Source organism: Sturnira hondurensis, unplaced genomic scaffold, assembly GCF_014824575.4.
Source record: "Sturnira hondurensis isolate 20B ecotype Veracruz unplaced genomic scaffold, ASM1482457v3 Scaffold0022977, whole genome shotgun sequence".
NCBI classification, from domain to species: Eukaryota; Metazoa; Chordata; class Mammalia; order Chiroptera; family Phyllostomidae; genus Sturnira; species Sturnira hondurensis.
In genome coordinates this window covers 483,945-625,743 of record NW_028095608.1, presented here as the reverse complement: position 1 = coordinate 625,743, position 141,799 = coordinate 483,945, and the positions used below count along the sequence as shown (strand labels likewise).

The 141,799-nt window shown below is 49.4% G+C and overlaps 2 protein-coding genes and 1 long non-coding RNA gene across 7 annotated transcripts; 1 reads left to right on the top strand and 2 right to left on the bottom strand.

Moving 5' to 3' along the window:
• Window positions 1-21,018: 21,018 nt before the first annotated feature.
• LOC118980676 (uncharacterized) lies at window positions 21,019-25,005 on the bottom strand. Its single transcript, XR_005065184.1, has 2 exons — window positions 24,592-25,005; window positions 21,019-23,547 (listed from the first exon to the last, which is right to left on the bottom strand). It is a non-coding gene; the product is annotated as an uncharacterized LOC118980676 (long non-coding RNA).
• A 32,610-nt stretch (window positions 25,006-57,615) lies between these two features.
• Window positions 57,616-119,951, top strand: TARBP1 (tRNA guanosine 2 -O-methyltransferase TARBP1). 5 transcript variants are annotated; one of them, XM_037037345.1, is made up of 30 exons: window positions 57,616-58,539; window positions 61,952-62,049; window positions 63,654-63,723; window positions 65,804-66,009; window positions 67,117-67,169; window positions 68,810-68,907; window positions 71,003-71,138; window positions 71,880-71,976; window positions 72,464-72,553; window positions 76,196-76,337; window positions 81,035-81,131; window positions 82,093-82,265; window positions 86,644-86,741; window positions 89,083-89,244; window positions 91,169-91,356; window positions 91,767-92,028; window positions 92,131-92,319; window positions 93,281-93,471; window positions 93,653-93,724; window positions 95,784-95,904; window positions 97,123-97,233; window positions 98,861-99,010; window positions 101,491-101,577; window positions 108,112-108,308; window positions 112,266-112,347; window positions 114,113-114,284; window positions 117,570-117,761; window positions 117,941-118,065; window positions 118,511-118,647; window positions 118,996-119,951. In XM_037037345.1, exons 1-30 carry the CDS (start codon window positions 57,654-57,656, stop codon window positions 119,213-119,215), a joined length of 4,902 nt encoding a protein of 1,633 aa, XP_036893240.1. In that variant the 5' UTR covers window positions 57,616-57,653; the 3' UTR covers window positions 119,216-119,951. The 5 variants fall into 5 exon arrangements, 4 of the variants coding, with proteins under 4 accessions (XP_036893240.1, XP_036893239.1, XP_036893241.1 ...); XM_037037344.1 differs by having other exon boundaries at window positions 81,032-81,131; XR_005065186.1 differs by lacking the exons at window positions 117,570-117,761; window positions 117,941-118,065; window positions 118,511-118,647; window positions 118,996-119,951 and adding an exon at window positions 112,573-112,670 and having other exon boundaries at window positions 81,032-81,131; window positions 114,113-114,199.
• Window positions 119,952-121,193: 1,242 nt separating this feature from the next.
• Window positions 121,194-128,938, bottom strand: COA6 (cytochrome c oxidase assembly factor 6). The gene is made up of 3 exons (XM_037037348.1): window positions 128,741-128,938; window positions 128,106-128,264; window positions 121,194-122,589 (listed from the first exon to the last, which is right to left on the bottom strand). The coding sequence occupies exons 2-3, from the start codon at window positions 128,247-128,249 to the stop codon at window positions 122,494-122,496; spliced, it is 240 nt and encodes a 79-aa protein (XP_036893243.1). The 5' UTR covers window positions 128,250-128,264; window positions 128,741-128,938; the 3' UTR covers window positions 121,194-122,493.
• Window positions 128,939-141,799: the final 12,861 nt, after the last annotated feature.

Genomic DNA, 141,799 nt, shown 5'->3' with positions numbered 1-141,799 from the left:
ACATTGTGGCTAGACAAGGAGAGACATTACAGACTGGCGCGAGGGGCAGGCCTGACATCACCATGTGTGGTCGCAGGCACCACGGGCTACGCAGCTCAGCCCTGCCTGCGGCGATCCCACATTCGTCCTTGTGGGCCCAGAGAGGTGGCTTTGCTTGATGTGTGTGCTAGACGAAGGAGGGGGAGACCGAGGCCCGTGTGACGCTGTGAAGATGTGTCCCGGCACTTCCCCTAGGCCAGCAGGCTTCCAAGGGCGCGGCGCCCATTCAGCCCCGTCTCCAGGTTTTTGGCACCTTTGTCCGTGCCTCCCCCACACAGCCAGGCTCTTGGTGGCAATGAGAGTAGTTGTCGTTGCTGGAAATAGCTGGAACTGGAAAGTCTTAAGTATAAACGGTTAAATACACATTATTAAAATTTGAGTTCCAGCCCGGGCTGGTGTGGCTCAGTGCGTTCAATGCCGGCTTGCAAACCACAGGGCCCCTGGTTCGATTCCCAGTCAGGTCACATGTCTGGGTTGTGGGCCCGGTCCTCTGTAGGGGGCGCACCAGAGGCAACAGCACATTGATGTTTCTCTCCCTCTCTTTCTCCCTCCCTTCCCCTCTCTCTGAGAATAAATAAACAAAATCTTTTAGAAAACTGAGTTCTAGGTATTCCAGGACAGCCATTTGTACGGGGCTGGGGAGCACACAGAGACCTAAGCCTGGCCCTTCTCACAGCGCTGATGACAACTTGGCTGGCAGGACGAGTGCTCACATGCAAAAACCTTAGTGGGACACAGGGTTTTCTGGCCCAGGGCCGACTGGGGACACATGTAGTGGTGTCTCCCTGCCCACCAGGCTCATGCATGGGCTTTGTGGACGAGGTGGGACCGCCTCCTTCACCCATGCCTGTGGGCATTCAGCTTTCCTCACCAATGGGATTTGTCTGGAACTCGTGTCCTGTACAACCATAGAGAAGAACAGCTGATGGTGGAGGTGGTACAGAGTTGTGGCGATAAGAGCACAGGATTTTGCCAGAAAGACCTGGCTTTCAATCCCAGCTGTGTCCACCTCAGGCACTGAGCTTCCCCTTATCCAAAAAATGGGGCACTCTCTCCCACTTGGAAGGGTTCTCGTGAGAGTCAGAAAAAGCCGATAGATTCTTGGGAAGTTGTAGTTGCTCCTGAGATGAACCCGGGCCCTTCTAAACTTAAAATATAAACTACCTGGAAGGGGTTAATTGCCAGCCACTCGCCTGCTGTACGTTTCTGGGGTTCTGAGCTCCTTGGAGCAGGTTGTAGCTTTAAGGGTGTGGATGCCTCCGCAGAAGAGAAGAGGCGAAGGGCATCCCGTTCTGCCCTGTGCGACTCTGCACTCTCATGCCGGCTCTCCGGCCGCAGAATGCTGAGCAGGGTCCGGGCAGAAGAGCTCTGAAACGCGAGGGCTGGCCTGCCTCGAGGCCAGACTTCCACAGTGTCACTTTCCCGACGGGGAAAATGCACCGGGGCTTTCAGGAAATGCCGTGGCATGGTCAGCCACCCACGGCGTGAGAGCCAGAGGTGGGGGTGGAGAGGACGCAGCCCCCGGAGAGCCCAGGAGTGATGAGCTTTCAGGCACTGTGGCCGCCACATGTGGTGCAGGACGGACGGTCGCCACAGGCACTTCACGCCCTCGTAGGTCGGACCTATTCCTGCTTGCTCTCTGCACTCACTGGCCAAATGGACAATTAGGAAGTCCAGATACATTCGTTTCACACTGTCCAGGAGGGAGAACCAGCACCCTTTGTCACCGAAGGGTGACAACAAAGGAAATTCTCTGTGAGGCCTTTGTCTAAGCCTTAAATGTCATGGAGAGAGAGAGTCCCGGGCTGTGTAAACTCTGATAGACCAAAACAACGGTGAGTGAACGAGGTAAAAATAGGAAACAAATAGTGATGTCTAAGGAGATAGGCAAGCCAGCATTAACACGAAATGAGATTAAACCTAAAATACTACTAATCGGTTTTAGTTGTAGGTTTGCAATTCATATTTCTCCCACAGCGAAGCCATATTAAGAGCAGTAGATTAAATAAATAAATAAATAATCAAGACTAATGGAAGAACGTGACGATTGTCCTTTATCACTCATAAAGACCCATGTTTCCACTCGGTGGCAGCAAAACCAGTGATGTAAATATTGACAAGCTGAGCACATTATGAACTGTTATATATTGCTACCACCGTAAAGTCATTACAACGAAAACATAAAGCCTTTCTTATTTTAGCTATTAATATTCATCAAATGTTAATGAAAATACCTAACAAATAATTATGAAAAACACATTGCTTCAGTAATAAAGACGAAAGAGATGGTAATCGTTGTGAATATTTAATCTGCAAAATAAAGAACCTCCGCCATTAATAAGGCTTAATTATGTCATTAAATATTTAATTTTACTTGCACTACTAAATTTTGTTTTCATGTTGCATATTTTAAGTGGAAAAAGCCTCATAATAAGATTTGTAGTTTCAGCAGCATCAGATGCCAAAGAAGCTAAGTCTGACTTACTGTCTTCATCAAGCTGGTACATCATCATTGTGTGTATCATTAAGTGAAATCAACAACCCTCCTTACGGTTTATAAGTTATGCTTTATCCAAAAAGTTTAATAATTGATTCTAGGCTATACCCACAAAAGTAATGTTTTCTGATAGCGAAGAAAAATATTTGCTTTCCTTTCACATTTTTCCCAGCGCACATCACCCAACGTCCCCCACTTCCTGCTCTCTGCACAGGGGGCTGCAGTTCTGAGTCCGCCTCAGCTTGCGGTGGGAGCAGCCCACCTCTTTCGCACCTAGATCCACCCAAATTCTCAGAGTCGATCCCACCACTTATAACTCCTGTTTCTGCATCAATCTCATTGCACAAGGTTGAGATACTGAGAATAAGCGGGGTTTCTGGAACACTGACGGGCTCTCGACCCCTGCCATCCCCTTGGCACACAGTGTGAGCCCCGTTGCAGGGGTCCCGCGCAGGGCTGGCTGCATCACAGGCCGTGTGTGCAGCCACACACATACACACAAGGCTAGGACACAGCTTGCACTGCTCACAAGAGTCAGATGTGCGCATCAGTCCCCACTTTCCTTGGTGATATCACATCGGTGAAGTGGGAAACCAGCTGTGAAGCATTTACACCAAAGAACTTGACAAACACTGCCCATCATGGCTCCACCCTGCCCCAGAGAAGCAGCTGTTGGTTGTCCCCAGCCCACCACTGCGCATGCTTGTAGGGCTCAGGATATGGCTCAGGACACGGCTCAGACACGGGGCAGCACACGACGCCCCACCTCTCTCCCACCACCTCCTCCTGTACCCCTCACTGCCTGGGGGTGGGGGTGGGCACAGACACTGTGGCTGCCAGCAGGCCAGAGCACCACCCTGACTCCAAATAACGTCGGGCAGGTGAAGCTGTCTGTCCCTCGGATATGCGCCTGCTGACCAGCTCCATCCTGGTCGGTGCTTGGCTATTCCTTGCTAACCAGGCCATGGAGGGCCTTTGTTGTGAGAAGAAGGCCCTCCTCTGACGGAATTGCCATGGTCCCTCCATTTGGCTCTGAGCTCCAGGAAGGAAGCTGGACAAGGGTCCAGTGACCAACCGTCCCAGTTGGCCCCGGAGTGCAGGCTTTCCTGGAATCTGGGGCCATCTGGGACTAAAACCAAAGATGGTCCCCGACAGCTGGATGGTTAGTGACCCTGGGGGCATCTGCTGTCAGTATTCTCTGTGAGGCTCAGAATAGTGCCGATGAGACGTTGGGAGGCAAATCACCCGGAGGACAGAGAGGTCTGCCTGAGAAGGCGTGTTGCTTCTCTGACATCTGGAAACAATAGGAAAGGCGGGGAGAAACCAGAGTCCCAAGGAGAAACGTATGATGTTTCCGTCCCTGGGCGTGTGTGAGGGGTCTGGAGCTCAGTCCTGCCTCCATTTAGGAGCTCAGTTACCCAAAGTGCAGGGCTGTGGGCCCGTGGGATTGTGGGTCTGGCCCTTTTCCTGCCTGAGGGCTTGGGCAGGCTTGTTGCTAGTCCAGGCTGTAAGTTCGGTCAACAGCTCCGGGTCACCAGAAACACGCTCTGCTCAGTTTCTCTTCCCACCTGCCTGTGGGAGCCGGAGCACATCTGATGGGTCCTGGGGGCAGTAGGCCAGCCAGTGGGAGCACCAGTCTGTCCCCAGCAGACACGCAGGCATGTCCTCATGGGGACACGCTGATCCTCTGCAGATGCGAGTCGGGCACATGCCAAACTTTCAACTGTAAAAGAACTGGCGACGACCAGAAAAACAACAAAGCGGGTGTTCCTGACTCGTCACGCTTACACTCGTCTAGAGTGGAGCCATCTTTTATGATTTACCATTTTCCCACCTCGGAGGCAAGGCAGGGGGCCAGGCAGGCCCCAGGGCTGCTTGTCCGAAGGTGGTGTCTGGGGGCTCTGCTCACTCCGGGGACTGAGGCCCAGCCCGAACCTGGTCTTGTCGGTCAGTAAGAGGCTGCTGGACTGTGCCTGGGGATTCAGAGGTTGAGAGAGTGGCCTCAGGCCGGATCACAGCCACTTTGCCTTAGTCCTCCTGCATTTTCCCACGTTTAAGGGTCTGCTCAGGGACCACCCTCTCCACGGTCCTGCTGGCCTCCCAGCTGAGTTAGGGCTCTTCTCAGGCTCTCCTCGTGCTCTGTGCAAATCTGCTGTCGCCCTCACTCCTGTCAGTACAGGTTGTCCTTCTCTTCCTCTAGACCTGGGCTTCTAGATGAAAGGGACCTGTCCCGGCATCTTTGTGTTTAGAGCAGTGCTCTGCACACAGTGGGTGCTCAATAAATGCCTACTGGCTGCTTTGAGTGAATGTGTCTGTCATTCGCCAGACACAGCGTTGGGCAGTTTATTTTCTAATCCTAAAATAAGCAACCGTGTGACCTAACATGAGTCCCATTTCACAACTGAGGAAAAGTCAGGAGGGTTCAGAAGCTGTCTCAGAAGGAGGCAGCTGTGTGGCTTGACCCGGCTCTGTCTAATTTCACTGTACCAGGGACTGAGGCTGCTCAGTGGAAATTCTTCATCTTCATCACAGGCCAGTCACTGTTCAATGGCAAAGAGGAACACTGAGATTGACCATCTGCTGTGTGTGTGTGTGTGTGTGTGTGTGTGTGTGTGATTGCTTCCACGGTGACATAGGCAAGTGGTTAGAATCAGCATCTGAGCCCGACAGACCTGTGTTCTGGTCCTACTTTGTATTTCTCATGTCTTTGATGGAAAATTCTAGAGCAGTGCTGCCTGATACAGCAGCCATTAGCCACACATGACTACGAGCCCACGAAATGTGAGCCACTGAGATGTATTCTAAGTGTGAAGCACACAACAGCTTTCAAAGATTTAGTAGGGAAAAAGGATATAAAATGTCAAAATGACTGTATTTTGTATATATTGGGGTGCCATCAGTTGCATTAAAATTAGTTTGGTCTGTTTCTCTTCTAAATGGACGCTGGACAACTGTGAGTGATGTCTGTGGCTCACACCCATTCTGTCGGCATGCACAGAGGCCCGCGTCTGTGAGCCCCGGGATGAAAGACGAATGACTTGTTAAACCCTCCTCAGGCCGGGAAAAGGCTTTCATCTCATTAATACCCACACTGGGCACAGTGAAGCCGGCTAGGTGCGAATGCGGCTCGGGCCTCTGTCCTTGTCCTGGCCCCACCGGGATGCGCTGAGGGCACTGGCTGAGATCACAGGTCTTGTCCAGGGGACGTGGAGCCCTTGGCACTCGGTAATGTCTCTGCCTCAAACAGCACTATGACTTCTTTCTTGAGCAAAGAGCTTCGTCATTCCTCTCTGGGAGGAGGGTAGGTGATGACCAACCAAAAAAATGACCTGCTCTCCAAGGTTGTTCCCGAAAGCCATGGCCAAACCCTGCGGGGCATGCAGTCTCCTGCGTATTACGGAACTCCCCCACTCCCCCCCCAAGCAACTTGGAAATGCTTTTTCTGCCCAGGGTGTGAGCGGCAGGACTGCAGGTTCCATGGCCAGGCTGGTGCGGGAAGCACTACAGCATCCCCAGGATGGGAGCATTCAGGTTCTCCGGGCTCAGTCACTTTCTCTCCCCGCGGGACAGGAGAAGCGCCTAGTATTCCTCTTTGATGGCTGAAAAGTGTTAGGTGCCTTTTCCTCTTTCCTCTTTATATCCAGCCCTCTCCTTTCTCTGAGCTTCCTTTACCCTCGTTTCCATAGTAACCACCTCTATTGTATCCCCGACTGTGAAGAGAAATCTTGCAGATGTGAGCAGGGATCCAACACCTTCCAGTAGCTATTTTGATTCTCAGGCTCCTTATCTCCCTGCACTAATTTTCTTGTCCTTTCTTCTCCCTCCAGCTGCCCCTTCCTCCAAGTACCTCCAAGCCCTTGAGGATGGCTCTCCCTCCTCCACGTGTGCCTGGGGCTGAGCAGGGAGGAGGATAGTGCGGGGGCCCTGAGGCAGAAGTCTCAGGTCTCATTACAAATCTTAATTCTTCAGGTGGCTGCGACACGACGTGCTGAATGCAAAAGCTGGGCCGGGGGTGGAATCAAAGCCACAGAGGCTGGACCTGCAGGGCGGGGCTGTCCAGTCGCCATGAGAGGAGCATCTTCAGCTGACGGCGGCCTGCAGCCTGAAGCATTCGGCAATGCCACAGCCGTCTGTCTGTACTTCAGCGGCCCTCGACCCACGCTCCCCCCTCCGGCTGCCTCTCACCTTTGCCCCGGCTTCAGGAAAAGCTCGTGACCACACCTGAGCCTGTGGTGGTGTTTAGTGACCTTTCCTTATTTGTGAGAACATGCAACATACACCAGAGCTTTGAATATCCACAACAACTGAATCACACTCCCCCCACCAGAGCCAGGCTCAGCTGGCCGTCCGGGGCGGGGGAGCAACGGGAATAGGGCACCCTCAGCCACCTCCCGAAATTGTTTGAGGGGTTCTCTGTGCCCCATTTTTCCTTGGAACTGAGCGTGATTTTACTGATTAAACAAGCCTGACAGCCGGATCATAATAAACATCTAACTGAAGAGAAGCAAGTCCTTTCCTGGGGTTATTTATTCACCTAAAGCAAAGCCTGGGCTATTTTTAGCATATGATGTCAGTGGGGTGTTTGCATTCTTGGAAATTGGCAGGAAGCCACCGCTCACATGATCTATGAAATCACTGATAAATGCTTCTTCTCACCAAAAGAAAAACAGCTTAATAAACGCAGCCCTTTTCTGCTTTCATCTTCCCTCTGTCGCCCTCCTCCACCGCCCTTCCTCCCAGCCAGCCCTGGCCCTCCCCTCCTCCCGCCCCTTCCGCGTCTGGGATTTGTCTTTCACGGCAGAGCCTGTGAAGTGGAAATGAGTTGCTGGGTATCACAGATCAAAATGAGGCTGTTGGGATGCTCAGGATGGTTTTTTCCTCTCCCGGAGCCTGGCAGGCTGCCAAGGCGCTGGCGAATCAGACACACACGCACAAAAAGGCGAATCTGTACGGACGGCAGTGGCTTTATGGGGCCCGGTATTGATGGCAAGCTCTAGCTCGGGGTTGCTGTTTTGAAGGCGAAGATGGGAAATAGATAGTGATTCAGGACTGCCATTAAGTGTGAGAACAGCCCCCGTGCAGATTGCGTGTAATAAACCCAGCTCGGAGAAAAGCCGAACGAAGCTTCAGATTTGCCACACTGCATTCGCCTCGAGGCCCACGGGTTCAGGCTCCTGATTGGCGCGGCAGTTAATGCCTGGTGCTTGGAGCAAATCTGTCTGCTTCTTCTCGGTCTTCCTGTCATGCACCCTGTCCCTGATCCCAAGCTGTTGGAGGGTTGGGTGGGGTCGTGCCCGTGGAATTAAATTAATTCTCGCCCTTCTGTGGAGATCAGTTTATATAGCCTGGAGCCCAAGATTTAATTACCCTTATCTTAGCTCCTGTAAAAAGGAACATCGTCACTGGTCACAGATGCACCCAGTCCCTTTCCCAATCAGCCGTAACATCGCACTCACTCAGTGACCCCCAGCAGAAGCCAGTTAGTCTTCCTGGCCTGGCAGTTCCCAGTGGGGTCTATTTATATTTCTTTGTCCTCAGCTGTGTCCACGCGCCCCCTGCTCAGACACTGGAGGGTGTTGTGAGGACCAGAGAAACCTTCGTTTTCGGCCCTTTGTTACTTCAGGCACCTTCGCGGCGTTCCCTTCCATCAGAGGCTCTGTCGGGCCGTCCTGGCTGGTGACAGCCATCAAAGGTGTGTGGGCGGCTTGGAGAGTTTCAAAAGCACCACGTGGCACTGGCCACCCCCAGCCTCTGTTGCATGGCCACAGGTGCTCCCTGCCCCACCGTGATGCTCATGGCGGTGGGAGAAGAAAGAGCAGGGACAGAGGAGAGACTGGGAGCAAACCGCCGCTGTGGTCTTCGTGCAGTTGCCTCAGTTTCCCACTGGGCGAGCGCTAGGTGAAGGCAGGGATGGACCAACAGACAAGCAATGGACAGATGGACGCATGGACACCCCGGACTTCAACCACGTGATCAGTAAGGAATCCCACCAAATGACACTGGTCGTAGGTTTAAAAAGTCTTTCTTTGATTTCATCTTCAAATTTGCACTCATTTGGGGTTCCAGCATAGAAACAGTGGATGAGCGAAAGCCTTTGTTTTAATTGGGGTTATTTTTCATTCTTAAAATAAGGGATGCTAGGCCCAGGCGACCTGTTAGCTCCCTGCCAGGCTCTGCGACGCCCGAGGTTCTGTGGCCTCGTCTCTCTGTGACTTAATGAATCCCCCAGGGCGAGTTAACTCCCTGCTGAGCAGTGGCTGCTGTCCTCTCCCCAAGGGGAGGTAAATGAGCTGTCTCAGGCGCAGGTGTGCCCAAGGCTCCGCTGGACCCTTCCTCCAGGTGACCTCGGGCCTCAAGGAGAACACTGCACACTTGGGTCCTCTGGAAGGCGAGGTCTCCCTGTGCCACTCGGCTGGGCTGGGACCGGAGCCCGCCGGGGTTCCGCCTCTTCACCACTCTCTCTCCTGCCTCCCCGAATCCAGGGCTGACGCTGTCCTCTCCCAGCCCCCGCCCCTCGCACTGCCCCACACCCCGACCCCACGGTTCTCCTCTGCGGACCTCATGGAGCACCGGGGGCTGTGAGGGGACGGTTGTGGGCGGATTTGGAGATGAAACACGGAGAAACCCCCCAAGTGGAGCAAGTTCTCAGAATAGGCCTGGGGGACCAGGAAAGCAACGTCACCTCCCCCAAATCATGCCTCAGATGGGCCCTGGCGGCTCGGCTTCTCCGGAGCAGCTCCAGGCCTCCTCTCTGGAGCATCCATCCTGTCCCAGGGTGGGGCCCCCTTTCCTCTGTCCCCACGTTACATACTGGGCCCCAGTGCTGCCTCCCCGTGACCCACCCGAGGTGGAAACCCCATCTACTCGATAAACCTTTCCCGAGTGGCAGGCGTGTGCTGAGGGCTGAGAGCTGGGAGGTGAGGCAGGAGGTGGGTCTGGCCCTCAGGTCCATGTAAGAGGCACACCTGTCAAGCAGGTGTTGCCACCCCAGTGGCAGGGCGGCCGGCCCGGCCTCCCCATCAGGCCTCCAGAAAGTACCCTGGACCCACAGACCCGTCATCAGGCCTGCCCGAGGGACCCTGATAGATCCGTGAGGAGGGGTCGGTTGACCCAGAACTGAAAGGACAAGCCCATGGGTGGAAGGAAGGAAAGGCAGCCTGGCAGAGGGAACAGCGCCGGCAGAGCACCAAGGCCCGACAGCATTGAGTTCTGCTCGGCTGGATGGAACCAGGGCAGGAAGGACAAAGGGCAGGCGGATGTCGTGTCCACAACCCGATGTCCCACCACGAATGAGCTGGGGCTTGTTCACCTGGAAGTGCCCTGCCTGGCCGTGTACCAGCTGGTCAGCCCCTCTGAAGCCCCATGGGGGCTTTACGGGGGTCTCCGATCTACTCCAGGCCATCACTGAGTCCTGGTTTGGGCTGATCCCTGGTTTGGGCTGATCCCTGGTTTGGGCTGATCCCTGGGAAGGAGCTTCGGGGCCTACAGCTACAGGGGCTGGGGATGGCTTCCTGACCCCAAGGAACTGATAAGCTCCGTGAGGAGCGTGGTATATATAGCACAGATGCTCCCCAACTTACAGTGGGGCTATGGCCCAGCAAGCCCATCGCAGATGGAAAATGCACTGAATGCACCCACCGAACGTCATAGCCTAGCCCAGCCCACCTCACACGTGCTAGAACACTCACACCAGCCCACAGGGGGGTAAGACTATCTGACACAGCAAATACACCCAGGGTGTCCAACCTGCGGCCCGTGGGCCGTGTGAAGCCCAGGATGGCCGTGAGTGCAGCCCACCACAAAATCATAAATTTACTTAAAACCTGATGAGATTTTTTGGGTGGTTACATGTCACAATGTATGGAATGTGTGGCCCAAGATGACTCTCCTTCTTCCAGTGCAGCCCAGAGACGCCGAAAGTTCACACACCCCTGCACCTGTCAGTGACCGTCGTGACCGTGCCAAACGGGGACCTGCGCTCGCCCCGCTGTCCAGCCTCACGAGTGGGTACCGTGGGCATGCCACTAGCCCGGGGAAAGATCGAAATTCAACATTTCAAGTACAGTTTCCCCGGAACGCGTATCTGTTTTGCCGTACAGCCGAATCTGTAGTTAAATCACCGCGTATGAAGCAGTACAGGCCATTGGCAGGAAGAAGGACCAGGTGCGGGCAGCGTGGCCTCCAGGTAAGTGCAGACAGGTGATGCAGGGACGTGTCCATGGCAGATTTACAGGTCAGGGACAGTCGTCCCATCCTGTCACTGAATGGGGTACAGCCACTTCCACAGGCCATCCACGGGCCTCTGTCCTTCCCAGCACCGCCACACTGGCCACGCCAGCCTGGAGGGTCCTTCTCTGTTGCCTCCACCTGCGTTCACTCAGGCTCACCCGAGAGGAATTCCACACTCAGCCGCACCCTCTCTGACCCTCACTATGTTTATAGGTCCCTCCCGGATTCAGACCCTCGACTTTTGGGGTTTGCCTAAAACTACCCCCAGCAACTCATGCAGCGAGGCGGGGGAGTGAAGACATTCTCATAAGGGCGTGAGTAATGGGGCTGCCCCACACAAGGCTTTTCAGGCAGCAACTCGCTGTTCCATCGCACCGGGGAGGTGCGATGGATTCTTCGAATGTGCTTATGTGTAGCTTGCAGAGTTCCTTAGCTTGCTGGTCAGTTTTGAGGGCTGTTGCTTCGGAGCTAAACAGGGCCTTGGTGTGTGTCTATTACAAATGCATTAGCCACACGCGTGGCCCATCTTCTCCCTCATTGCACGCAGCGGGGGGAGGGGGGGGAGGGGGGATGGAAACTCGACGTTTTAAAACCCTAAGCAAATTACAGCAAGGAATCAGTGTAAAATCACCATCTTCTGCTCAAAGTTCTGTTCTGAAAGGCAGGCAGCAGCGCCCAGGATGAGTGCTGGCCTGTCAGACAAGCCCGTTCAAGCTTGCGATTCTGCTGTCATTTGCCTGGCGGGCTGGCGATAAAGAGTCCGAATAAAAAAATCTGCCAAGTGTGGTGCCACCAAGAAACCTCCACGGGGGCAGCTCAGGGGCAGTGCTGCCCCTGCTCTGCCCTCCGCGCGGATGGCGGCAGGGAGCTCATTTCGACCCACGTGTCACATGACCTTGGATTTCAGCGCCAGAGAGACTCAGAACCCAAAGGCTGTGAAGCACCACTTCTGTGAGTCCCGAAAAAAGGGCAGGGCGCACAGAGGTGACAGTGAAAGCCAGCCTTGACTTTGCACAGAGCAGGTCGAGACAGCCCCAGCGCAGACAGGTTGGCAGCAGTCCTGGGATTCACTGCGGCGGCAGCGGCCTAGAGATTCATCTAGAAAGAAAATAACGAGCTTCCTTCTCCCTGGTGCCCACAGTCCTCCTGTTTGTGCTCTTTCTGGGCCCTTGGCTGCCTGGAGGGCTGGGGCTGGGAGAGGGTGTGCCCCTGTGCCTCGGGGAGCCGCACAGGCCCGAGAGAGATGGAGGCAAATCTGTCAACTGCGAGCAGCTACCAATGGCCCACACCACTGGAGCCAGCTCTCTGGCCACAGGGGCTGCGCCCAGGCTGCTGAGCTCTGTCATGGCTCTTGGGGAAGCGGGGGTGGGGGCGCAGCCACCTCTGGACTCTGCCCCTGCTCCCAGGGGTGAGGCAGGAGGCGTCCAGAACCCCACCTGCTGGGGGACTGGAAGGTTCAACACCCTTGGAGGTAAGAGGTCACACCATATACTACAGATTCAGATCTTGCTGATTCAGATCTTGCTGTTTCAGCTCTCACATTGATTGCGCTACCTGAGGTCACCTCTTTCTTTAACTGCCCCTGAACATCCTGACATCAGGTCATCAACTCCAGTTCATGGGCAAGGCCACTGAATCTCACAAAGGTTAACTGATGTGCCCCAGTTCACACGCCCAGGCAGTGGTGGAGGCAGGAGTCAAGTCCAGGGGCTTCTGCACAAGGCACTCATTCACCTGGCTGCCTCAGAGGTGGCGGCTCCCACGCGCCCGGGGGAGTCCTATGGCCACTTTCACCTCCATGGTGTCACGCCTCTGGGTACCGATTTTCCCCATCTTTTTGGTCTTTATGTCCCGCCACCCATTTGCTCATGAATAAACCGGATTTTAAAGCAGCCGCAATACCTGACAACCATAAAACCTGATTTGCATTTTATTTGAAATACCCAAAATGAAACAGGTGAGGGAGCCCCTGTGGCAGGCGGTGCAGGTGAGGGTTCCTCGAGGCTCCACTGTCTTTTGTTCAATAGGCCTCACTACTCACAGTGACAGTCGTTGTTACCGTTGTCACCGTCGACATTACTGCTGATTTCACGCCTGTGCGCTGGTGGTGACCACTGACTAATTGGAACTCACCAGGACCTGGGCCCCACCCTCGCTGTCTGTTCTCCATGTGGCTCACAGCAGCCTCCCGCACACAGAGCACTCCTGGGGGAGTCCCCCAGGGACCCTTTCCGCTGGCATCCTTACTCAGCCGCCACATGGTCCCAGTTGTTTTTCCAGAAGGAGTCCCCAGGGTTTCATTTGGGCAGACTCGAACTTGACCCTACCATGTTGATCTGTTCACATCCACCTCCTCCGGGAAAGGGGTGCCAAGCCCCGGGGGCCCAGGGTGGATCCTGGCAGCCTCTCAGCCTCTCCAGCTTGTCACCTGATGTATTCCACCCGGGCACAGGTTCGGACACGCCTGCACCTCAGTGGTTCCTGCAGCGGCAAGCCCCGCCCCTGCAGCCACGGTGGCTGCGCAGCCCCAGGGCGGTCTGTGGGCAGAGTGTTTCAGAGGGGCGCCCGGGGGCGTGTCAGGTGGGGCGGGCAAGGGAGGCCTCGATCAGCACCTGATCTTGACCTATACATTTGCCAAGAGCTTTAAGTCACTTTTATTAGCTGTTCCTCCTCCATGAGCTTGGGAGGGGGGTGGGGGCCCTAGTCCTCCTTCGAGAATAGGGGATGGGAGACACAACAGTCTCCAGGGACACAGCCATGGAGAAAGGGGGTCAGTGCAGTGTGTCCCTGAGCCATGGTCCCCGTCCCCCTGGCCCTGTACGTGTCCAGCAAGCACACTGGGGAGGAAGAACTTGGAGGGTGCTTTCAGAGCTGTGCTCTGCAACTTAAATGTGCTCGGAGCAGGGTGGAGCGCCCCCTGTCTCCAGGGGCAGGCTCTGAGGGCGGGTGATCGCGGTGAGTCACAGGGTGACAAGCACCTCCCCAGCCCTCCCCAGTGAGCTCTGAAACAAGATATATTTTTAAACACAAGCCTCGTAGAGAGAATGTCCCCTCGCATGTCCTCATAGCCTACTAATGGGCAACTGTTGGCACCCGATGCCATCAGCCCGTGAGAGGCTGTGTTCTCAATTTTTATTTCTATTCTCGTCCCCTGGCAGACCACAGGGCTTGCTGTCCCAGGAGACACGGGCTGCTGATGAGCAAGGATGTTTCAGAAGGTTCTCGTCTGCTCTCAATTTCAGGGCTGTGATTTCGCTCAGACGTGGGGCCTCTGGGCCTGGGCTCATTTACTGAGTTGGTAGCTTTTACACTTTCATTCTTCACACAGACTCCATGTCAACTGTCTGTGGCTCTCAGAGGCCGGGCCCTGCCTCGCCTGGGTGAGGAGGGGCTGCTGCTACCCGGCTCCGTGCCCCTGGGAGAGCCCAGTGCTCCTGCTGGCTCTGTGGTGGTGGGGGGTCCCCTCCTCTGCAAATGGAAGTAACCGCGCTGGTGTCAGCTCTGCCTCCTCTCGTCACTCTGATAAGGACTTATTTCCTTAGCTAGAGAAAGGAGAGGCGCCTCACCCGTCCTAGAAGGGCTCCTCCCCACAGACTGTGCTCGGGATATCCTGCTGAATTGGGTCCCCCTGGGTCATTACTGCTGTTGTTTGAAAGTAGCTGCCTCTGACCAGAGGCTGGAGCAGACGCCCTTGGCCCGCCCCGGGCCCCCGCCGGGGATGGTTGGTGCACGGCTGTGTTTATCTGAGTTATGCAATATAAACAGCTCCAAGGAGACGGCTCTCCACTTTTGTTTTCAGGCTCAGCCTTCGCTTGCCCTCAGCAGAGCTTGTCGCTTGGGTGGTTTCCTGTGGCCTCCCTGTTTTGCTGCTGGAGAACAAAACAGCCCGCTCTTGACCCTTCTTGGGGACCAGCCCTTTTCTCCCGTGACCGGACAATGGAAGTGCAGCACTGTTCCTGCCGACCCCGTCCTCTGAGGCCTGGCAGGGCTGGGTCAGAGGGGCGTCCGAACCAGGCAGGGCCAAGTCCGGCCGGGGACGGACTCTCTCTGTGGCTTCCTCACAGACAGTGTGTCCTCCGAGTCGGGGGCGTCCGGAGAACGTTCACAGCATAATTCTGGGGAGCATGTGGGTCCACACCAACTCCTCAGGAACACGTTCGAGGTGTGAGATGCACATGGCCATAGTTAGAAGGAAACTCCGAAATAGGGAGCCATCAGCCCCATGTTATTTTACTATTCACAGCCACGTAAACATTTTTGGAGCGTTTCCCTGCTGATCAGACCCAGCTCACGGTCTGCCCACCCACTGGCTCCAAACAGCAGAGCAACGCTGCCGTCTCCTCGCCGAGTTTGGCTCGGCACGTGGTGTTAAAGGCACGCTTGGATTATCACGCATTTTTAGTCACAGTTTTCTCAAAACAGCTCTCCAGGGTTGCCTCATGTATGTCTATATTTATGCAGTTGTCTTAAGGCAGGTAACAGATATTTTCAGAGCAGTGATTAATTCTTCAATTTCTTATGGCGAGTTCCACCTCCATCTGTAAGATTTCACGTTGCTGGTTGCTGTCTTCATCTCTGCCTCTAATCACCCCTCACCCCAGGATGGCCACCTACCAGGGGCTCCAACCTCAGGGTGAGAGGAATGGTCTTTTCAACTCCAGGTCTGGGGAAGGGACCAGGACAAGTGGAAGGCACAGAGGCTTGGAGACTCTAGTTGCCAGGGTGTGGGGCAGGAAGGAGATGCGACCTTGAGCAGAGTACAAGGCCAGACTCTGCCAGACGCAGTTCTCTTCCCACTGGATTCCCAGAAAACTACAAGAAAGAAAGAAAAGGAAGAAAAGAAAGAAGGACGAGAGGGAGGAAGGGAAGGAAGAATGAATTATAGCGGTGGGGGCGGAGGAAATGGAGTCGGATGTTTTGCACTAAGACATCCTTTAAGGTCCACCGAGGGAAGCCGAGCCAGGCCTCTGACAGAGCCGCACAGCACCCTGGAGCCTCTCAGAACCTTCCAGAACGCCTCTGCCCCATCCAGCTGCCAAGGCCCAGCCTCCAACTCTCGCACATCCTCTAATTTGCCAAGCCGACCCCACCCTCTCATCCTCTCTACATGTCTCTCCTTCAAGGTCAAATCCAAGGATACCTCAACTTTTCAGGGCTTTCCAGTGTGACGAAAGCCCCTCCCCTGGAGGGTGCTGTGAGCCTCGGGGCCAGGGTGATCTGCAGGCCCTGATATTCTCACACGAGGCTCAGATGTGCGGGGTGTGAGTGTCAACAGCGTCTCCCTCTTCTCCCTCGCTGTCAGAGCTGGCCTCTCCGCCCCGGTCCCGTTCCCAGCACCCTAGGGGTTCCAGTAATAGGGCGTGAAGCAAACAAAGAAAAACAGTAATCTGGTGTTCCAATTGCATTTTTTGTTTTTAGAAAATGTTAATGATAGGTTATTTGATTACTCTTGGTTTGGCTCTGCTCATTCTTTATTAAGCACATCTGGTATTTAGTAACAATATAAGTAGCAGGAGTTTTTTTGGCACTTAAAAATAAGCTCATCCAATGTTGCCATGCAGTTTGGAAACTCGTCAGAGAGGCCAGCCAAACTTGTGGAGATACAAGACTTTTTCTGCAGGCTGGGCAGCTGGCCAGGACAGCTAAAAAATGTGAATTGGCTAAGAACTGCTGCCACGCAAACACTTCTGGAAATTTCTGTGCTTGGGCCTGCCAAACCCATTATGCACAACATGAATTACACGAGTTTCTACCTCTCCAAGCAGTTGCTTTTTGAGCTGAATTCTCTATACGCTTTTTGAAACATACACACATAACCAAAATGAGAAAAACACCCTAAAACTCCAGTACCGTTTTTTTTTGTCTCTTTCCATTTGGGTTGCCAAGCTCACAATTTTTCCTGAATTGGGAGAAATAGCCTCAAACTTTGGTTTGAATTACATTAAATCTAACATGTGGGAGGCAATTGTGCTTCCTGGAAATTTGAGAAAAGAGGAGCATCTCACATCATGGGGACGGCCTAATGTCTAGAGAGGAAAAACAGTAAAACGCAGCCAAAGAACTTGGAAGAAGAAAAACATACACCCTCCACTTGGCATGCCCAGTAATTTGGATTTGGGCCTTGCTGTGGGATTTCAGTGGGGGGTGGGTGGGTAACGGGGGCAGCAAACCTTTGGGCAGAACATGCTTCTCCCAGCCCGTGCCTGCCACCCACTGGGAGGGGCCCCTCATGAGTCTCGGGCCTGCAGACCTGCCAGCCACTCTGGCATTTTCAAGAGCAGAAGGGCGTGCCTCAGCGGGTCAGTGAAAGCCAGGGACAGACCGGCTAGCCCTGGGAGTCAGATCCCGGCTCTGCCCAGACTTCGCTCCAGTCCGGGACTTCGGTTTGCACCATTTTGTTTCTGGTGCCCAATGGGGACTTGCCTCCTTCTGCAACTCAGATGCATTGGTTCTCTCAGGGCTGCTCTCCGGGGCCTGAGCAGTATTCTCTTCCTCGAAGCACCGGGATGCCATTGTTCACAGAATACAGGTCACTGTGCTGGCCCAGGACGAGCTAGAAGGTGCAGCTGGCCCCTCCTGGTTTCCGCTGGGTGTGCTGCTTTCCGGGTCCTGGGCCTTTTCCACGAGGCGGGAAGGTGGCTCCCCACCCTTCACTTCCTGGAGGTCCTTCTTATCTTACATAATTGTGTCAATTCTAGTAATTTGAAAGCTAAAGGGTTCTAAGCACTAGTAGTCTCAGCTGTGTGACTCAGCCAAGTTGCCACGTCAGTCTGTGCCTCAGTTTCCCTCTCTGTGCTTGCTTGTTGCCATTTTCCCAGGGTTTAGGGAAAACCATGAGACTGGGTGTCAGGCTCTGTCCTAGACCCTGGAAACCTTGTGACCTCCTTCAGGTGGCCGCCTCTCAGGTCTCAGCAGCGGCCTCACTTATGAAATGCTACAGTAACAACCTCACGGCCAGGTTGTGAAGAATCCAGTGTAACAATAATCATGCCCCTGCTTTGCAGACTGTAAAGCAGTATACAAATGTGGGTGGTTATTAGCACCTTTCCAGTCCCAATTTAGAAATTTCTTCCTAAATTACTGCGAGTGTGGTGTGGACAGTGTGGGTGGAAGCGGTCCAGGCCTGGTCCAAGCCTGGGCTTTTATTGGGGTTGCTTTCTGCAGCAGACATAGGGGCACCTCGCTCAGTATAACCCTGAATGAAAGCGTGTCACCTGCTTCTCCCTCTCTGCCTCTCCCTCTCTCCCTCCCTCCCACTTTCTTCCCGAGCTCATTGGCCAGCTCATTGGCCACAATCACAGATAATGTGCTGCTTGTCTCCATTGACCTAAGATTGAAGGAGAAGGTGCTGGAGCTCATTAAATTCCCTTCCCGTGGCGAACTGGATCCCAGAACCATGGTTCACACTAAGCAGTTAAACAGGTTTGGGCAGTTAGGAAAAAAAAAAGCTGGGGCCCCAAGAAAGCACTCTTGGCCTCATTTCTGTTTGGCTCACATTGTCTGCCCTGTTCTTGGCTTGAATTTGGATCACAGGACACATTTTCTCAGTTTCCTTTTCTCGTGATCCTGGATCTTTGTTGCAGAATTGCAGGAAACGCGGATGAGGGCCGTCAGCCAGAAAGGGCCCCGCCCCTTCCCGGGCAGGCTGGGGTCTGTCTCCCAGCCCTCGTGCACACGGTGCCGACAGCCCCACGTTCCTGGTGTTGTTTTCTCCACGACGACTGTCCTTTGGGGGTTTTAAATTCAGATGATTGGAGGGCTTTTCCTCTCGGCTGCCCAGTCAGCAGCCGGTCACCAGCCCAGACTTCTGTGGTGTCTGCCCTCTGGGGCTGGAGGGCACTCAGGGCCTTGTGAATTAGGGTCCAGCCACAAGGAAAGCACAAAGAACAAAGCTCACAGAGGCCACTGTTGGGCCACTGCAGAGGGAGACTGGAGCTGGGGGGAGGGGGTCACAAGAGGAAGAAGACAGGAGTGACGGGAAAGAGGGCCTGGCCAACACCACTGCCAGCCCAGGCAGGGACAGTGACCATGGGCGGATAGCGTGCCCAGCCCCAGTCTGTGTGCCCACCGCGTGTTTGAACCGCCAGCACCGCTTCCTGTGGGGTCACGAGGAGGAGTGTGGGATTTTCTGGAATATGAGTCAGATTGTGAAGCATTCCCCAGACATTGTGGCATCCGACCAGTCACCCCTGTCATTTACCTTCTAGGGTTCCCTCGGTGAATCATAACCGTAAATGTCTGCTGAGCACCGGCCACCTCTGGCACACCAGTGTGAGTTCTCCTCCTTCCTTCTCACGGTGGCCCTGCCCCCATCACCCCAGGAGGCAGGGGTGCTACATCTCCCCAGTTTCCACTGGAGGGAAGCGAGGCTTGGGTGGGCTAAGCGACCCGACCAAGTTCACATAGTCAGCGGCAGGAGCTGAGGCCTATTTTTGGTGTCCCGTCAGCTTCCCCAGGGCCACTGCCCGAGGCTCTGGCCTGCTGATTCTGCCCCCTTCTGTTTCATTAATGTCATTTTTTGTGCTTGTTGTCAAAAGGGGTCCCCACAGGGGCACACGCAGAAACACATAGACTCCTCTGCGCTTGCCCGTGAGCTCTGTTGCATGCTGCATTACGTCACCGTCTTGGTGCCTCCCGTGGATCGGGACATCTGTCAGTGGACCTGAGACACCCTCCACCCAGCCGGGGCTTTCGGGTCACCCCCCGCCTTCCTACTCACTAGCCATCACAACGACCGCAAGGAAATGCCACACGTTCAGTAATCAGTTAACCTAGGGAAGGGTCACAGCCACCAGTCAGTGTTTACAGACAATCCACTTCACCCGACATTTTTAAATCCATTATTATTTCCCGGGGCTGATGCCACTTTTGTTTGTGTGACGTGTGCTGAGTCCCTGCGGTGGGCTCACCGTGTCCCTGTGGACACCGGCTCTGCAGCAGGCGCCACCCCGGGGAGGTCACAGGTACGGTGTGGGCGTGGCCCCCGCCCAGCGTCCTGGAGGGAGCTTGTCCGGGCATTCTGCGCAGAACCCAGCGCCTCCTGCCCAAGGTGGTGGCTGCAGCGGGAGGGAGGTTAAAGATGCCACCTCAGAATGGTTACCCGATGCTCCTAAACCTGACGGCTGATGTTAGCACAGGACCTTCCCCTGGAAGGGAGGAAAGAGAGAGCAAAATGTGGCTGTCAGTGTTGTTTCTAAATAATGAGACTGGTTTTTATTACCACAGTGTAGTTATTAGCACTGCATGTCACCTTCATATCTTATTGATGTAATACTCCAAGAAGCGGAAGTATTTTTTAACAAACCTTAGACATGACAGACTGAATAGTAGCTCCTTCCTGGATCGTAAGTATATGTGTTTTTTAAATTTTCTGTAAGATTTTTATTTATTTATTTTTAGAGAGGGGAAGGGAGGGAGAAAGAGGGGGAGAGAAACATCAGTGGGTTACCTCTCACACATGCCCCAACAGGGACCCTGGCCCACAACCCAGGTGTGTGCCCTGACCGGGAATCAAACCAGTGGCCCTTCGTTTAGCGAGACAACACCCAACCCAGTGAACCACACCAATCAGGGCAAGTATATTTGTCTTTTATTGTTGTGTAACAAGTATCCACAGACTTAGCACCTTAAAAACACACCCACTTATTATCTCAGGGCTTTAGCAAGTAAGCTGGGCCCTCTGCACAGAGCCTCAGGGAACCACAAGGGTGTCAGCGGGGCTGGGACTCAGGGAGGCTCCAGGCCCCCTCCCAGGCTCCCAAGAAAGAACTCATCTCTCCGAAGCTGCCGCCGCCCTGGCACTTTGTGTCTCAAGGGAGAGAGCCCTGCTGCGTGGAGTCTCTGCCCTCTCAACCTTCTGCTAAAGGGCTCATCTGATTAGGTGAGACCCACCCAGGCTAGTCTGTCTTTTGATTAACTTAATGACCACTGATTAGAGATATTAATTACATCCGCAAAATCCCTTCACCTTTGTCACCTGACATAATGAAATTGCTGGAATGACATCCTATCACCTTCGATGCCAGTGCGGGGTGCTGGGGTCGCCCGGGAATCTGCCCACCACAATAAGCTACCTGTGGCTTGGAAGGCAGTCTTAGAGATTTTTTTGATCTGTCATTATGTTTAGAAGAACAATAGGCACACAATAGAGAAATAATGGATGGGTGCTGAAAATTTAATGATTGCAAATTAATTCATGTTTTGAAGATACAGAATCTCCTCCAGAGCACACTCTGGAAAGAAGTTTTTTCTTCCTCTGTAGGTTGGGGTGGAGGGAAGCATGGAGAGGTAACAGCCAAAAGAGCACAAGGGCTAAAAGAGAGAAAAGTGAGCTGGGAAACCGAGGTTTCAGCCCCAGCCCGTCTCTGAGATGGACAGATGTGAGCTTGCCCACTGCGGAGGGCGGGAAAGATCGTGCCTGTTGCCCAGCCCTCGCAGGGCTGCTGTCTGGGCAAAGTGAGACTGTGGGCTGGGGGCTTTGAAAGGACAAACCATGGGCACGGAGGTTTCATTGTCCCCACGCAGATTGCCAAGGGGCCAGTAGTCAATCATACACTGCTGTCTCCAAAGGAGGACATGTGGTCGCAGAGCCAAGAGCTTTGTTTGTTTTTTCTCAATGACAACCAGTGAGGCTAGCCTGAGCAGTAGCCCAAATCTTGCCCCTAAAGGGTGGGAGTGGGAGGAGAAATTCGTTTTATGTGCACAGGTGAGAGAGAGTGAGAGAGCTCCTTGCAAAGTTCCTTCGACGTTTTACCCCAAAGTTGAGTTCTAGGTCCACAGTCTCTTGTGGAGCCTCCAGAGCTGACTTGCAGAGTCCCCTGGGAAACTGCACGGCACATGGAGGGAGTGAGATGGCGGGGAGTCCGCGCCCTCCTCGGTCACGTGAGAATCCCCACTCAGCCAGGGCCAGGCAACCGCTCCAAACAGGGCAGCACAGCCCAGGTAGGGGGCACTTGGAGGAGATGTCATGGAGCAGGCCTCCCTCCTGCAGGGAAGAGTCTGCTGGTACCATGTTAAGGTCAGATTAATGCAGGAAATGAACAGGGAATAAATAAGAATAGTGTAATAATAGTGGTTGTCATTGCGACAGTTATGTCTGTTGAAAATACGAGATCTGGAGTATAGGTATCCTCGGCTAATTCTGCCCTTATTTAAAGGAGACAGATGCATTTTAAAAAACTGAAGATAATATAAAAAGGAAAGAACACCAACTCATTTTCTTTAACCATCACCTTATTTTTGTTGACTGAGAAAGAATAAACAATTTGGGTTTTTTAAAGAACTGGTATTTCAACTGTGCGCCCCGGTTAGTCCTGTGCAGACACAAGGCCGGGCCAGTTCTACATTCTCTCCTGGGTTCTGAACCTCAGCCCACGGCTGTGGCTGCCTGGATGGAGGGCCACAGGCACTTCCTATGACCTGGAAGCCGGCTCAGTGGACGGCCTGCACAGAGCCTGCAGTTCCTCAGAAGCGTTCCGACAGCACTATCTCAACTCGAAGTTGCTGACTCATCAGAAAGTGCATTCCTGTGCCGAGTGAACCCGCTGGTTACTTCTCCGGTCTTCCCGAGTGGAGTTAAACGGGCGTGCTGGAACATGACGCAATCTGAGCACACCACCGTGATCCGAGTCACACGCCTGGGACGTCTTTGGTATGAAGTGCTGGAAGCACACCTTAGACATGACACAGGGACTCTTGGTCACGGCGAAGGGAGAAACAGGAAATGGAGTGTCCCATGTCTCTGCCTGGTCTGGACTGCGGGCTTCCCTGGACTCTTTACACGAGGGATCTTGTGTTTGGAAGTCACCGGGGCAAACTGGTGCTGTATTGTAGTCGGGCCTCCAGTAGAAAACACGCGAGACAGGTGAACAGTACGGCTCCAAACACACCGCATTTGTATGACAAGCAGTCAGTGCATGGCGGACGGAGAGGGATACGTGGGGGAAATACCAGTGGTGAAATACCCCCTTTCTTAGCAAATTCCTACACAGCAAAGAACATTCATGTCCTGTGTTGTGTGGAATCTGTTTCTTAAGCATTTTAGAAAAAGATGTAGAGAATGATAACAACAATTTCCAGAAGAAAAATCACCAGATGGTCATAAACTTGAGTGGCATCGCGCGTGATTATCACCTGTAACGTGAGCTCCCAATAAGGCACCCCAACTCCCCCCACGTGTGGCCTTTTGGTAGAAATGGTCCAGAGTGAAGCATTTGAAGTGATCTGCATTTTAAGGTGGGCTGACATGCCCTATGGGGGAGGAGGGACGTGTAGAAAGTTCCAGAACATAAACCAAGCACTATGAGTGTGAATGGCATTAAGATTTACTTGGATGGAAGAGAGTTGGTGTGAAATGCCACAGTGTGTGGCATTTAAGACAGGACTGAGTTCTGAACCGAGGAACGTCGACCAGGGACACTAAGATTTCAATGACAGGCCATGGGACCCACGGTGAGTTCCAAAGCACGCATTAGCTTGAGCAGCCGTGTGTGTAAGCGGATGGTTGTAGCAGCTGTGAGGGTGACCGTGGCAGGACGATCTCTAAGGATAATGGCAAACCCCCTGCCTCTGTAACATGGATGTTTGTTACACAAGTGAGTCTTCTCATTTTCAAATCCATAATCTTACTCGAGCTCGGTAACGGCCCTGGGAGGCAGGCAAGCAGGGTTTTAGCATTTGTATTTCCTTGCCATGCAACCAAGCTTGTGACTTAAGGTTCACAGTTAGAAGCATGGGGGGGGGCGAGTCCTACCAACTTGACATTCGTTCCTTTAGGAGAATACCTGTGAGAGATGGATCACAGAAAATTTTTTTCTTTCCTCTTTTTTTTTTACTTTTGTTTTCTCTAAATTTTCTGCAAGGAATGAGTATTATTTTATAGCGATAAAAATGATGTTAAATGTGAGTGTTTTGGAGAAGAAACAAAAAGCCCATTCTCACACCTCCGAGTCTGCTGTCTTTTCTCAGCTCCTGCTGAAGCTGGCGCGTTCTCTCCCGCACCGCCCTTCCCGGCCTCTCCCGGGAACTGGGTTCAGGGAGCCACGCTGGAGCTGGAACAGCCGTGGCTGTGAGCCTGGGGTCGGCATTTGCATCCTATTTTCGACAATGGTGGGAAGTTCCTTCCTATCTGTGTTCTCTGTTTTCCCGTTCCGTGTCCTTTCTACCCGATAGAAACTGTTTCAAGATTCTGAAGCCAACTGACTTATCAGAGAAAGCAGATTCTGAAACGACACCCTTATGGGATACTGTCAAGATGTTAGAGTGTGGGGGTGGAGCCGTCAGCCCAGCCTTGCCCTTATGTCAGTGAGACTCGGGCAGCAGGCGTGTGGGAGGGCAGGGGGGGGCGTGGGGGCGGATGCAGAGCCAGGTGTGTCAGCCGAAATGGAACCAAGCTCCTGCCAGCGTTTCCCCCGTGAGCATGGCTCTCAGGGGACAACCCCGACAAACAAACGGGCGTGCCCTGAAACTCATGCAAGGAGGTGCTCTGATCTGGAGTCACAGGTGACAGTGGACCAGACTGGCTGATTCGCTGATCTTGGGCAAGCAAGCTGAGCCTCTCCGTTCCTACCTGTAAATAAATGATCTCACTGGGAGGCGGAGGAAGCTGGAGATCAAATTTCTGAAGGACCTTTAACTCCTTAGAATTCATTAATTTCAACCTTTAGGGGGCTCTGGGATCCCTTTGAGAATTTAATGAAAGCTAGTCGCCCACCTCCCACAAAAATACAAACATACCCATCAACTTTTCCTATCAATGCAAATGGCTTAGAGACTCCCTGAAGCTTAAACTTCCTTCTGGTTGAGAAAAAGAGAGAAAAAAAACCTACCTTAGAAGTGCTTAAAATATTTGAAGACGGACAATGTATCCTTTTTATCATGTCAGTGCCCTCCTTGCGGACTTCGCCCACATAGCTAAGTGCCATGACCTCGTCGTTGTCTTCCATTCACTGTCCTCGAGGGAAACAAGTCCGCCACAGTCTCTGCCGGCGCTCACCCTTCCCCTCTGCCTGCCCCTCAGCCTCTTTGAAAACTATCTGGACTCGAGTATTTACACTCCGACAGCTTGGAGCCCTGGATGCTTTTGCTGTTGGTCTTCTGCGTCAGACAACATCGCTTCCTTCCTCCTAAGCGCCATCTAGTAGACACAGAAGAACATGTATCACGGAGTGAGCTTTTAAAATTGGTTCTTCTTACCCTGGCCAAGTGGCTCAGTTGCTTGGAGCATTGTACCGTACACCAAAAGCTTGTGGGTTCAATTCCTGGTCAGGGTACCTAGGTTGTGGGTTCGATCCACCATCCGGGCACGTATGGGAGGCAAACAAGCTCTCACATGGATGTTCCTTCCTCTCTCCCTCTCTGTTTCCTTTCCTCTCTCTCTCTCTAAAAACCAATGAAAACATATCCTCGGGTGGGGATTAAGCAAATAAAACAAAATAAAAAGGGCTCTTTTTCATCACTCCCTAATGAAGGGCCCTCCACACATTACAGAGGACACTCGGCGTAAGCATTCAATCCGAGACTGATGAAAATTTGCATAATTATTATTCTTATTTACTCTCAAATAATTGAAAAGCAGTGGTCTTGAAAAAAGAAAAAAATTTAAAAATGATCTTTCATGCACAGGTTTAAAAGGAATCAGCCCATTTATCCAATAATGAAAAAAATCATTATATTCACATTTTCTATTTTCTTCCATCATCATTTAGCTCAGCTGGGAATTAGGCATATCCTTGAGCTATGCTTGAAAAAATGAGTATGATGAAAGAGCGACGCTGTTTGTAGACAACTGGGCTTACTGGGCAGGGAGACACCTGAGTGGGGTAAGGTGCTTCTTCTGAGAACCCCCCTTCCTTCTCCTTTTCTGTCTTTGGCACAGTGTGTAGGGTTTCGGTGCACCAGAGCCTGGGGTTTTCTCTCTGTCGCTCTCCCTCTCCGAGTGTATGTGTGTATGTGTGTGTGTGTATATATATTCCCCCTCTACTATCTTCTGTAAAAGGAGCCTGTATCGATTGCAGCTGGCCGAGCCACCAGAATTGACATCCCAGCAACGCTAACCCAGATAGAAATTAGCATGACATCAGCCGTCAGGCCAGGGAGCCTGGCCGCGGGCCAGCCTCCAAGAACGGACGCCTTTGCGTCACTGTTCCCTTGGTGATGCTTCCTGGAGCCTTGTCAGCTGTCCCCTGAGGTTGTTTCCTTAATATGTCAACAGACATTCCTGAATCTTTAATGCTGAATAGCTCTTTTCCTTTTCCAAAAGCACTTAGGTGACCAAGCAGCTGCTGTGCCCTATTGCTGTGATCTTTCAGAATGTGTTTCTTTCATGAAATACGTGTTTGTTCTATTCAAAACATTCGAGGGGGTTTTAGGAGGTTTAGATTTCTGCTTCTGCATGTGAGAGGCCCTGTTTTGGAAGAAGCAGGGCAGCCAGCTTAGTGCTCTCTGCTTTTATCTTCCTTAGGAAAAGCCCGTACGTATCCCCTCCCCAGCTTATCCAAACCCTCCAATTATCCTGTTACAGTGTGACATTTCATAGAACAAACGGCTGGTGGAGACTGGCTGGCATCTGCCCCCACGTCCGCTGTGCTCTCTGACCTTGCTCTCAGAAAGTCGGCGAGACAGAAGAACGTGTGGGCCGTGACCTTGAGCGTCCCTTGCTTGCTGAGGGCCATTGTCAACCATGGCCCACGTGAAAACTATCTCCTCATTTTCCCCTGTCTCCATTTGCTGCCCTGGTAACTCGATCTCCACTTTCATCCTGGTATATTTTTCACCGAAAACTGGCATATCCAAGTAGGTGAAAGAGCGTCTCGCTAACACCCCCTCCTTCTCTTTGCATGTGAACACAGGTCACCGAAGTTCGGCTTCTTCCCCCGCCTGCAGACCTCGTGTTGCTGTGCAGTTGCTATAGCGATTAATCCTTGTCCATAGTTTGAGTGGCTGAAATCTAGAAAGAAGTCACTCGGTCATTTGGAGGGTGGGTAAGTACAGGTGTTACTGAATTCACTCAGTGGTGAGTGATCGAGATGGGGCCCTTGGGAAAAAGCCACGCCCCCCCATGAGCATCCGATGCCGCTGGGGGAGGGGGCCTCTCGCCACCAGCCTCTGGGGACACAGGTCTCAGCCTTTGGAAACGGGCTAAGAGCCCTGGGAGCTCTGTGGCCATGGCACCTGCCTCGGGGCGGGGCCCCTGAGCACACCACCTGCCGACTGATGTAACCCTCGGCCTCTGTGCTGCAATTCTTGTGCCCTCAGCGCTTGGCCTCCTGGCACCACCCACGGAACAAGGTCCCAGCCGCTGACTGGAGGAGAATGGAGACTGGGCTGCCCAGAAGGGAGAGATTTAGAATCACTGGGTTTTACAATGGGAAGGAACTTTTAGACATTTAGTGATGTCTAAGCTCCTTGTTTGTTTTAAGAGTAAGAACTCCAAAGTCCAGAGAACTTACCTGACTTTTTGCTGGTGTGGCGGGCGCGGCGGCTGACCTGGGATCTGGTGGCCAGACCTCTCCACACCCGTTCTGCCCTCCTGGGCACAGCAGTCTGCTCTGGTGCAGGGACAGGGCCAGCCTGGGCAGACCGTGGTCCTCTTTGCCCCTGTCCAGTGGGGTGTGAGAGACTTCAGGACCAGAGGCCACGTGCAGTGTGGACGTGAGCAGGAACAATGCGGCTCAACTCCAGGGGGCGTCACCTGGACACTATTTTTTCTCGCTTAGCTGGGTACACCCAGGAGAGCTTTCCTCTCTGCATTCCACTTAGACCTGCAGGGGCGCGCAGTCCCCAGGCCACACTGTCCCCTGGCAGGACTGGAGAGGTAGCCCCGAGCAGCCCGACAGTCGCTGTGGGGCCAGAGGCAGAGAGGCAGCGCAGTGCTGGGACAGCACTGAGCTGGACTCGCCCTCCCTCCCCTTGGGAGCACCTGGCCCAGGAGGGACTGGGGCACCTCCGTCGCTGCAGCGATCATCACTTCCAGGACTTCCAGGGAGACTCCTCAAGGTGGCTGATAAACACACATCCTTTCTGTGTCGAGGTGAATGCATCAGTAATCAGTGTGTGCGCTTGGTGAACGGGAAGGACAGTGGGTGGAACACCACAAACCACCAGGACCTTGACAGAGAGGGTTGGAGCCATGCCGGCTGACCGGAGGAGCCCAAATTCTAGGGGGCTCTAGCCCCCTCAAGAGCCAAGAGCCCTGGCTGCGGGCACCCGGCTCTGCTGTGCTCTGCCGTGCGGTCTACCTGGGGCCCTGGCTGTGCCCTCCAGAGACGCAGAAAGCACAGAGGGTTCGTGAAATCAAGGCCCGAGGCTCCACCGACCACTGCCAAGGACACGGTGTGGTGTTCGCTGCTGTCACCTCTTTTCGGATCATAAACCAGATTCTTCGACAGGTTACAGGACGTGTCCCGGAAGGGTGAACAGCTGTCGAGGGTAGGCATCGAATCACCTCCCCTCACCCAAAGTGTTCCTCCCTCACTGCACACAGTTGCAGGTGTGTGCCTATGGACACCCATGCACATATGCATGCATGCACATGCATGTGTACACACACAGAGTGCACAGGTGCAGGTCACACACACGTGCACCCAGGGTGAGGGACACCTGGGCCTGTGCTCTGCTTGATCCAGCCCCAGGAGTCTGTAGTGCCCCAGGGGGGTCCTCTGTGCTCGGAGAATCAGATGAACCGGCCCAGTAACCAGAGCTTGCATTGCCCACAGGGACTGCATTGCCCACAGGGACTGCGGCCCCGGGACTGGGCCCAGAAAAACTGGAATATTCTTTTTTTTTTTGCATCTTGACACCTGAGGGCAGGCTGATTTGAGAATCCATTTTTTCCTCTCCCCCTTAGGAATGAGTCATTTGGCAAATCTCTTCATTCGGAAATCACAGGCCTTTCCTGCTGCCCCGTGGAGACCCTGGTCTCCGGAACCTGCGGTGGGGTTTTGTTTGTTCGGTGGGGCCTTGTTGCCGCTGACGCTGGCAGCAGGAGTGACGCAGAGCCTCACACTCCGCACTCAGCATCTCGTGCCCTCAGATACAGGTGCTGACGCTCATCTCCGCCCCGAGCATCCGCGCTTTTCCCTCCGCGGCGCAACCGCTCCCCCACCAGCTATGGCTTCCCCTCCGGGACCAGCACAGACTGGGCCAGCTCTCCAGAGCCAGCTGGGGTCCACGGCCACACTCCGCGAGGTTCCCCTGGTGCCGAGGGAAAGCCTCAGGTTTTGAGGGGGAAATTCCATGCTTTGTGTTTTCTGCAAATGTCAGCAGTTTCTTTATTCCTTGAGGAATAAAAAAGAAATTGTTAGGAAAGCACCATTAATCTGTTCATGCCTATGACATCTATGCTCTTTCTATGGTTAGTTCATCGAAACATTTTTCCTGGAAAGTAGCTCACAATGTTTCACCAGCGAACTTCTATTCCAACGGCCACCACACACACGGATTCAGTCCCTCAGGAAGCCTTTCTGAGCACCTTCTATGGTCCAGAGAACAACACAGACACACCTCTTGTTCTCAGGAAGTTTATATGTTTATATTTTTAGTAATGACTAAGAACAACTTTATAGACATGTTATAAACCAAAACTGGAGCTAAGGTCAATGCATGAAGCTTCCATTGAACTTGATGGGCTATCTTAATTCATCTATTTTGAAATATTTTTATGAAGTCACTTCTCGGTGATCTTGTTACAGTTGGTAGTAGCTAATGATTAATAAAGGAAAGAGAGCAAAGGGCATTGAGCTCTTTGCTTGGCCAGGAAGCTGCAGCTTTTCACACAGCATTGTGCTCCAAGGGGATTATCACCCCTCCGGTGCCCCCTCCGGTACCAGATTGCTGGGGGGTGGATGGGGCAGGAGAAGGCAGGCACGTGCACGGTGGAAGTCAGAATGACACAGAGGGAGATGCTGGACCAAAGAGTCCTGTCCGTATAGCCTGGGGAATGATGGATTGGCCAGGGGATGGACAAATCAAAACCTAAGGAAGCTTGGAAAATTAAATGGTTCTTTTGAAAATGCACCTGGTCCATCCCAAACCCAAGCTCATGTAATCCCGGGGGAACAAAGAAGTACTCCCTCTCTGCCTCTCTCTCATCCACCCAATCTTGCCCTATGCGTCTGCGGTGCATTCTCTTTCACCTGGACGTGCGCCAGGCTGCATGGGCTCCGGTGGCCTGAGCTTTTAGGTGAAGCAGAAACTCTGGACCTTGGTTATACTATGGCCTTGCTGAAAGCATGGTTGGACTTTTTCCATGGTAGGATGGACAGAGAGGGGACACAAGCCGCCTTCCACACAAACGAATCATCTTGCCACACCACCATCTCCTGTGCATGTGTCTTTGGAAGGCTCTCCTTGCTATTCCGTGAAAGGGCCAGAGTTCCACAGATGACAATCTCTGTTTGAGGACTGGGGCTGCGTTTCTTTGCAGAAACGCTAAGCTCGGCTCCTGACTTCACTGGTCTTTGCTGTGCACAGATGTCACCAGGCGTCCTGCCGGCGGAGGCTTTGTCAGGGAAAATCTAGGTCTCTGTGATTCCAACAGTGGTGATTACGGGCATTTGGCCAGAATGCTAGAAGGGCACCACCTAACCTACGAACAAACTGGGTTTTGTTGAAGGTTCATCTTGGAAAAGGACTGAGAAATAAATATAAATTAAATGGCTCATTTTTCTTTAGGAACATAGGAAACAACGATGATGTTTAATAAACTGCTTATTTTTCTAAATCTGGCCCTTGCTTGTTACTCATTCATTCGTCCATGGAGTGTGTGGTGGCCCAGGCGTTGTGCCCTGTGATTGAAGGCAAGTTTAATAACACACGGCCCCGCCCTCACTGTCCTGTAGGTGGAGCAGGGTGGGTGCAATACGGTGGCAGTGGCAGGTTCAGTACTTGTGGTGGGGATGACGGGCCCTGCCCGGATGGACGAGGGGGTGGGGAGTCTTCAAAGAGAGGCCACTTGGACCACGTCTGCAATGTGAGTTCAAAGATACGAGGTTTTTCGTAAGTGTCGCTGCCTTGTCCCCATCCTTCCCTCCCTAACCCTTGTCCACGGTGGCCACAGAACCCAGCCATCAGCAAACAGCTATGCTGGCGCCTCTGTGGAGTAAGCTGCTTAGTATTCTACTCTGTGCAATCAGAGATTAAATTCCAAATTCACCGCACCGAAGATGAAACAGCTAATTACAGACAGTAATTGCATTTAAAATCTATGTCTTTGGGTGACTGATGAGATCTTCTGTTTTACATACTCCTGAAATCCGGTGCCCCCAGCTCCTGGCTGTGCTGAAGGGCGGCGTCTGTTAGTCCACAACGCGGGCACAGCTTCGCGCTTCAACCCGTGTCCTTTCCTCGCGTTCAGTCTGTGCCCCGAAAGAACATTTCCATCAGGAAAAAAGAAGTGAAATTTTCTCTGTCTGCAGTGATGTGGTATTATTATACAGAGAAAACCCTAAAGACTCCACCCAAATACTGTTAGAATGAACAAATTTAATAAACTTGCAGAATACGAAATCAATATACAAAAATCGGTTGTAGTTCTATACGCTAACAATGACGCATCAGAGAGAAAAATGAAAAAAACAATGCCATTCACAATAAGCCTCAGAAAAAGAAAATATTGTACTCAGAATTAAATTTAACCAAAAAGGTGAAAGATTTCACTCGCTGGGTGGCTCGGTTGACTGGAGCATCATTTTCTACACCAAAAAGGGTGTGGTCCGATTCCCAGTCAGGGCACATACCCAGGTTACAGGTTCGATCCCCAGTTGGGTTGGGGCATGGCACGTAAAGGAGGCAACCAATCACAGTTTCTCTCTCACACAATGTTTCTCTTTCCCTTTCTCCCCTCTTCCTCTCTCTCTGAAATCAGTAAACATATCCAGGTAAGTATTATTTTAAAAAGTTGAAAAATCTATATATTCAAAATTATAAGACATTGATGAAAGGAATTGGAGAAGACACAAATACATAGAAAGGCATTCCACACTCTCTATTGGAAAAGTTCATATTCTTAAAATGTCCATCCTGCCCAAAGCAATCTAGATTTAATATAATCCTTATCAAAATTGTAGGGCATTTTTCACAGAATTAAGAAAGACAATCCTAATATTTGTATGAAACCACAAAAGACCCCAAATAGCCACAGCAATTCTGAGAAAGAAGAATAAAGGTAGAGGCATCACACTTTTTGATTTCAAACTATATTACAAGCTACTGAAATCAAAACAGTGTGATGTTGGAATTAAAGCAGACACATACATCAATGGAACAGAATAGTCCAGAAATAAGCCCATGCATATATGGTCAGTTAATTACCAACAAAGAATATACAATGGGGAAAGGACAGTCTCTTCAATAAATGGTATTGGGAAAACTAGATACCCACTTGCGAAAGAATGAAACTGGATCCCTACTTTCACCGTCCACAAAAATTCACTCAAAATGAATCAAAGGCTTAAGCATAAGACCTGAAATCATAAAAGAAAACATAGGAGGAATCTCCTTGTCATGGGTCGTGCCAGTGATTTTTTGGCCTTGACACAAGAAGCAAAGGCAACAGAAGGAAAAATAAACAAGTGGGACGACATCAGACTAAGAAACTTTTGACATGGGAGAAAGGGAGAGATGACATTATGGAGAAGTGACATTATGGAATGGGAGAAAGTGTTTTCAAATTACACGTCCGATAAAGGGTGCTATCCAAAATCGACAAGTTACTCTCACAACTCATTCACAGAAAAACCAAATACCTCCATTTTAGAAAATGGACACAGGATCTGAATAGACATTTTTCCAAAGAGGACACACGAATGGCCAACAGGTGCGTGAAAAGGCGCTCAGCGTCCCCGATCATCAGGGAATGAAAACCACCATGAGATACCATCTCACATCCGTTAAGATGTCTGTTACCATGAAGACAAGAGAGAGACCAAAGGCTAGTGATGGTGTGGAGGAGGGACCCTCGTGCCCCGCCGGTGGGAGCGTGAACTGGTGTGGCCCCCGTGGAAGACAGCGTGGAGGCTGCTCAGGGAGTTGGAAACGGAGTCGCTCTGGGATCAGCAGCCCCACTTGGGGTGCACACAGCCAATGGAATCAGTGTCATCATCTCAAAGCCATGGTGGGACTTCCACGGCCACGGCAGCTTCGTGCACAGCAGATGAGGCATGGACACAGCCTATGTGTCCTTTGACAGGCGGACAAGTGAGGAAACAGGACGTCTCTCTCTCTGTCCCTATTTCTGTCTCTCTCTGCCTGTCTCTACCTCTGTCTTTATCTCTGTCTCTATCTCTCTCTGCCTCTGTCTCTCTGTCTCTGTCTCTGTTTCTCTCTATCTCTGTCTCTATTGATATGTTATTCCACCTTAAAAAAAGAAAGAAATCTTGCGATTCGCAACGACGTGGGTGACCCTGGAGAGCAGAGAAACCGGTACTGCATGGGGGCACTTAGACGTGGAATCTTACACAAAAAGAAGAGGCAAACTCACAGAAGCAGAGAGTAGGACGGGGGTTCGTGGGGTGGGGGTGAGGGAAACGGGGGGAGGGTGGGAAAAGGCTACCAGCTTTCACCTATCAGATGAGTAAGGTCCGAGGGTCCCATGTATGATGTGCTGACTGGAGCTGATAATTCTGTGCTTTGCTAAGACAGTACAGTTTAAGGCTCCTCACTGATAAAGAAATGAATGAGGTGATGGATGAGTTAACTCGACTTGAGGATCTTTTCACAATGTACACATACATCAAATCATCACATCATGTGCTTTAGATATATTGTAATCTTATTTGCCAATTATACCTCAATAAAGATGAAAACAACTTTGTTACCTTTTTTTCTCTGCCTCATGGTTGTTGATGTAATTGAAGTCACTCAGAAAAACAGATACTTGTGTGTGTTTGTGTGTGTGTGTGTATCTTTATGGAAAGAAAGTGAGGCAGAGGAGAAAAAAACACTGAAGTATTAGAAATAGTAAGGTAACCTATATTGACAGTTAAATGATCAATATACATAATCAGCATAGATTACAGTGAAATGACATGAATTGACAATGACTGTGTATTGGTGTAACACAAGACAGCTAATATTTGTTCATTTTAAAAGTTTTTTATATAATATTGTAAGGCTCATAACCTAAACATTTATCACTTATATAGCATTTTAAATATACATATGTGTAAGAGTCTGCAGTGTTCTCACTCATAATTCCAGTGATTATTCAATTTAAGTGCATTCAGCTGTTATTAGAATCTATTCGTAGAACCCATTATTCATTATAAACATCTGGGGATGGGCTGGTACCCAGACCTTCCGGCTGTGAGGGCTTCTGGGGGGACCATGACTCAGGACACAGCTCTGGGTTCCCGGGACGTTAGGTGCCGTTTTCCCCCACCCCCTCTGCTCCTGGGGCCTTTGTTCCCCTTTGGGCCACATGGAGAACAGAAGAAGCCCCGTCAGATGGCCCTTCGTGCTGCTCTCCAGACCCACTCCCCTGGACAACTCTCAGAAGACGGATGGGAAGACGCCCCCTGGGAGAAGGAGCAGGTGGTCTCGGAACTGGAGCATTTACGTTCTCTTTGCCCACCTAGCTATTGCCATTTGAGGGTCTGGGGTGGTGGGGGCAGCCTTAGAGCCACCGAGGAGCTGACGCCCGTGGGAGCACAGGCCGGGGGCACTGTGCGTCCTCCTGCCTGGTCTGACCCCAAGAGAGCCTCGCTGGCACCTGGGGCCCCAGCCCACTCACCTACCGGCTCTCCTGAACGGCCCTCCTGCACACGGTCCCTGGCATTTCCAAGCTCCCACGTGCGCCTTCATAAGCAGGTGACCTTTCCTATTTCTAGGCCGGTGACTGAGGCAGGGCAAGTTCAAGTGGTATAAGGACTTTTTGTTTGTTTGTTTTACATAAGCTGGTGCAAATGTGTTCAGGGACGACCAGACGGGAGACCCGAGTCCTGTAGCGCCCCGACTCCCACTCCCGCTCACTGCCCTGAGCTCCGCAGACCCACATGGGGACAGTGCGATTCGCTCGTTGGGTCGAGGCGCGCCTGACTGGCGTCCATCTCTTTCCTTACTGTGCTTTCTCATTTTTGCTTGTAAGCTACGTTGCTCCTGCTTGCAATTATACTTCTGTATCTGTTTCCCTTCAGCAGAATGTTTTTGGATTCAGCCGTCCTGCTGATATATGTTGCAACTTTGTTAATAGTCTCGATGATATTATGAATGTTGAAAATACGACTCTGGCGCTGACTAGGTGTTCGACCACCTGAGGGCCATTGGAACGCCTGAATGCGCCTCAGCTACTCCTGGTTCCTGCAGTGCCATCGCTCTGTGGTTCAGGGGCATGCCTGGGTGGCTTGGGCACAACTGTCCAGTGTCTTGGGCACAACTGTCCGGTTCAATTGTGAGCTAACCGAGGGCTCTTCCTCTGGGGACCCTGCCTGGCCCCTCTGGGGCCTTTGCCCCTGTCCTCTCTACATCTGTCCTCTGACTCTCCCTAGAGGGACCTGTTAGTCTTTTAGGGTCTGCGGCCCCAGCTGAGAGGCCCGTGAGGAGGCCGCACAGAGCCCAGCCTGCCCTTCTGGTGAGAGCTCTGGGTTGCAGCTGGACGGTCCACAGCTGGACCCTGACCTCCACACTGCCCTCTGTGTTCCCCACCCCCACCAGGCAGCCTCCTTCTGCACACAGCTCTCTGCCTCCCGCGATGCGGTCTGACCCAGTGGTCTTCCTTCAGACCACCACCCAGGAATTCCTGAGCTCAGAAGATATCGGTATGTCTTTCAGGCCAGAGCACAAAATTTCTTTGGAAATGTGGGTTTTAGCTTAACAGTCCATGAAATTGATTGCATTCCACTCCATAATGCTGGGGTTCACTTCTACCTTGGGGAGACAGACACCCCAACAGGCTGGAGTTGGAATAGGGTGCAGACAGGGGGACTGGGCACTCCACCAGCCGTTCCTGGGGAGACAGTGCTCAGACCCATGAGGGTCACTGGTGAGTCTTGCCTTCCAGTTTGCAGGTCTGAGGGCATTTGCTCCGTTCCCATGGAACCGCTCTGGCACGCCAGTCGCCTGCAGGCGGCACCTGTGCCTTTGGTCACCTGACCCGGCTGGTCGCTGCCCCCACCTCCCAGAACTCTGCCGAACGCCCTGGAACCTAAGAGCGCCACAGGCAGGCCTCCCCCAGGTTGCTTAGGAGCTGGGCCAGAGACCAACAGAAGACATCTTCCATGTTCGCCAATAAGGACACACAGTAAGAGCTGAGTTCATTTGTGGTTGGCAAGTTAGTGTGTTACACTTATGACCATTTCACTAGATATTAACTTATTACAGTTGTGTTCGTATTTTGAGGACAAGAAAGCACCCTCCTGAGTAAATGAGCATGCATGGGACCCACCCCCTGACTGACGAGTCCCAGTCACCTCTCGGGAGGGACAGGGCATCCGCTCGCCTCTCTGAGCACTGATTCCCGGCTCCCCCTTCACCTCAGCAACAGGCTTATTTCTCGACCCCACTGGCCAGCTAGCCCCCCTCGTCTTTGAACCTTCCTCACAGGGCCACAGCACCCAAGGGACCCTTCTGCACCCCTCGTGCCCCTTGTTTGGCATTTCTGTCCTCTCCGAACAAGACAAATACCGGCCACTGGGTGCTTCTGTGCTTCATTGAGTCTCCCACACTAGGTGGGTTTATGGGCGTCACAGAGACCGGATCCCAAAGGTGTGGAGGGAAACGTCAGCACCCCCCCCCCCCCCCAATGCACAACCATTGCCAACCAGCCCTGGGTGTGCCCAGCTCTCAGCTTACACACACACACACATGCACACTCGCTGTCAGGCCCTCTCTCAGAGAACCAAAGGACCGGAGGAGTATTTTAAAGCCCTGAAAGGGGACAAATAGGAAAAAACAGAAACAAAAAAGCCCAGCTTTTCAGCATTTCCCATAAGCAAGCTGCATCTTGAATGTTGAAAATAGTTCATTCTTGCATAAGGTATGTTCACTACACTTTTAGTCCTGGGGCTGGACATTGATGGAGACTTGTGCCATTAAGGGGAGTCAGAAAACCACAGCCCACGGCTCTCTGAGAGACGCGCCTCATCACAGCGCACGGCTGCAAATGAGTGAGTCTCTGTAAATATAAAACAGTCTATTTAGAGAGGAGGCAGCTGTTAATTAACCAAGGACCAACCCCCCTGTTTGGGCATGACCAGGCTCTTGCTTTTCTCCGTATTTCCCTTCGCCAGCCCCGTGGGTATTTGTCCATCCTTGCCGGCCAGTGAGGGGAAACGGTCGTGGCTTTTCTACATAGTAATTTGAACTTGAATTCGTGCAAGATGTTTGGATGGTCTTTGTACCTGGTTTCTTCATAACTCTCCCAGTTCCTTGAACTAAACTGGATTATTTCAAGCTGTTTCCACAGAGGATCTCAGTGATTTCAAATAAAACACGTTCTCCCTGGTCATGCCACTTGAAAGACACTTTTCTGTCCTTTCTCTGAAAGTGGGGGGCAGAGGGGGCTGGCACAGCCCGTGCTCTGCACCAAGACTGACAATCTTTGGGGGCACGGACGAGCTGGTGCTGTGGCCCGCCTTCCACAAGAGCTTTGAAGAGTTACCGGGCAGTGACCAGAAAGTCCTGCAGAAACCTAAATGGTTTCTGAAAATGCTAAACCAGGAGACATTTCTCAAAAGGGCCTGGGTCCCTTCAGCAGGTTACAGGAATTCCAACTCAACATTCTACCAGCCTTGATCACTTAATTAGCAATATAAATCTCACCAGCAACCTCCGCACCTTCATTTGCAAGTGAAGGTGCCGGGTCCTAAATCATCAGCCCCTTTCCTCTGCCACTCCCCCGCCCGGAGTCATTCTGGAGCTGAGGGGGACTTGCTGCCACAGCTGTGAATTGCACACGGAGGCCTGGTCGCCCAGTGTGGTCCAGCCAGCGCCTGCACCAGGGCCGTGGCCCTGAACCTGGTCCCCACCCAGGCCCATGAATCCCTCCTGGCCTCGGTGGGGGCAGATGCGGGGCAGAAGCCTGGCTCCATCCGCGAAGGGTTCACAGACCGCAGTGAACTCTTGAGCGATTTCAGGCCAAGTTTCCGGTATGCAGTGAAAACTGAAACCTGGTTTTCAGTTCCCTCACCAAATTCGCACAGAGCAAGTCACGATGGGACATGTGAGGTGACAAGGATGAGGATGAGCCTCGCGGAGGCATGAGGGAGACACACAGCACTGGGCTCTATTTCTACCTCAACCACCAACTCATGCGGCCTGAGGCGGTCCCCTACCCTCACCACACTTTGGGGGAACTTCGACCAGGACTCACTCCTCCTGGGACCTGGGGCATTGGGGGGGATACGAAAAAGCACTCTTCTGACTCACTTTTAATTACAACGCACACAGCTTCGGAATATTACAGCCGTCCCACCCACAACTTATATGTATAGATATCCTTTTCAAAGAAAACAAACAAATCGGTTGCATGTATATTTGTTTCAGGCCCTCTGGCTCATTACGGAGTCTTGCTCCTATTTTTTAAAATCAGCTTTTGATTTCAGCCTCACTTGCTCTTGTTTGACGTCGAAGTTACGGAAGAGGGTTGCTGCCCCATTTAGAGGGGTCCATCTCGGTCCTCCCTGGTTTGGAGGCTCTGTGAGTCCATGCCATGGCTTGGTGATGGAGACCAAAACCAGACTTTGCAGTCAGGCACACTCAGAAGCTTTCACCTCCACTAGCTGTGTGGCTTTGGGCGAGCTCCTTACTGGTAAACCTCTCTGAGTTGAGGTTCCGCATCTGAAAAACTGGGCCAATGCCAACCACCAGATGGTTGTCATGAAGATTAAGTAAGAAAGCACTGCCCTGACTGGTGTGGCTCTATTGGTTGGGGGCTGTCCCTCAAAGCAAAAAGGTCTCCAGCCAGTTCGATTCTCTCTCAGGGCACATGTCTGGGTTACAGGTTCAATCCCTGATGGGGCGTGTCCAAGAGGCAACTGATGGATGTTTCTCTTTCACATCAATGTTATTCTCCCTCTCTTTCTCCTTCCTTTCCCCTCCTTCTAAAAATAAGTAAATAAAACCTTTTTAAAAAGAGAAAGTACTTATAAAATATGTAACAGAGTGTCTGCCATATTAATAAGGGCCAACATAAATAGTAGATTCTGCTTTTCTTTATTCACACAAGTCTCTGATGGGTCAAAAAACGTAGGCCATTCTGTCTGTGAATATGGCTTCTTCCCCCCCAGGTCCTACTTCAGAAAGAGAAACAAAGAAGAAAATAACAATGCTCAGAGCCTTTCTGTAAGCGTCACCAGCCACAGAAATGCACTCACTTTCAAAAACTAAGTTATTAATTATTCATGGCTTTGAAAATAGGAACAGGGCTCAGAGCTGGACAACAATAGTGTTCCAATCACTTATTCCAAATGTTTCCTGTGCCCAGGTGACACACCCCAAGTCCCCGGCCGCAGACTGGAGACCCCGTGACTGTCCCACCCCTTGGGAAGTGCCCCAGAATGACTGTTCGCTCTGCTTTCATTTCCACTCCGGGCGCTGCATTTCTGGGGGATTATTTCACTGCATGGGTGGCCCATGCCCCTTGGCCTCCAGCCTTATGGCTCCTTCCAGCGCTCTGGGCACGCAGTAACCACCCCCAACTCGAGTATTCCTTTCATGCCCAGTGGGGTGAGTAACACCAGGGACTCTGGGGCTGAGGTTTGCGATGACGTCAAGGCCTTGTACCCGCCACACCAGCAGCCAGAATACCAGAGGAACAGCGTGCTCGGGGCTCGATTTCCTGCCAGACATGTGGTCGCCCCAATAAACAATCCTGGAGAGATTTTTTTCCTGGCAATCCTGTTTCACCAGGATGGTGGGTCCCAGAATGCAAGCAAAGTCCTCCCCACCTCCAGTTGCCCTGAAAACGAATGTGCAGGGAGTGGCTGGCCTCAGAAACCTCAGACGAGGGGAAGTGCTGCAGGCGTGTCCCCAGGAGGGTGAGCACAGGATGAGCTGGGTTAACAGGACACGGGAACGCAGCTTCCTCAGGCCCAGGCCAGCGCCGGTTCCAGCCAGAGGCCGCGTCTGCACGGTGGATCCCGTGCGTCATCTGGTGGCTCAGAGCTGACATTGCATGCATCATCCCGGCGTTTACTCTATTAATAATTTAATTCATAGAAAGAACGTCGTGTGGTCTTTCAAGTCCAGGTGGGAGGCCATCACAGGCCCCAGAGGAAGACACCGAGGACCGGGTGTCTGAATTCCAGTCTTTATGCTAGGACTGCGTGCTGGAGGCCTCAGACTCTTCGGGAAGCAGGTAAGGATGCTCCTTCAGGACCTGACTTCCTCCAGCAGCCCGCACGGTGGCCCCGGCTGGGGTCCTTGTCCCTCCTTCGGGAGCTCACTCTCACACTCTTCTCCAGCCTCTGAACCCTCCACTTCCCAAGGTTTGCCACAGGCATCCCTACATCCTCAATCTCGGCCTTGTTTTTTGCTCACGCTGGTGTTTCTGAAGCACGTTTTAAGACCACTGGTTTTGTTACCCAGACTTGTACCTCTAAAAATAAAAGGCCTGGCAAGCTTCGGAGACTCTGCTTCCACGTAGTTCGATGGGACACTGGTGAGGGACCCACTGGGATTGCAGTGGATGGTCAGGAAGGAACTAGGGTTTGCTGGAGCTGCTAAACGTGTTTGACACAGAAACCCCTCCCTAACCTCCACCCTTAAGTACTTCGTGAAGATACCACATGTGACAAAGCGGCGTGAGGGAGAAATGGGTTAATCTGTTCACTTGCCCACAGTCAGAGAGCCATCTCGGCAAGAGGCACCACTCCCTGGGGGGCTCGAACCACAGAAATGTCTATTCTCACAGTGTCTGCTAAGGCCTCACTCCTTGGTGCGCAGATGACCATCTTCTCCCTGTGTCTGCATCCTAATCTCCCCAGTCACAGTGGATGAAGGCCCGCCCTGGTGACCTCATTTTCACCTTGCTGCCCCTTTAAACGCTCTGTCTGCACATACAGTCACATTCTGAGGTCTGGAGGGTGAGGACTTCAACTATCATCAACTATGCGTTTTGAGGGGGGCCCAATCCAACTCCTACTAGCATCCGGTATTTTGTATCTGTTGGAGAAAATTTGTGCTGCAGTGGAAAACTGCCTTCTTTAGAGCATGGTCAGCAAGCTGCAGCCAGCGGGCCAGATACGGCCTGCCATCTGTGTTTATAAATAAAGTTTTATTGGCACAAAGTTACATTTATTCCTTCGGGGCTTGACTATGATTACTTTCATGTTCAAGGCAGAGTTGAGTTGTTGTAACAAGTGCCATATGGCTTGCAAAAACTGAAGTATTTCCTATTTAGCCCTTTATGGAAAACATTTGCTCACCCCTGGTCTGCAGCACACCCCTCAGGGTCGTCCAATTATGAGATTCTAGAGGGCTCTGTGCCTCCCTTCGCCTTTGATCTTTTTTATATCTCATTAAGTTGTGGATACCATAGCAATGGGAAAGATAACAATGCAAAATAACCTCTACCCTGAGAAGTGAAGAAGCAGTTCTGCCTCCCTGTGCTCATTCCTTCCGACAGCCCTCATCTACAAATGTGTCTGTTCTTGGAATGTCTTCTGAACTGGTGGTGACATCTTACAGGTCCCTCGTTAATCACGAGTTAAATGAAATCTTTCGCACATGTTTGTTTCATAATTGGATAAGAGTCCTAACTTTACCCTTTTGAAATGGTTTCCTTGAACAGATCAGTGCTATTATTCTGGGCGTGATCATAGCATCGGGACTCAAAGGGCAACGTTTCTGTTCTTAGAAGATGCACACTGAAGCATTTAGGGTGGACCAGCCCGGTGCCCGCAGTTTGCTTTCAAATACTCGGTGTGCACATGCACACACATGTGTGATGGAGATGGGGAAGGGAGGGAGGAAGGGAAAGCGCAAATGGTCAAACATTAGCAGTCGGGGAATCTAGGTGAAGGCCACATTATGGCCTTGACCCGTGTGCTACTCGCTCAACTCTCCGGTAGTTTTGAACCGAAGCATCGGAGGGGCGAGCTTATGTCGTCTTCCCAGCTCAGCATGTAGCCGACCCTGTATCCCATGCGCCGGGAGTCTCTCCAGTGCCGCAGGGCACAGCCGGCCACAGACGTTGGTGGGTGGCTCTGCAGCGAGCCCCACAGAGAAGAACAAGTAACTGGCACAACGAGGTTTTTGTCATCACGTGGCTCAGGCTTTCTCAGAGTTCCTAGTAGCATCAAGTGAACAAAATGTTAAGGTAGAACTTTTTAAGCTCATTTCTCATGTTCCCAAGGGAGGCTTTGAAAGACGTCCTTCAAGGTGCCCAACCTGTGGCCCGTGGGCCACATGCAGCCCAGGACGACTGTGAATGTGGCTGAACATAAAATGGTAAATTTACTTAAAACATTCTGAGATTTTTTTTTCAGTGATGTATTTACTTTTAGAGAGAGGAGAAAGGAGGGAGAAAGAGAGGGAGAGAAACATGGATGTGTGGTTGCCTCTCATGCGCCCCCTACTGGGGACCTGGCTCACAGCCCAGGCATGTGCCCTGACTGGGAATCAAACCAGCAACCCTTTGGTTCAAAGGCCAGCCCTCAATCCACTGAACCACATCAGACCGGGCCACATTCCAAAATTTTTTTGTGATTATGTGTTGCAATGTGTTGAATGTGTGGTCTGAGACAACTCTTCTTCTTCCAGTGTGGTACAGAGATGCCAAAAGGATGGACTCCCCTGATAACTTCAAGATGAACCCAGGATCTAAGGACCACTCAGAGGATGTTCATGTCCTAGCTCAGAGCACGACTTGGGGGCGGTGTTGAGTTCTGTGTTTCTCAGTTACTGTCCAGTCACTGGACACCTCTCTGCACCAGCTTCACATCACGCTCTTCACCTAGTCAGGGACTCAGTCACTGCTTGCTGTGCTGGGCAGATATCGGTAATAGTGAGGAGGTCACCTTGTAACGTGCGTGATCTCTCACCACTATGCTGTCCACCTGGGACTAATGTGAAGTGCTACTGACTGCTGACCATAATGGAGAAACAGAAAGTAAATGGTTAGGGACTCGATCAACTGCAGTTTGTTTGCTGCTTGCATTGGGACCGTGACGCCTGGCGCGTCAACGTCCTTGGGGGACACAAGGTAACGATGGTGAGGGCAGACACGGAGCTAAACTTCAAACACTGTGTCATCCAGCGCGAAGGTTTGGGATTGAAATTTTCTGCCTGAAGGAAGCAGGAGAAATGAATTCCCACGAAGTGCCGTTGTTTCCTGATCTGAAGGGCAGCTGGAGGGGCTACACCGCCCGGAGCTCCTGGGGCGGTCTCTTGGGAGCTGCCCTTCCACAGCCCCGTGAGTGCCGGGCTGGCATCCGGTCGCCAGGACACGGGGGCTGCCGTGGACAGAAATACCCCTTAACTGAAGGTTACCCCTAAGGAGAGACTTCCGACCTCTCACAGAGGCTGAAAAGAGAGGCACAGTGTGAGCTCAGAGACTGAGCACCCTGAGATCACCCTGGAGCACAGGGGTGCTGACCCCGACCAACACTGACCAAGCACCTTTCTTTCCATGCCACGGGCATCCTGCTGCTTACAACTCCAGCTTCTTCTTGTCTGGGTGTTGCACAGCCTTCACCTGGGCCTTCGTCTCCAGTTCTGCCAACTCTGGTTCATCCTGCTTGTGGCCTCCAGGATTGTGTTCCAGGAGCCCAATTTGCTCATGTTGTCTGTCTACTTCTGATCTCTCCTGACTTTGGAAACACCAAGCAAGTATGTGTATGTGTGTGTGTATATATATATACACATACACATACACAAATATATTTCTTCCAGGGGTTCTCCAGCTTTCACTGAACTAACCCAGCCTGTTAACCAGCCCCGTCTTTCCAGGGCATCAGCACCCTGCTCACCCGCTCCACCGAAAGCTGCAGAGAGGGGGGGCCTCCTCCCGTCTGCGGTGGGGCGGCTGAGCCTGCACCGTATTCATCTTCCACAGTGTTTGGGGCAGTGCTGTTCAAGGAGAGGTGGTTCAAAACTAGGCTTTGAGAGGATCGACTCCAACAAAAAATTGAAAGCGGGGCTCAAAGAGGTGCCTGTGCCCCCGTGTTCATAGTAGCATTTCTCGCAGCAGCCAAGGGGTGGAAGCCACCCGAGGGCCCCCCAGTGGATGACAAAATGTGGCCTGTCTGCACAGAAAAACCCTATCCAACCTCACAAAGGAAGGGAGCCTGACGCAGGCTACAGTGTGCATGCACCTCGAAGACACTGTGCTAAGTGAGATGAGCCAGTCACAGTGGACAAGCCCCACAGGATTCCCGCTACATGACCTCTCCCTGGGGGAGGCGGATTCGTAGAGGCAGAAAGTGGAAGGGGGGTTGCCCGGGGCCCGGAGGAAGGGAAAGACAGGGAGTTCACATTTACTGGGGACAGAGTTTGGGGTTTGCAAGATGGAAACCAACAATCCGATTGCTTCACGCCACTGAACTGTCCAGTTAAAAATGTTTGCGACTACAAAAGGTGGTAAACTTATGTTATGCGTGTTCTACCACATTAAAAAAAATGAAATAGCTCTTGAATGCTGTTGGCCTACGGTGTCCTCGAAGGCCTCCTGCTGCACCTCTGCCATCTGGCTCTTTCCACACAAGGGTTACACTTTTAAATCATGCAAATCACGTTGTTTAACATTCTCCCTCCTTCAAAAAGCCCTATGGTGGCCTCCCACACAGACGAGCCTGAAATTCTCAACGTGGCCCACAGGCCCACGGGCCTGCCTGCCTCGGCTCTCACAGAGCCCCCACCCCAGCCCTTGCCCTCCACGTTAGCCCGGCCCCTGCTCCCTCTTGTCTCAGAGTTTCCTTTGGTGTCTGTGGGGGGCTGGAGGGGGGAACTGCTTAACTCCCCTCACTCTTTATGTATCAGCTGACAGACCATCTATTGGGGAAGCCAGCCCAACCACCCAGAGTAGCTGGTCCCTCTGGCCGTAGGCCCCGGGCCTGCCGCAGCTTCTACTGCATAGTAGTTATCAGAATAGTCACTAGGGACTCATAAAACTACTTGGACTGAAGCTCCTGGAGGACAGGGATGCCGACTGCCCACCACACAGTGCCTGGCACATTGCAGGTGCTCAGGTGTCTGCCTGACAAGCCAGCCCGACTCCATGATGTGCTGACCCATCTCGATAGAAGGTGTACGGGAACACGGTTGTAATCAACAAAAGCCACAAGGACTGTCAAGAACAGAGCAAGCCCACCTCCCACTGGACTTATGTCTTAAAACCAGCAGATACTAACTCGATCCAAAGGGCAATGAATTTCACCTAACCCTAACTCCAGCCCCACTGTGCGTTCATCGTAAACATTAGCACACCTAACATGCAGCCATGACTGGGAACAGAAAGCCCACATAAAAACACAAAATGGGACTCTTCCAAGAAGTGTCCATCCCTTTCCCAGGAAGATCCTGAATATTCTTCCTTCTCATTGAATACCCTGCCCCCGATTAAATGAAGCCAATTCTGCTAAAGGGGGCCGCTGCTCTGCCTGTGAGTCGCCCACTCTCTGCCTCACCACTTCACGAACAAACTCACTCCTACTTTGAACTCGATGCTTCCATCTGAGTTCTCTCCTGTGTGAAGCCAAGAGCCCGCGGTGGGTCATGGCTGTCGGGCTCCGGAGCCCCAGAATGCCTGCATTCATCTGGACTCTTCCCGCCAGCCCACCCTCAAGGAGAGGCGGCCATTCAACAGCAGGTCCCCGTTTCCCACCCCACCCCCAGTTCCTCCCGACCCCTCTTCTAGCTTCTATCTCCATGAGTTTGACTCCTCTGGCGACCTCTTATACGTGGGTTCATACCAGTGCTAAGACCCCAGGCAAAGGCAACCAGTTTCGGCAAGGCCCCTGATGTAAACAAAGGCAAAGCTGTGAGTCATAGAAGCTCTGCCCCAGTGACTGCCCACAGGCACCGACATTCACCAGGAGCCGAGGTACCGGCCAAACCCGCAGGGGCGTGCACACCCCTCTCAGTGCCGGCTCTGAACAGCAACGGACCAAACACTGCATTTAATGCTGCTCTCCTGGGAACTAGACTTCAAAATTGAATGAAAACAAGATCAAGGAGTATTTCTTTTCCTTCCCCAGCAGGCAAGGCCGGCACTTCGAGGAAGGATTTGTCATCCTGAGTGGGTGGGAGGCAGCGGCACTTTGGGCAACGATTCGCTGCTGTCATCTCCCCAAGGGTTCTCTGTCCTTCTGCTCACACCTCGCCCCTCTTCCCCACCCCCAAGTCTTTTTCCTCCTGGATCAGCCCCCTGAATGACAGAGAACTCTGGGAGGTGTCCTAAGTGAGATCACAGCCTCTGGAGAGTGACAGAGACGGAGAGGCGGGAATGGTTAACCAGTTAGCAGCTGAGGACCAGCTAGCAAGGACTGCTCGCACATCTGAGTGTATGCTGGGGCTTTGGACAAGCCTCCAGGCGGCGGCCAGACCCCACACTTGCCACACCCATGTGACCTGTCCACTGCCGTCCACAACCAGCCAGAGGTGGTCAGCGCTTCTTCCTCAGCGGCTGTGCACCTCTCCCAGACTGGCCTCGCCTCACTCTTTCCCACCCCACATCTGCAGCCAGTGCGAATTCTCTCAAAACAACGTACAGCTCTCTTCCCCAAACACCATGTATAAGAGCGCCCTCAACCCCCGGGTGGTGGGCGTGCTACCCCCTCCGTCCAGCCCTGGGCTGCTGGTTTAGACCAGGGCTCGAGGACCCAGTGCCTGTCAGCGTGTGGCTCAGCAGGCACCTTCTTTCAGAAAAGCTTTCACCTGTGAGTTTTAGATTTGACGTGAGGTTAGAATGTTCAGCCTATTGTGGTCCCCATCGTCTGCTGCTGGATAAGGGGGGGCATGCTCTGTGTGGAAGGCGAGGGGGTGGTCTTCGATTCTGAAGGGAGTGGGAAGAGGTCTTTTCTAAAGTCTGGTCTTTGGCTGGAGTATCTACAGACAATACCGCCTTTCATACTGCAAATTCAACCTCCTGCTAGAAGTCTCCTGTACGTTTTTAGGCTAAGTGGCCATCTGTCTCCTTCTACCTCTCCTTCCATCACCCCCATCCCTCCTGCTGCTCCCTTCACCTAGGCAGGTGCTGGCTCAGGGGCCGGGGGAGGGAGGTAAACCCGCCGGTGCACTGACTCTTGTAAACCATGTAGGGGATATACAATGGAGGGATGTGAACAAATGCATCTCCATTGGTTGCGTACCTGATTGAAAAACGTGAAATAGCTAAATAGCACCTATTTCCTACATGCTCAGAAGCACTGAAGTCATTCTTCACCCATGAGAGCAACATAACTTACAAGACAACATCACCCATCATTAGAGAGAATATTACCACTTAAAAACACAGCAAACTTTAAAATGAACTTTTTGATACCCTGGCTGATGTGGCTGGTTGGTTGGAGTGTTGTCCTGTCAACCAAAAGGTCATCGGTTCGATTCCCCATCAGGGCACAGGTCTGGGTTGCAGGTTCAATTCCCGGTTGGGGCACAGTGTGAGAGGCAACTGACTGATGTTTTTCCTCTCACTTTGACGTTTCTCTCCCCCCCTTCCCCTCTTTCAAAAATCAATGAGCATGTCTTTGGGTGAGCATAAAAAATAAAAATAAAATAAAATAAAATAAACTTGATTTGTTCAGCAAACATATCTGTTCTTTTTACTTTAATTGGCACCCTTTTAGTGAACAGTGTTTTTAGAAGTACTTGATGGCTTGGAAACTCATGCACCTGTCAGTGGTCTCCAGAGAGACAGACTGAGAGGACACGTGCATGAATACACAGAGAAAGAGTTATTCCAGGGAGCTGGTCCAGGCAAATATGGGGGCTGGCGAGTCCAAGCCTGCAGCATGGCCCAGCAGGCTGGCAACCCAGGAGGAGGCCGAGGGCCCTCTGCTGCAGGCTCTTTTCTTGCTTGGGGAAACCGGGTGTTTTCGTTTGTTCTGTTCAGGCGGTTGACCGAAGGGACGAGCCCCACCGACATTGACAGAGGGCCATCTGCGGTTCTCAGGGTCACTGATATAAATGAAATGGATCTCAATCCACACAGCCTCCAGGTTGACACACATACAATTAACCACACTTCTACAAAGAAAGAGAGGACACGTTTGCAAAGAAAGAGAGGTCACGAAAGAAATCTGTAAGTGAGAAAAAAAGTCGGTGCCGCACGGCACAACATCAGCACCACGCCTGGCACTGCCCCACCGAGGAGAGGGCGCCATGGCACCTGCTTGCCGGGGTGTGAACCGCTTCTCTAAATAAGCAGGAAAAATAAACCGGGCAATATCTCTGCATGAAGCCTTGAAAACAGTCTCAATCGATCCCCTTAAGAGCCTATCACACCCGCAATGAGGAACCAGCAATAACTGCTAATGCCCTCTGGCTCTGAGGTACGAAAGTTTGAATCCCAACACCAAACCCTCCTGAAGGGCACCTACTTCCCTAGAAGGAAAAGGCAGTTTCCAGGATTCCAGGAAAAGCTACCTGGGTAGCTGCTATGATTGGTGAGAATTTCATGGGCCTGATACAGCCCAGTCTGGCTAAAGGGAGCAATCCGAGACAGCGGTGATGGGTTTTACCTTCTTTATTGCAAAGGCAGCCGTTAAAGGCCCCTCCTGCACACTCACCCTGTGGAGAGCTCCCCAGGCTTCACCCTCTCCCTGCAGTGATGGCTGCCTGCACTGGATCATAATTCATCACCGAACTGGAGTCGGTGTGTGACCAGATGTACTGCCACCTGCTCCTGGGCCAGAGGCAGCAAAGTGGGAGATTCTGACAGTGCCAGAGAGCCTGCGAATTCTGATCTTGCCTCGGAAACAGACTGGCTGAGCAGGCTTCCTCTTCCTCCCGGCCTCATTATTGAGCTAATAATGCTAAATAAGACATCCCGGGGCAGGAGTTCCACATCAAACAGGAATATTGGCTACAAGTACAGAAACCCAATGAGGACGCTTGAGCACACGGGAGCTGATTTTCCTCCTGGAACACAAAGTGCAGAAATGGACACTTGCTGGCACTGGGGTGAGCAGCTCCAAGAAGCCCAGGTTCTTCTGGGTTTCCCCTGCCACCTCTCACGCAAGGTTTGTCACCTCCTGCTGGTCTTCCCCAGGTTCCAGGTGGCTGCCTCAGGTCCACAGAGCACACCGCTGGAGGGGCAGAGGAGGGCTGTGGCATGAAGGTCTCTCCTGTCATCCAGAAGCAAAAGCGAAGGACGCATCCCCAAAAGCCTATTGGCCCCCAGGTTTTTTGACTTGGGCAACTAAGTGAATGATGACTGCAGACTTCTGCTTGAGTCTCCCTGTGCAGGACAGGGACACCTTGCCGCCATTCCCAGATGTGAGGGGGGGTTGGGAAAGTAGGGAATAGATGGCCATGGTGGTTGCTGAGGGGGAGATGAGTTTGTCAAACGATGCTTTTTGTGGTGTCAAATATGTTCAGCGCTTTATTTCAAAGGAACAAAACCTGCCTAAAGGATTTCAGCTTTCCTTGCTGAAAGGGGCGGTGGCATCACCTTAGTGTAAAAATATTAACACAGACCAAGTGCAGCAGACAAAGGAACCTAGGAAATAGGCTTGTTGCACTCCCCAGGGGGGCCAGAGTCTCTGCAGTGAACGCCCCCCCAAAGAATTTGTTTGTCGTTTTTTGCTCATTCTCATCTGCCTGCGAATGGCCTGCCTTCCCTTCGAAGTCCCACCCCTGCCTGCTCTCTTCAGCCCAGAAGAGCATCTCTCCTATTCTTAGGGAGCCCCCCTGTGGACATATGTGATAAACTTGGTTATTTTCTCCTGTTAATCTGCCTCGTGTTAATTTGATTATATTACAGCCAGAAGAATTTTTAAATTTTTTAAAATTTGTTTTTCCTGCCCTAGCTGGTGTGGCTCAGTGGATTGAGTACCAGCGTGAGAAACACTTCAATATTTCTCTCCCTCTCTTTATCCTTTCCTTCCCCTCTCTAAAATAAATAAAATCTTAAAAGAAAAAAGCCAACTATCTTTCCTCCCCCACACTGCCTAAGCATGAGCCATTGCCCCGGGGGGTGGGGGTATCAAAACGGGGAACCAAAGCAGGGTGCTGTGAGCCAAGGAGCCGGGAGGATGGACGCTGGGTCAGAATCTAATGGCGTCGGCCACAGGCGTCCATCCACTGGGAACTTGTTTCCCAGATAGCGCCCTTCACACAAGCCTATTGCTTCTGCTTCCGCTGCCGCCGCGGCCGCTGCTACGGTTTCTCCGCGGAGACCTGGAGGGTGTTCCCGGGAGGGCGTTCCCGGGAAGCCGCATGGCACGGAGACCTCGCGGGAGCCCCTTCTCAGATCCTCGCGGGGAGGCAGCGGGACTTGCTGCGTAATTGGTGTTTTCTTCCTCTCTCCGCCTGCCTTTCGCTTCGCCACCACCGCTAACAGTGAGCTGAAAGGGTGACCGAGCAGGCTGCGTTGGCAATGGCGCCATCTCCCGTCCGGAGAAACGGCGGCTTCTACGTGCATCGGAGTTTTGGGCAGGTAACTGCCCATTCCTTCTAGGGCCCGAAAGCAGCCAAGTGCACACATGCATGTAGGGACTTTTTCTGTGGCTTTGAGCCTGAGGAGTATCTCAGGTCAGCACGTCCATCGTTCCCTGTTTCCTGTGGGCACCCCCCTGGTCCTTTAGCGCTCACCGTGCTGGCGCTCTGGACCCTTGGGACAGGGCAGACGAAGTCCCTGCAGGCGTCACAAGGGCAGCGAACTTGCTAACATTCCTTTAGGAGAAAGATGTTTGACATGGCGCCACCTGGGTCACTTTCCCTAAGTCACACTTCCTCTTTCCCAATCACCAGCTCTTCTCTCCATTACCCGGAGTAGGAGGCAAGCAGTCCCCATTTTAAGTGGGGGGAATGGAAGTCGATTAAAATTCGAGGCGCTATCTCGCACTCACGTTTACAGGCGCACTAATCCGGGCGAGAAGGGCACTGGGACAGCCAGGTGCAAAGAGCTCCTGGGAAGATTTAGCATGGGTGGGATAAGCAACTGACACCCGTAGACCCGAATGACGTGGGTGTCATGTGAGCCGGAGCAGAATGGACGCTCAGCTCTAAGAGCCAGAGGGGCAGGAGGGAGCACCGCCCGGGACTGGCTCCTCAGAGGCCACTGCTGGAGGCTCACAGCCACAGGACAAGGCAGGGGCAGAGCATCTTCTCAGAACCGGACGTTTTTGTCTCCCGAGGAAACAGAACAAGGCCGCCTTTCGGTGTAAGCGATGTGAGAGAGTTGAATGCATTAACGCAGCAGCTAGAGCCAAGGAGCTGTACAGAAGGGGGCGCAGTAAGGCTTGTCCATCTCTGCTCTGGTTCTTGGCATTCAACCCGAATCCATTCAGGACTAAGCAGGAAACTTACGAGGAGCTGGGGAAGCAAACTATGGTAAATCCTGCTCACACGACACCTCCAATGCAGCCACACATCTCCCCAAGGACCAGGAGGTAGCTGGCAGGTCTCACACTGGTCTCCCCTGTTGTCAGAGCAGCACCATGCCACGTGCTGAACCAGGCAACAAGCACTTCTGCTTTCAGATGCTCCTGTTTCAAGAGTAATTATGTCACTGGAAATTTTCTGACTCTCTAACCTGTAACACTGTCACTACAAAAATGTGCTCTTACTCATCTAGTGTTAAGGATGTACTGAGCAGCTACCATGTTTCTGGTGTGATGTTTGGTGTGTAGGATACAAAAGTGAGTTAAAGCAAAACCCCAATTCTTAAGCAGCTTCACAAGCAGTGGCAGGAACGTGCACATTTATCTGTCCACACAGCAGTCATTCACTGAGTGCCTGCCAGGTGCTGCACCCCGGGGTGCAGAGGTTGGGCGGGCAGTACACGGACCCCGTAACGGCACACTTTTCTTTCTTGATGTTTTGGCAGTAAAACAGCAGAGTGCACAGCTCCTAATCAGACAGCTCTGCTGCCTCTTTTTTTTTTTTTCGGTGACATCGGGGCAGTTTATTTAAGTTATCCATTCTCAATTTCCTCACTTGCAAAATGAGAAAAATAATAGCACTTCCTTTCTGAGTTGTTTTGAGAATAAAATGCTATTGCATTTTATCATCATGTCTTGTGTATAGTGAGTCTGATAAATCCCGGCCACGATTTCTGCAGCTGAGGCAGAAGCCGGTGTGGTCAGCAGCACTGGGAAGGCATCTGAGAGAGGCGGGGAATCCCAGTGGTTGTGGAGAAGTAGGAGATGGCCATTCACACAGTGAGAACTTCTTGAGCCCGGCATAGCTACAGGTGCAGGTACTAAGGTGATGAAGGACCTGCTCATGAGCCCTGCCCAGCCCTCAGATTGCTCAGGGGTGGGGGGGGCAGAGATGTAAAACTTTGGTTAAGACACTGTGTGACAAATGTCTTGTTAGTGATAGGATGTTTGGGATAACTTGGCGGGGGGTGAGAGTTGGTGGTAGGAGTGAGCTAGGAAGAAATGACTTTCTGGAGAGATGACATCTGAATATTACCTTAAAAAACAAAACAGCCCTGGCTGGTGTAGCCCAGTGAATTGAGCACGGGCTGCAAACCAAAGGGTCACTGGTTCTATTCCCAGTCAGGATACATGCCTAGGTTGCAGGCCAGTTCCCAGTGGGGGCCATGAGGGAGGCAACCACACACTGATGTTTCTCTAACGCTCTTTCTCCTTCTCTTCCTATCTCTCTAAAAATAAATACGTAAAATCTTTAAAAAAAAAAAAAACTAGTCAGGATGTAGGCCTTTCCAGAAGGTGGAAGGGCTTTCGAAAGACAGAGTGAGAATGCGTGAGTTTTAGGGACTTCAAACTGCAGGTGTATAGGGGCACAAGGAGCACCGGCCGGGAGAAGTGGCAGGGGCCACCTCACCGGCATCTTGGATGTCCTACTAGGAAATTCAAACATTTTCTGAGGGGCAGGGGTGGCTGATGGTGTGGTCTTAGGACAACCACGCTGGTGGCGACAGGAAGTGTGTGTCGGAGTGCAGAGTGAGCGAGGCAGGAGGTCGCTGCTATTAACTTCTGAACACATGAGAAGAGTCTAACAGTACGGTCTTGGTGGGGGGGACACAGAGGAGGGGACGCGAAGAGATTTTGAAAGTTTCACAGAAAGATTTAAGGAGCAACTCCGTGAGACAAGGAAGAAAGGCAGAAGCCTATTGGCCCCCAGGTTTTTTGACTTGGGCAACTAAGTGAACGATGACCGTTCCCCTAAATAAGAGATGCCCAGGAAGAAGTCCGTGGGTGGGGGGTGATGATGCCAGGGGAATGGGGGTCATGAGGTGCAATTTGCCCTGAGTGATGTTCAAATGGAGGCCCAAGCACACAGGTGGATAGATGGATCTGGAGCTCAGGAGAGAGATTTGGGCTGGCGATGTAGATTTTTTTCCTCAGTAGTATATAAATGGTGGCAGAATACATAGTTTTCATAAAGTCACTTAGGGAAAATTGATAGAGGGAGAAGAACAGAATCCTGAAGATATAGCTCTGGAAACATCAACAGAAACAGGTCAGGAAAAGGAAGTGGAGTCTTCATCCAAAGAGATGAGAACAAACAGCTGGGGAGTAGGAAAAAGAAAAAAAAAGGAGGAAAGTATTGACAAAAAGGCAGAGGAAGGCAGTGTTCCAAGAAGACATCCTCAACAGAGTCAAGTAAGGGAAGGACAAAAAAGGGGGCAGTTTTGCAATTAGGAGGCTGTGGTGGAGCTTTGTCTACAGAGTCCCCCCCATTTGTCATGGATGAGAATAAGTCTCATGATCTGCTTGGGGAGGGAAGGTGGCTAATCTCTCAGAGGAGAAGGACCTTGAGCCTGTTCCTCAATGGGCTTTTATTGGGTTGACATTTGTAGGAAGACAGGTAAAGCTCATCAATCATTGTCAGACAGTAAGAATCAAACAATAGATAACAGTCAAAGAACTATGAGGGCTTATTCTGAGTCAGGGTCCAAGGGCTAAAGGGCCATAAAACTTTGGGAAACAAACTCATTTTATGCTTGGACCCTTATCAGAAAGTTGAGGGCATTCTTAGCAAAGCAGGTTTCACAAGATTTTATGCATTCTTTCTTAGGCTTGAATACCTCGGGGAACCCACCCATTCCTGCCCAGGGCTGCACCACCCTCCTGCATTGTTTCAGGCTTAAATCAGGCAGGGGAAGTGAGGCAGCCAAGAGATTAGGAGACTTCTTGAAGATGGAATGAGGACTCAGGCTTTGTCAAAGCCGAGAGGTGAGGGTCCATCACCCCCTTTTTCTATAGTCCCCTAAGTCCTTATCTGATGGCCCCATCACGACTGTGCCTATTTTAGGTTGTCCCTCCCTGAAGGAATCTTACCCATCATTGACTAACCAGTCATCCGCTCGGGGCCAACCAAGGTGAAGTAAAGGGAGTAGAATCACCCCTGTGGGGAAGATAGGCTTTATCTCCTTATTGGCTTATGGTCCCAAGGTCTCTTACTCAGCCTTAACCATGGGGGGGGGGGGGTCACAGCTTCTGAAACCAGGCAGGGTGGTTCCCAACAGGACACCGGTGCCCACCTTGGTGGATCAGGAAAGAGGCGGGCGTGGGAAATATCCAGGCGCAGAGAAGGATGGCTGGGATAGGAGGCTGGCTGGCACTCACCAGGGCACCAGGAGCCGTCAGTGCACGCTCTACAGGAGGGCTTCCGTCTGTAGGTGATGGGGAACACCTACTGCTGCGGTCCTGCCGCAGCTTATCTAAGGGTCCCACAGGTGAAGAGAGTAGGCATCGGCGATGAATAACAGATGACAACACGCCTCAAAGGACAGTGAAGCTCTGTTCCATTTATTGCAAGTACAAGCTGATTTTTTATATTTTCATTTTTGGCATCGATTAATATTTTGCAGGTGTTTTGTTTGATTAGTTAAGTAGAAACAATCAATACAAAGATAACCAGGAAAAGTATGAAAGTTCCCATAGTGTCAGTTATCTTAAACAAAAGTTATTTTGACCAGGAGAACCATTAATCAGACGATTTGAAATAGTTCTATGTACACAGTTTGAATGTCTTACTGTTTATTAAAGTTTTCAGAATTTGTCATGGGCAACAGGTACGCTTAGACCGAGCAGAGGTTAGGAAATCATTATAAGCCTTTGTAATGTCTAACTTAGCTATCTATCTTGCTGTCTAAAATGTTTTTTTGTGTACTGTGGACTCTAACTCCTTGGTAGTTGTTTCTATGTGCTTAGTTTGTAATAGCTAACCAGCTTCTTCTGTTTTTATGTCTGTCTAATTCTAATTGATATATATTCCTATTCAAGGTAAAGGAGGGGCTGTTACTCTAACAACTCTTTGACAAACAGGGGCTATTTTCTTAAAGGGGTTTTTGCTATTCTATGAGGCAGTTCTGTGGGAATACATATTTTCCCCTGAACTGTTCTTTCTTAGGTGGCTTTCACAGGAACAAATAAGTAAAGTACGATTCCTTAAATCAGCCAGGGTGATATTGCTTAGGACTTGAGCCAACTGTTGTTTTTTCTCTGAGAGTGGTCATTAATTCTAGGAGATTCCAAATTATCAGAAGTGCAAAGGTTAGAATACTAAGAAACGGTAAGAATAAAAGCAACACCATATATCCACTAATGCCACGTCCGTCCTGCTGGAAAACGCTTCTGTGAAGCTGTCATCTCCAAGTCGTGACTGTGTCAACTGACATGGTTAGAAAAAGCTTCTGTGAAGCCTTTGTCCCCAAGCCGTGACTGTCTCAGCTGACCTGGTTAGCACTGGACATGGCAACATACATAGGACAACTTACCATTATGTTCTTAAAGTGATTGTTTTCAATGGAGGTAAAGCTCACACACAGTACAATGCATAGATCTTAGCAGTTCCATTGAAGGAGTTTCGGCAAATATGAAACCATCATCCTAATGAAGATAAAATATCTCACCCCGGCCAGGTGGTTCTGTTGGTTGGAGTGTTGTCCCGAACATCAAAATGTTGTGGGTTCGAGTCTAGTCAGGGCTCGCATGTAGGCTGTGGTTCAATCCTCCATCAGAGTACGTATGGCGGGCAACCAATCAATGTTTGTCTCACATCGATGTTTCCCTTTCTCTCCCTTCCTCCCTCTCTAAAAATTAATAATAAATGTATCCTCCAGTGAGGATTTAGAAAATAGTGATTTCCATCACCGTGGTAAGTTCCCTGTGCCCTGTTTTAGTCACTCTGCGCTGCCTGTGGATGACTGCTGCTCCCGTCTCTATCCACTTCGTGACTCACATCACTCACTGCCACGTAAATGGAATCACGCAGTAAGTGAACGTGGTGTCCCTGGCTTTTTTGTTCAACACAGTGTTTCTGAGATGTGTGCACACTGCATGGGTTAGTGCTTCGTTCTCTCTTACCGCTGAATAGCATGATTATGTGACTAGATCACGCTTTGTTTATCCATTCTTAACTAATGGGCATTAGGTTGTTACAAGCTCTTGATTGTAATGAGTAATGTTGCCAAAAACATTCTTGTACAAACATTTTTGTTAGCATATATTTTCATTTATTTTAGGCCAACACCTAGGGGTGGGAATGCTGAATCATAAAGTAGGTATATTTGAACTGTTAGAAACAGCTTTCCCAAGTGATTGGACCGTTTACGCACCCACCAGTAAGGTGCGTAGGTAAATGGTTCCTCCACATCCTTGGTCCTTGTCAGACGGTGTTTTCAATCTTTTAAATTGTAGCCGTTCTAATGGGTGTGAAGTGGTGTCTCCCTGAAGATTCGATTTGTACATATGCAATGACTAATGGTCCTGAGCACCTTTTCAGAGGCAACATTTGCATACCTCCATTGTCAAGTGCTCAGGATTGTTGCCCACTTTCCTTAATAGATATGGGAAGAGCCTACTTTTGAGGGAAACCTGTATTTATGGCACATTGTATGTTGAAGGTGACTGATGTTCCTGACAAATTCTAAATGGAATAGAACGATAGAACCATTTACCCATTGTCAGTGGAGAAGTGAGTGACTGACATATGGGAAAAAACCTTGCATATGTGATGTCAGTTAAGTGTAAATGTAAATAACATGTGAAACTAAAATTAAATGACTTTAAATTATATAGAATAACCTTGAATTTAAAAACTCTAAATTGCGCCTTATCGCTTGTGTGGATTGCATGGCAAGCGCTTGGAAGGTGGGAGTGTGTTTTCTCCTTTGACTAAAACCCAAGCCACGGGTGCAGCTTGCCTGGGATGGAGCCAGGAACCACACCGGGACTGTGCACACTGACGTGGTTCCCTGTTTCTGTATTTAGCAGTAGATGCTGTCAGATATACAGAACACACTGACACGTGGACTATTTTTGAGACTGTGTGGGCAGGTCCACCTGCCAGAATTGCTGTAGACACTTGACTTCAAGTGCTGGCGTGGGCATCGTTTTAAGCCCTACCCCTGGCGCATAGCTATAGCGTTTTTCAGAGCTTCTAAGTCATTTTTGTGCTTTCGTTTTTTATTTTTATGCAGATGTCAGCCACCCAGGTCAGACCTCACTATGTTAGTTTCTTTGTGGGAAGCAGCAGTCTGCAACTTTTTGAAGATAAACTCCCAAGTGATTGTGATGGACAACTTCCATGTGCCCTCGAGCAGGCCAATCTCCAATTAAGAATCGATGCAGCTGCTGTAGACACTGCATTGACGTTTCATTAAAAACTAGTCAAAAGGGGGTAGAAGGTCTAGGCTCCTGGCAGGGCGGGTGGACCAAGCCCGCGCTGCGAAGAGCTGGACCAGGGTTGGGCTGCAGCCGGGTACCTGCCGGCGCGTCCCTGGGCCAGCCGCGCACGCGCACTCCCTTGCTTGGGCCAGCCGCGCACGCGCAAGCCTCCTTTGGGCGCCAGGAATCGGCGGCGCGCGTGATAAATGGAGTGGGTGCTTGCGGAAGCGTTGCTCGCGCAGAGCCGGGACCCGCGGGTCCTGCTGGAGACGCTGTGCCGCGGGGAGACGTCCGCGGAGCGTGTGGAGACGCTGCGCTTTCTCCTGCAGAGGCTCGAGGACGAGGCCGCGCGCGACGGCGGAGACGCGCTCCCAGAGGCGGCGCGCGAGGTCGCCTCCGGGTACCTGGTGCCGCTGATGCGCGACCTGCGCGCGCGTCCCGCGGGAGCCACGGACTGCGACCCGCCGGCCCCGCACCGCCGGCGCTTGTGGACGGCGGCGGGCGCGGCCCTCCGTTCGTGCGCGCGCCTCGCGGGGGGCTCGCAGCTGGCGACCACGCTGGCCGAGGAGGCGCTGCGCGACCTGCTGGCCGTGGGGCCCGCCCCCGGCCTTGAGGGGAGCGCCGAGGCGGCCGTGGAGGTGCTGGCGGCCGTGGGGCCCTGCCTGCGGCCCCGCGAGGACGGGCAGCTGCTGGAGCGTGTGGCGCAGGCCGCGCTCTCCCTGGCGCTGGCCGGAGACGGGGAGGTGGCGGCGCTGGCGGCCGGGAGGCTGCTGCCGGCTCTGGGCCAGAGCGGCGGGGCGGTGTTGCGGACCGTGTGGGGTGGGCTGCTGGCGCCTTCAGAGCCCGGCCGCGTGGGTCTGAGGCTGCAGGTGCTCAGCGCCCTGGCCGAACAGCTGCTGCCGGAGCCCGACGAACGCCAGTCGGGAACGGACGCGCGACGCTGCGCGCGGTTCTGGCAGACGGTGCAGGCGGGGCTGGCGTTCGGCGAGGACGCGCTGACGCGCAAGCGCGCGCGCTACCTGCTGCAGCGGGCTGTGGAGGTGTCGGCTGAGCCCGGCGCGAACTGCATCTGTGGACCCCAGGAAGGAAACGGTACCCGCCTCTCTGACCCCCCCAGCCCAACCCTGCTTAACTTTCTGGGAGGCAGGCCGCCTGGGTTGGAATACCAGCCCCTCGAGGTCGTCTCTTCCATCCAGGGTGAACTTGGTTATTCCCGTGGTCCCCATAGCGTCCGAAAACCTGGGACCCTTCTGTAGCAGGCATTGTGTGAAGTGACACAGTCGCTGCAGCCCAGACAGTGCATTTCCCAACTGTGACCCAAAGCAGGGTGGAATTCTGCGTCCGTGGAATGACTTAGGAATTGGACCCACGCAGGATTCCACAAAACCAAATGTGTGCACTCTGTCGTGGAGGGCCCCTTCTGACAGACAAGGGCTAGTTGCCAGCAGAGTGGAGGAAAATACTTACCTGGACTGGCGATGTGAGCTCAGTCTGTAGTGTCAGAATGCTGTCTAGAAATTATCACTTTTTTTTTGTTTTGAAATTTCACTTGTTAATTTAGGAGCAGGATTTACTAGTATTTGTTAAACGTATGGTCCTAAGTCAACCTACTGAGGGTATTTTTGCCATTGATTCAATAGAATGAATTAGATTTTAAATATTTTTAAAGCACTCTGAACTGTGTTTCCTGCACTTTATTACAGGACAAGAGTAGATGAAATAGCGAGGCCTCCCTTGTTAATCTTAATTGGTTTGCTCACTGAAATGTGTGAAATGTGCTTCCATAATCTTCAGTCCAGTTTTGAGCTGTCAAAGTCCCAAGTAGATTGATTCAAAAGTTGTTTCAGCAGCCAGTTCCTCCTTTTTCAGCTGTAGCTACCTATTCATCTATTGCTGGTAAAAGATTTTTTGTCTGGCTGAAGTGGTGAGCAAATTAAATTTCCACACAAGGTTAAAACACTGGAGAGTAAATCTAACACTCCACAGATTGGCGACCATCCATCCCGTGAGCGTCTTCACGGGAAAACAGTGTTAGAATCACCAGAGTTACCTACTCATGTAAAGAGCTGGTCATCTGTAGTGTTAAACAGAAGCTGTGCCCTTTCTGTGCTTGCTCTCCACTTCAGGGCAAAACTGCCTTCACCCCTTCAGCTGATTATTTTGGCATTTACCCCCATGTCTTGAAATAATCTAGTTATATCATAAAATCCATTGTCGTGGTTAGTAATTTCCAGCGAATGGGAGGTCAGCATTTACAGCACTGTGATTATGAAAATACTGTTCACAGGTGATCGATCTATGTAATGTAGGCTATACTGTTCTCCTACCTGAAAGGTTTTTCTAGAATTAATGTCCTTTTAAAATTTGTTTATTCTCTCCTTATCTCTTGTCACCTACCTGTTCAGCCCCAGATCCTTTTCTGGTTGGCTACATCTTTCCTGTACGAAATCAGGTCATGGGGCACATGGTCAAGTTCCCTGAATGCTCTCCTGGAGACCTCTTAGATGTGCCTTCCCCATCTTCCTGGGGATTATTCCCGTCACCTGAGCCCGGAGTTGGCGCCCGTGTCCTGGAGTTCCTAGCTTCTCCTTTTTGGTTTACTGGCTCGTTGCAGTGCAGTGCATTTTCCCTGGGTGCCTGCACCTGTCCACAGTCTTTCCCAGGAGCACCTGGGGAGGCCCAAGGGGAAGAGCTGGTGAGTTGTCTGGACTCCTGGGGGATTCACAGGTTTCTAACGCTCACGCTAGCCCACACCTGGCCTTTAAAAACTCGTCAAAATTTCTTTTTTTAAAATACTGCTATTTGGGGGGCCACCTCTTCCCCTTGGGTTCAGCTAAAGGTGGGACAGTTTGTGTGTCCTGTCTGTTCTTGGAGAAGATTTCTGCCCCTCGGAATTGCTGCGTGGCTGGAGCCCTCCGGAGCTGGGGTGTCATAGACTCTCCAGCTTTTTCTCTTTGTCAGAATGGCAGTCATGTTCTCTGGGGGTTGTCTGCACCCCTGGTGGAAGCCAAGACCAAGCAGCCCAGGTGCCTCTATTTTGACCTCACATTTCATTGCTGGTTTGATTGGGGGTAGGATTCTGGCTTGGAAAACATTTTCACCCAAAATGTTAAAGGCACTGGACCTGCTGTCTCGGGAGACAGAACACTCACGGTCGCTGTTGTAGTCTGAAGCCGCTCTGAACCGTGTTCATTGACATGCGATCTGTTTCTCCCCCGTGGTGGTTCAGGGGTCTGTGTCCCCGGCCAGCTGCATGTTCACAGCTGTTTTCATCCTCTTGCGGGGCACTTGCTGGACCTGCCCTTATGGGGAACCGTGTTCTTCACTTTCGGGAATTTTTCCTCAAATCATCTTGATTTTCCTTTTTTCTTACTTCCTGTGCTGTTAGGATTTTGAACTTGCTGGGCTGGTCATCAAAAATAACGCATATATTTTATGTCCTGTTCTTAGAACGCCCTGCACTATCCTCTCTTACCACCCTTTAAGATGTTAATGAAAGTTTTCTTTTTCCTGCGTAGTTTTGTTTCCTCCAAATTTCCTTTTGTTTGTTTTGGTCTTGATCTTTAACGTTGAGGTTTCCCCAGGTGACCCAGTGACCTTAGATGCCTGTTTATATGTACAAATCAGGAACCAAAACTCCAGCTCAAAGCTCGTGAGTGCTGCTTGTGGACTGTAAACATCACTGTCAGGTGCTCCCCGATGTTTGTGTTTTCAGGTCTTCTCTCCGGGGCTGGCCAGACTCCCCAGAGGCCTCCCAGTCTCCTGCTGGGCAGTGCGGGCCTGGGCAGCAGTCTGTGGCCTGCGAGGCTGCAATGGGGATGGGACAGGTGGGAGGGGGATCTTGGCACCCAGGGTGCGCACCTGTTCACCTGATCCGGTTTTCCTCAGGCCCTCACCCTGACCTCAGCTGTGTCCCACGCATCCCGATTCAGAGGCCACTATGTCACTTTCTCCAGAGACTAGATGCCAGTCTCTTTCCGGTTCAGGGAAAAAAGCGCAGAAAAGGGACCTGGCACCTGACTATTTCTTAGACCCACTGAGCAAATCCTGTTCTGTTTTGCTCAGCTTTCAACTCCACTTGCAGAAGTAACTGTTGGGTCAGCTCCTTAGGTCTCAGGTGATTTTGTAAATCAAAATTTTCTTGGCTTTCCTTGTGCCAACTTAATACTTAATTTTCATGAGTCTGCTTGGTTTTCTCTATTCTGCTGGGCTTTTGCCATTGAAGAATCCTTTACTGATACAGTGAGGTTCTTAGGCAGACAAAGTAGAGTTTGTGTTAGTGTCATTTTTACCCAGAACTCTAAAACAGTTATCTTAATTATATATATATAAAATCTCCTTTTGAAACTCCTGTTCGCCCGAGCCTTCTGTCTAGGCATTGACCCACAACCCCCTCCTCCTTAGAGGAGGCAGCATTTGCTGATAGTGGCCTAACTCTAAGAACTGCTATTGGTGAGAAACTTACAAAGTTTGCCAACTAATTTTCTTTTTAAAATTGTAACAGGCCCAAGTCTGTTTTGGTGGTCTGAGAAGAGAAAAGACGAACTTCTGAAGTTTTGGGAAAACTATATTTTAATTCTGGAAACTCTAGAAGGAAACCAGGTAAGTGTCTTCATATTTTAACAAGCCCCACGTGGATCCAGCGTTTATTTTTTGAAACGTTCTTTTTTAAAAATATTTTATTTATTTATCTTTAGAGGGGAAGGGAAGGAGAGAAGGAGAGAAATATCAATGTATGGTTGCCTCACGTGAGTCCCCTGCTGGGAACTGGCCTGCAACCCAGGCATGTGCCCTGACTGGGAATCGAACCGTGATCGTGTGGTTTGCAGCCCGCGCTCAATCCATGAAACATTCTTTAAAAGCGGTGTAAAAAGACCAACTTGGGTATAGCATAAAGGAACACAAGTGTACTTTGGTTTCTGGCATAAATGCATATTTAAGATCGAACGTAAACCCAGGAAGTTAAAGATGACTTTTAATTGACTGAAGTTATCATCCAGAGAATTTAGTTGTATTTGATCGTCTCAGACATTTACTTCTGAAGAGTTAGTTTCTCCACATTATGAATAATCTCCAAAGAAATACACACTTAAGAAAATTTGACTTCAAGCTCTGCTGAGGTAAATTGTTATTAAGTAAATATTCGCCCTTTAATTTTGTAGGTTTTTCTTTTCTCTTTTTACATTGTTACATCTGTGCAAGCCTAGGCCTGAGAATGGAAACTTGAACCATTGTTTTCAGTTGACTTTGAGTGAGTTTTTGTAGAGTCATGGAATTTTTGAGTTGAGAGCAATCTCCTAAGGGACTTCATCTACTGCAGTGATTCTCACACGCTTGAACATTCATTCGAATCACCCAGGTGGCTCGTTAAAGGATAAGTTCCTGGGTCGCGTCCCCAGAGTGCCTATTCAGTAGGTCTGAGGTGGCACTCGTGACCTTGAGTGTTAGTCACGGTCCCCGGAGGTGCCTGTGCTGCTGCCCTGGGGACCGTGCTGGGGAACCCTGGTTTACGGGTCCTCAGCCTGTAAGCTGCAGACCACTCGGGGGCCAGCCAGCTGGGGAGTCACGGAGGTGTCCATTCAGATAAGCATTGTATGTGTGGACTGAAATAATTACTCACATATGTTAAAATATATAGAGATGTGTATATGTGTGTGTGTGTGTGTATGAAATTGTACAGAGGAGTAGTAGAGAAAAAGCATTTCTAAATTCCTCAGTCAGTAGATCCCTAAGACCCCTACTGTTCATTTGGAAACTCTGATTTACCTATATTCAGAGGATGTACAAATTAGACTTGTCCCTGCAACGTAGTCTCCGTGTGAAGAACATTGAACTCTGGAGGGGCTCTACTTCTCAGTGTTGCCTTGAGCAACTTGAGAGATGAGAGAGTACGTTTCAGTGTCTTCTCCTCTGTGATATTCTGGTGTCATCGGCCCTGTTCCCCAGGACAGTGGGGGTTTCTTGACATGATGCGTGATAGTCACTGTGTAAATGTGACACTGCCGTCATGGTTTTCCAGGTTACAATCATTAGCTTTATCACACCCTTACAGACTTGAATCTGCATTACTTCAAACCTGGAAGAATCGGGCACCTTCTGCCTATGTTTATGTGGGGGTGGGAGGCACAAGGTCTGCTAGATGGAAATTCCCTTGAGTTTTTAAAGATGATCCTTCATTTTATATATCATTTTGCTTTTGTTTTCAGATACATGTTATAAAGCCCGTTTTACCAAAGCTAAACAATCTGTTTGAATATTCAGTGTCAGAGGAAAACGGTAATGGTTACTTTCAGTTTGACTTTTTAATTAACATCTATAGTTTTTTCCGTCTGATTTTATTACTAACTCTTACTCATTATAGAGAATGGGGAGAAACCATAAAGGTGTAAAGAACTAGAATCTGCAACTAACCTTCCAGTACATATCTTCCGCACGGATTGTTTCTAACCCTTCGTTCAAGCTTCGCGTATATCCAAATGCATTTACCTGTCTCCTTTAGGTAGTCGCGAGAACATGACTTTAAAGGGCTGCAGAGTTTTCTGTGATTTAGAGGTGTAGGCAGTTTTCTAAACTTTTGATTACGGAAAATTTCAAACGTTTGCAGAAGTTGATGAACCCCATCACCCAGTTTCAGCCAGGCTGCTGGGGCCAGCCTGCAGCTCTGTCACATGCAGCCTCTCCCGGCCCCTCCCACCAGGGAGCAGCCTCTCCTGGCCCCTCCCACCATGTGTCAGGAAGCACAACCCTGCACAGCACGTCACCTATTCTGTGGTTCTGTCAGCCTACATTCTTGAAAGACAAGGGCTGTCTGGTAACGTTTTAATGATGGTATGCTCTACTTTTCTAACAGTAGCTCTTCGGTATTGTATATTTTAGCTGCTTTCCATTGTGATTTTCTTAATATACCCGTTTCATTGTTAGAGTTACTTTTGGGGGGCTTCAGTTCTGTATCTTGGACTTCTTCAGAAGGGGAAATTACAACATACAGTTTGAAATATGGTTTTAAGCCTTTACTCAGTACTGTACTATGAGAGCTTTCTAGGAGAAATAAAATGAAGCTGGAGCCTCCTAAAATTATTTTATAGAATTAGGTTTAGATTACTGAAACAGCCAGCTAACAGCGTTTCACATTCATAAGAAGGATGAAATCCTGCCTTACTCTGTTTTCATGAGAATTAACCCATATAAAGGGTTTTAGTGCCTAGTGCAGGAAATTACACTCGTAATGGTTTATTAGGAACTGAGCTTTATTCAGCTGGTTGCTGGGGCGGTTTTCTGAGACGCCGGGATTTTTCACAGACCACGAGAATCGGTCATCCCATCTGGGGCTAGATTTTAATTGAATCCTGTTGCAGCATCACTTAGGCATTTCCTGTTAAAATGATTCTCTTATCACCACATTTTGCCCACAGCTCTTGACAAACGCGATCAAATAGCAGTGACAGGTTTTGAAAAATCCCCATTGTCAGAGCGTTGAACAAGTATCTTGGTGTAAATTACAAATGATGGGGCAATTTACTTATAGAATGCCATGAATTAAAAAGGCTGACTTTTTTCTAATAAAATTAAAATATGTGCCTAAGGAGTTAACAGTATCTCTGAGTTGCATGTTTATCCCATCCCCCCTCACTCAATTAGATATTTACTTAATAGACATTTAGTGTCCAATTTATGCTAACCACTAGGATAAAGTGGTGAGTCAGATGTCCTATTTTTCACTTGATTTTGTGTTTTTCATGAAAAAAATAATTCTGATGATAAATTCTGTGCAAGCAGCAAACCGGAGGCTGCGGTGGAGGGTGTAGTGAGTGGGGCCGCACCTGGGAGAGGCAGGAGGGGAAGGCCGCCCTTGGCGTGGCGTGGAAAGCTCAGGGCGCACACTGTGCGCAGACGCCCCGACAGGACAGCTCAGTGAGGGGAGGCAGCGGGGCCCTGGCCGCAGGGTGGTGGGCGTTGGGGCGGAGGGAGGCGCAGTTCTGCCGCTCAGCTCATCCTCGTTCAGATTTTGTTCTGAGAACCGTGAGATGCCATTCCCGGGTTTCAAGCAGAGAAGTGCCCGTGGCAGATTCCTAAGTGAAAACTGGACTGAATTAGGCAGGGGGAGAAAAGAATTGGTTGGAATCACCCCACATCTAAACTTCTGACCTGCGTGCATGGTCATGTTTAATTTTTGCGCACTCAGCAGAGGTGACGTCTGCCTGCCATCTCTCTAAATGAAGCTGCCTGAAGATGGAACACTGACTGATATGGCGTTGTGGTTATAATGAAGCGCCATCGGATGGGGTTAAACACAGACCCACTGTGTGGTGTTGCGGCGACGTTAATGTGCTGTGTGTGTGTGTGTTTATGTCCACAGTCCGCCCGAAGCAACAGGATGCGGGGCTCCAGGGTCAACACGAGATGCTCCCTGCGGGACAGTGGCTCCTTCACCCCTCCTGGCACTTGTGCATTTACAAACGGATGTTTGAAAGTGAAAACAAAATCCTGACCAAGGAAGGCGTGATCCATTTTTTGGAGCTCTATGAAACGAAGATGCTTCCGTTTTCACCAGACTTCTCCGAGGTAACGGCAGTGTGTGTTTCACTGTGCTTGTGTGGTCGTGGAACAGTGCACTAGGCTTTGAGGACAGAAAGAGCATTTCACAGATAAGCAAACACCAGTCCTCCTTCTCCAAGCTCAGCTGTCGTTTAGGAAAGAGCTTCCGCAGGCTGCCTGCGGCATGTCCATGGTTCTCTGGTGCCAGGTTCGTAAACCCCACAGGCCAGAGGCTGCACACCAGTGTAGGAGGAGCTCTGTAGTGACCTGTTTCCCCAGTTTAGGCCCCTGAGCTAACATTGTCTGCTACGCGAAGCAGAGACGGCCCTTTGAGTTATTTTTGTTACACATGTAAAATAATGGTGTGTCTTACTAGCAGCTGTACTGCTCTTTGTCAGAAACCACACAAAGCGAAGCGACCGTGAGAGTCACAGTTTAAGTCTTGGGTTAGGTGCTGTGTGAGTCACGTGACCACCCACCTCTGGTTTAGAGGCGAGCTACATACACTTCCCCAGCTGTCTGATGACAGGCGGCAGTGGCTCTGTTTATAGTGTAAGGGGAACAATTTATTATCTCCCATCACTGCCTTTAAAACCTTGCACACTCGTCTGGTGCACGGTAATGCACGCTCATCAGGGACAGTGCCACGTCCCCCTTCCCTTCCCAGTTCCCCGGAGTGTCCGACTGTGTCACACGTGCCTCATTTCCCCCGTCTGTAAGCTTCCTGCTCTTCCTGAGAGCTTGCTTCTTTGACCAACGTCTGGGAGTATTTTTGCAGATATAATTCTGCCCGTCTGTCTTCCAGGCACAGGGGCTTACATTTTCTCTTGGGTATCTTTTCAGTTTGTTACCTCTTTATTTCCATCACGTGTTTCTTCTTTGGGTTCCTTTCTTCTTGACCCAACATAAACTCTGATTTATACATTTTTATCAGGTGAGAAAATTCTGTACTTACTTGTTCTAGTGGAATTAAGGGACCCTCGTAGACCATCTATGCTAAATTAACCTGCAGTGGAAGAGGTCAGCTGTGCGGGTCACAGCTGGTCCGCAGCCCTGTGGTAGGAGTTGCTATTAAGGCCCACAGGCTTCAAAGTTACAGTGACGACTCAACTTCAAATGCTTTTTTTCTTCTAGTTTATTATTGGACCGTTAATGGACGCACTTTCGGAGAGCTCTCTATATAGCAGGTAAATGTGATGTTACGTAGTAGCAATGCAGTAATATTTATTTGACATAAAAATTTAACATGTTTATTAAAAAATGACCAGATTGTTTAATGCATTTGGTCATAGTATATGTTGCATAATAGACATTCAGTTTTTTCTTACCATGTCTCCTCCTCTGTGTTTATGATTCTTCTTGCCTTTCTCGTACTGAGTGTTTCTTCTTTTTCACCCGTTTCCTTTCCTACGTGAACCCTCCATTCCTGGGCTTTGGAGTAAACATCTTACGTAGCTTCCTTTCTCTGCCTTCTCTCTGTCCTCCTGGAAGTTGTAGTGACTTGGGCTAAACAACCTTTAAACTTTTTTCCTTTTTCTTTTAACTTTTTATTGTGACTTACGGAAAAGTTGTAGGGGTAACGCAGAGAATTCCCGCTTGCCTTTCATCCACATTCCCCACGCGCTAACGTTTACCACATTTGCTCAGTCACTGTCTCTCCCTGGGATGCGCGCCTGTTTCTAAGCTCTGTCTCCACACAGACTCGATCTGAACCTATTTCAGTGTCTGTCTGTGTCTCCATCCCCCTGAACCGGAAGCTGCGATTCGCAGCCACACACCCAGGTCCATCTGGCACCACACTGGGGTTGCTCTGACTTCCCCCTTTCCTACCTGCCGGTGGCAGCCACTGTCCTCACACACCATGTGTGGGCCACCTTCGTCCTTTGGAAAGGTTGACTCTCAGAGGGGTCTGTCAGTGCTGCACCTTCCTGGTTTTTGAGCATTATCTCTCCTCTCAAATTATCACTTAAAAATTTCCCTTGCTTTCGAATTTATGTTGTCTTTCTAACTTGGACCAAGTTTATACTTGCAAGTCTTCTGATTGGTATACCTCTAAACAGGAAAACACCTCCCACCTTCAGTTTCTTTAAAAGGTTTAAATTTGCCTGTACTAAGTTGTATTACTATTTAGTCTCATTTGATAAACATTGAAGGAGTGTAGCATGCTTGACTTGCCAATTACTTTTAGTTTTGAGATAACGTGTTGCTATTGAATAGTCTTCTGAGGCATCTTAGACAGCTGGAGGGCAGTGGAGCCCATGTGGCATTTCTTCATGAAACAAACGCCTTCCGTTTCCTAGCACGCTAATGTGTTCAGTTAATAGATAATGTTTCTGGAAGAACCCTATAGCAGGAAAAAATGACTTTAGTAGGTGTTAATTAAATGCTGTTACAAAAGTAACTAATTACTAGTATGTCTTTCTATGAATGTTTTTCTTTTATTTGATATCTAGAGGTTTAAAAAGCACTGGATTATATATACGAAATAATAAAAGGTAATTTTAAATGATCATTTTAGGCTTTAAAAAAATGATTCTCCTTGGCAAGATTCACGTATTTGTGTCAGGGGAAGTGTTATAAAAAGGAAATCCGTGCCACTCAGCAGGTTACCAACTCATTTCTGTGTTCCCGGGAGATCCTGGCGTGTTTGGAATCAGAAGCATCCTCAGTATTTCACTAATATTCGAGAAATAAAAAGTAGGTTCAGAAATGGCAGCTGGTATTACTGTTTTAATGTTGGAAGAATTTGGGGCCTGGTCCATTTAGGTTCAGTATGCTTATCTGTAAAGGGGTTTTAAATACTCGTCTTTTCCCCCTCTGTCTCCAGGTCGCCAGGCCAGCTGATGGGAAGTGGTTCTCCACTGGGATTGAAATTGCAGAGGTTTCTAGTCACTTACGTTTCTCTTCTTCCAGAAGAACTAAAGAGTATGTGCCGTGAAGACTTCTAAAAAAAACTGATCGTCTTGAAAACTGTGTTTCAGTACATCGGTGATAAGCCCCACCCTTGACCCTCACACTTAGTACTGTCAAAGCAGTTTCCTTCCCAGGGTGTGCAAACTGCCAGGCTCACACGCCTGTGCACTGTCGCTGTGTGCATGTTCCTTTGTTCCTTTGTGGCTCATCACCCGTGTTGGCGTGAGTGTGTGGAGGGAGTTTCAGAGTGTGCACTATAGTGTGCCGTCTTCCTGGTTGTTTCTGTTGGCCTGCTGATGTCAGGAAAACCAGGGGAAGGAAGGAAGGGCGGACCTGGGTTGAGGAAAGTTGTGAACAGCACTTGTTTTGCTGCAGTTGTCTCTTGGTAGACACTCACGCGGAGGATAGAGAGAAAACCACACGTGCTCCTGTAAGGCCTTGCATCCCAGGTGTGCCCTCCAGCACTGAAAGCCTTGTTCATACAAGGGTAGGTGTGTGAATGTCCACAGCAGCATTACCTGCAGCCCAATGTCTGCCTCGCAGTGGCACCGTGTGGCTAGGATGGTGGCAGTCAGGGCCCCCTAGGATTGCATGCCTGGTGTGTGTGTGTGGCCAGTGCTGGGCACATAGTAGGCACTGGTAAACATGTTGAATGGATTTGAGATGGAAGCCTGGCTGTTGCATATAGTAGGCACTTGTAAACATGTTGAATGGATTTGAAGTGGAAACATGGCCATTGCCATCTTCCTGTGTCATGAGTGAGGTGTTTGGCGAAAAGCAGGAACTTCGTTCATCCAGCAGAAGAGAGGCAGGTCAAACCAAATGTTTGTTCAGTTTTTACTTAGTAGTTTTTTCAGTCGGTGATTTCTGGTGACTGTCTTAAGTGCATCTGGTGTTGTGCCAGGTACTTTGGAAGATATGAAATGCACGTGATACCTTTTCAGGAGCTTCCAGGGATTCCTTAAAAGTCATCCCACAGTGATGATCTAAGGGAACAGCCACTTCACGAACAGCATGACCTGAGGGTCCTTAGAAGTCACATGTTAACACAGAAGGCAGAATGGAGCATCATCCCTTTGTGTTTCAAAATGGAAAAGTAAATTACAGTGATTAGATCCAGGGTAGGTAAGAAATTGCCCAGGAGGAAAATTTGGTATCATTATTGGCAGGTACCAGCAGCCAGTTACCAGCAATATTTTCTACCTTGTTTTTCTTTAACAGCCCCTACAGAAGAATGGCTTCTAACAATAAAAAACTAGTCTTTTGCCTTTTTAAAAAATATATAGCTTCGTGGTCATTAGAATCTCTATAACAGAGTAGAATATGTCCTTGTCTTGCTAACTAGGAATAAAATTAAAATAGCATTTTTTTTTCAAGAGCCTTATTGAGATATAGTCCATATACCCTGCAATTCACCCTTTTACAGTGTTGATTGGTTTTTGGTTCATCCCAGAATATTTAGATCAGCCCCAGAGAAACTCCGGACCCAGCAGCCACTTCTTCCCGGCTCCTGTCAGGCACCCCTTCCCTTCTGGTCTCTGTACCTTTGCCTCAGCAGTGTGGGTAAATGGGCCCGTGCAACTCGGAGCCTTTTATCTTGTGTCTGGCTCCTTTCACTTAGCTTAAGGTTCTTAAGATTCATCTCTGTTACAGTATCCGTCAATATATCCTATTCCTTTTTGTGGCCGAACAGTACCCCCTTGTGTGGGTATCGCTCACTGACCCGTGCATCAGCTGGTAGATAGACATTTGGATTGTTCCCTCCTTCAGCCGCTGTGAACACTGCTGCTGTGGATATTCACATGCATGTCCTCAAGCGAGCACATGCTTCCCACTCTCTCGAGCACACACCTCGGGTGGAGTGGGCGGGGCACGTCAGAGGAGTCAGCAGACTGCTCCGCGCAGGGGCTCCCGTGCTACGCGCCCAGCAGCAGTGCCCCCACCTCCCGGTCAGCCCTGCCAGTCGGTTCCACAGTCGCTGTCTCAGTGGGCGTGGGGTCCATCTCATCATGGTTTTTGATGTGAATTTCCTACCTAATGTCTAATGATGGGGAACCTGTTGTCCTGTGGGGTGGCAGCAATGACATTTTAAAACTTTTTCTTTCAGGCAGTTTTTTGTTGAAATTTATTCAGAAGATGACCAGTAGACACTGGTGTGCTGTTCCCATTTTGTTTCTGTCCAAGGCGTTGGCCAGCATCCCAAGATGCAGAGCCCTGGGTCCGGAAGGGCTTCTTGCCCTCAGGTAATTTCACCTGTGCGAAGCGTAACTTTTCATTACCCGCTTTTGTTTTCCCCTATGATTTTCTATAGAGAATGGTTTTAGTTAATATTGGCATTGGGGTTTTTGAACTTTTAATTTATAAGAAAAAAGTAAATTAAAAAATCTGTTCATACAGTTGAACTTACTTTGTTTTATGAATCCCTAATTTAAATATGTGCCATAGTACATGCTATTGCCCTTTGACCACTTTAAAATAAGACAGTAAAGCCCTGGCTGGTGTAGCTCAGTGGATTGAGCGTGGACCTGCGAACCACACGATCGCCATTCCCAGTCAGGGCACATGCCTGGGTTGCAGGCCAGTTCCCAGCAGGGGGTGCATGAGAGGCAACCACACACTGACATTTCTCTCCCTCTCCCCTTTCCTTCCCCTCTAAAGATAAATAAATAAAATATTTTAAAATAAGACAGTAAATTTTTTGAAATACATTAATATGTAGGAAACGAGAGATGAAATATCAAACTGAAGTATTGATCACTAAATATTTTTTAATGTAAAATTATTTTCATTTATTGTCTCAGTAGTTTTAAAAAAGATTTGTCTCATTAAAATTGAGCTTTATGAGACCCCTTAGGGGAAAATAAAGGCTTTGAAAGTCTCCTGGCAGCGACTCCCTGCATGAGTCATGGTAGAAATTACACACGGCTTGTCAGTAACTCCCGGCTGCCAGAACCGTCTTCGGAACGTGTGCTGTCTGCCCCCAGGGACGTTCTGCAGTGCACCATGGCCACACACCAGATCCTGCTGCGGGGCGCGGCGCAGGGCTACCTTCTCCAGACAGCCATGAACTTGCTTGACGTGGTGAGTGCTCCTTCTTTACTTGAGGTTCTCCACTCAGAGTAGTGGGTGTGCAAACAAAATCAACACAGTAGCAAACCTGTGACTGATGCTAATTCAAGACTTACAACCTTAAGGGAGTAGAAGGCCTAGCTGGTTCTCTGAAGGCACAGGGTCACTTTTGTAGCTTTGAAGAGTAAGAATCACTTTTGACTTAAGTAATGAGTAATTTCTTATAGAATGTCTTTTTTTTTTTTTTTTTGCTTTTAGATTGTGACCACCTTGTCCCTAAGATAGTAACCTTGATTTTAAGGAAAACAGATTTACAATATAATCTTTTTTTTAATATAATGTGTTGGTTGTTTGTAATCAATATTTTCATTTTAAAAGTTAAATAATATTTTCTTTTTAAAAAGTAGCTTTCTTCACATGGCACTAAATGATACTTTAAATAGTATACTGGAAAATTTTAAAGTGAGTAATTAAAAAAAAACTCCCTCCCCCACCCCAGGAGAAAGTGTCACTTTCCGACATCTCAACTTTTCTCCTGTCACTGAGACAAGAGGAGTCCTTAGGGCGAGGAACGTCACTGTGGACAGAGGTGAGATTGAAAAGAATTTGATGAGAAGGTCTTTGAAGTCTTTATAGAAATTGTTTTCTAATTGAATTCATCACTAGCCACTTACACAAAATAGAAGGATTGCTTTGTTATCTTTGGACAGAGATTTTAAAAAATGGAACATTTGCTTTGAGCGGAACTAACTGATAGTGCAGCTGAGAGCTCCTGGGGGGGGGGGGCAGGGAGGCTGGGAGGGAGGCAGACCTGCTGGAGGGGGAGGGGGTGCTGGAGGCGGAGCTGGGTCCTGGTGAGAGGTATGAGGAACAGTGATGATGGCAGGCGCAAGGGCAGTGAGTGACATGGCCCCCTTTCACTCTTTCCTGTCACTTAGTAGCACTTTCAGCTGCCCACTTCCTGCCCGAGCCTGACATTTCGGTTCTTCTGACTTTGTGCTTCCAATTCACCTCGAGACCCTTTCCTGTCCTGCAGCCACTGTCCAGGTGGCGACATCCAGTGTTCCTGCTGATGGCTTCTCTCTTGTCCATCCCTGACTCGCCCTGTGCTGCCCGACCCTGACCATGTGTCAGGGCCTTGCAGTCAGGGTCTCACCGCCTGCTCTGCAGTGCCCCCCTTCTCCTCCTCCTCGGTTTAAGTCATGGGACTCAGTTCGCACTACTGATTTCAGCTCTTACCGTTGGGTGCTCGGTCGCATTCCGGTCTGTGTTCCCTGTAGGTCATGTGTTTTTTAGTTCTGGACCCTTTATTTTTTAGTTTTGTGTTTCTCTGGTGCTTGAGGCTGGGGATGTGGTGACCTCTTTCAGGAGGTAGTGCTGGCTCTGTTTGCCTGGAGAGAAGCAAGAGAATAATTCAGGCATAAAATAAAGAGAGATAGACTAGGGTAATGGGAGACGGAATGAAGAGGGGCAAATTGGGGCCTTAAAGTATTAGAATTTTATCTTATATTCTTGGTCATGATGCATATAATTATGTGGAATCTGAAAAATACAGAATGAATAAAGAACATAATCATCTGTAATGCGCACGTATTTTTGCTTTAATTCTTAATTTTTCCAATATATACATATTTTCACTCTTGCTTTCTCACTATATATGTATATTTAAAATGACATATTAGTGTATATGATATTTCTAAACAAAACTAAAATTACTGTTTTGAATTTTATTTTTTTATCCATTCATATATGAGCATTTTAACACGTTGCTAATTAATTCTCCCATATACGATATTTAAAAGTTCAGTTGATTAAATGTTTTGGAATTTATTTAATCAGTTTCTTCAGCTAGACTTTTATTTCAAAATTTATTTCATCTATAAATATTCCACTATGTACTGCTAAAAAATAAGGACTTTAAAAGGACACAAAATAGGCCCTTTTTACTAACCTTAAAATGATAAGTTTCTTGATTTCAAATATCCAGTTCAACTACCCTTTTCCAGATGTTCAGTAAATGTGTTTTTCTGTTTGTTTCCTGCACTTTCTTCAAATATTCAACTTGAAGTATCCAAATAAGGTCTATCTGTGCTTTGGCATGTATAGTGTGTCAGCTGTGGTGAGCCCTCTGGAGTTTATTCAGTACGTGGAGTGAGTGGTCAGGTTCGAATGAGGAAACGTGTAACATTTCTGACTGTGCTTAGTTAGCCCATAAAAGTGTAAATCCCACAGCCGCCGTGGTCTGTTCCCTTTTGTTTGACGAGCCAGACCTTTGTTTGCTTTGAAGGAGCAGACCCTTAGATTTCTTTATTTGCGCCACCTAATTTTTCAGTTGTCTATTCCATTAATGTCTGTCTTCATTGTTTCCTGTTTTGCTTTCTTTTAGTGTGTTTTACTTAATGCCTGAATTTACTTACTGAAAATGCTTTATTGCACGCCTTCCGCACACCAGCTTTTGTGTTGAGTTTTGGGAATGCAGTGGTTAGCAAACGAATGTGGCCACTGGGGTTTATGCTTGAGCCCCAATGTTAGTGCTTTTTGTTTATTTAATGATAAAAGCACACGTATGTGTATATGTAGATGTGGCTGCATTCTGTAACGATTGCTGTATAGTATAAATCTGTTGTATTATGATGAATCATATAGAAACATGGATATTTAGTAATTTTTAACTTACAAAATGGCAATTTCATACAGCTCAACCTAAGTAATTTTTAAAAATTGATGTACTTTGGCCCTGGCTGGCGTAGCTCAGTGGATTGAGCATGGGCCTGCGAACCACACGATCGTGGTTCGATTCCCAGTCAGGGCACATGCCTGGGTTGCAGGCCAGTTCCCAGCAGGAGACTCATGAGAGGCAACCATACATTGATATTTCTCTCCCTCTCTCCTTCCCTTCCCCTCTAAAAATAAATAAATAATATCTTTTAAAAATTGGCGTACTTTGTTTTTTTAGTATAGTTTCAGGTTTACAGAAAAATTGAACAGCAAGTACAGAGACTTCTCATAACCCTCTTACACCCCCCTTGGCCCCCACATTTGCCTGTTATTCCCACCTTGCATTAACAAGGCACATTTGTTACAACAGAAACACTACTATTAACTCACGTCCACGGTTTACATTAGGGTTCACCCTATGTTGTGCACCCTGTGGTGTGCACACGTGTGACTGCGTGTATCCATGGTCGCAGGACCACACTGAGTAGTTTCTGGGCCCGAAAATGCCTCTGCTCTGCCTGTTCTTCCCTCTCCCCTCTCCCACCCCTGCTGCCCCTGTGGTTTCGCATTTTCCAGACTCTTATAGCTGCCGTCACACATTGTGAAGGTTCTTTCGTGTCTTTTCATGGCTGGATCATTTGTTTCTTTTTATCACCGAATAATACTCCATTTTCTAACGAACCACAGTTTATTTACCCATTCACCCATGGAAGCATATCTTGGTTGCTTCTCAGTTCTGGCAATTAAGAAAAAAGCTGCTATAAACATTCATGTGAAGGTTAATGTGTGGACATAACTTTTCAAATGCCAAGGAGCACAGTTGCTGGATTGTATGGTAAGAGAACGCTTATGGTTTTGTGAGACGCCAGACTCCCTTCCAAAGTGGCTGTTCTCTTCTGCATCTCCACCAGCAGTGAATGCAAACACGTGCTCACCAACACTTGGTAGTGTCGGTGCTTTGGATTTTCACTGTTGAGTCAGGTGTGTAGTGGTAGCTCACTGTTGTTTTAAGGAGCAGTTATGTAACAACATGTGACAGTGACTGTCTTCTCCTATGCTGTTTGCCATCTGTATGCTCTGAGTTCTTTGTGAGGTGTCTTCAGATCTCTTGCCCATTTTTTAATTGGATTATTTGTTTTAGTATGTGAAGCTAGAAAGAATTTTAATTTAAGGTTATAATTTGTTTTACATAATGTGTTATTTTGCACAGAGATGTTTTTTAGAATACCATATCACAATGTGCATTTTATGTTAGGTACTTTAAAGATTCTTGCCTGTTAATGAAGTTTATAAAATCTTGAATGGGGATTAGAAAACACACACACACACTTTTTTCTGCCTCCACTATCTGCTCCACTCACTCACTACAATAAATGCTTTATTACTTCAGTCATTCAGTTGTGTTTCAGTCATTTAAACTCAGTTTACTGTGGAAGAAAAAGTGGCTTTGGGAAATCGAAACTCTGTGTTTGCTGAGGTTTTTACAGTACAGTAATAGCTGTTGTCTTTCCAGCTCTGTGAGTGGTTGCGTGCTAATGAAAGCTGTTTTGGGCGATCCTCAGCTTGCAGCCCCATCGGACCTCAAGAGACGTGCTCTCTGAATGCTTACGTAAAGAACCTGGTTGAAGAGTATGTTAAGCCACCTGCTTGGGAAGGTGAGTCTGAAATCATTTTCCTGGACCAGTCTAACTGAAATGTTTCCAAAGAACTGTTAACTAGTTTTCAGAGCAAGGTATGGGCTTTAGTGGACGTGTCAGTTTTCTGACGTACACACGTTTTTCAGCCAGATACTGTGAATAACAGGACATGAAAGTGCTGCTCCCTAACTTGTACTTTATCTGCTCTAGGATTTGGCATCTAGACTGTTTTATATGCTCTAATAAATGAATACGTGGCCAGAGTAGGAATGGGACTCAAACCAGCCTATTAACTTGTTCCACAATTACCAAGTTCCTTGCGGGCTAGAGGCTACAGCAGCCTCCGGAGTAGAAGTATTTATAGCTCTACCAGCTCTTCTTCTGTTTGTTGCCAGTGTCACATTTCGTGTGACCTGACGCTGAAAAGCAATCTTAGAGAAAAGTGTTCGAAGGGGTGATTTTGTTAGTTTTCCTTTTGGCCAGATGGCTGGCGAAGGTCGGTCTCGTGGCTTCTTTGGGGATGTGAGTGAGACTGCACCGGGGAGGCGCCAGCCGCGGGCTCAGGCGTTGTCAGCATTCTGCTTATGCTTCTAGTGCTTCCTCTTCATCAGCCTCGTCCCAACCATCTGGGTAACCCGCGTCTCTGAACTTAGCGTCTCTTCACTTTCCTAGGTTTGTTTCAGATCACGTCGTTTTCACTTACTAGTTTCTGTAATCTGACCATGGACTGGCTCTTAAATGATTAGCTAGTTAGCCTCCCGAAATACTTGAGAGTGTCTGTTGTGCCTTCTCCAAACATTTCTCTTTTATGTGTTATTCTCTCTTCTGTCTAGTCAATTTTCTGTGCTGTTCCTTGGAAGGTGCTTTTACTAGGTCTCTACAAGTGAAGGAATTTTTGTCCCTACTACCCTAAACACAGACGAAACCCCTAAAGTAGAGCTGTTTTACCACTCAGAGTACGTAACAACATCAGATCTGATTAAGTACTCAAAACTGGAGGAACAAGATTTTCAGATAACAATCAGGAAGAATCCACTGAGCTTCTGAAAACTGCTGGGTTTTCAGAAAAGATCGGTGTTTCTGGAAGCCTGCTCACCTCCCCCACCTCCCGTGAGCTCCAGACGTGTCTTGATTATATGATTGCTAGGAAATGTGGAGAACTCAGTGGTGTCATGGCATTTGATTTCATTTTAGTTTTCATTTATAATGAATTTTTAATGTCAGTGTGGGATATGGAGCATTAGTAGGAGTAAAAATGTAAGAGATTCACCTTTATAACACAAGTTTAACCTACTAAATTTTTTTGGAATAGCACCAATGTTTAGATTTTAAAAAATATAAACAGATTTATTATTAATGGCAAGTAAATGGCCTTTATAGCATTTAAAAAATAATATGTAATAAAGTTCATTTTTGTATTTTAAACTGAGTTAACCTACATACAAATGTATATTTTTAGTATTGTTTGTCTCTTATACTAGTACAATAAATTTGTATCAAAATAGATTAGATTACTTCTAAAGTATGTTAGAATATTATAAAAATGTTTTTAAGTATTTGAATCACTGGGCTAGAAAACAAGGTTTCTTATCTAAACTTTTATTGGGAGTTGATGTGAAGAGTATAGTTTTACTGCAGAAATATGCCAAAAACAAAAAAAGAAATCTACACATGACTCCTTTTTATTTACCTGGCTTTCTGAGATAGCAAAATATTGATTATATCAGTCAACCAGGTTCTCTCTTCCAAAGCTTGTTCTAGGAACTTTGCATATGTTATTAAATTTCCATAGTCAACCCAAGGCAAGCTGCCGGTTTTACTTGTTTGATTTCATAGAAGATGCTGTAGATTTTCCGAGAGGTGAATGGACTGTGACGAGGCCCCACGGCTAACAGGCGCAAGACCGGGCCTCGAACACAGGTCTGGGGTGCTGGGGCCTGTGTGTGTGTATGCGCGTGTGTGCGCATCCCTTCTGGGTGCACTTCAGGGACTCTCAGCCGAAAACCAGACTCACCTCTTCACTGGTCACCTAGCATCTCCTCTTGCATCCCCTGCAATCTTTTCCCACCTTGTACCCAGAGAGAAATGAGTACAAATTTTGATCTTACAAATGTCTTCTTCCCTTCCGTGTGTAGAGGCAGAACTCGGAGATATTAGGGTTCAGTTCCAGACCTCCGCAGTAACGGGAGTCACATAAAGTTATGTTTCACTCTACTGTAGCCTCTTAGGTGTGCAGGAGCATCGTGTCTAGAAGTTACCTTGTTGCTAAAGCACGCTGACCGTCCCTGGGGCCTTCAGTGAGCTGTACTCTGCTGGTGAGGGGCTGGCCCCGAGGTTGGGGGCTGCTGACTGATCAGGGTGCTGGTTTCTGAAGGTCGAGTGACAGTGGCAATTCGTTAAGACATCAATGATCTTTGAGACATTGGTTGACTCTTCTTCATGAGCAATTTCTCTATGGCATGCAATGCTGTTTGATAGTGTTTTTCTCACCATAGAACCACTTTCAGAAGTGGAGCCAGTCCTCTCAAACGCTGCTGCGGCTTTATCAACTAAGCTTATGTCGTATTCTAAGTTCTCTGTTGCCATTTCAACAGTTTTCACAGCGTCGTCACCAGTACTAGATGCCAACTCAAGACACTTCTTTCTTTGCTCATCCACAAGAAGCACCTCACCCACTATAGTTTTGTCATGAGATTGTAGCAAATCAGCCCTGTCCTCAGGCCCCGCTTCTGATTCCTACTCTCTTGCTGTTCCCACCACATCTGCACTTAGTTCTCCCACTGAAGTCTTGACGCCTCGAGGTGGAATTGGCCTTTTCCAGACCCCTGCCAATGTGGACATTTTGACCTCTTGCTGTGAATTGCGAATATTCGTAATGGCATCTGGAATAGTGCATCTTGCCCAGCAGGTTTCCAGTGCCCTTTGCCCAGGCCCGTGCACAGCATCATGCGGTGTGTTTGTTAAATGATAGGACTTGGAAGCTGGAATCCCTCCGTGATCGTGTGCCGCAGTGTGGACGCTGTGTTCCCAGGCATGGAAACAGCGCTGACCCCATTGTAGAGCTGCCCCATTGGAGCTCTTGGGCGACCGGGGCATTGTCCATGAGCAGTAATATTCTGAAAGGGATCTTTTTTTCTGAGCCGTTGATCTCATCAGTGGGCTTAAAATACCCAGTGAACTGTGCTGTAAACAGATGTGCTGTCTTCCATGCTCTGCTGCTCTGTGTGTGGAGCACGGGCTGAGCAGCTTGAGCATAGTTCCTAAGGGCCCTAGGGTGTTCCGAGTGGTAAGTGAGCACCGGCTTCATCCTAGTCACAGCTGCGTGAGCCCCTCACGGGAGAGTCAGCCTGTCCTCTGAAGCTTTGAGGCCTGGTACCGACTCCTCCTCTCCAGCTGTGAAGGTCCTGGGTGGGGTCTTCTCTCAGTGTAAGGCTGTTTCATCTGCATCGAAAATCTGTTGTTCGGTGCAGCCACTGTCACTGATTATCTTACTAGGTCTTCTGGAGAACTCGCTGCAGCTTCTGCGTCCACACTCGCTGCTTCACCTCTTGCTTTGCTATTCCAGAGACTGCTTGTTTTGTTGGAACCCCTGGACCCACCGTGGCCAGCTCCAGACTCCTCTTCTGTGGCTGCCTCACTCTTCAGCCTTCACAGCACTGAGGGGTTGAGCTTTGCTCTGGGTTAGGCTCTGGCTCACGGGAATGCTGAGGCCGGCTTCCTCCATGTCAGCCATACGGCTCTTGTGCTTTGTCATTTGTGTGCTCACTGGGGTGGCACCTTTAATGTCCTTTGAGACCTTCTCCTTTCCATATACAGCTTGGCTAATTATTTGGCTCAAGAGGCCTAGCTTTTGGCCCATCGCAGCTTCGACATGCCTTCCTCACTCAGCTGGGCCAATGCTAGCTTTGATTTAACGTGAGAGACTTGGGACCTTCCTATACCTGAACATGTAGAGACCAGTGCAGAGTTATTAATTGGCCCAATTTCAGAATGGCTGTGTCCCAGGGAACGGAGAGGCCCCTGGGAAGGGGGATGTCAGTGGGGCAGTCGGACACACAGCCTTCCGTGGGTGTGGTTGTTACAGTACTGATGTCAGAGATCCCCCATCACAGATGGTGACAGAAGAGTTGGAAACTTTGCAAGAATGACCAAAACATGGCAGAGAGACCCAGTGAGCAGACGCTGTTGGAAAATGGCACGGGTAGACTCACCTGACACAGGCCTTCAGGTTGTAAAAGCCACGCCACCTGTGACGTGCACACGAGCGTGGTGCGCCTGCCCGCTCCGGTGTCCTCGTGGCTTCCTCTTGCCTGTAGGGTGGAGACAGACATCCTTTCCAAGGCCCACAGAGCCCCCTTGTCATTGCACCTGTCTCTGTGACCTCATCTTGGTCATTCCTGCCTCCTGGCCCCAGGCTCACAGGCACCTTTCGTTTCCTGGAGTGGGGCCTACTCTCCTGCTGCAGGCCGCTGACATGACTGTCCCTCCTCTGTCGGGGACAGCTTGTCTCCCCGACCTGTCTCTTTCGCAGCCACCACACCCAGCCCAGCGGTCATTTTAAGTGTGTGGCTATGAGCCGTTCCACCGCAGCTGCATTTCTATAAAAATTCAATATTGACAAGATGCATTTCTTCAACCGTCCATCTGTGTCTGAAGCCCCCTCTGTGAAGGGTTGCACTCACAATTCTCAACCTTGACTGACCTTCCCGCAGCAGGAGAGACCTGCTGGATGCCTGACTGGGCTGAAGCCAGGCTTGTCGCCCTGATGGTCTTGCTGGCCGTGGACGTGGAAGGAATGAAGACACAGTACAGGTGAGCGTTTCTGCACCTGGAAACAAAGGTCCCCCCCCAACAAAGGGTGCTCAGATTTGTGGTGGGTGTTCAGACTTTCCCACTACTGGCGTGGGATTGACCACAATGTATTGTGCTGAAGGAGAGACCAAGCGTTGGCAATTAATTAACCATAAGTTAACAGCAAGGCCTAATAGCCTTTATTACTATTAATTGAAACATGTAAGTTAAATTATTAGAGATGGTTAAAAAAGCTATACAATAATTACTGGTTTTTATAGAAGAATATTAGAAAAATAGGTTGTAAGCTCCTAGCATAAGATTAGGTGAAGAAATTGACTGAATTTAATTCCCTTGTAAAAGGTGTAATTAAAAAAGGGACTAAAGAGAAAACAGTCTCACTTATATTTTGAGATTGTGAAGAGTGGATTGGTCCTCTCAGATTGTAGTTGTTTTGAAAAGCGGCTTCCTCAGGTCATGTGTTCCCGGGATATGCGGTTAATTTGGTCAACCTCACATCTCTCTTCTGGACAGTTTTAGTACTAAAGTTGGGCATAACAGTTTTCTATAAATTCTTAATTCTTTATATATTTCTTTTGTTAACATGTCTTATCTCCTTGACTAGTATTTGGTGTTTTGGTTTTTTTTTTTTTGAATTGTGGAAGCAGGGTCCCAGCATTTTAATTTACAGATGAAATGGGCAGAGGATTTCCTTTGTGCTTGTGTGCAGAGCTGTGTGCGCATTTTCTTCCCTGTGCTTTCAGCTGGCGACGTGCTCTTCTCCCCGGGAGAGTGCAGGCCAGAGGGTTGGTGTGCAGTCGGGAGGGACGTTAGTCCTGTGAGGCGCTGGGTGGTCGGATCATCCATCAGAGTGACGCTGTCTCATTGAGATCCTTAGTTAACCAACCCACAAACTATAGTTGGGAAGTAATTTCTTTCTATTTTAGAAATGCTTAATTTGGCTGTGTTTTTTAATGTCTAGTGAAAAACGGAGAACGCAGAATGTGTTGAGGATGTTCTTAGACCCTCTCCTGGACGCCCTTGGGAAGCTGGGCACGAACGCCTACATGCCCGTGCTGAAAGCCGACAGGTGCCTGCAGCTGCTGGTGACGCTTCTGCATGTCTGCGCGCCGAAAGGCCCCCATGCCCAAGACGGTGAGGAGGGATGGTTTCTCCGGGCTCTTGCTTGCTACCCAGTTGGCATTTAGAACGGAAGGAAATTCCCGACCTTTGAACATAAAGAGGCCACCTCATGCTTTCCGCAGGTGTTCACTGGTCTCCCCTGGTGGTCCTGGGACACCAGCCGGGCAGGAGCAGAGTTCTGTCCCCAAGGAGCAGACGGTCCAGGGCCTGCATCTGTTGGTTATTATTGATTTTAGAATGTGATTTCATTTGCTACTCTTTTTAAAATTTGTACTTGCTCACTGATTTTTAGACCATTGGAAATGATCACCGTTTCACGTATGTTCAAGCGAGATGCAGTTCTAATTGCCACTAGGCTGTTGCAGAAAGTAAACTAAAGCATGAGGGTGATGGCCATTTTATCTTTAAATACGCTGACCTCCGCGCACCTGCTGAGTAGAAGATGCTTCCTGTAGAAAGTGTTGCGGTGGCTGGTAGAAGCGCCAAGCCCTTCCCTCCCTCCTGGCGCTGAGGTGCAAGTCAGCCGGCAGCTGAAAACGCAGCAGATGTCACGGGAGAGCATGTGGGTGGGGAAACCTTGATTCCAGTCCTGCCCATTTCATTTGGAGTTGAAGACATTTAAAATTTAAAGAAATTCTAGAGGAACATTGGGATGCGTTTACACCTGAGGATACTGTTGCTAAGGGTGGATTTTAACATGTGCTTATGAAGCAGTTTTGAAACTAGCTTATGAAAGCTAGTTTCCAGGTTCTGCTATATTTGGTAATGGTTGCAGAACCAAATGCTGTACAGACAATAGTGACTTCTTACAAGATTTTCAGTTCTGTAATGGCTTAAATTTGGATTCATTTGATGTGCATTGTGTGTGTGTGTGTTTATTATTTTTTGTGGTGAAATAAACATAACAAAACTTGCCCTCTGACATCAAGCCTGCGGGTCCGTGGCCTTGAGCACACTCACACTGCCCTGCTGCCCTTGCAACCTCCATCCACAGAACCCTCGTCACCTTGCAGAACCGAAACTGCCGTCAAACAGGAGCTCCCCATTTCTCCTCCTGCCCAGCGCAGGGCCCCCACCATAAATACTTCCTGTATTCATGGCCTTGACTCCTCCGGGTACCTTACACGAGTGGCTCAGCAGTGACTGTCCTTTAAAAACCCTCTTACTTTCATCCTCCTGAATTGGCAAGGGACACGAGCTCTGTGATAGTGTTTGTCAGAGCTACTGTTTGCCCTGTCGTGACTGTTTTCCTAGGCTCAGCACTTCAGGCAGAGAACTGGGTTGTGATGCCTTCTGGAAGCTGCTTTGACATTTGATTCACAGCAGGTTGTATATGTTACGATGCAAAATAGACACTTGGGAACTCACCGCCCAACCTGAGAACGAAGTTCCCTGTTATTCCTCTGTCTGCTGCTCTTGCCTTCTTGTTTTGGCTTTTATCTTTCCCACTTCCATGCTCTTTAAAAAGTGGTTTTGCCAGATACATAATTTTCAATAGTATGTTGTCTTGTTCTCTTGCATGTGACCTTTATAGAAACATTACTTCATGGAAGAATTCTGTAACTTTCTTCACCTCACATGTTGCTGAGATTCATCCGTGTTCTGCCTTCGACCTCGTTATTCCTGTTGCGTAACCGCCATTGCGTGGAGATGGCGTAGTGCTGCCCTGTCCTGTTGCAGGACACTGGGCGGTGTTCAGTGGGTTAGTGTTGCTCACAGTGCTGCGTGGACCCCATCTGTGTGTCTCCTGGGGGTGTGCGAGTCTCCCCAGGGTGTGTTCTCACTCTTAGGGCATGAAGGGGACCCCAGATGGAAGACCGGAGTTAGAGAAGGTTTTGGAGAAAAAATGAGAAGTTCTGTTTTGGGATAGTTTAAGTGAGATACCTTTTAGCTGTTACCCTAAGCAAGGTGTTGAGTTGGCAACTATCTTTCAGTTATTGGTTGTTAATTCCACTGTAGTTAGAGAGCAGGTGTTGCACAATTTCAGTCTTCAAAGAGTCACGGAGGCTGGGGTGATGACCAAGGGTGGGGGTTCTTGGTGCGTGTTTCGTGCAACTGGAAAACAACGTGTGTGCTTCGGCTGTGGCTGGGTGGGGGCTGCTGTAGATGCCGCGTGTACCCAGAGTTTCATGGGCTTTCTGATGTGTAACCCAGCGGAGTCCCTGTTTTCTCTCTCTGCATGAAGTGGGGGATGTCCACATCTCCAGCTGTAATTTGGGATTTGTCTCTCCCTCCTTCAGTGTCTCCAGTTTGGCTTCCACTGTCAGGGGCGTCTCTGTGCGGGGCTGCGTGTTGTCACCACGGGGCTTCCCTTTTTGTCCCTGGTTACTTTCTCTGAACGGCACTTGGCCTGAGAGTAATATGACTGCTCCTACTTTGGTTAGAAGTTGCACAGTGTATTTGTTCTGGCCTTTTATTTTTACTGTATTGAGATCATTCTATTTCCAGTGCATCTCTTAGAGGTGGCATAGAGTTAGGGCTGATTTTCCATCCATTCCAACAGTCTCTGTCTTTCATGGGTGTAGACTATTTGCATTTAATTGAATGACTATATGTTTGGATCTAGGCCGGCCAACTTATTTTTTGTGTTCTGTTTATTTTCTCTATAATGTGCACATGTAACTTTTCACGGCCAGGCAGAATTCACATTTTACCACTTGAAGTGAATGTGGGTCCTTTACCCCCGCCCACTATTACAGTTGTCTATGTCTGTGTTTGTTGGAAACTTTCCCTGGCAGTGTTAGATGTTTTGCTTTCAACCATTAAACAGATTTTAAAGAACTTAGGAGAAGGGCCTGTTCCACTGACCTCTTTATTGATGTGTCTTTTGCTCTTTGTTCATTTCCCTGTTCCTGTGTTTGTCTGATGCCCTATCTATTTTGTTTAAAAACTAACAAACACACACCTTGTAGCATTTCTCTTACAACAGGTATGTTGTTGGCAATGAATTCTCTTAGTTTTCCTTCATCTGAGAATGTCTTTGTTTCATTTCTGAGAATATTTTCACTGGAGATAACTGCCATTTTTTTAGATCTTTCTCTTCTGCAGTTCAAAGATGTTCTGTTTGCTTCTGGCCCCGTGGTGTCTCGTCCCTGATGTCATATGCTGTTTTCCTCTGTTTCCCAGAGTGTGTCTTTGTATTTAGTTTTTAGGACTTTGGTTAAACTGTGTCAGGGCGTGATTTTCTTTGTGCTTATTGATTTTTAGGTTCCCTGAACTTCTTGAATTTGGAAAGTGTTCAGCCAGTTTTTTACCCAGCTATTTTCTTCAGCACTAGCCTGTTCTCCTCCAGGACTCTTAGGACATGTGCACGAGACCTTTTTTATGATCCCGCAGGTCTCCGAGGCTCTGCTTATTTGTTAATCACTTTTTTCATCTGTTGTTCAGATCACAGATTTCATTGATCTGTTTTCAAGTTCACTGACTTTTCTCTTGTGTTTCCTTCCTGTGGTTGATCTCATTGAGTGAGTTAAAAATTTCAGTTATTATACTTTTCAATTAAAAAATTTCTGCTTGCTTTTCATGTTGAACTTCTATTTCTTTGCTGAAATTTAGTATTTTTCGATTTCTTTCAAGAATGTGCTTGGCTGACTGTTGAAGCATTTTTATACATAGCCACTTTAAAGTCTTCGTCATGTTGTCCTGGCATGAACGGCGCCTCCGAGGTGCCGCGTATAGGTGGTCTCGCCCAGGCATCCCCGACGCTTCCCGCGCCCAGCACGGCAGGTGTGGTGTGAGGTGTGTCTGGGGATCGTGAGCACTCTGTGATGAGACTCTGGGTCTTACATAAACCCTCTGGGGTGTGGGTTCAGCACCAGGGCAGCCTGGCTGGGTGAGGCCTCGGTCCGACCCAGCATCTGTGGCTGTGGGTTCCTTGCAGCTCGTTTTCGAAGCCCTGGCAGCACCATCTGCCCCAAGCCCTGCCTGCCCTGCCTGGGCAGCCTGTGGTCCTGGGGCCAGTCTCCCGTGCGCCTCCCACCGCAGGCCTCTAGACAACTCACCGTCTGCATCCCTGGGGTGCGCCTGTCCTGCTCTGGCCATTGTGTCCCCATTTTCAGGATCACCTGGTCCCTGCCTGCAGGGGAACCAGGGAACCCCCAGCTCTCAGGGCCACTGCTGTCTCACTGCCAGCTGCGTTTGACTGTCCAGCCTGTAAATGGCGCTTCAAACACTGGCGGGCTGGTCTGCGGCCCACCCTGCTGGCTCCCATGATGGGGCTCTCAGGTGAAGGGCAGCCTCCCACAGTGCTCACGACTGTTGTGTCGTGGGAACCCATTTTTGGTGCACGACCCAAGCGTGTGCTTCACGTGGCTGTGCCTTTCGAGACAGACGGGTGTGCTTCATACCAAAGTGCTCCCTGACTCGCTCCATTGCACTTCTCTCCACACAGACGAGGTATCTCCACTCCTCCAGGACCTTGTGGCAGCCGAGGCCGAGAGCATCTCCCAGTTTGTCCTCAGGAGACTTGCCATGAGTGAACTGAGCACCGTGAGTATTCATGGGGGGCTTCTCGCCCCTCTGTCACTGTCTCGGGGAGGCTGGCGCAGGCACTGTGTTCAGCGGAGAAGGACTGACTGCAATGGGCAGTTCCTGGAGAGCCGGCCAGGGAAGCGGGCAGTAGAGGCCGTGCAGCCTCTAGTGCTGTCCCTGAGGGTGGTGACCATGGTGTTGGGAAAGTGCAGTCTTAGCTTCCTCACTGCGGGGTGGGGGCCGCCCCTCTCCACCGGGGTCTGGGGAGGCTCAGGCGCCAGGCCTGCGTGCAGCACTGAGCTTAGCGGTGAACTCAGCAGGTGTGGGCGGACCGGCATCGCCGGTGTTTGCAGCGCCATCCTCTGCATTTGCAGAGCCCTGCAAGGGATCTGAGATCAGTTCAGTTGGAACTAGCAGCCGGAGATGCGAGGGTGCTTGGGGGGGCGTGTCTGTTCTCTCGGGCTCTGCTCTCCACAGCATCTGTTCGTTGTGGGCTGTATGAAAAAAGTTACGTTCTTCCCTTTCTCCAAAAAAATCTTTAAAATGCCAGTTCTTACAGAAATGGTATTCTTAATTGTCTTTTTTGGTTGAATTCCCTAGGGAGAAATGTTGACGCAATTATAATTGCTGTCAATAATGTTAGAAAATATACTTATTTTAACAGCTTTTATCAGAATACCCAATTAAGTGCATCTGTTTAGTAGCTGCTAAGCATGTGTGAACATATAAAAAGACAAGTTTTATACTGAAAGGCTCGAGATGTTATGATAGGAAGGCCAGGAACGGTGAAGGAACAACTCTGAGTGAGGGGCGTTGAAGGAAACGGAAGTTGTAGTGGCGAATGTTTATTTTTAACTGAACTAAAATCATAACTTGTTTACTCCAGTGTCACTTCATTATCAGTATTACATTTTAATTATGGAAATTTTTAGACATATACAGAGGGAGTAAAACAAACCCCAATGTGCCCGTGATATAGCATAAGCGTTTCTGTTTGTTTGGAATCTGAAGCTAAAAATAACTTCAAAAGTGAAAAGGTAATGTGATCTCATCTTTTGGAAGCAAAGATTTTAAAAAGCAAACTCAGTATTTGGTAGCTGGAAGTTGTCTCGTACTGTGCTCTTTTCAGCACATTAGGTGTTGGAATCCCCGATAATGCGCATTCGCGGGCAGCTCAGAGTGTAACGAAAACCCCGTTGCCCGCTTTCCTCGCCTCCGGCTCCCACGGAGGGGCCGTGGTTCACAGGGCGTCTGTCTCAGTCTCCATGGCCGCTGCCAGCCCGCGCTCTCTCACCTGCCATCTGTCCCTGCGACCTCATCTGCAGCCCCGGCTTCCCTCTGGCCAGGGACTGTCCCCACCTCTGTCCTCTCCTGACCTTCATGCCCGTTCAGCCTGTTGCTATTGAAAACTCCAGTTGAATTTCTCACACTTAGGTATTCACAGCGGACTCCTGTCATTCCTCCAGGAGCTTCTCCAGGTGCCCCTCTCAGTCAGCGCACTGGCATCCCGCCAGCTGCTGGCGCCCAAAGCTCAGGGGCCACCCCCACCCCCACCCCGCACCGTCCTTGCCCTTGGCAGGGTGCCTGGCATACGTGGCTGCTCAGCAAAAACTGGTTGTATTAAGGAAGTATGTGCTTCCTGTGTGCCATCGATGGTCTCCGAGGGTGTAGTGACTGGCATAGCAGCCATCATTATGGCCTAATAGCTACTCCATGACGGTCCATTTAGCGTACTTTCAATTCTTTCAAAAACCCGGTGATGGATAGATGTGCCCCTCCCCGTTGTATGGACGAGGGACTGGGGCTAAGATGCTCAGGTGGCCGTGTCGGTCACAGAGCTGCTGAGTGGGAGAGCTGGCCTGGACCCAGGTCTGCCTGTGGCCAGGACTCGAAGAGACCTGCGGTTGATTCTGTCCGTCCCCCGGCTGGCTCTGGGATGCCAGGTAAAGCTGCTTGGCCTCCCTGAGCCTTAGTGGGGTGGTCATCCTCCCTGAGAGAGGGGAGTGTGGTGGTCTGCCCGGAGCAGAGGAAGCCTCATCACCTTACTGATGACATGTTAGCCTTGGCGGCAGGAATTGGGGGAATGTAGTTCCTGACTTCCCAGGTCTCATAGCCCAGGTGGGAGCCAGACAGGCGCTCGTGGTTGGCGAGGTGGCTGTGCAGAAGGCAGGTCCCTGTGGGCACACAGTGGAAGGACGTGCCCTCGTGGGGAGCAGACAGAGGCTTCTTAGGGGTGGGCAATGCGTCTTTCTCTCATCAATGTGCAGTTTTAGTGCCCATAAATGAATGATTTCCTGTCCACACTGGTGGCTGGTGAGCTTCACAGACCCTGCTTGTTCAGTGTCTTATCGTCTCTTAGGTTTCAGACCTGGACCGTGGCCACTTGTACCTGCAGGTCTTCACAGAGCTCACCGGTCTCCATCGGGAGGTGGGCTGGAAGAGAGGCAGCCCCATCTGGAGAGTGATTTCTCCTTTGAAAACGGCATGCATCCGGCATCTTCAAGACACGGACAGTGGACAGGTATTGCTCTGTGATTCCGGGTTTGCAGTGCTGTGGGGTGAGGCTGACGTGGAGTGTGTATTTGATTAGCGGACAATATTTTGGTGTAAAAGTATCTGCTGAAACCTCTTGTAAAACAGTCTCCTTTGCTCGTCTGCTCCTCCTGCTCAGGCCCCAGTGAGGGCCCTTCATGCATCCACACTCACTGGCCCGGTGTCCTGAGCCCCCAGACCTGGCTCTTGGTCTCCTGGTCTGACTGTGTCATCCTCTGCCTTCCTCTGGGCTGCGTCCCTCCAGGCCACCAGGCAGTTCCACAGACCACGGGCACATGCCACTCTGCCCATCCCTCCCCTGAGAGTGCCCTCCCTCCAGTCTACACCTGCCAGCAGCTGGGGGGCCCAACTCAGACCACGTTTGCACGGAGGCCTTCTTGGGTCAGTGCCTTGTGCTTTCCTTCCTCCACTTTCCTGTTGCTGCTTACGCCTCCATCATGGTATTTACTTACACCCTCTTGTTCGTGGAGCGGCCTATGTATCTGTGTCTTCTCCACTAGATTTCAGAGCAAGGAGGCCTTTCTTAAACGAGACGTAATGAGGCCTAGTGGCTGTGAGCACAGGCTTTGGAGTTTAGGCGTCCTGGGGGTGCATCCCCGCTTTATCCTTGCCAGCCCGGTGACCTCGAGGAAATTACTGACCATCCCTGCGCCTCATGCACCACAATCGCAGCTGAGGGTTATAAGGCTGAGGTGAGAATTCGAGCCAGCTGGTACATGTTGGCACAGTGCCTGGGATGTAGAAAGTCCTCAGTGAATGTGAGCTGTTTTTATTGAACACAGGGTAAGTGCTGACTGAAGTTCGCCTGAATCATAGTTTACTCTGGGCTGCTAATGAAAATAATGAAACTACATGATTGCTTTAATCACCTAATTGAAAGTTTTCAAGAACTGCCCTGAAAATGATAACATCCTGACTAGCACAAATTAGCCCATTAGAGACGTGAAAGGCCAAAATCGTGAGCCACGCGCAGTAATTTTGAAGGTGCGCTTGCGTAAAAGTAGCAGTAAATTGTATTCCGTGTGTCGGCAGCGTTGCCGTGTAGAGGTCGTACAGATGCACGAGGTGTTCCAGGGGGTGAGGGAACGCGTGGGATCAGCGGTCGGCAGTTCCTTCTGGCACAGGTCACTGCTGGCGGTATCGGGGAGGGCTGCTGTGGTCTGGGTGCCTGCGCTCCTGCCTCGTGGTTGCAGATGGCCGACTTTCTCCAAGCAGGGTGCCAGGCCGTCCTGGTTTCCCCCTTCGTGCTCCTCCATGTAGGACCCCAGGTGCTCGGCGTGAAACACCCCGTTACTTAGTCTCCACACTGGCCGTGGCAGTGGTTCTGTGCTGCTGCACTTCACGGGGAACACACTGTGTGAAAGCGCGTCCGCAGTCACGCTGGTCCTAAGTGCAGAGCAGGAGCCAGACCTCGGCCGTCTGGTTCTTGAGACCAGCCCTTGACAGCCATGCCGTGCCACTTCTAAAGCAGCATGCAGCTCATTGAAGGGGTTACATACACATGTGCCCAGAGCCCTTTTAAAAATGTACTTCGGCCAAACAGTGACAGTAAGACCCACCATGGGGCTGTTGGGTCCAGGTGGGTAGTTGAGTAGGAAGAGGCGGAGAGTCCTGACTGTCAGACAGGAGGGGGTCTGTCCTGTGCTGCTCTGGGCACCCACCTGCCAGGCGAGGAGATCCGTCTCCTCTGCCCTGCTGGGCGTTTGCTGCCGCCATGGATTCGTTCATTCACCAGTCTGAAGAGGAGCGTTAGACCCCATGGGGCGCACTGGATTTCCCTCGTTCCCTCTGCTGTTCAGGAGCAGGAGGAGAGAAGGGAGGGCATGGAGGGCTCGGGTCCTGGCCTGTTGAGACCGGCTCCTGGTGAATACGGTGCTGTGTTCCCTCCTCAGGAGCCAACGCTGGAGAGGCAGGTTCAGAGGGTGGTCAGTATGGCGGCCTTGGCCACAGTGTGCAAGGCCATGGACCAGAAGCCGGAGCTGCAGCCGGACTCGCCAGATGCTGGGCCCATGGAGAGGTTCCTGGCCTCCCTTCCGCTCAATCAGACGCTGCAGAAGCCGTGCCCAGAGGAGCAGAGCAGGTGTGTCCCGTCTGGGAGTGCAGTGTGCCCCTGGGAGGCATCTCTACTCCTCACACTGGGAATCCATCCTTGTTCCAGTCGAGGTGACTGTGTACCTCGGAGGACAGGGTTGTGGAAATCTGGGGGGAGGCTCCATTCAGGGTGATCTCGTGCTACCGCATTATTCGTCTCCCTATTGGAAACCCATGAACTTTCTGCATTCAGTTCTGAGTGAATCGTGTAGTGAGTGAAAGTACCCACTTTCAGGGCAGTCAGAAAAAATCGCAGTTCATGTGGTGTCCATGTGCTCTGGTAGACGGGGTATTTAACAGTTGATGGTTCCCTTGTCCCCATGAAAGGGTAGTGGGTACATGCAGACGAACTGGAGACAGACCGAGGAAGCCTGGGCAGTGACTTTCTTTTTGTTTCAGCGAGTCTGAAGAATCCTCGTCTTCCCGAGGATGGGGGAGAATAGCCGCACAGTATGTTCATGACCAGTGGGTCTGCATCTCCTTTCTGTTGAACAAGTACCACACCCTCCTGCCGCCTGCAGAGGGTGGAGCCCCGGAGCCCGTCCTGCCTGCTGTCCAGGTGCCCGAGAGGACCCTGCGGTCCGCACTGGACGCCCTCACCGTTCTTCCTTCCGACCAGGTCCTCCCCGTGTTCCACTGCATGAGGCTTTTGGTTCCCCAGGTAAAACCCCAGTGAGCCGTGAGTTAAGGAATAACCGTAGCGGGGAAGTCAGTTTCTGAAATTAAATGGTGGTCGTGTATCTCTCTCTCTTTTTTCTACCAGCTTCTGGCCTCCTCCGAATCGATCTGCATAGAGGCTTTCAACATGGCATGGAAGGTTCTGTGTTCTTTAAGCAACACTCAGCTGATATTCTGGTCTAATTTAAAAGCTTTTGTTCAGTTTGTTTTTGATGCCAAAGTTCTTACCATCGCTGCAAAAGTCAAGGGCCAGGCATATTTCAAAATAAAAGAGGTAAGATTTTTTTAATTGGGGTAAAAAACACACAACGTAAAACTTACCATCTTTACTATACTTAAGTCTGTTGAGGAAGGTTAAGTCTATTTGCATTGTTGTGGGATCTCCAGAACTTTTCATCTTGCAGAGCTGAAACACTGTATCCATTAACCTCTCCCCGCCTTCCCTCCCCCATAACCATTCTCCTTTCTGTTTCTGTGAATTCCACTGCTTTCAATTAACAGCACACTTGAAACCTATGTGATTTTGTTAACCAATGCCACCCAATACATTTAATTTAAAAAGTGGCTTTCTTTTTAATTTGTGGGGCCTCATAGCACATGAGGAAGAGTTATGTTTGTAACTGCGTATTAGATTTGTGGTAATTTATTCAGTCAGTTAACATTTGAACCTTCTTCAATGTCATGAGTAAGAATGAGGAAATCTTAGCTGGCAAAGAGTAGGTGAGACAGTGGCCCATGAACCACATCAGCCCCACATGTGTTATTTGGTTCATACCATGTTTAACATCTGGAATGAGTTGCCAGCTTTTCAGAATTGGTTGCATGAAAATCTTGGAAAATGGGATGGACTGGCAGCCCCGGTCATTCCTGCATGACCGCAGTCCCCTGGCGTCGAGTAGGGGCAGCCTGTGCACCAGTCCACACCTCCTCTCCAGTCCACGGCATCTCTTACGCCCTCTGGACACTGAGTGTAGACACCCAGTGCCTTTTGTCCTTGCATTGGTGCCATTGCTTTCCTTGAATGAGACATGTTTCTGTGCGTGGAGCCTGATCCTGGGGCCCTTCTGGTTTCCGGAGGCATTTGTGCCGATAACTGCCGATCCCCATAGTGGGGAACACCGCATGATGGAATGCCTTTACCTAAGGGGCATTCCTTACTGTTTTTTTCAACAGTAAGTTTTTTTGGAAAAAACTAACTCAGTTAAAAGGGTACAATGACCATTTTTTTCTTCCAGATTATGTACAAGATGATTGAGATGTCTGCTATAAAAACCGGAGTCTTCAACACACTGATAACTCACTGCTGCCTGTCGTGGGTGGTTCCTGCTTCAAATGTGTCCCCTGGGTCTCTGTCCACTGCTAAACACTACAGCGAACTGGTCCTTGAGGCTTGTGTATTTGGGACCGTGTTCAGGCGCGATCAGAGGTAAAGGCGCTGTTACTCCAGCCTGTCCTCGCTTATGTTGAATATCTACGTGGGTAGAATTGTTTTTCTTTTGGGGCTTTCAGTGAGCAGAATAGAAAGTACTAGTTAACTTTAAGTTTGGGGTCTTAATGTATGTTTCTGTCTAAAACCTGTTGTTTTTGTCAAATGTTTTTATGGACAGACTCATTCAGGATGTCCAGACCTTTATAGAAAATCTGGGACACGATTGTGCAGCAAATGATGTCATTGAAAAGTGAGTACTACGGGCGTTTCCACGTCTTGTCAGAGTGGGACATTCAGAATTTCTCATCGCATGAAAACCCTTCTGTATTTGTTAAACTTAATAGATGTTTTTTATTAACAAGACACTGAACGAGCCTTCAAAAGTATGTTAGGAATTATATTCCACTAAAATATTTTCTTCACATCTGTCTCTATTTACTAAGATTTGATAAACTTTAAAAAATTTAGAGTGCAGAGCCCAGCATAAACAAGGAAAGGAGTACGGGGAACATAAAAATACCTGTTCCTCTTTGTTTGGCTTGGAGGGCGATTATCAGCACATGTATTTTATTCTGTTTTTTTGGCTAAAAGTCACCATATAACAGGTCAATACAGTTACACAAAAATAAAATCACTCTTGGAACAAGCCCTAAAATTTTGATTTCTGGAATAAGACTATTCATCTAATCCCTAAATTAATGCTTTTGGAGCTCGTCAAAGTAGCTTTTTAAAAACTTTTATTATTATTTTTTAATCTTCACCCAAGGATGCACCCATTGATTTTAAAGAATGAGGAAGGGAGTGAGAGAGAGAGAGAGAGAGAGGGGGAGAGAGAGAGAGAGAGAAGCATTGATCAGCTGCCTCCCGTATATGGTCAGGGATTGAACCCACAAGTAGGTATGTGCCTTGACTGGGGATCGAACCCGTAACCTCTTGGTATATGGAAGATGCTCCAATGAACTGAGCCACCCAGCAGGGCAAGTTTTATTTTCTTAACGTAATTTTCAAAAAATCTGGGTGTAGAGCCCTGACCCGTGTGGCTCAGTTTCTTGGGCGTTGTCCCACAAAGTGAAAGGTCACGGGTTTGATTCCCAGTCTGGGCATGTGCCTCAGTTGTGGGTTTGGTCCTTAGTTGGAACTTGTACAAGAAACAACTGACTGATATTTCTCTCCCCCACTTTCTCCCTCCCTTCCCCTCTCTCTAAAAAGAAATAAATAAATAATTTTAAAAAATCTGTGTATCTAGGTGTTTATAAAGAAGATGGTGTTATATTATTCACTTTGATTTTACAGTTTAGGACAACAAATGATAGTTGTGTACAGTTACCACAGAGTTTATTATCCTAAGTGCCATAGCCATGTTTTATCTTCCGTCCTTCATTAAAAATACACATTTTCCCCCCTGGCTGGTGTGGCTCAGTGGATTGAATGTTGACCTGTGAACCAAAAGGTCACTGGTTCGATTCCTAGTCAGGGCACATGCCTGGATTGCAGGCCAGGTCCCCATTTGGGGGTGTGTGAGCAGCAACTGATCAATGTTTCTCTTGCACACTGATGTTTCTTTTTCTCTCTCTCCTCCTCCCTTCCTCTCTCTCTAAAAATAAATAAAAATAAAAAATATATTTTCACTGTTAATTTTTTTAATTGATCTTTTTTTCTTTACCAGTTTAGTGTAGCAACAAAAGCAAAAATTTTTTAGTTGATGCTTCCAAAATAACTTTGATTTCTACTAGGTAAGTGTTTTTTGTTAAAGTAAAATGATTTGCTTACATTATAACAGTTACAGTGACCTTTGGAGGTTCACTTACTTTATCTTTCCACATTTGCATACTGAAAACACTGGGATGCTGACAGCACACAGTGTTTCATGAACATGCTCTCCATAGAGGATGTGCATTTGTAGTGCAGCCATTGGGGTGTTTGAGGTGGAGTCTTGCCCCCAGGGGTCGGAGCTGTCCGGGCTCGGAGCTGTCCATGGTCCTCACTCAGGAATAGCCTTGTGAGCGCTGGTTTGTTTTGTCCACTGATAAGATATCATAAGCCCAGAGTCAGCTGTGCATGCATGGTTTTTCCAGAAACCTGGGCGAATTTGTGCCTGTTCAGACTTTCTGTACAGGCTGTCCTTTTGATAGATTTGTTATCTTCCAATGTTTGTACTGAATTAACAAGCATTGCATTAATTATGGACCTACTTAATTTTAGAAAACTTCGGAAGGTTTTGATATTTGTTTTGATATTTTGAAACTAATTTTGAGGTATTTTTCTGCTTTGAAAATGTCTTAACCTAGTCTGTCGTTTTACGCTTTTAGTACCCAAAGAGAGGACCATTACGTCCGAATTTGCGCTGTCAAATTCCTGTGTTTGTTAGACGGCTCCAACATGTCTCATAAACTGTTCACGGAGGATCTTGCAGTCAAGCTGTTAGATAAAGTAAATATGCTTTTTTTTTTTTACTTTAAAGAATCTTTGTTGTATGGTTAAGTCAAAATCTAACATTTATGGTGACGAAATTTGTGTTTTAAATATTTTTATCGAGAAAAAAAATGAGATTTATGTTCCATATTTTTATTTAAAGGTTGGCTAGTAATTGTCCAACTCAAGTTTGGTTCAGAGAAGGAGAATGTTTTCCCTGAACTATCTGAACTTCCCTCTGGGTATTTTCCAGAACCAGTCAAAACCAGTTGGATTTAGAGTGATATATCTTCACATTGTTTCATGTAAACAAGAGTGAAAAGGTAATAATGTAGGAACTGGCATAATGTGAACAGTTTTTTTGTCTGTAAAGGCACTGGTAAATGAGCACGACAGTGTCTGAGGGGCGGGTTTAGTAAAGCTGGGAGAAGAGAGAGCGCGGTAAGGTCAGGGTCAGCTCAGCATGCGTGCGGGGGCAGAGGAGGCAGATGCAGCGCCTGACCCCGGAGGTAACCGTGCGACCCGCTGAGTCGCCTGCTCTGAAATGCAGTGTTCACCATACATTTGTTGGCTTTGTTTTATGAAACCCAGGAGGTATTTTTATGCCCAAATGTCCTCCTTTGCATGGTGGGTGTCAGGAGCGCTGTCTCGGAGGAAGCGGCGTTTCGCTGGTCTCCTGAAGGACCAGTAGAACTGACCGCAGCAGGGACCCCACCACGCAGAGCGCACATGCGCACTGTGATGGATGCGAGCTCTGCCAGTGCGGGAGGCTAGCGGCTGCCCCTCTCTGCCTGGCCCGGGCAGCGCCGGTCCGCTTCCCGCAGCCTGTCTTCCTGGCGTTTTCATCCAATGGCAGATGCGTATTTTGAACTTACATGAGACGAAGGGACATAAAAGGAGAAGTGCCTATTGGTGAGACACATCCCATACCTGCGTCTCCTCCCACCACACAGCCCCATGTCCCCCTTAACTGGCCACAATGGAATAGTGTCCTTCCGAAGACTTTCATACCGCATACAGTTACATACTTCCTTTTCTGATTTTAAAAGCAGATAAGCAACTAAGTGCAGTTTTTTTGAAAACTAAAGAATTGGCTCTCTTACACTTTCTGCCTTTTGGAGGACAAGGGCTCCTGTGCCAATTTGACCTTCTGAGTGTGAAGTCACCATGCATTTGGTTTTCATGAATCACAAATCCAGTGAGTGATTTTATGTAAATTCCCTCCCCTGCCCCCAGGATGAGCTGGTGTCCACGTCCAGAACGAGATACTATGTGAACTCTCAACAACACAGAGTGAAAAACCGAGTGTGGCAGGTTCTGCTCGTGCTTTTCCCCAGATTTGATCAGGTATAAGATTTATTATACTTGTACATTAAGCTTATTTCCACATGAATAAACTATTTAGTAGACACTGTCATGTACTATTTTAAAATAGAGAAAGTATTCTTCTTAAAATTTATTCTTTAGTTCTTGAAGTTATTCAAAACTTTTTTTTAATGGAAAGAATACTAAGGCAATTAGGTATTGCAGGAATAAGTCAGACACCTGTTTACCTGGCCCCCTTGAGTATTCTTCTTTTAATATTTTAGTGAAATACTGTGAGTGTCTAACGTCTCATGTGGCACCTGATTAGAAAATCTAAATACTTAACTCCTCATTTGCACCAGTTGAGCTGGTTGGGAGTGTGAGTGTCCTGCACCATCTGCGGCCCAGCACTGTTTTCGGTCCAGAAACCACAGGGCGTGTCCCCCAGGAAAGTAGCACAGCCAGTGCGGGCAAAATCCCAAACCAAGTCAAGCCTAAAGTCATGCTCTGCTTTATGCTACTGTCGTGGGGGCTCAAAACGGGCTTTTTTGCTCCCCAGCTACTGATTAGAAATTCTTTTAAGATGAATTCTTCTTCTTTAAAGTAAAGAAGTATACATGATACATGTTTTTGTGTGCTTGTATGAGGAGATAATGTGCTTTTTACCTGCTACTTAGAGACCGTCAGTTGCCCAGTTCTAAGTGTGATTTCTAAGAGCACTGGGCCAGGTGGGAGGAGGATTTTGGAGTCAGGGCCTAGGTCAGAGCTGGGGAGGCTGTGTGGGCAGGGAGGAGGGGTGGGAGGAGGCAGTCCAGCAAACCCGAGGCCCAGCTCAGCCCCTCCCAGGCTCGCCTGCCCCCTACCGGCTCCAGCCTGTCATCCATCCTAGGGCGTCTTGATCTGACTCTGACTGCTGCTGTATACTAGATACGTGGCTTTGGGGCAGATAGTTAACTCTCAGAATCTTTTCTTTTCCCTGTAAAAATACGGAGAATAAAAGCCTTTCTCACAGAATAGATGTCCAAGTAAAACATGAAGAACTCTGTTAAAGTGCCTCGTTACCATGTTTCATTTGACAGGTATTAGGGTCATTGTTTGCAGAGTGGTAAATTCAATAGTTACTTATAATAAAACTTCAAGGTGTTTTTTTTAATGATGACTATTTTTTATTTTTTTAATATATTATATTTACTTATTTTTAGAGAGAGGGGAAGGGAAGGAGAAAGAGAGGGAGAGAAACATCAACGTGTGGTTGCCTCTCACGTGTCCCCTACTGGGGACCTGGCCTGCAACCCAGACATGTGCCCTGACTGGGAATCGAACCGGTGACCCTTTGCTTCACAGGCCCTCGCTCAATCCACTGACCTAAACCAGGGCAATGATGACTATTTTTTAAGTCAACACTAATAACCCTTTTCAAAGTTGCTAAGAGATTAGATATTAATTATTCCCAGCACAAAAAAGAAATGATCACTAGGTGACATGATAGAGGCATTAGCTAATGCCATGGTGGTCGTATTATCATGATATGTAAATGTAACATTTTTATCAAATCAACATTTTTATCCCTTAGGTTTATACAGTATTATACATTAATTATATCTCAGTAAAAAGAAACTGAAAACAATAATCATAACACCACTTAATTTCTGAATTTTATTTTTCCCAGAATTTCTTGAATAGAATCATTGACAAGATTTTCCAGGCTGGCTTCAGCAACAATCAGGCATCCATAAAGTATTACATAGAATGGGTCATCATACTGATCCTTCATAAGTTCCCTCAATTTCTTCCGAAGTTCTGGGATTGCTTTTCTTACGTAAGTAAAGATTTTTCATATTTTTTCTAAATCACGAAAGATGCGGGCTGTGCTGGGAGATTTATGTTGCTCTAATTAGCCATTTTGACTAGCAGTTGTCCTGTCTCCAATGTATTGACTCGTAAACTGTGTTTTCAAGACCTGAATTGGTGTAGGAGACAGCCATCCCTGGCACAGCCCGAGCTTACTGTTGCAGTTTCGAGAGCTCTTCCGTCTAACAAAGGAAGGACGGAAACGGCTTTTGCTATTAGGAGTTGAGAGAAATGGGTGTGTTCTACTGTCTTACTTACCAAGAAATGTGTGTGTTTGGTCTCAGAGATAAGAATGGTAAAGAGTTAAGGGCATCCCTTACATTGTGAAGAAACTTTTGGTGGGGAGATTTCAAATATTACCCAAGTAGAGGGGCTAGGGGGGAACCCCGTGACCTCAGTGCCTTCCCGTTCTTCTTCCGTCTACGCCTCACCCACACCCCGGCCCCGCCCTCCCCAACATTTCTTGCATCTTGAAACCATTTTTAAGGAGTTGATACTAAGATTAGTGATGGAGTTTACAATGCAAGCTCCCTGACAAATAACGAATTATTTCTAAACACTAGCCCCGTGGTCCCAAGTTCACACTCCCTTTGTGACCTTCTACTCTGTGCCTGTTTCCCTTTCTGTTTCTTCCTTCCAGTTTCAGGGGAAGAATAGTGTTTGCATTTCCTTCACTGGCTTTACTCTGAAATCTTCACTCTAATCTGATGAATTCTCCTCCATCCAGCCACCATCCTGGCGTCCGTTCCTGCATGACTAAACTTTGAGAACCGGTGCTCTTTGCCTTTGTCTTGCCCCCCTGAAACTGCGGGGTCCGCGCCGTTCTCCAAGAGCTCATACTCCCAGGACTCCCTGAGCAGCAGCAGAGCGGAGGGCCTCTCTCCTTCTGCTTCCCCTGCCTCGCCACTGTCGCAGCAGCTGCCCCACAGCTGGCGGTCACCGCCGTGTGCCTCTGCCCCTCCCGGTACGCTGCCGGCTGTCTCTGGCCCTTTCACGCTTGCTTTCTGTCGTGCTTTTGTCTAACGCAGCATCATTCAGCCCAAAGCTGTTCTTCCTGCGCTCCCTGTGCTCGTCATCCCGTCTCCGCGGGCTCAGCATCTCCAGCCCTCCTCACATTGTCAGCTTCATCCACGTACAGCAGAACCGATGACAACTTCTGGCCCCTTCCTATTGACCTTCATTCTCCCAGGCTCCAGGAGCCACGTCACCCTCCGTCATGAGAGTCAGGGTGGAGTGTTCGCATGTCACTTGTGCAGAAGCACGTTCCTTTTCACACCTCAGGCTTCCGCTGCTGGCTCTTCCTCTCCCCCTCGGGTCCATGAATGGAGGGCAGTGTCCCGTCAGTCTTTCTTGTAGTGCTTCTCAGACCTGCGGGTTGTTAACCTTGTCTGTCTCGTCTGCTCTCTGGTGGGTCAGGCTGCCTCTGGAATCCCAAGCCACCCCGCCTCTCATGTGCCCAGTGACCTGGCTGTTGGTCTCCCTATTTCACAAAGAGCTTTCAGGCCTTGTAATTCCTCTTCAGACCTTTGGCTGTGAACATCAGTCAGTGGTGTTCACGGTAAGGAAATATAGCAAGTTTGGCCCAGTGAGTCAGAGATGGGCCGTGGACCAGAAGTGGGGGAGGAGGAGGCAGTCAGCAGCTTGAAGAAGGCCTGGAAGGCCACTGGGATGCTCCCAGGATGCCGCAGAATCAGACTAGAAAACAGGAGCGAATGGGGGCGTGGTGGCTACTGCACCACAGCCGTGGAGGCTGGTCCACTAAGCACACTCACGTTCCGTCCTCTGTTCATGGGGCCCACACTGAACTCTCTCCGGCTCTCACCCTCCCTCACGGTCACACTCAGGCTTCCCGAGTGTCCAACTTCCATGCTGGGCTTTCCCACCTCCTCCGCCACCCCCCCCTCCGGCACCCTGAGCTGCTCTGAGTCTCTCTGCAGTCTGCCTGGCATCTGTCAGGGGTTCATCCCAAACGACTATTTGGGGGAGGTTTCCGAATTCCGCTCTCACATAGGTCTCCCTCGCTGCTTTTCAAAGTCGTCCACAAGGCCGCACTTGATGTCTGAGCCCTGTCCCTGCAGTTCCCCGGGTCACTGCCTTCGCCTTCCACTCACCTCTGTGTCTCTGTCTTGCTCACTGGCCCCCTGTTCTCTCCTCCCTGCTCCCCTCTGGCCATTCCCTCTCATCCTGCCGGCCTCACCTCTCACCTGAAGGGGTGCACCCCAACCACAGCGCTCCCCTCACAGGAGACTAGTTAGTACCTGGTGGTGTCTGCTGGTTGTTGTGTACACAGGTATTTGGCTCTGGGAAGTTACTTTTCTGTCTTTGTTTTTAATCCCATGTCCCCACCAGGCTGTGGGTGGGGGAGACTGCCTCCCTCCTGGGCCCTGTGGCGTCGGCAGGACCACAGTGAGCCTCGAATGACCGTTCTGTTTGTCTGATTGTTTTCAGGGGGAAGAACATCTGAAAACAAGCATTTGTACATTCTTATCAGTTTTGTCACATTTCGACATCATTACTCAAAATATTCCAGAAAAGGTGAGTTTAAATTGTAAGAAGAGTTTATACTTGACTGTCAGAATAGAATTATATAAATTTATTTATCTTTAGAGGGAAGGGGAAGGAGAGAGGGAGAGAAACATCAATGTATGGTTCCCTCTTGTGCGTCCCCTACTGGGAACTGGCCTGCAACCCAGGCATGTGCCCTGACTGGGAATCGAACCGTGATCATGTGGTTTGCAGGCCCGAGCTCAATCTGCTGAGCTACACCAGCCAGGGATATTATTATTAATTTTATACAAGTATTTAAGGGTGACTATTTAAATAGGACTTCTCCTATTGCATTTCACTGTTCCTGACTGGCATACTTACTTTACAAACACTTGTACCGAGAAACTTACGGTCAAAGTACCGAGACCAGTTGGGTAAGATTGATGGTTGATGAACATGACCGCCATCAGGGCGTGTGGAGGCCACGCCCTTCCCAGGTTCCGGGCAAGCACTTCAGGGGGCTCCTAGGTCAGCAGAGATCCCCGCTAACCCTGGCTCGTCTTCACTGTGGCAGCTGTGAAGCATTGAGGAAACCTGCAGGTAAAGTTTCCAGTAGATGCTGGATTGTTGCATCTGTGGAGAAGACAGGTCTGTTGAAAGCTTTAGGAGAAACTTGGTGTGTGAAATGAGAAGTGTCGTTTAGTGCTGAACGTGAAGTAAAAGTATAGGGGAAAATGGTTTTCTAGATTTCTCAGTGTGTGCTTGTCTTTAAACAGTGGTGACACTCAGACGTAGTTGTTAGCCGATTTTGTCAGTCCCAACGGGCCCTTCTCCCCGCCCCCTGGTAACCTCCGGAATCTCGATAATCTTAAATTGATGGCATCCTACAGAGTCTGTTGGCCTGATGGCCATGTGTCGGTTTCAAGAAAGCTCTAGCACCCGCCAACATTAAATGTTACTCCCGTTTTAAATACGCACAGAGGGAACTTTGCGTACAGTCTGTTGAGAGGTGATAGACACACTGCATTATTGCCGGCGCGTGTGGGAGGCGGGGATGAGAGCTGGGGTGAGTTTAGACACATTCTGACAACGAGCCCGCCTTAGAGATGCCGGTTAGATCTGGTATGAGCAGCGTGGCAGTCTTCAATTAAGCCCTTTCTGTACTTGCCGTATATTAGATATTTCAGGTTTATTTTAAATGGTTAAAACATCCAAAAAAGGAATGCTGATTAATGGAATAGAATAGTCTCAATTTCAACATCTTCTGGGAAAAACAAAATCTAGACTGAGGCACCGCAGTGAAGACCCAGCTCCTTCACGTTGCGAGTCTCCGTTTCCAGTCCGCAGAGACCACTGTTACTTGATGGATGAATGAATGCGTTTTTTCTCCGAGACTTCTTGGGGACAGTCGTGGGAGGCTTTCCGTTTTCTTCACAGTGTGCCCTTTGTCACTTAACCTGTGAGTGCCGTCCCTGCTGCACAGTCAGATAAGCTTCCAACCTGCTGTCCGGCAGGGCAGAGGTCAGGGTCCTGTGTGCGCTCGGGAAGCTCGGGGAGAAGGGCAGCCACGACGCCCTGGCTGTGGGCGGCCGGGCGGCCGCTCAGAGGGTGAGCCTGGCGGCCAGCACAAGAGACGCTGCCGACCAGGCAGGGCAGCACGGCGCGCCCTGGGTTGGTGCCGCCGTTGCAGGACTGTCCTCCCTACCGCGGGTGGTTGTGGGCTTTCTTCACTTGACAGGTAGTATACACCCAGCGCCCGTTCTGTCTCAGAAGGAACCAGGGCTCCTTGGAGAAACGGCAGATTGTACAACTGGGGCAGACAATACAGAAGATAAACTTGGAGTGTCTTGTAGTGCCAGGAATCAGGAAACGTTTCCCACACACATGTAGACACACACAGACACACAGACACCTAGGATGGGTTCCCCGTGGCTGAGACCGAAACAGCTCGAGCAACACAATGAGTACAGTAACACTGGATTACAACCCCGAGTATACAGTAAGTACCTGTGAGTCCACACTGATAAAAATAAATGGAGGGGTCAGTGAATAGATAAACCAGATGACAAACCTCCTGTGCAGAATTCTGGTAATTCGTGCAGGCACCCTGCCCCCCAGGAGGAGGCGGGTACCCCACCGCTAGTGAGGGCCGCACTGGGGACTTGTTTCCAGCGAGTGGAGGGCAGGTGTTGGGGGTGGTGGCCGCACAGCGGGGCCTGCCACAGTGGTCAGTCCTGCTGGGGGTGGGTCCCCTTGATGGGACGTGAGGAAGATGGCATCTGTGGTCCCCTCCCCCACCACCAAGGCCCCCGTGGAATCATGGCCCGAACCCAGTCAGGGGCCAGTCTGCACAATCCCTGACCTTTTCTGTGCCCCAGACCTGACTTGAATCACAAGGAGAGTTCTAGACACTGTCACCGCCAAGGGGAGGGTGGGGTCCCAGCAGCTAAATGTCACGTGGCCTGGCTGGGACCCTGGGACAGGAGAAGGAGGTGAGGAAAACGGAGCAGAGCAGAATAAAGCCCAGACTGAGGATTAAGGTTGAGAAGCCTGGTGAGAAATCGGGGGGTGGGGGGCACGTACCCCGGCACTTGGATGGCATTCCTTCAGCTCCCTGTTACGTGACTTGTGCGGATGCCGACTCCTGACTGTGAGTAACACGGCAGTGCCAGGTGCTTCGACAAGGGGAGGCTGGAAGGCCTGCGGCACACAGGGCCACCCCTGGGGACCCCTGGGGTTGGGGAGCCACCGACCCTATCTGTCAGCACTCCCGCAGCCAAGCCTTCAGGTGGCGCACACCTGAGCCCCCTTTGGTGGGGGGGTGTGTTCTGTGGAGGCAGGCCCAGCTGACATCCTGGAGTCTGAGAGCTTCAGAGATGCGGGCTCAGCACTGGGCTTGTGTGGGTAGCGGGAGGCCGGGCCTGGCATGGGCAGTGCTGGAGGCTCTTGATCCTGAGAGGGTGGCAGCCGGGTCGCGGCATGGCTCCTGGTGGCCCAGCTGAGAGCCCAGAGTCTGCTCCTTCTGTGCTTCCTGAGATCTGTGAGGAAGGGCCGTTTCTGCCTTAGCAGCCAGGTCCTGTTTCTGCGGCTAAAATGTGACATTAAGATTCAGATATTTCTGAAAAAGTTAAAAAATGACATTCGAATGTTTTTCAGACACTGCCAGTCACACCAGAAGCAGCTTGGGGGGAGGGGTGTGGGAAGGAGGCGGTGAGGTCAGAAAGGGCACAGGAGGGACCACGGGCGTGGGGGCTGGGCAGTGTCCTGACCGTGGTGGTGGCTACACGTACTCACACGTGGTGACGCTGTCGGGAACGCAACACAAGTCCAGCACACACACACAGACACAACTACAAAGGAAACTGGGTAAACCGCAGTGGCATCAGCGGGCTGGGTGATGTCGATGTCGCTGTCCTGGTCGTGCTGCTGCTTGCCAGCATTTCTGTGATGGGGAGTTGTCCGAGCCAGGAGCACTGCCCACCTGAGCTTGTTCCTCGGTTCTTGGGTCACTGTCAACAGACAAATTCAAGCTGGAGACAGCATGCGTGGTGGGAACGAGACGGCAGGTGCATCTATGAGCACAGATGAGCGTGAAACTGCATGGCTGGTCTGAGTGCCCCATGTGTGGAGGGGAGAAAGTTGTCAGTGTGTCAGTGTGTTCTACACACTTGAGCCGAGGCTACAAGTGGGTAGAACCCGAGTGCACCAACTGTTGGGGTTCAGGGGCTGTATGCTAGTCAGCCTCTAGGTGCCCCTCCTACTCCCCTTCTAAACCTTGGGAATAGGGCACAGCCACCAAGGCCTGCTTTCTCAGCTGGTAAAGGCCCTTTGTCTTAGTGAAGTTGCTACAGAGGCTCCTTTCCCAGCAGAGTCGTGAGGACTCCCCTCCTCCTGCGCTGTCCCTGCTCATGCTGTGTGGACACCCGGGGCACTCTCATCGGACGGGGCTCTGGGCTGCTGAGCCAATGGGGACACGTCTCCCTCTTCCTTACCCANCTCGGTTCTTGGGTCGCTGTCAACAGACAAATTCAAACTGGAGACAGCATGCGTGGTGGGAACGAGACTGCAGGTGCATCTATGAGCACAGATGAGCGTGAAACTGCAGGCTGACACCCGGCGGTCTGAGTGCCCCATGTGTGGAGGGGAGAAAGTTGTCAGTGTGTCAGTGTGTTCTACACACTTGAGCCGAGGCTACAAGTGGGTAGAACCCGAGTGCACCAACTGTTGGGGTTCAGGGGCTGTATGCTAGTCAGCCTCTAGGTGCCCCTCCTTCTCCCCTTCTAAACCTTGGGAATACGGCACAGCCACCAAGGCCTGCTTTCTCAGCTGGTAAAGGCCCTTTGTCTTAGTGAAGTTGCTACAGAGGCTCCTTTCCCAGCAGAGTCTTGAGCACTCCCCTCCTCCTGCGCTGTCCCTGCTCATGCTGTGTGGACACCCGGGGCACTCTCATCGGACGGGGCTCTGGGCTGCTGAGCCAACGGGGACACATCTCCCTCTTCCTTACCCATTTACTGCCTGTGCTACCCAACGGTACCACCAGGGGAACCGGACCGTGTGTAAGGCTCAGGATCTGTGTATTGTCGTCTACAGTTAGCTCAAGAACAAGTTCAACTAAGGGAAGAGAAGTGGCTGTGGCCCACAGTCTGGGAACTGTAGGTGGGTCAGAGCCAGGGACACGAACACGGCCCCCACAGGGATGTGCCCCCTGAGAAGATGAGGACGCCCAGCACAGAAGCTGGGGACACCAGCACTTAAAGGGGAGGAGATGGAGGAGCAGCAGAGGGCTGGGAGCACGGTCTGAGGAGAGCAAGGTCAGGAGCTCAGGGCTTCATCCATGCGCTGGGCAGCAGGGGTGGCAGCTGGATGAATCTGCTGCAGTGATGCCCGGGTGCTCAGGAGCAGGGAGAGTGGGGAGAGGCGCTCCCGGTCAGGAGTTGGAACGCCTGGTTTTAGCACGTTAGAGAGAAGAGCAGAGAAGTTTTATGATGAGGTCTGGGGCATGGCTTTGGGCACAGAATGGGGGATTGTGGTTTTTACGTGATGGAGGAGGAGGAGGGACTGTCTGGAAGTCACACTGAAGATGGGGCAGGGGGTGCAGCTGCTCTTGCGCCTTAAGAAGGTGGGAATGCCGGGTAGGAGGTCCCAGCGAGCACTTGGGTGGAGAGGAGGAGGGGCTAGGAGGGAGGAGAGCTGTGAGGCCGGTCAGGGGAGGGAGCAGGGGTCCTGCTGGGGGAAGCCTGAGGGAGCAGGGAGGACGGACTCGGGTCTGGAGGTGAGCGGAGACCAGGCGGGTGGAGCGAATGGGGCTGGCGGCAAGGCCCTGTGGGGCGGGCGCTGTGACACGGTCCCAGTGGTTTTGCCTCCTCCCCCTCCCTCATGGTAGCATCTGTACTTTGTGTGTGTGTGTGATGCTCTAGGCCCTGGGGGTTCTTCAGTAAACAAACTCAGGCTTTGCCTACATCCTAGTGGCCAAGAGAGACATGAATGTGTCAGCCTGCCCCATTCTCTGCCTCCTAGACTAGGGCTCAGACTCAGTGTGTCACTCAGAAGCTGCCATTCCCTCTGCTGCTCCGTTGCTCCCCCTGCTTCCCCTGCCAGCCCGGTGCATTTTCTCCTCTGCAATGCTGCCCCTCTTAGCTGGGCCTGACTGGCCACTCTGCCCAACCTGCTCAGCTGCAAGCAACGTTTGTCCATGTCGTTCATCACAGCGGGATGGTTGTGTGTGTGTTACAGTTGTGTGTGTGTGTGTTTGTGTCCCAGCAGCGTCCTTGGCATGCTGGGGGGACTGGGGCCTTTGGTAAGTGTCAAGGACGTGTCGAGGAAAAGAGGGCAATAAAGAGGATTATGCACGTCTGCAGTCCGCCCCCCGAGAAAGCGGCGTGGTGGTCTTCAGTCCGCCAGTTCCCTCCCTGTGGGCTGCCACTCGGTGGGAGCATCGACGGGGCACCTGGCTGTGTGTTAGACGTTGGAGCCCATCCGAGTCCACATCGACATGTCACTTCCCTTCGCTCTGGGCTGAGCCGTGTCATTTTAAAATCCGGGACTGGCGCTGCGTGACCTCCCCAGGCTGCAAGCGCTGGGGAAGCTTAAACTTTGTTGCTTTTCTTCCCACTTTGCTTCCCACATTGCTTTTATTCCCTGCCACCCTGAGGTGCTTTGTGGGTGCAGGGTCGCCACTGGGGACAGCAGAGCAGTTCAGAGTCCCGACAGGGAGGGACCCCTGGCTGTGGAAGTGCCTCCAAGTTCACGGAAAGCGGGGCTCCTGAGGGGATCTAATGTTTCCAGCCCCAGACAAGCTGGGGGTGGGGCCGTGGTTTTCAGACATTGTGGTCTCAGAGTAGTCAGCCTAAAAACCCCCGGCCACCTTGCCTAGGTCTGGGAGGTGGGGCACCACCGCAGCATCTTGGGCAAAGTGCTGGGGGTTCTCTCTTGGGGACTGTGATGCCAGTGCGCCCCGTCTGGCTCAGGAAGAGGTGGGGAGTCCCGCTAATGCGAATGCGGGGACGTCAGCGCTGACCTTGTCCTCCGTCATCAGTCGGGGACGAATGGCCCACGTGAAGAACTGCCCTCCTCTCTTTGCAGAAGGCCCTCCTGAAGCGGGCCCTGGGCGTCGTGCTCCGGTGGGGCCTCAGCCACAACTTCAGCGTCCGGCTGTATGCGCTGGTGGCTCTGAAGAAAATCTGGGCCATGTGTAAGACGTGGCAGGTGGATGACGTAGACGCCATGATGCCCGTGATCGAGTCCAGCCTCAGTCAAGTGGAGAACATGCACGGAGCAGGGTAAGGAGCAGGGCAAGGGCCCGTGGCCGGCAGCCATCCTCCTGGTGGCACAGGGGATGGCTCGTCATAGGCACCCTGTCTCAGCTCATCGTAATGTCATGTGGATGAGGCAGAGCTGACGTGGCCCAGTGTGATGCAGCTTAATTACAGATGGTTGGCGGCTCCATCTTGACCTGCTGAAATATGGCTGCTGTGGGTGGAATGGGAGGCGCACCTGACCCAGGGTCTCATAAAGCCGCTTCTGGGGGGAGGTCACCGCACATGGAGTCCCCAGTGTCCTGGTCTCTGGGCTGACTGCCCCGCCTCTGAGGTGGTGCTCTTTCACTCTGTCATTAGTGCTGATTGTCACCATCCAGGAGTGCTGGGTTTTCTCACTGCAGAGGCCCAGGCAGTAAGAATCCACTACTAGGTTGCCCTTCACACGCTCAGAAGAGCTGACTTACATAAACCAATGGGTGGAGGTTGGAAGCAGCAGGTCAGACATACTAAATAGTGTTTGGAAAATCAGTAGCATGTTGCCATCAGCCTTTGCCTTGACCAGCAAGTTAGCACTCGGTACAGACAGCCCTTGTGAGTCACGACCAAGCCTCGTGGGGTGCATGGCTGAGGTACCTCCATGGCCATGCACTGTAGCCCTCCACCCACCTACTGTTTTTTTTTTCTTCAAGATTTTATTTATTTACTTATTTATTTATAGAGAAAAGGGGAGGGAGGGAAGCAGGCAGGCAGGCAGAGAAACATCAGTGCGAGAGAGAAACATTGTTCAGTTGCTTTTCATACACACCCCGACTGACCGGGGACTGAACCCACAACCCAGGCATGGGCCCTGACTGGGAATTGAGTCGGCCTTTTGCTTTGTGGGACGATGCCCACCCAATGGAGCCATAATGGTCTGGGTCCACCTTCCTTTTCGCTACAGTTGTTGAGAAGAGGCGTTGCAGTGATTAGTGGGGAGGGCAGGTTTGGGGCTCAGGAGAAAGATACTCAGCTCAGCAAACACCTGAAGTACAGTTGCATGCAGTCGACGGGAGGGGACGAGAAGGGGAGGCACGTCAGGTGGGGGCAGGACAAGCTACAGGTGAGGGGTGAGGAGCGGGGAGGGTGAGCTGCCCTCACGCCTCGTGCAGAGTGCAGGGTCGGCCTTCAGTGCGGGTCCCAGTAGAGTCCTTGAAGTCAGGAATTCCCGTGGTGTTGCCCACACCCCTGACTTCCCAGGTGTGTTCTGGCCGCTGGAGCTCTGGCTGTGTCTCAGGTGACCTGCCACGCCTCCTTCCGTCTCGGTGTGTGGGGGCGCACACATCGATCACTCCTTACATTTTGTGAATGCTTGGTTGAAGCCGTTCACGGGAGTAGATTCAGACATTACTATTTTTCAGGATAACGTCTGTGTTATGCAATAAGCCAAACTCAAACTGCAAAAGTTGTTCCTAATCGTACTATAATGTACAGTTTAGTGAAATTATATTTTTACAGAACACACTCCTCCCTTTGGATGGGGACTTGAGGGGATTCTTACCGTGCAGATAGGGTCTGTGTGTCAGCATGTGGTTCTCTCTGGGACCAGCCATCACTTATTGTTTGGTACTGACATGTCTTAGTTGGTTGTTGATCCTGCTCAAAATTCTTCGTAGCTGTGTTTTAACTTTCTAAAAAATATTTTATTTATTTATTTATTTTTAGAGAAGGGAGGGAGAAAGGGAGAGAGACATCAATGTGTGGTTGCCTCTCACCTGGCCTGCAACCAGGCATGTGCCCTGACTGGGAATCGAACTGGTGACCTTTTGGTTCACAGGCTGGTACTTAATCCACTGAGCCACACCAGCCGGGGCTGTGTTTTGTTTTCTACAAACAATTAGCTCTGCTCATTTTTTATTAAGCAATAAAACACTCCTCTGAGAAACAACACATTCTTTTTACGGTCTCAGTACCATGCGGTAGAGATAACCAACCAGAGTGGGCAAGCCTGGCGGGAGGCAGCTCTTGAACAGCCAGCACCCCAGCATCGGCTCTGTGACAGGCCCAGGCTGGAGACTGGAGGCCAGTGGCAGGCAGACAGGTGGTCTGTCTCTTCCTGGAGTTCAGTCAGGTGGAGACAGACATCAGATAATCACACCAATTAAGAAAAGGTTTGATTCAAGGAGAGTCCTCTAGAAGAAGTCTTGGTTTGGTGGGAAGGCACGGACCGCTGACTCTGGTTTGGTGTGAGCTGCAGTCTGCAGGGTGAGCAGGAAGCTGGCAAACGCAGTGGAAGGGATGACTTCTGGGCCAGAGAGAGTGCTGGGGACCATGGGGGGTGGGAAGTGTGACTCTGCTCCCTGGTAACAGAGAGGGTGACTGGGGCGGGGCGGGGCAGGGCAGGCCTCATGGGCCTTCTGAGGAGCGAAGGGGGAAGCCCTCCAAAGTTCACGCTCCAGAGTGACATCACCCGGTTTGCTTTTGCAACTTGGAAAGTGTGAGGAGGAGGGGGGGCTGGAAGGAGGAGAGTTGGGGCAGAGCTGTGAGCTGAGTGAGGTGGGGTCAGCGCACAGGCTTGTGGGAAGGAGGAGTGAGAGCCCAAGGGCCCCACAGGACCTGGGGCCATTTCAGTGGTGCCCTTCGGGGGCAGAACCAAATTAAAATGAGGCAAAGCACTGGGACCCTTCATTCTCCTTTGTTAAATCCTGTGACAGGTCCATTGGTGTTTTTTTCTTTACTTGAACATTTGAAATGATTTGTCTTTTTTTAACAAATGGGCGATGAGGAAAGTAGAACACTGCCAAGTTGTGTGGTGATTCTCGAGCCGCCCTCTGGGCAGTGTAAGAAGAGCAGTAGCTGGAGGTGGGCGTGCAGTCAGAGGAGGGCCTTGGTTTTACTTTGGATGTGTTTAGATAGGTGTCAGGGAGCTGAGGGGGGCAGACAGGAGCGCTGGAAACAAGCCTGTCTGCTGCCCTGCCTTTCTCTGTCGTCGCCGCCCCCCACCCCCACCCCCCACTGTGCCAAAGCCATTCCTCCCGGAAACAGGGGTCTCTTCATCAGCTCTTCCAGTGTGTGCCTGGGCCTCGGCTGCCTCCCAAGTCCCTGCCGATAGGCGCTGTGGGCTGGAGGAGAGGCCAGGAGGACAGGCCAGGAGGACAGGAAACTTCAGGAGGAGGGGCATGCAGCAGAGTCTCAGGTCGGGATCTAGAGTGCACCCAGGGGTGCTGTCCTTTCAGGAGACTCTTGAGAGTGAAGGGAAAGAAGATGGGTGCAGAGGGAGGGGGCAGGTCTCTGACCCTCACCCTGAGAGGTGGGAGGCATGGCTGTCTGCTCTGCTGTCCAGCAGCCGTGAGGGGCTGGGCACTCCGGGGACTTCTGGCCATTGATCGTGAATTTAAACCAGAACCTGCCAGGCATGTTGTGGTATTTTTATCCTCACCTCTTTTGCCTTTTTAAACATGACAGATGGGTTAAGAATTCAAGGGCTGCTCACATCACATTTGTTCGGTTTATGAAAGTTGGTAAGTTTGGCTATGTGTTGTGAATTTTCACAGTAGAGAAAGGGACTCACATAACGGTTTTCTCTCCTGAAAAAGGCTCTCCTGCCAGAGACCTAAGGGTCGCAGCCCAGAGTTCTCACAGCGTCCCCATTCGGAACCCTTTCCCCAGCACTTCAGTGGTCTGTCCGGTAGCTGCTCCGTGTTGTCCCTTCGCTGCCCGTTTGGCCAGGAGCCCAGGCCTCTGCGTGTAGTATGGTCCTGGGTCACAGGCTTGTTGGATCGGTGTTTGTTGTAGGACTCTGAGGTGTCCGCTTCTGTGTTCCATTTTAAAAGAGCCAATGTAGCGTCAGTTTTTAAAGTTGGTTGATCGTGGAGATACGGGTGTACAAACCTTAGGATGAAATTCACAGTATTTTCCATTTGCTCTAAATTCTGCAGTACCCCTGTAAGACAGCTGACCTTTCCCCCTGTCTGCACCTCACACCATATCTTCGATCCTTAGGAACGCCAAGAAGAACTGGCAGCGCATTCAAGACCACTTCTTTTTTGCAACATTTCACCCACTTGAGGATTACTGTCTGGAGGTGAGCAGAGACGACTGAGTACACACTCTCTCCTGCACGCTTAATCTGACACTCCCTTCCTGCCGCAGGTGTTGAAGGGTGATGAGGACCCTAACCCTCCCCTTGCTGGCAGACTTCACCTTAACACTGTCTAGTTTAATTGTGTCACTTCATGCAGACGACTTGCTTGCATTTCACTCTTTTTCAGTGATGACTGGCTAGTCATTTTCACTCTCTGTTTCTCAGGCAGGGTCGGGCTTGTAAACACTGGAAAGGGGAATATTTAACTCTGTACAGAAATCTGTTCTGACATTAAAAGGAAATGAGTGAGAACATTTGTGCAGGTGAGATTTTGCTGTAATGAAACCCATTGTTCACGAAAAAACAAAAAGATCCAGTTTTGTTAATTGCCTTTCTAGGTTCTTGGGTGACTGAAACTGCATAGCAAATAAATGATACACCACTTGCCAAATGTGCTTGTGTAATTTTAAGAACCACAAAAATGACTATTACAACTAGCATATAAGTCAATTAACTTCTTATCTAAATTACTAAAATTTGTAGAAATTGTATTACTTTCTCCCTTTAAGTTGAAATACTTGACCTCGTTCTTTTTACCTAAAGAATTTGGAAGTATCGGTATCTTTAGCTACTGTGCACAAGTGAATTATTTTGGTGGATTACTAATAAGCTGGCCTTTAAAAAATACAGATCTGGATATTGTGAGATACTCATCATAGAACATTATTAGTGTGCACTTTCTGTTGCTTTGTCTCAGAAATTGTTTAGGATTTCTCGGGTACTTTAACCGGCTCTGCTCCGTGTCCCCGGGTGCCCAGAATGCACTGTTCGGCGTCTCTCTGAAGGGATCTGTAGTGACCCTCCAGTGTTCGGTCAGCCCTTCTGTCCAGTCCTCCACAGGAGTAAGTCCCTCACTTTGCTCTTCCCCTGCCTTGGCCTCACTCACATGTCGTACCTCTTTCATTCTTCCTTTGTGCTATGAATCACAACTACAGGTGTCAATAAAATCAATGCTGCTTAAGAATTCTGTCTTTTTACGTGTGTGTAGCTATATTAGTACCTGAAGATCTAGTAGCCATCATGCTCAAGTTTACACACAGACATTGCATGAAGAAAACCATGTTCATTCATATTCCTTCTAGACTTATGTGAAGACTTGCACGTTGTTCCACATTTGTTTCGTTTTAAACTCTTGTTACTTGTGCTTCTGCTTCTCATGTGCCTGCTCACCGCTGGAGGCTTTTTGGTTTCAGTTCTCATAGGTAAGGATTGTTTACATGATGCTAAGTAGTTACTGTTTATTGTGCAGTGTACTAAACACATTCTTTCATGTGCTAATTTTATCCACACTGTACAAGTGAAGAAGTTGAACCCAAGAAAGGCTAAATGCCTTCAACTTCAAGTGCATCAAAACAGCTTGAACTTGAGTGCTTATGGAGAAGTGGTGATCACTAGGCAGCATCTTTCCAAATGCTGATCAAGGCCAGTGTTTCCCACCTGACCGGCCTCCGTGAGCACGGCGGCTTGTTACACACATGGGGACAGCAGAGAGGAAGAGCTGCCTGCGCTCAAGGTCTCCTAAGTTAAGCCCCCAGTTTCTTAGAGAAGCCTGCATTGTATAGATAGTTGCTACAAGATAGGAATTGTGCAATTTCATCAGATGTAGTTTGGGAAACTACATTAGTAATAATAAGTTGTGCTTTAAACATGCATTTCTTCGTCATTCTTAAGGGAAAAAATTTAGATTTTACAACTTTCTTTCCAGACCATATTTCACATCCTTCCGCGCCTCTCAGGCCTTGTTGAGGACGAGTGGATCGCCATAGACAAGTTCACCAGGTTCACTGACCTTCCTCCAGCTGCTGGGCTTCAGGGCTACCTGTGCCAGACTCGGCTCCGTGAACTGAGGCCGGGTGACTGGGCTCAGCAGGACGTAGGTAAAAGGAAGTTCTCTTTTACCCTCCCCACTGTGGACTTGCTTGGGCTTATGAAGTCACTTAGAACAACAGGTGTTGGTAATAGGTTTTCGTTGACGTGGTAAACTCTGCTCCTCCACTTAGGGAAGAGACAGTGGAAAAATGCGGTGTGACTTTGACTCGAACTTTTAGGTGGCCGTTGGCTTTGCCATAAAAAGCCAAAGGGAGCCTGATCTACTTCATCATGTAAAGCTAGTAGTGGCCAATTATGACATTTCTAGTCCCATTCAGTAATGAAGCAGGGACTGTGACTCGAGTCCCTCCTGGTCTGGTTGGACGTCACCTCATCTGTTACTCTCTCCCCTGCTGCTCTCCTCCTCCCCTTTCCAGCCAGGGCCCTAAAAAGTCCAAGGATTAAGTCCCCACCCACTGTTAAAATCACAACTGGTCTTAATAATTGTGTAGCCACAGTCCAGGTCCTCGTCACTGTCACAATTTGCTCTTGTTCCGACTCCCTACCCCATAACTGTCACGGAAACGTCTTTCAGAAAATCAGAACGCTGTTCGCTTCTCATACGTGAGATCTCTGTTTACTGGCTCGTTTCTTACTCTCCTGGTTTTCCTCCTCAACCTGACTTTTCATCCCCCAACTTGGGCTTACAATTTCTCTAAAATTTAATCCAGACCCCTTAGACCGTTTGTTGAAAGGGCAGACTCTTGGGTCGGGTCCCACCTTAGATTGTTTAATTCAGGGTCTGGAGAAGAGCCAGGAAAGCTCATGTTTTATCAGATATTCTAGATGGTTCTCTAATGCATTTAAAGACATACGAGGCCTGCCCAGAAGGTATGCAGCCATGTAATGTGAAAAATAGAGACATTTGTTGAAGATCAAGATAAAAAAACACTGTATGTAGGACAGTGACCCCTCAGTCTCCTTCAGAGTAGGCACCTTGGGACCTCACACAGTTCTCCTAATTGCTATCAGCTGCTCTGTCATATTGTCCCGAATCTTGACAGTCTGAAATATCTTCCCTTTCAAAGGTGATTTGGGTTTGGGGAGAAGCCAGAAGTCACAGGGCACCAAATCTGGGCTGTGGGGGGCTGAGTGACCTGGGTGATTTGATGTTCCACCAAAAAAGTACATGAGATGTGATGCATATGCAGGTGCATTTTCGTGGTGAAGCTGCCGATCACCAGTTGCCCACAGCTGTGGCCTCTGAATCATCCGAGTAGGTTCTGGAGGAATGTTGAAGCTCAGTGTACAATGTGCTGCAGCTTTGTTGCTCTCCTCGCTCAGGCATTTTGAATGTGACAGCCACATGGTACACGTGCACGCTCAGCAGTGTTACTGCCCCTCCTGACAGGGCAGTGAAGTCGTCACTGTTCACTCATGTGCATTCCAGTCCCCTCTCCTTGGCTGCCAGGTTACATCCATGTCGCACAGTCCGTTGTCGTTATATTAACAATGGCCGGACTCTTTCTGGACAGACCTTGTATACCGTAAATTTATTCACTCAGCAGAGGTTGACGGATGGCCTCCTGTGTGCTAGACAGACCAAGGCCCTGCCCTTATGGAGCTTACATTCCCAGAGGAGACAACCCCCAACCAGCGCGTAACACAGTGTTGGGTGGTAAAATAAGCTGTGAAAGAAAGCAGGTCCGAGAGCTAGTGCCAGGCTGAAGACGACCTTTGCAAGGAGCTGACTCTGAGCCGAGACCGAAGTGGAGTGAGAGCAAGTCAGGCAGGGACTTGGGGGAGGAGCTCCCCCCAAACAGAGCGGTACCTGTGAAGGTTGGGGCAAAAGACAGTGACAAGAGCCGTTGCCTCAGTGTGGTGGGGCCAGGCTGCTGGGGGGCTGAGCAGAGACTGGGAGGGACAGGGGGTGGATGGCATGTGCGGACACGTGGGCTGAGTTCTGCCAGTGGATGGGGAAGAGGCTGAAGGAGTCTTTCTGTTCCATTTGTGTGTGTTGGCAAAGGGCGGGGCACCACAGTTCGGTTTGTCTGCCCGCCCTTGCCATCACTGTCTCCTGAATGTTCCATTGGCCTGGTTGCCTTGTTTGATCTCCACAGCTTGAAACCACATGGGTGCCACCCCAACTTTCAGGTCTTTCTCAGCCCGGCCTCTCCCCTGGGCCTGCTGGGCACCCCACAGGCCCCTTGAACTCAGCACGTCCAAACTGCATTCACCTCTGACAAACTTGCCTCCTCCACACTCCATTGGCAGTGTCAGTCACATAGAAGCCGTTCCTTTCCTGTGTGCTCTCTTGCCACGCCCACCCGGTACTCGGTGATCTGGCTGCTCCTCCTGCAGCCCCTCCTGCAGACTTAATTTGGACTGTCTTTACCTGGCCCTAGTGCAAGAGTTCGTACTGGTTTTCCAGCCCCAACTTAGCTCCACGTCGCTTTTAAGAGGGATTTCGCCAGAACTCAGAACCACTTCTGTCATCACCCTTCCCGAGTCCTTTACTGGCTCCCACTGCAGAATGAACCCATCATCACTACGCACAGTGTCCCTCCCAGGTCGGGCCACCTCCCACACCCAGCGCCTGCCCCTGAGCAACACCACAGTGCGGCCGTGGCCCCCTCCTGGGAGCCTCCTGGGCCTTTCCATCACCCACCTCTCCCTCCCCCAGACATTAACGACCCCCTTCTGGGCGTGCATGCCCTCTCTGTAGTGCTCTGGTGTAGTTCTCAGTGCGCGTTTTCCAGCCCCAGTAGCCAGGTGCTCCTGGGCTGGTTGGTCAGCAGTCTGGAGCAGGGAGTGTGGCCAGATGGGTTGGTGACAGTCTGCGAGCTCACTGGACTAGGGAAGAGAATAAATGTCCTTTACTTTAGAGATGTGCCCCCAAGTACTTGTAAAGTGATTTAGGATAAAGGCTACTTCTGTTGTCTTCAGGAATGTATTTCTGCACAGAAGCCTAATTTAATGCACTACTGTTTGTAAGATACACAGTATTTTATTACCTCTAAGAAATACTAGCAAACTATGACACCCAGTGAATTCTGTTTCCCAATTTTGGAGATAATAAAATGTAAAAAAAAAAAAAAGTGTGTTTAATACCTGATGTTTTTAATGAGATGCTGCAATATATTGGTTGGTCAAGTTGAATTTGAAAACTTAAAAAAAATCACTTTTGAAAGTGGCAATTGAGTCTGAATCCAAGTTAAATTCTTTAGTTAATGAACCTGATCCTATCTTTTCAAACTTCTAAAATATATGTGTGTAAAACATATATAATGTATACAGTGTGTGAGAGACTCGAGAGGTGGGTTTCTGTCTAGTGGTACTGTTTCCCTTCCCAGGTTCTAACTCAGGCGAGACAGACAACCCGTCCGAGTGGACGGATGTTCAGAAGAAGTTAATCCCATGGAAGAATAACATTCCTGAGTTGGACCTGGAGCTAGTGTTTCGGGATCGCGCTTCCAAGCTGGGGAAGTCCACCGGTGGACTGATTGTGGTGGCCTCGCTCATTGACAAGCCAACCAATCTAGGAGGTAAAACTGGCATTCTGGGGCTTGCCTAAAATCTCGGATCATGCAAGTGTCAGGCGGTGCACTGCCATGTCCAGCTGTGTCTCCACGTGTAACCCTCCTTGGGTGCTCCAGAAGGACATGTGGGACGAGATGCGCTCAGCCTTGTGCTGGGGACAGTGACTCCAGCTTGTTCTGTGCAGGGCTGTGCCGCACTTGCGAGGTCTTCGGGGCCTCAGTGCTGGTGGTCGGCAACCTTCAGTGTGTCCACGACAAGCAGTTCCAGCACCTCAGTGTCTCAGCGGAACAGTGGCTTCCTTTAGTGGAGGTGGGTGGAAAGTGACGTATTAAAATTTTTCATTCTTTTTTGCCAAACTGTAGTACTCCATCTTCCTATAGCAGTTCATTTGCAGCAATTTATAGTAGTCCAGCCTTTAAAAGTTCAAAAATAAAAGTAAAATATAGCCCAATTCTGTTCTCCTGTTCCTTTATTGTTTTCATGTGGTTGTATTTTCAGAAATAGGTAATATGTAGAATTCTTTTCAGTAAGGAAAATGAGTTCTGCTCAACTCACTGTTGATATAGGAATAATTTCCATAAATTTTTATGAAGTTGGGGGAGTTCTTGTTTATAATGTATATTTCTGTCCTTTCCTTTTTAAAAAGACTTTTAAACAACTTAGTTTAATAAAAGCTTTTTTTAAAACTCTGATTTTATTTCAAGCAGGGCTATAGCTGAGTAATTTAACCTTCTACTCTTTTAAAACAATGAAGGTGAAGCCGCCACAGCTGATGGATTACCTGCAGCAGAAGAAAGCACAAGGCTACACGGTCATCGGCGTGGAGCAGACCGCCCGGAGTGCCGACCTGACGCAGTACTGCTTTCCTGAGAAGTCCCTGCTCCTGCTGGGGTACGCGGCTCTCTGCCGGCAGTGACTCCTGCCAGCCCCAGGGTAGATGGTGTTTCAGAAACCTCAGTTTACCTGGACTCCCAATATGACCCCTAATATTACACCTGCACTTGACCTCTGATTTATAACGTTCACGGAAAGCCCTCTACTTTTCATTTTATTTTACCCCTTTGAGGTACTCAGGTAAACAGAGAACTGACCCGTCAACTTTTTTTATCTTCTTATTTTCCTGGTAATTTACAATTACTTTATTTTGTTAGTCTGTCTCTTCCAGTAACATTCAGAACACCTGAGAAAAATGCTGCTCATTCCAAGAAAAGTAACCTTTCGTTTCCCATTTTTCATCAGAAACGAGCGCGAGGGGATCCCGGCAAATCTGATCCAGCAGCTGGACGTGTGTGTGGAAATCCCTCAGCAGGGCATCGTCCGCTCACTCAATGTGCACGTGAGTGGGGCGCTGCTGGTCTGGGAGTACACCCGGCAGCAGCTTCACCGGCAGGGGGCGCCCCGGCGTGAGGCCCAGCTTTTTCGGAGGTCAGCTGCTGGTGCTGTGGACATGTCATTTTAAAAAGGACACTATATGGACTAATGAAATAGATTTTAAATTTACTGGGATAATTTGTACATTTTTTTCTTAAAATTTAATGCCAAACTTTTCCATGTGCCTTAAACACGTTACTGTGTTGTCCCATTTAAACTTTTTTAGCTAAATTGTATTGCTTCTTTAGTAAAATGTTTTAAGCAATTGTGGAAATAAATATATATTTTTGAAAGATCTTATCTTTCCTAGGAACTAATGTTATCGGTAAAGCGTGCTGTGGAGTGGGGCAGTTCACGGCGGCTCTGTCCCTTACAGCACAAGGAAGCAAGGGTTCTACAGGAAGGAGGGTCCGTGGGACTCATTGTCAGGGAGCACACCGGGCAAGGTGCTGAGCCAGCTTCCCTAGGAAGTTCAGAACACTCAGGTGATAGGTTTCCATTTATTTTTAAAGCCAGGAACAAGGTCACAGTCATTCATATGAAGTTTGTAAATGAAATGTTCATATGCCACCTTTGCCCAGAGTTCAGTGATGGTTAGAAACAGTCTAGGTTCTGTCTTCTGTACCTGTTTTGCCTTTTCCAGAATTGTAAATGAAGCATGTACCTAGACTTCTGGGTCTGGCTTCTTTCACACAGCAAAACCCATTTAAGGCCCGCCTGTGGTGTTGGGAGACTCAGCTGTTCCTTTCTCTTTGCTGCGTGGTCGTGCCTAAGCGTACTGTATAGTGTATCCATTCCTCTGCTGCAGGCACCTGGGCTGCTTCCAGTTTTGGCCAAGTAGGAGTGATGCTGCCAGAAACACACACACAGTTCATTTGGTGAAATACCTGCAGTGGGACGCTGGGTCACAAGGCAAGCATATGTTTAACTTCACAAACTCCAAACTGTTTTCCAAAGGCACGTTGCCCTTTTGCATTCCCCCCAGGGCTGGATGAGTTTCTGCTGCTGTGCGTCTCCATCCATACTCGGTACGGTCCACTTGTAATTCCCTCTAACAGGCGTGCAGCCATCCATATTCAGTGTGGTCCACTTGTAATTCTCTCTAACAGGCGTGCAGTGACAGATCGACGTGCTTTTCACTTGCCGTACGTACTCTACTAATAATATGAAGCATCTTTACATAATACCTCATACTGGTTATCATGACATTATGCCCATTTTTAAAATTTGGGTGATTTGGTTTTTTAAAGAGTTTTAAGAGTTCTTCATTCTGGATACAACTTTTTTGTNAAAACCCATTTAAGGCTTGCCTGTGGTGTTGGGAGACTCAGCTGTTCCTTTCTCTTTGTTGCGTGGTCGTGCCTAAGCGTACTATATAGTGTATCCATTCCTCTGCTGCAGGCACCTGGGCTGCTTCCAGTTTTGGCCAAGTAGGAGTGATGCTGCCAGAAACACTCACACACACAGTTCATTTGGTAAAATACCTGCAGTGGGACGCTGGGTCACAAGGCAAGCATATGTTTAACTTCACAAACTCCAAACTGTTTTCCAAAGGCACGTTGCCCTTTTGCATTCCCCCCAGGGCTGGATGAGTTTCTGCTGCTGTGCATCTCCATCCATACTCAGTATGGTCCACTTGTAATTCCCTCTAACAGGTGTACAGTGACAGATCGACGTGCTTTTCACTTGCCGTACTCTACTAATAATATGAAACATCTTTACATAATACCTAATACTGGTTATCACAACATTATGCCCATTTTTAAAACTTGGGCGATTTGGTTTTTTTAAAGAGTTTTAAGAGTTCTTTATTCTGGATACAACTTTTTTGTTAGGTGATTTGCAAATATTTTCCCAGCCTGAAATTTTTTTTGTTCTAATAGAATCTTTCACAGAGCAAAAAATTTTTAATTTTGATAAAATCCAATGCTTTTTTCCCCTTTCATGGATTTTGCTTTTGATGTTATCTCAAAATTCATTTTCAAACCTGAAATCTTGTAGAGTTCTTCCACATTTTCTTCTAGAAGTTTTACAGTTTTATATTTAAATCTATGATCCATTTTAAAAAAAATGAGGTGTGAGGTAACATCAGGATTCCTTTTCTTGTGTGTGGACATCCAGTTTTTCTAGCCGTGTGTTGGAAAGACCGTCCTTTCTCCCTTCAGTTGCCTTCACCTTCGTGCAAACTCAGCTGACTCTGTGTGGTGTGGCCCTGGGCTCTGTCCCTGTCTGCAGAGCGCGGTGCCAGTCCCGCCACTGCCATTCCGCCTGGATTACTGCAGTGATTACACAGTGAGTCCTCCAGCTCCCTTCTTTTCAGAACCATGTGGCTCTCTGAGGTCCCTTGCCCTCTCATATAAATTCTAGACTCAGTTTGTTATTAGTCCTTGTCTACAAAAAACGCTTGTTAAGTTTGACTGGGACTATGTTGAACCCATAAAACAAACCGGGGAGAATTTAACGGTATCTTCACAGTACTGAGTCATCTAATCCATGCACACAGTATTTACTGCCAATTAATTAGATCTTCTCTGATTTCAAGGGTTTGTTTTTGAAGGTGTCAAACATTTTGTAAGCTGTATACTGAAGCATTCCTTTTTTAAAAAAATTTTATTGTACATGATGTATTTTTTCCTTTACATTCCAATTGTTCATTGCTAGTACACAGAGTAAGACTTTCTCTTATATTCTGACCTTGTTTCCTGCTGCTTTTCTAAGATTCATTTATTTTTCTGTTGGTTTTGGAGGATTGTCTTTAGAGATAATACTATCATCTATGAATAGACTTGATTTTCCTTCCCAATTTGCATGCTTTTTATTTCTCTTTTGTCTTAGTGAGGTAGCTAGGAAACCGGTGAACAGAAGTGAGAGAGGACAGCCTTACCCTGTTACTGATTTTTGGAAGAAAAAAAACATTCATCATTGAGTATGATATTAGCTAAGTTTTTGTAGATAGTCTCTCTTATTTTACATTCTCTCAACCCTTATTTTTGTGTGTGTGCCTGTATTAAAATGGCAACTCCCAGGACACATAATTTATAACAGCCTACTTTTTTCAGTATCTTACATTTGCCTATGCCCATCTTCTAACTAAAAAAATAGGTACTTTATAATAGGCTTTAATTTTTTTATTAAAATAGTGACTTCTTACTAAAGTAAAACTAAGCATATTTCATACCATTTTATTCCAATTCTTCACAGTTGATCTCCTGTTGTGCAATCGTTTTAATCATTAAGTTGTGTACACAGACGCAGTTAGTGCTGATGTTCACCATGATTCCAACCACGGCTGTCCCACACCCGACGGAGCGATTTCGAATGTCTGGAAAGAACAGCTTCTCCCTCTCTGAAAAGGCCAGGAACAGCCTATGACTCTGCAGTTGATTTTGAAGGCTGGAATTGTCCTGCTTCAAATTTTTCTTTAAATTTTAAGTAGTCTCTTCTTTTATCAAAATATTTTATCTGTTGAGAAAAAAGGGTTTGAAACAGGGCAAGTTTTGCAGCATAGATAAACAAAAGTACAGCTTTAAATGTAGCACATTATTCAATACAAACTACCTAAGGAGTACAGGTCATTTCGGTTCCAGAACCACTCTGAATGGATGAGTGTGTCTGATGTAGAAGTCCTACAGTGGGTGCGGACCAGTCAATCATCAGCTTTTCTGGATGACAGATCCTGCCGAACACCCGAATAAGCCCTGAACCTTAAGAGATGTAATCAAAACCAAACAGGAAAGAAGTAACCACCTGAGACAAGTGAAAATGAAAACATGACTTTTCAAAAATTTAGGGATGCAGGGACAGCAGTTCTAAGGGAAGTTTACAGCTATACAGGCCCATCTCAAGAAAAGCCAAAGTAAACAATCTAAGTCTACAATTAAAGGAACTAGAAAAAGAACAAAACCCAAAGTAAAGAGAAGAAATAATTAAGACCATATCAGAAATAAACAGCATAGAAATAAAAAATAAAAAAGATCAATGAAACTAAGAGCTCATTCTTTGAAAAGATAAACAAAATTGACACACCTTTAGCCAAACTCATCAGAAAAAAGAAAAAGCCCAAATAAATCATAAATGAAAGAAGTTCCAACACCACAGAAATATTAAAAAAAATTATCAAAGAACACCAAGCCAACAAATTAAGCTTAGAATAAATTTCTAGAAACATAACTTTGTTAAGACTGAACCAGTAAAAACCAGAAAATCTGAACAGACATAACTAGTAATAAAATTGAGGCAGAAATTAAAAAAAAAAACTACCAATAAATAAAAATCCAGGACCAGACAACCTCAAAAGTAAATTCTACCAAACATTTAAGGATGCATTAATACTTATCCTTTTAAAACTATTTCAAAAATCGAAGAAGAACGAATCCTTCCAAATTTACTCTATGAAGACTTAAGTTCATTCTTTGCTATTACTCTGATACCAAAACCAGACAAAGACATTGCAAAAAAAAGAAAATTATAGGCCAATATCCTTGATGCAAAAATTCTTAACAAAATATTAGCAAACAGGATTCAATAATACAAAGTTTTTTGGGGAAAAAAGTAAAAGTAAATATAATTTCAGAACAAAGAAAGTATAAAGGTAAAGATTAATACAGTTAATGAAAGGTAACTAAATTCTGTAAATTTCAAAAAAAAAATAGTTATTTTTCCAAAGAGAACAGAGATGGCCAGTAGGTTTATGAAAAGGTGCTCAACGTCACTAGTCATCAGAACAATGCAAATGAAATCTACAGTGAGATAGCACCCCACACCTGTCAGAATGGCTACCATCAATAAATCCACAAACAAGTGCTGGTGAGGATGTGGAAAAAGGGAACCCTCATGCGCTGTTGGTGGGGATGCAGACTGGTGCAGCCACCGTGGAAAACAGTATCGAGTTACCTCAAAACAATTAAAAACAGAACTGCCTTATGACCCAGCAATCCCACTTCTGGTTATTTATCCACATAAAACAAAAACACTAACTCAAGAAACTACATGCACCTTTATGTTCACTGCAGCATCATTTACCACAGCCAAGGCATGGAACAGCCCCAGTGCCCACCAACAGATTCTCGGATAAAGAAGCTGTGGCCTGGCCCTGGCTGGTGTAGCTCAGTGGGTTGAGCACGGGCCTGTGAAGCAAAGGTTCACTGGTTGGATTCCCAGTCAGGGCACATGCCTGGGTTGCAGGCCAGTTCCCAGCAGGGGACACATGAGTGGCAACCACACATTGATGTTTCTCTCCCACTTTCTCCTTCCCGTCCCCTCTCTCTAAAAACTAAATAAAAATAAAATATTAAAAAAAAAGCTGTGGCCTGTACATACAACAGGGAGAAATACATACATACTCAGCAGAAAAAAAAATGAAGTCTTGCCATTTGCAACAACATGGATGGACCTGGAGGGCATTAGGCTGAGTAAAATAAGTCAGAGAATTACTGAACTACTACTGATTTCACTTGTATGTAGACTCTAAAAAAACCAAAACACACATAAACAAAGCAAAACAGAATCAGCCCCCCACCATAGAGAATAAGCTGACGTTGACAGAAGCGAGGGAGTAGGGGGATGGGTAAACTTAAAAAGTAAACAGAAGACGTGAAGTATTTTAAAGGCCCACGCTCTGAGGCAGTACAATCCCAGTGGTGCGAGGTCAAGGCTGAGCACAGGCCCCTCAGGCCTGTATCTGAGCTGCTCTGCGGACAAGGCAAAGGCAGAGCACAACACATTGTCAGAATAGAACACACTAGTTCATTCCCAAGAACTGTTTCTTAGGATTAAACCTTCAATATTTCAGTGGTGCCTCAGGAAGTGAAAACTAATTTAGACCGAGATGTAGGAACTGGCCCAGCCCCGTCTGACGCTGGGATGAGATGCAGACAGAGCAGCTGCAGAGTGACACATGACCGCCGTGGGCTTTCTTCCCTAAGAGACCCATTTGAGTGACTGCCCCTTTCTTCTTTACTAAGGAACCCGTTCCCCGACATCACAGACTGAGGGAAATCTCCCCTCGAAGGGGCAGCGGTAAGCAGGGAAGACCCACATTTCCCTGGAGGCTCGAAGGCACTGACACAGAGCTGCAGCCCGGACTTCTGGCCCCAGGCTCCCGATGAGGGGTCTCTGAACACAAGTGCACAGCTTTTATCCCGATGGGAAGCAGGACCCAGTCCACTTCAGTCCAGGCTGACAAGGACCTGTTGTTACAAGCAGCCCATTTCACCCTGAGCCTATCAAAACCCCTCCATTTCAGTGTCACCCTCCCCCCCTCCCCCCACCCTCCCTCCACCCTCCGACAGCCTTCCCTTTGCTTGGTGAGCTGCCCCCAGTTCCTCAGGGTATGTGGTCTCCCTGGTCAACAAGTCTGTCAGGCTGCAGACTTCTGGTGGCCTCAGGTCGGGGTGGCTGTGACAGGTAGGCTGTCACAGGTAAGGGGTGCCACAGCAGGAGTGCACAATGTCCTGAACACGTCTGTGGTAGACGGCAGATCTCTGCATTTCCTGTCCCACCCCCAGCGGCCTAATGGACATGTCCATTCAGTTTCTGTGACATTTCCGCCCAGCTTGCCCAGGACTGAGCCCCTCCCGCGCGTTTCCCCTTGAGGACCCACCTCAGTGGCAGTGGCACTTTCTGTCCAGACACGCAGACCCCCTTCCCCTGAGGTCCCCACGGTACAGGCCCTCTCACACCGGCATTGCTCTAGCAGCTCTTTGCCTGCTTCCCCTGCCTTATTGATCCATCTGTCACACTGCCGCCAAGGGTCACTTTTCGGAAACCCAGATCTGACCTTGTCACTGGCTTCTTTAAAGACCTGTAAAGATATTTCTGGGTGTCCCAGGGCCTTCAAGCTAAACATTTGAACTCCTCAATAAGACAGGCCACCCGTGACTTGGTCTCCGCCCACCTGTCCATCCTGTGAATTCACCCCCCTGCCCCTGCACAGAGCCACCCACTCCCTGAAGGTGCTCGTTTTTGGCTGCTGGCCTCCGTGCACACCACACCGTCCCCCTCACCTGAGCAGTGCTGCTGCCCAGCCCCCACCTCCTCATTTGGGAACAGTCCAAGGCCCCAACACATGGCACTTTTTCTAAAGGCTATGAATCAACCAGCATCTCCTGAGAAGCACTGTGTGCGTGCAATGTGAGTGGCCTCCGGACCACTCCACTAGACACAGAGCAGTCCTTGTGCATGTCACAACTTGTAATTTGAGACTTCTTAAAGTGGTACAGGAAAAAGTCTCTGAAGTGGATGGTGGGACCAGATGTCTGGCTGCTGTATTTGTGGAGCACTCTGGTGGACGATGCTGGAACGTCAGAGCTGAGTAACAGGACACAAACTCTGGGGGCAGAGACCTACATTCAGACCCCCTCTACCACTTGATTTTGGACCAATGACCCCGCCTTTCTGAGCCTCAGTCCCTACTCTGTGGGACAGGCACCTCACCAGCCTGGGTGAGGACGAAGCCCACGGGGCCACCGTCTCACACAGAAGCGCTCCAACAGTACTTCCAGTTCTCCCCTCCCACCACCACCCCCACTCCACATAGCTCTGGACACATCTCCATATTCAGTCGAGGCTATTGAGTGAGGCCTCAATGAGGTCAATGAGGTCCTACTGAGAAGAGAGCACAGGTAAAGGGGGGTGAAGCGGGGCCAGGGGAAGGCTGAGCAGGAGAAGCAGTCTCAGGCTCACTTGGGTGGTGAGGCAGAAGCCGGTGAGAGCATGGCTGTGCTCCCCTCTGCTGTCCTTGTTGGGCCTCTCTGCCACTCTGCCGATTACCGTCCTGTCCAACAGCATGCCAGCGCTCGTCTGAGGCCAGGATCCACATGGCTGACCCCGCCAATACCAGCCCCCCCGCCCCCCGCAGCCCCTTGACCTCTTTGATCATCTTGTCCTCCAAGCTTCCTACCTTCCAGGACCAAAGTCTGGACCCTAACCTCACCGACAGAGGCATCCTTTCTATAGTCCTGATGCTGGGCCTCCACCCCGACCACCACCCTGACCACCCCCCCGCCCTGGACTTTCCCACTAGGCCCCTGATGCCAACACCTTACTGATTTCACAGACTTTTTACCGACTGTCACCCCTCGCTTGTCTCCTGACTCTAAGCTCTCCAGGGGCTTCCCATGCCACCCAGACTCAAAGTCACCATCTGTGGCCTCCCAGCACCCCTGACCCTAGCTTCTGCCAGTCTCTCCTTGCTGTTCCTCAGGCACCCGGGTCCATCCCCACTGCAGGGTTCAGATGTCACCAAGCTTCCCTCCTGAGAGCGCTCCTTCCACAACTCTCCAGGCAAAGGCTGGCACCCCACTCTTTGGGACTGTGCTGATGCTGGGGCTCCCTGAAGTAGGAGCGTGGGAGAACATGAGGGAAGGTCGAGTCCTGTCTGTGCAGAGGCTGTCCTTGTGAACACTCCACTAGAGAGCGCAACAAGCGCTTGTGGAGGAGGAGGAAGGGCTGGCCAGGGTGCAGGTGTCCTCCTTCAGGCCACGCCTGTCAGGGAGGCCTTGGGGGCAACTGGTGGCAGAGTCTACCACACGAACATTTACTTTCTAAACTCCTCATTATACTTTGGGTACATGACTATGTTGTTTTGGGTGGGCAGCTGGGAGCACTTAATTTGTTGACAGCAGATCTAGGCCAATGGATACACCTGCTCCTGCCCAAGATTAAATATCAGCCCTTGGGAAGATCCTGGAGAAGTCCACCAGTTTAGTGGGTTGGGTTTTGGGGGCTTATGTTCATGTAATTTTTTTTAATGATCCTTAAAGTGCCAGGTGACTTTCCCCAAAGGTCGGCCTGATGTAAGGACATAAAACGAGCCTGGGCGACCACACGAGGTTTTCTCTGCCTCTCACAGCCTCTGCTGATTTGCTGACTTGTTGACCTGACATGCCTAAGACAGCCTTCACTGCATGGCCTGCCACTCACACAGTACCCTCTAAATATTTCAACAGCAAAAAGAAACATGTCCAAGCGTGACTTACCCATTGCTGAGGGCAACTTGATTCAAAGGAGCGCCTTAGCTTCTTGCACTGTGAAGCGTCCCCCTCGTTCTCGTCCAAACACTTCCAATACTCATCCCGGGCTCCCCAGCAGGCCTGCCTCTCCTTCATGGACGGGGCTGCCATCCCGGCGGATTGGAGCTGCCGGCCAAAGCAACATCTGCCATGAACAAGGCGGCGGCCAGACACAACTAAGGCAGTTCTGCCAACGCCCGATTTTCAGAATTACACCTGGGACTTCCACGGTGCAGCTGAAACTACTCAGCCGACACCCACAGCACGGGACCAGCAGGGGTCTGAGACTTCCCACCCGGTCTGACCCCGCCCATCGCGGCAGCGGGCTCGGGATCACTCAGAACAGGGGTTCTCGCTGTCATTGAGGGTCGCGCCCAGGTTCTCTCGAGCCATTATCCCATCGATAAAACGGGGGTAGAGGTGCCCTTTTTACCAGGTGCTGTTTGAACCAATCTGACCTCCCTATTAGTAAACGGAGCAAAATGACCGAGCAGAGCTGAGCGTCTATTCGTCGCGCAGGCGAGTAACCGCGACTCCGGAAGGTCAGCGACCTCCCAGGTCCACCCCACACATGCCCGCTAGCCGGCCAACAGCGCACTCACCTCCCCGCCCGCCCAGAACCGGTCCTCTTCGGCACCGACCAGGAGCAAGGGCCGCACCGCTTAGCACCGTGGGGAGAACGCGGCGCCACGTCCTGGCGCTGACCGCAGGTTGAAGCTCAGACGACGCAAAACTCCCAACAACTGACTCGCCGGCCTCACAAGGAACCTCCCCCGCGGCTGAGGACGGCCCGGGGGCGGGACTTCCGGCTCCGCTCTCGCATCGGGGGAGAGACTTCCGCTCCGTTCGACGAGGGGGGCGGTCCCTGGGGGCTGAGGAGGTGGGGTCCGTAGACTCCCGCAGCGCGAGTCCCGGCAGTTTTTCTCAAGCGGGATGAGCTCCGCCCCTTTCCTGACCGGCGTCTCAGCGTCTGGCCCAGCGCCACCCGAAGGCTCGTGGTGCGAACTTTGCCCCGAGGCGGCCTCTCGGAGGAGGCTTCATGGGGAGGCTGCGCCTGAGGCAGCAGGACTGGACCTAGCTCTTTGGAACTTTTTAAAAATCCTCACCTGAGGACCCCTTTTTCATTGCTTGGTAGAGAAGGAGGAAGGGAGAGAGGAGGGGAGGGAGAGGGGATCGGTTGCCTCTTGCGGGCGCTCGCGGGCAACCTGCAGCGTTTTGGTTACAGGACGAGGACGGAGCCACCGGCCAGGGCTCTCTGTGGAACTCACTTGGTGGAAAAGGTGACGTAGTGACAGGAGACTCCATGGATTTCAGATAAATTACGTGGACCTGTACAGAGGAATGGTTTCTCTTTGTTTGTTTTTTTATGAGTATGGTGTCGAGAAGATTTTTTTTAGCCTTAAAGGAAAATAAATTCAACGACATTAAAATTCAGTGGAAAAGACGGAAACACATTGTAGGAGAAATGTGGAAAACATAAAATGAAGGAAGACTTAGTACCCAGAATATATAAAGAGTACCTACAAATCAGTAAGAAGGAGCGCACCTAATTTTAAAAATAAGCAAAAGGCTTAAAGAGGCAGGACACCAAAGAACTGCAAGTGACCCATCTGCACACACGCGTATCCTTCCTGGGGACCACGGAAAGGAATATGAGAAAGACCAGGCAGCACCGGATGCCCACCGGAGCAGCGATCACATGGATGGCAGTCACCAGTATTAAGGAGTGGGAAGGGCGGGCCCCCGCACAGGGGCCCCTGGAGAAATGGATACAACCGCTTTGGAAAGCAGCGAGGCGGTACCTAGTAGCCTCGCACTGTCTATTGTCCGGTGCAGCTACAACACAGCTCGAGCCCACGATCGGAAGGAGGAGTTATGGTCTGGTCAAGTTCTGGGATGTGTGACAGCCTCCGCGGCAGGGAGCAGCACACTGTGGTCGTTCACGGCAACAGGATCCAGCTCAGTGCTGAGTGACAGAAGCGAGTCAACAAAAGAACAGACACCCCGTGTTTGCACTGGCGCAGCGTTCAAACCCAGCAAAATGCAATCGTCTTGCTCAGGCCACGTGCACAAGTGGTGAAACTGATAAGAGAAACGGGATGCGATCAGGACGGGTGCAGAGGGGCGTTCTGAAGTGCTGACCGGGCTCCATGCCCTTTAATAATTATAAAGGAGCTGGGTGCTCCTTTATAATTATTCTTCAAATAAACTGTGCAAGGGTGCCTGCCTTTTCTACGTGAATGATGTATGTCACAATGTTTACATAGAGTAGTTGACCTGAGAAAGTTCATCTTTACTGCGCAGAGGTAAAAACAGAACACGTGTAATGTGATGACTACATTTTTAATGGATTTAACTCCTTAAATGCTCAGCTAGGTCAAAAGTCAGTAGGCTCACACTAACTGCCACGTGTGTGGCGAAGCAGTTCCTCCTGGTCCATGGTAGGACTAAGGCACAAAGAATTACCAACGAGGTTACAGGAACTTCGGGAATAGTGCCCGCCCTTACCCCCAAGGGTTCACCAGTAGAGAAACAGTGGCTCAGCCAACAGAGAAAAAGCTAGAAAAGAGAAGTGTTGATGTGTTGATAAGGGGGAAAACAATGCAGGATAGAAAATGCAAAGGCCAAATTCACCTTCTACAATATGGGCCAGTAAAAGAATGTGGGTGCCATCCAATGGCACAAAGCGGGCGTAATCTCCAGCCCATTTGCAGGGGAGAGGAGACCCTGAGGAGTCCCCAGGAGGAGGTGGGAGCTTGGCATCAGTGCTGGCTGTTTTCATCCAGAGGAGGCAGCAGGTGGGCAGGCTCTAGTCCGAACTCAGCAGGTCCCACGCCGCTGGTACACAGGGCCACACAGACCCAGGAGCAATGAGCATGCGTGGGTTGTTTGTCTGTTGCTGCCCACGGACTTTTATATATAATCTGACCGCTTTACAAAGCGGTTGTCAGAGACACTTACTCAGGGACACCAACAGGAGAAAGATGCCGTCGCTGGCAGTGTGGCTGCAGTGAATGTCAGAGCTCCGTGCTCTTTTCCCATTACCTGCAGGCGTGCTCCAGCACGTTGTCCTTCTCTTCTCTGCATTGTGTTTCTGGGTGAGCAGACACACTCTCAGCTTCAGTGCCACCTCTATCAGAAAGACTTGCAAGTCTACATTTTAGTCCTGAAAGAACCTCTGGACCAGTTTTCTCTTTTCAAGTCCCCAGTGGGCCTCTCCTCTCATTGCTCTACCCATCACTTCAACAGGTTCAAAACTGGCCCCAGGATCCCCTCTCCAGAACAGCTGCTGATCTTTCTTTTTCTAATAAAGATTTTATTTACTTATTTTGGGGGGAAGGGAGGAAGAGACAGAGAGGAGAGAAACATCAATGTGTGGTTGCCTCTCACGTGGCCCCCACTGGGGACCTGGCCTGCAACCCAGGCATGTGCCCTTACCGGAAGTCGAAGGAGCAGCCCTTTGATTGGCAGCCCACGCTCAATCCACTGAGCTACAGCAGCCAGGGCACAGCTGCTCTTTCTAAGCTGTTCCTTTTCGTCTGGTCCACAAGCCTTGGTCTGCCAGTTAGGAACCCTTGAATCCTCTGCCATGCTTCCTGTGCTTGCAGAGCCCGTTGATTCCACAGATAGAATGCACCTGCACAGTGCCAGTCTTGGGGATACAAAAACAGATAAGGTCTCAGCCCCTGAGAAGCTTGGTCTAGGAGGGGACACATGCCATTCTATCCTCGAATAATGAGTAACAAAAAGAGTGATAGAGGCGTACACCAAGGTCAGTAGGAGTCCAGAGAAACCAAGGAGGGGGACACAGGCAGTATTAGAGGCAGCAGAGTGTAGGGGATGACTGTAGGTTTGGAGCCAGACTGGGCTTGAATCCTTCCTCCCCCAGGGTCAAGCTTGGGCAGTTACTGAATCTTTACATTGGTTTCCTTAGCTGAAAATGTGGATGATGGTAATATGTACATTAGGTTTCTCATGAAAGTTAAATGAAATGATGCATGCAAAGTGCTTAGCACAATGACTAGCACACACAAAGATTTCATTCACTCAATAAATATTGAGGACTTAGTATGTGCCCAGTACTGTATTAGGGCCTGGGAGACATCGGGGTACAAAATAGATGAAAATCCTTGCCCTTCCTTAGGAAAATGTGCATTCTAGCACTAAACATAAAAAGGTAAATTCTCTAAGTGTTACAAAAAAAGAAAAAGATAACCGTTAGTTATTAGTATTACTATATTTTAGAGGTCACTTGGTCTTGGACATAAAGGAAGAGAAGTTTTAAGAAGAATAATACTACGTCTCATCAAATCTAAGATGTATTGGTAATATTTTGCGCCATTATTTTCTATACCAATAAAAAAGGACAGAGGACTGCCAATAAAAAGCTTTTTGTTATCTAGGATTCTTACTTTAAACTTGTTAACACCTATGTGGACGTATGTAGGTGTGCATTTTAAAGATCACATCACACCTGCACACACAGACGCAGAGCAGTAAAAGCAGAAGGGAAGGCATTCCCAACACGTCTTCACATTCAGCGCCCAAGTCTCGGACTCCCTTTCCAGTCTGGTCCCGACCAAGGTCTGTGCTTTCCCACCAACCCGAGCACCTCTGCCCTTGGTTACCTGGAGCGAATCCTCCGATTTTTCCTGCCCTGGTCTTTTCAGATCCACACAAAGAGCTAAAAGCCACGGTGCCCAGCAGTCAGCTCACTTTGTGAGTGGGCTCAAGGGGCCTAATTGTCACTACTATTTGGGACTCTCACCAAACACATGAGAAGGGCTCGCTCTCTCCCACCCCTGCCTTTAACGCCTGGGTTCCTAGAGGTTACAAGGCCCCTTCTTTGTTGCCTGGATTTTCTTCTAGGGCCCTGACAGTCACTCAGCAAGTCTGGATGCGCGGGCTTTGGTGTGTGTGCCCACAGGGAGTGGCAACTATTGGCTTGTCTGTGTGGTTTTTTTTCTGTAAAAATAAAATACACACTTTTCATTTTCACCATAACTTTATTGATTTGGATATTTTGAGTATGGTGGCTCTCTCCCATGTGCTAGAACGTTGATTGTTCTCAGTTAATGTCTCAGTTTGAATGCTACCAACTTTGACTGGTCTGCCTGACCGTGGAGCATCATGTCCAGTAAGACACCTCCAGCACGAAGCTTCACAAACCACTTTTGACATGTTCAATCAGTCACAGCACCTTCTCCATGTACCGCACAAGTCTTTTTTGCATTTCAGTTGCCTTTTTACCTTTCTGCAAATAATAAAGCATCATATGCCAAAAATGTTGCATATTTTCTTTTGTCTTCAATATTAAAGTGGCTACACAAAAATTCACCGATTTTGATAAGGTTTTTTAAATGCACGCTGATATGACAGCTGTCACAATACAATTTAACAAAACTGTTTCAAATGAAGTGAAAAAGATAAGACAACCAAGTGCTACTACAGCCACCATTCACTCCACACCCTCCCGTCATCTAAGACCTGCCTCTCAAAGAACAGATCCTTTAGAAAACCAATGGAAGGCCAAACTTGGGAGCTAAAACCCTACCAAGTCACCACGGCCCCTCGTCTGAGTCTCACACAAGCTAGCCTCTTTCATTCCCTAAAACAGACTTGAGGAGTTCAAGTCCGGGTCTGCTATCTACTAGTTACGTGAGTTTTGGCAAGTCACTCACCTCTGTGTACTTACTTGCTGTGAATCCCAGCCTGTCTGCTAGGAAATCTATAGCTGACACTTTACCTCCCTGTGAACTTGCTCAGAGGGAGCAGCGATCAGTGTAATGTTAGGCTTTCGTGTCTAACGTTCCCTGCACTTCCCCGAGTACGGAGCAGAGCACTCTATTTGGAGAACTCTTCTATGAAGCAGAAAGCATATTCTGAAACACACCCCTGTCTTCCGTCACACTCGCCATCTCCTGTACTTGGAAGAAACATCACAGGCTGGGGACCCATCTACTAGTTCCATTGGTGAGAAATGAGTTAAAAACATTTTATGACTTAACTCATCACACTTAATGCAAAAGGGCAACATAATTAGAAACCTCTTCCTTCTCTACAATAAAAATCAAAATACATCTGGGGATTGAAACCGTGGAGTAAGGAGGAAACGAGAGTATTTAGCTGTTTCTCCCATGTTACTTGCATGTGTAAAGGTCATTTTCCTGGCAAAAACAACCACCACTTTAAAGAGATGTGAGCATAAAAGTCTAAACATCACCAAGAAAGTTCCGGTTGGCAATATCTATTGAGTATTTCTTAGATGATGCCCTTTCATACCATTAAAATTCAAGGAGTTTCTTTGATATAGACCCATGGGTTTCCATGGAAACCTGCTTTATTACCTAGGCAACCAAGGGCTCATGCTGGCACTGTTAGATTTCAAATTGTTCATAAAATTCAGGTTCACTTAGATAAAAATCATGCTCCTTGGCCAAGTTTAAACTCTATTTCACTATTTCCCTGTGCTGGATTTAAAACTTTTCATTTAGCCTCAATAGACACAAATAAAAAATGAAGTTTCCAATTAATCTTGTGAATTCTCTAAGCCTTTCTATTAACTAGATTGATATGAAAGGAGTTACATTTGTCTGAAGGTTTTGAGAAGGATCTATTTGATAAATCTCATACTTTCTTTGGAGGTTGGTTGAAAACCAAATAATAAGGCTGAGTGAGATTCAAGTGTGGGACAGGAAAGATGTGATGTTTCAAGGAATACACTGCAAATGCCAGTCACCGCACAGGTTGGTGAGAGGTTTAGATAAGTAGTGAGTGTGAGCCATGTGCATGGGTATAAGCAGTCAATAATGTCAGCTATAGTTGCTGAGAACTGCGGCTGGACACCACTGTTCATGAGTATCTGGTTTGGGGAGATGAATAGCCCAAAGAATCTCAGTTGTCACCAACCTGGGGGGAGGCCACTTTGGGTTGTGACTAGGGCTATGAGTTTTGTATATTTTGTAGTTGAATCAAGAAGCATATTCGAGGATTTGTATCTACCCTGCCAGGGATATGGGGCTGGAGGAGAGAGCTCACAGTTTGTTTGTTTTTTTAAGATTTTATTTGTGCCCTGGCTGGCGTGGCTCAGTGGGCTGAGTACCAGCCTGCAAGACAAAGGGTTGCTGGGTCAATTCGCAGTGAAGACACATGCCTGGGTTGCAAGCCAGGTGCCCAGTAGGGGGCACACGAGAGACAACCACACACTGATATTTCTATTTTTAAACATTGTTTATTTATTTTTAGACAGAGAGGAAGGGAGGGAGAAAGAGAGGGAGAGAAACACCAATAGGCAGTTGCCTCTTGCCCCCCTACTGGGGATCTGGCCTACATCCCAGGCATGTGCCCTGACTGGGAATAGAACTGGTGACCCTTTGGTTTGTAGGCTGACACTCAACCCACTGAGCCACAACAGCCAGGGCAATAGCTCACAGCTTTAATGATAGACTCAAGGTCAAAGGGATCCCAAGAGACTGGGGTGATGGGCAGAAATAAAGAAGATGGTATGTAATCTTGCTACTCCCCTGCTCAGCCTGCTCCAGGGGCTTTCTAATGCTGACCAGTGAATGCCCCGCCGTCTCATGGTGGCACTGAAGACCCCACACTGGGACTTGGCCTGTTTCAGAGTTTATGTCCTACAGTCTCCTACCCATGTCCCCCTCTGTCCCTGAGCCGTTTGCCATTCCAGATATTGCCCTTAACCAACACCTGCTTGTCTCCCTGCTAGGAACTATTTCAATTATGCAAACTCCACCCATTGTTAAAGTATTAACAATGAAACAAACAAACACATAAGATGACATCCTGTTTGTGTAAAAAACAAAACAAGTTTGGGGGAACCGGATGACACGAACATGTAAGTACACCTTTGCTGGTCGAGTGGACTCCACGCAGAATAAGGACAGACACCGTGGGCACCAGAAGTGACCGTGCACATGGGCTGCACTCCCCAAAGGAGAATGACTCTCCCACCCGCTGCTGTGAGGCCTTCCCCTCCATTCCGTGAGGGCTGATTACTGAACCTACTCGAAGGAGCTTCACCCGGAAGGGGGTGCATTTCCCCCCCTCGCCAATGACAGCACAGTCCTCCCCTGGAGCCTGGTTAAATCTCTACACATTCTAAGACCCACAGGGTCGGAGAAGCTTGAGCCCCACGGCTCTGGCCATGGCTGGGAGAGAAACACAGGGGCCCAAAAAGGAAGGGCTGGTCTTACGGTGAAAGATGAAAACGTTGGCGGCTGTGACGGACAGGCTTAGAACCATGAATCAGAGTGACAGCAGGCAAAGTGCCACCTCTAGGGGCACAAGGGGTGGCTGGGGAATGAGGCTGAAAACCTGTGTGAGGCCAAGATGTGGGAGGGGACCCCTGGGGGGATGGGGAGGAGCCTGCAGACTGCAGCCCTGTCACTGAGGGGTCAGAGGTCAATTGGCAGAAAAGTCTGGGTCTGCACAGTTTGCGTTTTCTGGAATAATTTGTTTTGCTTCACCTTAGAACTTAAAAAATTATTTAGCTTTTAAAATTGAGATATAACTGACGTATAATATATTTGTTGCAGGTGTGCGACACAATGATGCGATATCCGTGTCTTGGGCAATGACCCCACGATGAGTTTAGTCAACGCCCATCCCCATGTAGTTACAGATTTTCCTCCTTGTGATGAAACTTTGAAGATTTAGTCTCGGCAACTTTCAAATATGCAGACAGTGTCACCAACCACAGTCACCACGCCGTGCGTTACACTCCAGGACCCATCTGTTTGACAGCTGAAGTTTATGCCCTTTGATCCCCTTCACCCTTTAGGAAAAGTATTCCTTAAGGTTTTTTTCTGTTTTCCAGCTTTGTACCTGAGGAGCTTGGAAGTCTCCCTGCCATCCCAGCAGTAAGTAACAGCTGAACAGGCTAAAAATTCACAACTTTTCCAGGATCTGTAAGAGAGGTGTAAGGGCACTGAGCACCCACACCACCGCCCTGGAGAGGCAGACGGACAAACACCGAGGAAACTTACCAGCGCAGACAGAACCAGACAGGGCCAGACAGGGTCAGACAGGTGGAAAGTACCGCCAGAACCAGAGCAGGTAGGAGGCTGGAAGTGCAATTGACAAGTGCAGGAAGCTCAGTGCCCACCAGGCCAAGTTCAAAACTCCAGGGGACCCAGCTTAGGGGGCCCCACAGCACTGTGAGATTTACCTCCAGAAGTTTGACAGCAAATACCTGAGGTCAATCCCTCAGGCTTCCAGAAGCAGAAGGGGAAAGGAGCCATTGTGAAATGCCCAGGACCCTCTGTTCTTCTTCTTCGAAAGGCCGCCCTCGGGAGAAAGTACTTAATCCTCAGAGCCTAACTCACTGGGGGAAGGGGAGATACCAGCCATGTGAGCCATCCTGTCGCCTGGAAGGTGGGGGAGAAAAGCCCTCTGAAAAGTCCACAGTGCAGACGGAGACCTGCTCACAGGACGGTAGGCGCTACCTCGCCCGCCCGAGATGCACAGCAACACTGCTAAATGCTTCTGGTGCAGCGTGTCCGGCTTTCAAGGAAGTGGCTACAAGGCACACAAAAAGGCAACGACAGGACAATGTATTCAATTAGGTATGCTTATGTACCTACCTTACGTTTATATATTTGTGTACATATGCTTATATATAAATGAAACGAAACAACAATGATACAGGCGAGTAGAAGAATTAGGGTTATGCAAAGTGCTACAGTTTTATTGAAAGTGGCTGAGACTGTATATTGCAAACTGTAGGGCGACCTCTAAAAAAGTTTAAAAATAAATATAACTGATATCTAAGAAAGGGGAGAAAATGAAATCATAAAATGCTCGGTTAAAACCACAAAAGGCAGAGAGAGCAGAAGACGAAAAACAAAACAAAACGAAACCAACCGGGGCAGCTGCCTCTGTGGAAAGACCTGCGCCTCCCTGGGAGCGAGCTCCGCCTCGGCCCGCAGCCTGGGGCTGAGCCCCTTTCTGCACAGAGCCAGCCATGCAGCAAACCCAGCCTCTGGCCCGCAAAGTGTGGTCACCTGCAGAGGGGAGTGCTTGAGCAGACACTTGTTAGAAACCACTGAGTGTGAAGTGGATTTATAAATATATATACCCCTCAATGTATGCCTATGTGTAGATATATATTTTAACCCTCACCTGAGAACATGTTTATTGATTTGAGAGAGAGAGGAAGCGGGAGAGGGAGAGAGAGAAACATCGGTTGCCTCCGTATGTGCCCTGACCGGGGATTGAACCCAAAGGCTTTTGGTGCACGGGATGATGCTCAAACCAACTGAGCCACCGCCCAGGGTGCCAGGGGGATTTTTAGGGCAGCGCTATTGTTTCAAGAGCTGACTATGAAAAAGCCAACCTGCCCTACGTCCTGTTCTCTCAGGGTGTTTTAGGCGGCTTACTGGCCAGTCATTTAAGAGCATTCTAGTTAAATAAGTGGAATAGGCTTGGTGGACAGCCCTTACCAAAGACGGATTTTGAGTTTCAAAAAGGCCTTCATGGAGACGGTGTGCTGTGCCTCCGAAGAGTGACTGCACTGGGGTTTTCCGGTGACCAGGTTGGGGAGCTCAGAGCTGCAGACCTGCACCCAAAGCAGATCTAAGGAATCCTCTCCCACTCGCCACACAGGTGCCTGGCACAGACGGAACCGAGAGGGCGGTCGCTGATGCGTCGCCGATGCATCGCAGATGCTGCTGTGTCTTCTCACTCCTGTAAAGCCGGAACGGTTCTGTATATCCAAACTAATTAGCAGAATAATGCTTCCGACCAAAGCACCAGAGGTGATGAAGAAGTCACTTTAGTTTTTAGTACTGAATGTTTAGAAGAATTCCCAGATGCACATGGACAGTGACGCACTAGTTAGTAAAGACGAAAGGGTAAGTACAAATATAGAATCCTGAACATTTACAGAGAACTTTTAGGATTGATTATGTCTCATCATAAGTGACACGTAAAATAACTGGGCAACAGCCTAAAGTGCCTTAGGATTCCCTGTGGTTGGCCTGTTTGGAAATCTGTGGTGTTTCCTGCAAACATCTATTATTAATTCTAATGTTAAAATCAACTGCACAGCATACACTTCCGAGTTCCCATAAGTTAAAGGAGTTTCTATTTTCAGTTCTGCCTTTTCTGTTGCTGACTTTTCAGCAGAGATCCGCTCGGACCCCTGTCCGCCCCGGAGCTGAAGTGCCCTCCGTATTGATTCTTCGCTGTCTGCGTTGCCACTGGCTAGATTGATTGAGTCGAGTCTCTGTATTGAAGGTGGCCCGCCCTCAATTCCGTTAGCTAGTCTTATGCGCGTGCACAACCTCTGATGGGAACCAGCCTGCTCCACTGCCCCCGTGTGTGAACACCCCTGTTCTGCTCTTTACAAAATATTGGGACAGACGCCCTCCCTCCTAGAGCCCCGTCATGGTGCCAAGAGAAGGAGGGACACCTCCCCGTGGGCTGTTTGCTAGGCCTACCTCTCAGTCGTGGTCGGTTTATGCATCAGTCAGTAAAAGGCGGGCAATGGGAAGGCTGATCCGTGATTTGGGAGCTGCCCACCTCCCTACCTGTATCTCCTGCCACAGACAGTGGTGGACATGCCACTCCAGGCCCTGTTTGCATGTGTCTGTATATACCTCCATCGGGGTTTGCCTTCCCACCGTATGCGCTTGGGCCCAAATTCCACGCGGCCCAAGGAAGAATCTCAATGGCCGACAGAGCCCAGGTGAGTGACAGGGATGAGCCGTGTCTAGTGCAGACACCCCCGCAGACACTTGTGAATGGCGTGGCCAAAGGCTGTGGCCACAACTAGGGCTCAGCTGATTTTTGCTTACAAAATGCAGGCCTAATTTCCTGGAAGCTTCTTTCAAGAGAAGTCATGTAATAGACCTCAGAAATCCACATTTTTATGTGAGATCTCCCAATTAAAAAATGTTGGCTCCAGTGCCTTTAACATGCAGTAAATGAAAAGAATGCAAATTGTGCAGGCACTATGGAAAACAACATACAGCTTCCTTAAAGAAGTATAAACAGACGACCCAAGGACGCCGTGATCCCACTTCCGGGTCCACGTGTGAGAGAAACAAAGCCACGTCCCTGAAGAGAGGTCTGCACCCCACGTTCACTGCAGCATTGAAGTTCACTCTTCAACGCACTTGGTAAGCTCACTACTTACAAAGCCAAGACACGGAAGCAGCTTACTCGTGCACTGAAGGATGAATGTTCTCTGTCGGAACCTGTGGCGCATCTCTGAGAGAGTATCACTCAGCCACAAAAAAGAAGGAAATCTTGCCCTTGGCAATAACCAGGGTGGCTCCTGAGGGCATTATAAGTGAAATATGACAGATACCACGTGATCTCACTTATGGTGGAATCCAAATAAGCCAAATTCATAGATACATGGGGGGTGGGGGTGGGAGGTGGGTGAAGGTGGTTAGAGGCAGAAACTTCTCGTTAGAAGTCACAGGATGCAACATGGTAACTACAGTTACTGTGTTGCCTATTTGAAAGTTGCAAGGAGAACAGGGGGAAAGTTCTCATCAAAAGAAAACCTGTGAGGTGACAGATATTAACTAAACTTATTGTGGTGATCATTTTACAATATACATACAAATATCAAGTCAGTATGTTTACAGCTTAAACTGATACATTATATATCACCATAGCTCAATAAAGCGAGAAAAAGTAAATTCCTCTAAGAAATACTATGTTAACCCCTGGCTGATGTAGTTCAGTGGATTGAGCATGGGCTGCATACCAAAGGATCGTCAGTTCAGTTCCCAATCAGGGCCCATGCCTGGGTTGGGGGCTATGTGAGAGGCAGTCACACACTGAAGTTTCTCTCCTTCTCTTTCTCCTTCCCTTCACCTCTCTAAAAATAAATAAATAAAATCTTAAGAAAAGAAACAATATTTTAAAATGCAATCCAATAAAAATCCTACATTTAACTATGTATATAAAAGACAACTCACACATCACCAAGTCTCAGCTTTTGGCTACCATTTCTTATTTTGTACATGACATTGACATTGATGGGTACACTGCACGTTCTTCCATTCATCCCTTGACAGACAGGTGGCTCGCGTCCGCCTGCTGGCTACTGGGAGTAATGGTGCTGGGATCACAGGTGTACAAGCATCCCCTTGAGTCCTGCTTTCAATTCTTAAAGGTCTTCCTGGGCTTTTACACCTGGCGGGAGAATGAGGTAAAGCTGCCTGAACGTAGGGTTTCCCAGTTTTTCATGTAATGGCTTGCACAGGCTACGCTTGCTTGGCTCCCTGGGGTAACCGCAGGGCCTTGGGGCCCAGACAGAGTCACAGAGGTGATTGCTCCTGGATCCCATGGACCCCTGGCAGCACACACAGGGCTCCCTGGGCAGGGCGTGCCCTGCTCTGGATGCTTGACTCTACTGGTTCTGACCCCATGTCGCAAGTGGTCTGTGGTGTGTAGACACTCTAGGTGTGGGTGGTAGGACGAGGTGGCCTAAAGAGACTCGCCAGCTCTCTGCTCACACCCCTCCCCCCTTAGCAAACCCAGCCCTTTGCAGCTGTAGAATGGGAGACCTCGGACCTCATAGCCGTTGTCCCAGCTGTCTGGAACAGTGGGGTAGAAGTTATCACAGCTGGTAGATCAAATTCTCTGTGGGGCTAGATTAGGTTAGAATGTCCAAAGCAAAGCGG

Coding starts and splice junctions, on each gene's coding strand:
- TARBP1 (XM_037037344.1), top strand. CDS start 57,654: ATGGAGTGGGTGCTTGCGGAAGCGTTGCTCGCGCAGAGCCGGGACCCG. Junction 93,472..93,652: donor GTGTTCAGGCGCGATCAGAG/GTAAAGGCGCTG, acceptor TTTTATGGACAG/ACTCATTCAGGATGTCCAGA. Junction 118,066..118,510: donor AGTGGCTTCCTTTAGTGGAG/GTGGGTGGAAAG, acceptor AAAACAATGAAG/GTGAAGCCGCCACAGCTGAT.
- COA6 (XM_037037348.1), bottom strand. CDS start 128,249: ATGGCAGCCCCGTCCATGAAGGAGAGGCAGGCCTGCTGGGGAGCCCGG. Junction 122,590..128,105: donor CAAGTTGCCCTCAGCAATGG/GTAAGTCACGCT, acceptor TTTTCTCAACAG/ATAAAATATTTTGATAAAAG.